Source organism: Hypanus sabinus, chromosome 20 (genome assembly GCF_030144855.1).
Source record: "Hypanus sabinus isolate sHypSab1 chromosome 20, sHypSab1.hap1, whole genome shotgun sequence".
NCBI lineage: Eukaryota > Metazoa > Chordata > Chondrichthyes > Myliobatiformes > Dasyatidae > Hypanus > Hypanus sabinus.
In genome coordinates this window covers 37,390,586-37,512,481 of record NC_082725.1, presented here as the reverse complement: position 1 = coordinate 37,512,481, position 121,896 = coordinate 37,390,586, and the positions used below count along the sequence as shown (strand labels likewise).

At 41.1% G+C, this 121,896-nt stretch overlaps 1 protein-coding gene across 2 annotated transcripts; it reads left to right on the top strand.

Annotated features, from left to right (window-relative positions):
• The first annotated feature begins 649 nt into the window (after positions 1–649).
• On the top strand, positions 650–112,966 carry LOC132378423 (sodium/hydrogen exchanger 3). 2 transcript variants are annotated; one of them, XM_059945324.1, is made up of 17 exons: positions 650–1,405; positions 60,379–60,681; positions 62,654–62,814; positions 77,440–77,518; positions 78,753–78,930; positions 81,182–81,402; positions 84,215–84,417; positions 88,080–88,169; positions 95,719–95,789; positions 96,146–96,275; positions 96,912–97,018; positions 99,035–99,164; positions 100,029–100,202; positions 103,089–103,155; positions 105,322–105,414; positions 105,935–106,175; positions 110,301–112,966. In XM_059945324.1, exons 1-17 carry the CDS (start codon positions 1,129–1,131, stop codon positions 110,302–110,304), a joined length of 2,529 nt encoding a protein of 842 aa, XP_059801307.1. In that variant the 5' UTR covers positions 650–1,128; the 3' UTR covers positions 110,305–112,966. The 2 variants fall into 2 exon arrangements, with proteins under 2 accessions (XP_059801307.1, XP_059801308.1); XM_059945325.1 differs by lacking the exon at positions 650–1,405 and adding an exon at positions 56,389–56,490.
• Positions 112,967–121,896: the final 8,930 nt, after the last annotated feature.

Below are 121,896 nucleotides of genomic sequence, written 5' to 3'. Positions count from 1 at the left end.
ACTGCATGGTCTATTTTCACTGCGGGGTGCTTACAATTAGAATTAATTGTCTTTTCCAATAATTGTTTTTAAACCTGACTTTCACAATACAAACTAATGAACTGAGAGAGGAGATAAATAATGTTGACTCTGGGGTATATAGTCCCAATGGATTGCCCTTTCTTGAGTGGTTTGAACGATCAGCCCGATTTCTCCAAGACATGCTGTGCTGTGCCTACCTCTTCCACTCTTCCAGATTCTGGGGTTTAAGGTAAGAATAAGTAAGGTCTAAACATTGATGCAGATTTATTTTAAACATACCAGGATTCTCAGAGTAAGTGGTAGATAACTACAGTAACTACATTTAAAAGATATTGGAGAAGTACTTGGCTAGGAGATCAAACCCTGGCAAATGGGATTAATTTAGATGGACATCTTGATGTGCATGGACTAGTTGGGCTAAATGACTCGTTTCCATGCTGTATTACTCAGATTTAGAATTAGAATGGGGGTGGGGGAGTACAAAGATCCCTCAGTCATTCCAACAGAGGAGCGCGCAATTTGCGTTTCAATCGGTTGAATCTATCCTGCCGCTTAGGTTTTGTAAATTAGCGGTCCCAGTTGTTCTTGTTCTGAACCTTAACATTTGGGTCTTTTTGCCTCGGGGGTTGTCACAAGTAGTACTTGACATGAGTTCAGCCACGAAGTCGGTGCGATTTGCGGAGTGCCGCTCGGGACGAAGAGGGCTGGCGATCACCCCGGGTCAGTCCCGGGATCCTGGACGCCCACGACACCGTCGCTCGTTCTGTGCAAAGGATGGTCACCGATCTGATCGGCTCTCTGTCTAAAGCACAAACATCTATCACGCTTTTGAATGGACACTCGGTTCCCTGGAATGATTGGGACAGCTTGAACCGAAGGACAGTGACGGGGATTCCCCGCTGGCGGATTGAGGGTGACATCAGTCACTTTTAGTGAAAGCATTTCATTTAGTTATCCAGTAAGGGAGCGAAGGGACTGTAATTCAGTCCGAGTTGAGAGAGTGGCCCCACCTCCTTTAATTGACCTGTTTTATAAACCGAGCCGCCGGGAGTTTGAGTGATCGAACCAGTCTCTCCCCGGAGATCTGGTCGCCAGGAGCGAGGCGACATGGGGAGCAGTTGTAGGGGCGTGTGCGGGACCTGGTGCATCTCTTGGGTCGTGTTTCTGCTCGGCCAGTCTCTGTTGCTCTGGCGCCCGGTGGAAGGAGCCTTCAGCTGGCGCCAGCTGAGCGGATCCGACTCGGTCCCTGGAAAGCTCCGCTCCGGATCAGCAGAAGTCAATTCCGGTAACAGCAGCTTCGCAGTTGTCGATTTCAAATGGAATCATGTTCAGAGTCCATACTTCATCTCAATCTGGATACTGGTGGCCAGTCTCGCCAAAATTGGTAAGCGAATTGCTGGTTTTATTCGGACTCTTTCCACGCCGTTCTGGGGTTGTCCTTGTTCCTGCAACCTACTTTTAGATTGCATGCCCTAGAAAAGCTGTGCTTCGAAAATGTATAATGGGACAGCTTTGACCGAAGTTGATATTTTTAGTTACATATTGTAAGCGTCTGTTTCTTTCACTCTCTGCAGCTATGTTAAAGTTAGCTGTGTTTTAATCGATTACATTATTAAACAAACATTACAAATAATTTGACAGCATTATCGAGACACTAACATCCCTCATCCTTTTAGAGAAAAGGACTGTCTTTAAAGGGTTGCATCTTCCCCACAGATAATTTAGATTATTATCTGAGTTGGGGTGGGGGTGTGGAATGTCAGTTCAAAGACTCTGCTGTGCCCTCTTCTTGGACAGACCCAGACACAATTTCTTTCACCCCTTTCTCACATTCCTCCTACCCAATCTGAGTAAGACCGGAACATATCAATTATGTTATTTAAGTAACACAATCAAAATGCTGGAGGTGGATTCAGTAGATCAACAAGCCTATTTCTGGCTGAGACTAGTCCGAAATGTGGACTGCCTGGCCTGGCCTAGTGAGTTCCTGCAGCATTTTGTCTGTGTTACTTGGGCTTCTAGCATCTGCAGATTTTTATCTCCTTTGTGATGTTATTTAAATGACTGGAACAAGAAGTGAGGTAAATCAGGCTTGGCTCCCATGTTGCATTGTAGTCAATGACCTGCTTCTGGAGACCAAGCTGTTTAATGATGCAGGAGATGCAACAAGTCTACACAACAGTTTTAAATGTAATCTGAATTATAATTGTTAGCCTGGAATGGGACTGGAGTAAATTCTCTGTTCTTCAATATGATGCTATGATATTCTTTCCATTCACTTCAACTACCACCTCCCTCTGCTGCTTTTCCAGTACATTCATGCCTATATTGGTGGTGTTCCTGGACACATTCGCTGTCAATTTTCACTATTACCTTCACACTGGCCACCTCAAGCTCTCACTGTCCTTTATCGATCCCTGTATCATCTTTTCTGGGGAAAGGCTAGCCACAAACATCCATCTTAGTTATCTTGATGATACTTCCTCCCACCCAGCATCTTGATAAAGATGCCATTCCATTCTCCTGAATGCTGCACTTGTTGTATTTTCTCCAATGAAGAGTCTTTTTACTCAGATGACTCCTTTCTCCTTATTGAGGTTCTGCCTTCTGCTGTAATACACTGGACAGGACTCTTGACCTCATCTCATTTATTTCCCATGCCTCTGCTCTTCAGGATAGGGTGGGGATGGCATTCCCTTGGATTTCACTTTTCACCCCACCGGCCTCTGCATTCAGTTGATCAACAAACAATGTTTCAGAGCCAGGCACTGGCTCTCCCCCCTTCCCCTTTCACCATTTCAAAGGCACCTTTCCCTTCCTGACCCCACAGGTCACTGTTCCATCCACATCAGCTATTTCAAGTCAAATTCTACACCACCTAAACGTTTCTTATATCAGAACAGACCTTATGTGCTCTAGGCCATCCATCTATGATATTGGCATGGTCTTTGCTCTCCATTCACCACACTAATGTGTCTTGTGTTGCAAGTAACCTAATATTTGCAACACAAAACACTTCTCTCTGTCACCTTCCAATTGTTCAGCTAACTACAGGTTCACAAAGCAACCCTGGCTTCATTTTTTCAACAAGGTACATATTGTCCTTTCCATCCTCTCAGCAGCTTACTGTAGTCATCTCGTTTTCTCTTTCTGACTTCTGATAATGGGTCTTTAGCCTGAAAAGTTGACCTCTGTCCTTTCACCCATGCTCCCTGACTTGCTGCATTTCTAGCATCTGCTGTTTTTTTTTGTTCAGCTTTCCAGCATGGTTTATTTGTGACTTTCCCCTCAAACGTATTTGGTTCCTGGTTTAACATTTCCAGCAGTGCACCATTTGTGCTGAACTACAGTGTTAACTGGGAGATTTGTGCTCATATGCTTAGGGTGGGAATTGACTCTGAGGTCAGTGTCAGGAGCACCAAGCAGTGGGGCTTGGGACGACAATGTCTGGTCGATTTATTGAGGAACATCCCTGATATGTACCTTTTGCTTTTCTCTCATTTAGTTTCTGAATGTCAAATTCAATCGTGTATAATCCCAGAGTCACAAGGCTCACAGGCTGCCTACATTTTTTTTTGTAGTCTGAGAGAGTCAATACGTGGAATGTGAGAAGTTTCATTCCTTGTCTGAGATCTTGAAGGGGTGTCTTCTTAAAACCTGGTTTCACTTCAGTACCACACTCCCACACCCCTGAAAATTGGTCCTCTGGTAGATTTGGTTGGGGGGGGGGGGGATGTGGAGAGTGAAATGGAGGGAATTGGAGGTGGTGTGGCCTCCTTTGACAGCCTCTTCCTCGTGGCAATAGTGGCCATTCGCAGATCTAGACAGTTGGCTATTAGGGTGTCAATTATGATTGTCAGATCCTCTGAAGTTACACATGCCCTGGGGTCCCTGGAGAAGGGAGAAGCATTTAATCCTATTAATAGTTTTGGCTGCCAATTGGAGGGAGCAAGATAGAAAAGGTGGTGCCCTCTTTGTACCTGACAACTGAATAACTAGCACAAATCTCTGGAGGCTCTTAGCCAATTAGTTCCATTGCAGCTGTAGTTTTAATAACTGTTGGAATTTTAAATTAAATTTTTTTGCCATCTCTTGTTCTTTTAATTGATTACCTATTGAAGGATTACAAAACGAATGGTGCAAGGTTTCAACGACTGTGTGAATCAAAGTTGGCTGAGGTTTAACAAAATAGATTGAGGAAAATGTTTTAAATTAATTGTTTTAAGTCAAATTTTAAATCTTCAGCAATTAAAACCTGTTTTGAGAATCCACACTTGTTAAATTTTGTTCCAGTAGTGTTTGACTGATAGGAGTTAACATTAAATACCTTGTCTGGACTGAACACCCATCAGTCTCTTGATTTCCTTTAACATTAAAGTCTGTTGATCTGTCTTTCTACAGCCTTCTCCAAAGATTTACTCCACTTTGCATAGAGCAATGTCTTGTAGCTAAATGATTGACTCTCTATTTTGAGGCTGTGATCCGTGGTTCTAGGGGAAATATTAACTGTGTCTACCCTGTCAATGAAATTCACCTAAACTTTTGCATTACCTCTAGGCACAAGGCAACCCTGCTTCACAGGATTTAATCACTTTTGCTCACTATTATAAATGTATCCTTTCTTTGGTGGGAAGATTAGACCTCAAAATACAATCTCATCAAGATTCCCATTCGGATAAGATATTGCAAACAGGAGAAAAATCTGTAGAAGATGTAAATCAAAAGACTGTCAACTAGCATGTTTTATAAGCCTACTGATTCCCATAGTTACCTCAACTATAACTCTTCGCAGCCAGTCTCCTGTAAAAATGCTATTCCCTTTTCTCAGTTTCTTTGCCTCTGCTGCATCTCTTCCATTTCCTGTACATCTGCGCTCACCCCATCTTCCTGCTGTTGTAATAGTGATGGAGTCCCTCTTGTCATTGCCTACCACCCCATCAGCCTCCTCATCCAACACATCCTCCAACATTTGCCATCTCCACAGGGACCCTACCACTGAACATTGCTTTACCACCTCCCCTCTGTTTTCTGCAAGAATTGCTCCCTCAGTGATTCCGTTGTCCATTCATCTCTCTCCACTAATCTATCTCCACGCACTTATTCCTGTAAGCGGTCCAAGTGCTACACCTACCTGTACACCTCCCCCTTCCACCCCCACCCCACCTCCATTCAGGACCATGAACAGTCCCTCCAGTTGAGGCAACACTCTGAATCTGCTGGGGTTGACTATTGAGTCTGGCCTCCTCTCCACTGGTGAGACCCGACATAAATTGGGGGACCACTTCGTCGAGCACCTCTGCACCATCTGCTGCAAGCAGGACTTCCCAGTGGCCAAACATTTTAATTCCAATTCCTGTTCCAATGTAATGCTCCATGACCACCTCTTGTGTCAAGATGAAGCCGCTCATAGATGCCACCTGACCTGCTGAGGACAGGATACTGCCTTTTGTGGTGAAAATTCCCTCCTGCTTTCCGTCTGCTATTCTGTCCTCAATTTACACCACGGTTGATTTCTACGAGTTTTAGAATATTAACATCTATTTAAGTTACTATGTTTCTCCTGAGAGGTTAGATGTGATTTGATCTTTTTCCCTTGATACCAACATGGACTTGCTTCCACTACACAAGTTTGTCCAATGCTTCTTGCTCTAACCCTGATACTTATGATTCTGCAATGAGATCCTAAAATGCCTGGATCACTTTCTGTACCTTGTGATCTACCTTTCAGTAAAGGTAGCAATTGATGACAATATGTATCACTTCCTCCAGTATGACAACACAATTGTAGGGCAATTGAAGGAATTGGTGTTGGTGACCAAAGGTTCAAATCAGTACCAAGCTACTCAAGAATCAGCATTCTGCACCATATAAGCCTTGAAGCCATGGAGAATCCTCTGTAGACATTTTGAGTTATTGGAGAAATTCTCCCAGAGTTGCCAACACAATATTCTCTAACATGTTCAATGATTATGTGAATCAACGTGAGTGTCCTCAACCAAGAGGCATTTCCTGCATTTAGGCTCTGACCAGTTCTGTTGGGGGCACCATATTGCCTGCATGCTGAACACCAGACTCCCAAAGAACGGACTGTACTCAACTTTAAGCTTCATCACAGTGAAAGATTTCCAGGAAGCAAGAAAAAAAATTATTTTGAGGATGTTCTCCAAGTCTTTTCAAGATGAAGAGTATCAGCCTCACAGACTCAGAAATCACTGGCTTGTGATTGTACAAAACGGAGAATGATAATTGGGCATATGGTATCTTCATTATGGTTGAACCTGGAAGGTGGCCCCAAATAGAGGAACATGTGCATAACATTCCAAGCAAGTAGTATTAATCTCTGTCAGTCTCTAGTTCCTGTAGAAGCCTCTGAAACATTCTCAGAACCATGAGTGGAAGGGAATCATTCTGAATTACTGCATCTAAGAGAAAATTTCTGAAGAAGAACCCTGCCCATCCAAAAGTAGCGTAAAGTTGAAGCACAGCCACGGGTATTTTCATCTACAAAGGGTTAAGCCTCACAGGTTCGCTTATTATCAAAGTATACAACTCCAGAAGGTTTTCTTCTCCAGATAGCTACTAAAACCGGAAAAGAACAGCCCCAATGATCATCAACCTCCAAATCCTTCCTACCCTGCACAAAGAAACAAAAACCGAACAGCACATTGACCCCAAATCCCCTTCCCCACACAATATTTATTAAAAAATAACTATAAGACTGGAAAAAAAGTCTATAGTCCAAATCCATATCCAAAACGCAGAAAACTTGGGCACATCTCTGGGCACAGCCGCAGGCCTTTGCCTTTTTGGCAGTAGAGCAATACTATCATCTCTCTGATCTCAGAGTGCTCCCTCACTGATCAAAAGGCAGTCTACCCTCTCCAATAAGCAGAACATTCCCCTAGCGATCAATCTCATGGTGTGCACAGTGATCCTTGATGGCTCAGTTAAACAATGATCTTGCTGAGCTCTACAGGGAGTCTCTGATAACTTTTCAGTACGTTTCCTATTCCTTCATTTTTCTCCTGTTCATGGGAAGTTTCCTGAAGACGATGCTTAAATATTTCCTTGGGGCTCCCTTCAGCTGATAAATAAAGGTGGGAACCTTTATTTTTAATGATTCAAAAATGTTTTCTTTTTACAAACTTTGGAAGAATGTCAAAATAAACTTGTTTGTGTGGGTTGTGTGCTGACATTAGACATCATATTTTGTTTCAGGCAATGTTATTTCATTTGATAAATTATCTATGATATTTGTCCTGTGCTTTGACTTCTAGAAAGCTTTGAGGCTGAAATGGGATGTAGGATTATTACTATAAATCATAGACAAACACATGGTGGCTCATTGCAACTTTTTTGCTTGTTTCTCTACTTGGAATTCTTCCTGTAATTTGTCTTCCAGGAAGCTGGTATTCACTCATCTTGTCCCAGAAGCCAAGTGTCGATTCCAAGCAAACCTGATTTGTCTGCAGAGGACATTGTCATCTATTGTGATTTTAATCATGTGTGCTGCATGCCACTTACTTGCCCTTTGTTGTCAATCACATCACTGAGTTAGTCTGCATACCACAATTCCCAGTTTATGGCTTTCAGCGAGCTTCGTTGATGGTGGTGTGGGGTTCCAGATGAAATGTTAATGCAAGTCCATGTTGTCCTCTAAACAAATGTGAAAAAATCTCATTTGCATTACTTTAAAAAGACATTGAAGGACTCCCATCCTTGATGCTCTTACTGAAACTGATTATGATCATTATCCTATAACTCTTCAGAAATGATCAAGTAACTGGCTGTAAAACATACTTTGGCCATGAAAGGTACCTGGTAACTGGAAAAAGAATTGAGTCAGAATATGTCATGAAATTGTTTTGTGGCAGCAGTAAAATATTGCTACAACTTACTATAAAAATGAAATGTATTGTGTAAATGAGGAATAGAGGTAGAACTCATGAGTTCATGGACTGTTCAGAAATCTGATGGCGGAAGGGAAGAAGCCGTTCCTAAAACATTGACTCTGTCTTCAGGCTTCTGTACCTCCTCTGTGATGGTAGTATTGAGGGGCTGTTGAGGGCCCTTTATGATGGCTGCTTTCATCTTGAGGTACCATCTCTTGAAGATATCTCCAATGGTGGGGAGGCTTGTGTCTGTGATTGAGCTGCCTGAGTCTACAGCCATATGCAGCCCCTTGCAATTCTGTCCCTTGGAGTCTCCTTACTAGGCAGTAATGCATCCAGTCAGAATGCTCTCCACAGGTTATCTGTAGAAATTTGATGGAATATTTTGTGATCTACCAAATCTCTTCAAACTCCTAATGAAGTATAGCTACTGGTATGCTTTGAAGCCACCTTGATTTCCTCTGCTGCGCAAGTCTAGGGAAGACTATCTCTGTCCCTGCCAAACTTGTGAGATTGAGGCGCGCTTGATCCCACCCCAAACCCCGGTTTGTGTGAATGTTGTGTCATTTGCTACCTTTTTACAAATTAATGCCACGAAATAACAGATGGTACACTGCACATGATTAAAGGAATTATATTTATGAATCTTAACTGAAGGGTTAGTGAAGAATAACAAAAAGAAAAGTGCCCATTCTAATTTGAACAGTCAAATGTGCATAAGTTGAAGCTCATCTTGAACTTCTCTGTCACTTGCGCACTGGGCCTTCGGTCAACGTGAAAGCATACATCCCCTTCAGAACATTGCTTGCAATCCATTTCGAACAAATGGGCTTCCTGCTGGATCGTATACTACGACCACTTCTCCCCAGCGTCTTCTCTTTTCATCTCCTCTTGAACAAAAGCCCCAAGCCCAGCTTTATTGTCCCTCACCAAGAAAACCTCCCGCTAATTGGATGGCATGCATTCCACATCATCCCTTACCTTTGACAATAACCCAAACAGGCTGAAAGCCGAACAAACAGTTCTTACAGAGCTGCTAAATGAAATACCTACAGCATAACAGTAAAGATGTGAACTAGGGCATTACACTTTCTTTGTGATTGCATTAACATGCTGGGCCCAGGATAGATCCTCTGAGATATTGACAGTCAGGAACTTGAAGCTGCTCAACACTACTGATCCCTCAATGAGATCTCCTAACTTGCTCTTCTTGAAATCCACATTGATTTCCATGGTCTTGCTGGTATTAAGTTTTAGGTTGTTGTTGCAGTACCACTCAACCAGCCAATCTTTTCACTCCTGCACAAACCCATCGTTGCAGAAATTGTGTTTAATGTAATGCCTTTTATAACTTCAGAGCATCTTTAAACATTTCAAAGAGTATAAATGTACTGTCATGATGTGGTAGTTGAGAGAAATAGAACTACTCGTTTCTGTATTATTAAGGAAAGTAGTCCAAACTTTCTATCAAGGATCAATTGGCAGAGTCCTCTATAGTCTTGAAGAAATAACATGGTAGTAAGCCAAGTAATTCTTTGACCTTGGCATGTCATGGATCCTGTAATCTACAAATAGAGACAGAGTCAAAAGCAGGAAAGTTAGATTGAACCTTTTCAAAATATTGGTTGGGTAATATCTGGTATATTCCAGCAATTTATTAAAATACCATTGGTTGGGTATTAATAGGGTTAATGCTTTTCCCATTGTGGAATCTAGAGCTAGGGACAATACTTTTATAAGTATAGGGTCACCATTTTGAAATGAAAATGAAGAATTGTTTCACACAATTTAAAGAAAATGTGAAGGGTGATGAGTGGATGCAGGAAAATGCACTAAACGTTGACAGGACGAGGGGTTTCACCCCTAAGTTTAAAAAGGAGAAACTGGATTTATTTCCTTCTTTGGAACAAAGAAGGTGAAGAGGATATTTGATAGGGGTGCACAAAATTATGACTACTTTAGACAGAGTAAATCGATGAAAATTATTTTTGTTGCCAGGTGGTTCAAGGACCGAGAGGGTAAGTGTGAAAGGGTGATTTGACAAAAGTCTTTTTGCAATCAATAGTTAGGTCTTTGAATTCACTGACTATGAAATTGGAGGAAACAATCCAGTCATGCCATTGAAAGAGCATTAGTCAGGCATGCAACAGAGTTTTGAGGGTGATGAAAAAGAAATAGGATAATGGTACACATGACTATTGTGAGCCAATGTGGACCTGAATGGCTTTCTTTTATGCCATAAGGGATCTGGAATAACTTTTTCCCTTAAGCAACTTCTATTGGAGTATAAAGTTGCATTGTTTGCTGTGTAACCAAAACTATGTAGTCAGCTTTGTATTTGCTATTTGCTATGTATGTATCCAATTTAGTAGGAGAATGAAATCTCTGTATTGTCTCTGTACTATTGAACACATCAGTCACTTAAGAATGCAGGCAAATAAGAAGATAATGGTGTGTTAATGAGAGGCTAGCTAACTGTGGCCAGGGATGAGGTAACAAGTGGCCCAAAAAGTAGATTAGAAGATGATTAAGTAAATGGGTAGAAACAATAGTGGGAAGTCGGGAGCTGATGTACTGGTGATACGCAACTGTAGACCGATTGGATATGCTAATGCAACTAAACCAGGAGATTGCTATAAAAAATGCTATGCACAAGGATTGGTGGGCAATCCGCGACTAGCTCACAGCTTTGATTTGCAAATTAAAGTTCAACACTTCTTGAAGAATCTTCTGCGTCTTCTGGTCATTTGTGGGGCACAAGAAACCACGACATTTCCAAAAAAATGTACATCTCAAGTAATTAAAATGAACATATCTTTATGTAGTGCACCAAACATAGTTTCACTGATACCTACACAATCTATCTTAATAAACACTCCTGTTTGTGTAGTCCATTCTATCTGGGGAGAACAATCACCATTCCCTTTTCTAATTACTGTACTTTGCATTTCTTTTGTATTGCATGCAAAAGGACTCCAGGGTCCTCTGTGGCAATATTCTTGTCTCCACTGTTTAAGCAATATTATTTGCTAAAATCATTCTTCTAATTTACTCATATTATCTACATTATGCTCTATCTGTCAAACACTTGGCCACTCACTTTTCTTGTCTATATCCTTTATCAGTGTCTGCATTCTCCTTTCAACTTGCCTTCGGTCTTTATTTTGTCAGAAAATTCTACCCATGTCATTAATACAGATTGTAAATAGTTGAAGTTGATCACTGTGGCACCTTAGTCTTTACAGCTTGTTTCCTTGAAAATGACCTATTCATCCCAATACTTAATCAATCCTCTGTTTAACCATCAATCTTATGATTTCTTGTTCGGTAACTTTTTTATTGTCTTATTGAATGTGCTTTGGAAGAAGGTGCCTGTTGAATATCTCTTGATTAACTAATATTTAAATAGTTGTATGTGAAGATGTCCTTTCCACTTTTACTTCTCCTTTTCTATGAGTCCACCATGCCCAAAGTGAAGTCCAGTATATACTGTACAATGCTAACGTAATGGAAGATTTCAATGCTAATCTAAAAGTTTGGTAATCAGACATTTCAAATTACAAGGATATTCTTCAATATTTATTTTTCCATAGGTTACATAGCAGGAACTATCAATGAGGACAAGATAAAACTGATTTCTCATGGTCCAATCATTAATGTACCTAATTATTGACTCAAGGGTTACTTTGTTATTTAGTTTTTTCAGAGCACACTTTCATATCAAATCTTAATCAAATTTATAAATGGGCTATTCTCTCAAGAATGAGTTTGAAGAATTTTTTTGCAGCATTTGGCAAATAGAATCAATAAGCATACAGTAGGTGAACAGTTTAGCTGTACTTTGGAGGAGTGTTGTTCTGCTGAAGAGGAATGAGGAATGAATTAAATGGAATCTTAAAATATGCGATGCTATGACCTTTTTGATTAATTTGCTTCTGACCTGAATATTGTGAAGAAATAAATGTTCATTTCTCCACTGATTGCACAGTTGTTTTTAGACTCTTGAAGGTCAATAATGGCAGAGTCCGTTGATATGTGGACGACCAATCATTGGTTGAAACCCTGAATGAACCATCTGGAATTCTGAGGCTTGGCCCAAGGAAAACTCAGGGCCTAATATATTTTGATGTCAAATCATTCCGAAGACACTGCAAATTTAAGCATGAAAGCAACTTTACAGTTAGTAGTAAAATGTGTGTTTACATCTCTTCTCAGTATTCAGGCTATTGGCATGGGTCAGAGTTGGGAAAAAGCCCAGGGGCTCACCTTGTAGGTTACAATTTAATTCCTCCTTTCATTCCTGCAACAGATCTGTACATCTCCAGATCAACCCACAATGTGCTTCACTTCTGTTCAGCTATTGATTTTGTTGTCTAATACAAGAAGATGAAATAAAATCTTTCAGTGGAGAAGAGACAATGTTTTCTGTAAGATTAACTATGGAGCTTCCTTCTGTTGTGGCATAGATGGTGGATGCTGAGAAACTCAACAGGGTATCCGAAACTGGAGGTCTCTGATTTAAGGAGAGTTCCCGGGGGTTTGGAGGGAATATTAAAAACAATAATTTCACCCAGGGGTAGATGTGAATTGAAGGACTATCCTGAAAAGATGGCAGGGACAATTTAAGCATCTGGGCAATGAGTGGTGGGCTATAGACAAAAGAACTGGTAAATTGAATTTGTATTGAGGCTTGGTCAGAATGGACATGGTGGGCCTGTGTGGCTGTTTGTGCTGGGTGATTCTGATTCTAATTGAAGATGCACACATACTGGCGACCAATTTTAATACCTGATCTATAGCAAATGAAAATTTAAGCTAGTTTAAATTATGATTTGTGTGTGATAACCAGAATTGGCATAACATAGGAGATAAGTACAGGAGAACAGTTAAAAATTGAATTGAACGAATTTTCAACATGAGACCTCAACCCCTCCATTACACTCATGATATTTGGTCTACTGCCTGGTTAGCTTCTCCACTTCTAATGTTTCGGGTATTTACTTATTTTCCTTTTTATATGTGACTATCTGATGGTCTTGGACAATACTGAATAAGGACCAAATTCAAGATTGCACTGTGTTGCATGTTTTTGCCATCAGATCTTTTAATGGACAAGTGTCCTGTTACAGTAATTGGTGTACAGGCTTTCTTCCTCTGCCACCTGCTGTCATAATCCTAGGGGACGGTAGGTTGCAGTGCTGACTCACGATTCCAGAGACTGGGTTTGATCCTGAACTCTTCTGTGTGAGTGGCATTGGCAAGTTCTCTCTGTGATCCAATGGTCATATTTTCACCTATGTCCCAAAAATGTGTGGATTAGTGTCCAATTGACTTCATCAAAATACCCCCACTGTTGGAGAATCCTGGGAGTTGATCGGCATAAATTACATTGATGGGGAATTGAAACTGATGCAATTGCACTGAGGGCCAGAATAGATCTGATCAGCTGTGTTGTACGGGAATGTGAAGGATTACAGGGTACAGAGTTCATCTGTGACATGACAAAATGGGAGTAAAGATTGAGATTTATACTTCAGAGAAGAGGTGGCTATTTATGAGAGGATTGGTCATGAAGATTTTACGAGCTAAAGGGGAGGTGTTGGTTATATTTGCTCTGAGATGGATAAGGGACTGGGAAATAGTCTGAGTATTTTTTCAGAAATGAGCAGCAGGGGTTGAGAAAGGCAATGCTCTGTTTTGTTCATATTTCTACACAACAGTGTACAATTTGGTGTGAACAGATGGATTACTGATTAAAATCCTGCCTGTATGGATTAAATCCATTTCTTTAGGGAACCATGTTTCTGATACAATAGCTTCTGGTTACGTTTCTCTAATTTTAGCATTGTTGTATTTCTAAATTACCTTTTGCTACTAGTGTCACCAGATTATTCTACAGTATCTCTGCACTCAATGAAATGTAGAGAGTTAACTTGATGATAACAAACTCATAAACATGGATAATTTTTCACTAGTTTGCAGGCAAACATTTGGTTGGTTTCGATTATCTAAATTTAGAAGTGCATTTTTTTTTATGGCTGTCAAGTCTTGCAAAGGTGGGAAAGCGTATTGCGCAGAAAGTAGCTGAATAGGGTTAAAATCAGACGTGATGAACAATACAGATATTCATGCTTGGAGAAAGGTTGGCAAAGAGTCTGGAATCTGAACCTAATGATGCAGAGGATTGATTAATTATACAAAAGGTTGTACTCATGTTTGTTTATACTCTGCACAAGTGATGTTTGCAAGGTGGTATTGCTCACCCATTCCTACTTTTCAGGAAAACATATGGGTCTTCCTGAAATGATGCAATCCTCATGACAAGGGTGTTGGAATAAAGGTAAGTTTCATTTGTCACATGCACATTGAAATGTACATCAAAATGCATTGTTTTCATCAACTCCAATCAGTGAGGATTGCGCTGGCGATTCTAGTGCCATCATATCATGACCACAGCTTCACTAACTCTAACCCTAACCATTCGTGTTTGGAGTGTAGGAGGAAACTGAGTCACACTGAGGAAACCCACGTGAACATACACACTTCACAGGCTGCCATTTTATGGTTGGAGTTGTCAACCAGGGGTCCATGGGCCCCATAATGGTATTGGTTCCTGGCATTAAAAAGGTTGCAGTAGTGCCTCCCACCCCCCAGAGCAAGCGTAGCAACTGTGACATTCAGGATGGTGTGCCTGGCCTTTCTTCATCCAGTGCATTGTTGTGGTTACAAGCTGTTGAATGAGCCATTCCTGATACTCAAAATGCTGGAGGAACTCAGCAGGCCAGCAGCGTCTAGGAAGAAGAGTCAAGTCAATGGTCCTGGCCTGCTGAGTTCCTCTAGCATTATGTGTATTACTTGGATTTCCAGTATCTGCAGATTTTCTCTTGTTTGTAATTCCTGACATGAATTTGTTGTAGTCCTCTGAAAAATTAGATGTTTTTAATTACTTTTGCATTTCCTCATAATTGAGCAGTGGGTCCTACTGCAGTTCAGAATGAAATTCTTCAAGCAGCTTTGATATCATAATGGTTGTTGGAAATTTTTTTTAATACTCTGAATAGGATGTGGTAGGGCGATGGAAATTTGATTTAATGGCTGTGGAAGGCACTTGTTATTTAGTGCAGCACAATGAACAATTTTAGAAAATAATCCAGTAAAAATTTCAGAATGGAACGTACACAGAATAAAGTTAGGGTCCAAAATGGCTGGTAGCTTCACAATAGGAAGAAAAAACTTCGGACGTGTTCATTTTGTAATGCAAATACTTAAACAAATTTGCAAGGTGAGGTGTGCTGTGGGGGTATATATTTGCATTCCCTCATCTTTCCTCATGTCCTCAAAGGAGACCATTGACCCAACAAGTATATGTCAACTCTCAGAGCATTCCCAGTGGTTTCATTTTGTGTGCCTGTTGTGGCGACCCACTTCCTAGCGCACTCGAACCGGCTCACAAATAGCCAGCGCGCCGGCACAAAGGCCAGTCCCAAAAGGGCGCCAGGTCTGCTTCACTAACAAAGGGAAAAGCTCGCGCGGGACTGTGAATACGTGCCTCCTACAGCATCCGCGCCCGGGGAGGGCGGGATCAGGGAGGTTTTAAAGCGAAGCCGCGAAGTTCGAATAAAATCTTCTTTAACTGCAGTTTACCGACTCCGTGTCGTTATTTCAGCGCTGCATTTAGCACACCGCTACAATTGGTGACTCTGACGGTCCAAACGATATTTGGACCGGAGATGAACGACGCCGCATCTGTTCATGCAGTTTTGTTGAAACTGCCAAGCTTCTGGACGCTGCGACCTCACCTCTGGTTCCAGCAAGCAGAAGCCCAATTCCACGTTCGGCAGATAACCTCAGAGGACACATGTTACTACTACGTGGTGAGCTCCCTCGACCAGGACACAGCGGCCCAGGTTGCGGAGTTCATACAGTCTCCCCCAGTGGACGGCAAGTACACGGAATTCAAAGCCCTGCTCCTCAGGACTTTCGGACTCTCATGGCGCGAGCGGGCTGCCCGTTTACTGCACCAGGATGGTTTGGGAGACAGACCTCCATCGGCTTTAATGAATGAGATGTTGTCTCTGGCCAGAGGACACAAGCCCTCCCTCATGTTTGAGCAGGCATTCCTGGAGCAGATGCCCGAGGACATACGCCTGCTGCTGTCTGACGTGGATTTCAGCGACCCCCGGAAGGTGGCAGCCCGGGCGGACTTGCTGTGGAAAGCCAAGAAGGTGAGTGGGGCGTCCGTCGCACAGATCACCAGGCCACGCTCCCAGCAGCAAACCAGACCAGACCCGGCCACAGAGCCCGCTAACTCCAGAGGCAGGGGTGAGGAGCCCAATGAACAATGGTGCTTCTACCACCAGCGGTGGGGCGCAGAAGCCTGCTGCTATCGCCCGCCCTGCAAGTTCCCGGGAAACGCCAGGGCCAGCCGCTGCTGATGTCTACGGCCATCGGGATAGCCTCCTGTATGTGTGGGACAAGCGGTCGGGACGCCGCTTTTTGGTCCACACCGATGCTGAGATCAGTGTCTTACTTCCGACGAGTTATGACACCCGCAGCAGGGCACCAGGTCTCCCCCGAGGCCTGTGAACAGCAGCACAGTAAGGACCTATTGCACCCGTACGGTGCAGCTACAGTTCGGCTCCAGCCGGTTCACGTGGGACTTCACACTGGCCGCCGTAGCCCAACCGCTTCTGGGTGTGGATTTTTTGCGGGCTCACAGCCTACTGGTTGACCTGCCCAGGAAGAGACTGGTCCACGCCGAGACCTTTCAGACGTTCTCCCTGGGTGAAGCCCAGTTGCCAGCCCCTCACCTCGACTTCATCACGCTGTCCGACAACGACTTCACCAGGGTCCTGGCGGATTTCCCATCGGTTCTGGCGCCGCAGTTCACAGCAGCCATGCCCCGACACGGCGTACAGCACCACATCCCGACCCAGGGACCGCCCCTCCACGCCCGCGCTCGGCGGCTTCCCCCGGACAAGCTCCGACTGGCGAAGGAGGAGTTCCAGAGGATGGAGGAATTGGGGATCATCCGGCGGTCCGACAGCCCATGGGCCTCCCCCCTGCACATGGTGCCCAAAGCGACGGGGGGCTGGAGACCATGTGGCGACTACCGCAGGCTGAACGAGGCTACAACACCGGACCGCTACCCTGTGCCGCACATTTAGGATTTTGCAGCAAACCTGCACAGCGCACGGATCTTCTCCAAGGTAGACCTCGTCCGGAAATACCATCAAACCCCGATGCATCCTGACGACGTCCCCAAAATGGCACTCATCACCCCGTTTGGCCTTTTTGAGTTCCTCCGCATGCTGTTCGGCCTGAAGAATGTCGCACAGACGTTCCAGCGGTTAATGGACACGGTGGGACGCGACCTGGACTTCGCTTTCATCTATTTGGATGACATCCTCATAGCCAACAGCAGTCGTCAGGAGCATCTATCCCACCTCCGTCAACTCTATGCCCGACTGAGTGAATACGGTCTAACAATCAACCCAGCCAAATGCCAGTTCGGGCTCGACACCATAGACTTCCTGGGCCACAGGATTACTAAAGACGGGACAGCCCCTCTGCCCGCTAAGGTAGACGCAGTCCGCCACTTTCCCCGACCCACCACGATCAAAGGCCTTCAGGAATTCGTGGGTATGGTAAATTTCTACCACCGCTTCCTCCCTTCAGCTGCCCGAATCATGCGCCCCCTGTTCACCCTGATGTCGGATCCGGGCAGGGACGTTACCTGGGACGGGGAGTCCGCCGCCGCTTTCATTAAAACGAAAGAAGCCTTGGCAAACGCCGCAATGCTAGTGCACCCCAGAATGGACGTTCCTACCGCCCTCACAGTGGACGCATCTAACACGGCAGTTGGTGGGGTGCTGGAGCAACTCATCGCAGGTCGCTGGCAACCCCTGGCGTTTTTCAGCAAACACCTGCGACCGCCTGAGCTCAAATACAGTGCTTTCGACCGGGAACTGTTGGCGCTATACCTGGCAATCTGGCATTTCAGGTACTTCTTAGAAGGTAGGCCCTTCACCACATTCACGGACCACAAACCTCTTACCTTTACGTTCACGAAGGTGTCTGATCCCTGGTCGTCCCGCCAGCAGCGCCATCTGTCCTACATCTCTGAATACACGACAGATGTCCGGCACGTCTCGGGTAAGGACAATGTCGTGGCGGACGTGCTCTCTCACCCTTACATTCATGCCCTTTCCCAAGGGGTAGACTTTGAGGCACTGGCAGAAGCGCAGCAGGCAGACGAGGAGATCCCTAGTTACAGAACCACAGTCTCCGGTTTGCAGCTCCAGGACCTCCCCGTAGGCCCAGGTGAGAGGACCCTACTCTGTGACGTCACCACCGGCCAACCCCGTCCCGTTGTCCCGGCAAACTGGCGGCATCGTGTTTTCGACTCCATTCATAACTTAGCGCACTCCTCCATCAGGACAACGGTCCGGATAGTCTCCAGCAGGTTCGTTTGGCACGGTCTCCGCAAACAGGTCAGTGAATGGGCCAAAACGTGTATGCACTGCCAGACGGCCAAGGTGCAGCGGCACACCAAAGCTCTGCCGCAGCAGTTCCACCCCACCCACCGGCGTTTCGACCACCTTCATGTGGATATCGTGGGCCCCCTGCCAGTGTTGCAAGGAGCGCGGCACCTCCACACTATCGTGGACCGGTTCACCAGATGGCCAGAAGCGGTCCTGCTCACCGACACCACCTCTGAATCTTGCGCCCGAGCCCTGATCACCACCTGGGTGTCCCGCTTTGGTGTACCAGCCCACATTACCTCCGACAGAGGCGCCCAGTTCACCTCCAGCCTGTGGTCAGCTGTGACCAGCCTTTTGGGGACACAGCTGCACCACACAACTGCCTACCACCCACAGTCAAACGGCCTGGTGGAGCGTTTCCACCATCATCTAAAGTTGGCTCTCATGGCCCGCCTGCGAGGAGCTAACTGGGCGGACGAGCTTTCCTGGGTCCTACTCGGCATCCGCACGGCGCCCAAAGACGATCTGCACACCTCGTCGGCCAAGTTGGTGTACGACGCACCCCTGGTCGTCCCCGGGGAGTTCATACCGGCTCCAAGGGGGCACGACGAAGAACCCGCAGCAGTCCTGGGCAGACTACGCGAGAGGCTCGGCAACCTGGCCCCCAAACCCACTTCGCAGCATGGGCAGAACCCGACCTGCGTACCCAAAGACCTGCAGAACTGTAAGTTTGTCTTTGTACGAAGGGGTGGGCATCGGCCACCACTGCAATGGCCCTACAAGGGGCCGTTTACGGTGCTCAGGAACAACGGGTCCACGTTCGTACTGGACTTTGGGGGGAGAGGAGGTTTTCACGGTGGACCGCCTCAAACCAGCCCATGTGGACGTGGCACAACCAGTTGAGTTCCCAGCACCGCGGCGCAGGGGCCGACCTGCCAAACAGGGTCTGGCCCAGACTGTGGACATTGGGGGGTGTAACGCCGGTTCTGGGGGGAGGGGTGGTTATGTGGCGACCCACTTCCTAGCGCACTTGAACCGGCTCACAAATAGACAGCGCGCCGGTATAAAGGCCAGTCCCAAAAGGGTGCCAGGTCTGCTTCACCAACAAAGGGAAAAGCTCGTGCGGGACTGTGAATACGTGCCCCCTACAGCATCCGCGCGCTGGACAGGACTGTGAATACATGCCTCCTACAGCATCCACGCCTGGGGAGGGCAGGATCAGGGAGGTTTTAAAGTGAAGCCGCGAAGTTTGAATAAAATCTTCTTTTACTGCAGATTACCGACTCCGTGTCGTTATTTCAGCAGTGTGTAGCACACCGCTACACTGTAATCAATTCTCTTGTGCTGCTGTCAATCTCCCTTGATTTTCCTGTACTCTGAACTCACAGTTAACAATCAATCAAGCAACATGTCTTTGGAATGTGATAAGAAACTGGAGAATCCAAGCTATTATGTGGACAACATGAGATATTATGCAGATGGCACCAAATGCCAGAATCAAGCTGGCATTGTGTGCCCACTGCATGACCCATAAATGCTGGTGCTGCTCATAAATTTACTCAGTCTTAGTAAGTTTGAGGATTGGTGTGTGCAATTTCTTGGCATCTGAATTTGTGACTAGTGTGCAATAGAATGCAGCATAATAGTAAATTATAATTGACCGAGCCATTTGCCTGAATACAGCATAGAAACTGGCCCCTTGGCCCACAGGGTCTGTATTAATTCTTACCGTACTGTCTTCCTACACTGATCCTATTTTATGGCCAACCATTCTCTTCAACTTGCTTCAGTTTATATCATGCAGCTATATTACTGGGGGCAATTACAATGCTGATGAAGAAACACACCATGTTACAAATGATCCATTCATCACCTACCCCATCTGTAGGTTTTATGGGCCCCACAGTGTTTTCTTTCTCCACTTCAGAAAGTACAAAGCCAGTGTGGATATAATTCATTCTTGATTCCAAGGAACAGCCCGAGAGGGATCAGTGGCCTCTTTTGTAAAAGCCATGCCCTTTCCGTTGTATGCAGTTCAAAATTAAAAACTCACTGCTTTTTGGTTTAGGTGACCAAGGTTCATAAAAATAAAAACTGCAAATGCTAGAAAACAGAAATCAAAAGTGAAAATGCATAAACCACTCAAATTTGGCAGCATTCTTGGAAAGAGAATATTTTGGTTTGAAGACCCTTTGTCAGAGCTAGTGAAAGTGTTGGGTGTTGTTGTGAGGAAAGAAAACAAGTTTTAGATTGCAGAAGTTGAGGGGAGGATAGATAGGAGAAAGGGAAGATTTTTGATGGGGTGAGGTCGCAATTGTCACAGCAATGCACTGCAGAGATCCCCAGAGAAATGAAGGCAGATAGAGGATGATAATTCAAAGTGTGACACATTGTAAGATTCAAGGCTGTGAGGATATGTCCAGTAGTTTGTGCTGAATGAATGGCGAGAGAATCATTGAGCCACCTGAATGGATGGATCACCTGAAATTATGGGTCTAGAAATGGTCTGGAGGACAGCAACATGGCCAGGTGGAAGTTGAGTTTCTGATTACCAAGCTTGGAAATCTATAAAAGGGCACAATTGGAACAAGTCAGAGTGGGACAGAGAATTGAATTTGCAAACAGCAGTAAGCTCTGTAGTTCACACAGTCTGAATGCATGTCCAGTCAAAGTGGTTACCTCATTTGCCTTTGGTTTCCCCAGGGTAGAGGGGTTCACATTATGAACACTGAATACAGTACATAGGTTGGAAGTAATGGAGATGGTTATTACTTAACTTGGAAACAGTTTTATACCTTGGATGGTTGAAAGAAGTGAAAGAAAAGTTTGATCTGTTGAGACATTCCACCATTGTGCATCCTAAATATCTACCTTCTATGTGAAATTGATCTCTTGACCACTTCCTTTCTGCACTTCTGCTCTGACCATCTCTCCTCTTGGACACAGGGCAAGGATACTGTTTCCCAAGTCCTCACCTTCCATCCTCTCAGCCTCCACATTCTATTAAAGTCAAAACCAGCTCCAACTCAATTCCATCATCAGTCAGAACTTCCCCTCTTATCCCCTTGGAGCAGGGGTTTCCAAACTGGGGTTCATGGACCCCTCGCTTAATAGCATTGGTCCAATGCATAAAAAAGGTTGGGAACTCCTGCAGTAGAGTGTTTCAAAAGGACTCTTCCTTGTGATGCCCAAGTGTGCTCTTCTGTACTCACCAACCACTCCCTTTCTCACCACACTTCCACACAACTCTAAGAGATGCAAGAACTGTTTTTTCAACTTGAGTAATTAATAAAGTCATTAATTGAATCCCAATTTCAATTGATGTTGCATTGTATTATTTAGAACTACAAATTTTGAGTACATTGATATATTACCAAGAGGTGTTCGGATGATATAAATCAAAGTGTAATATTTTGTATAGTATTTGTTGTGGAGAAACCAAAAATGGGAGAAAAAATTATACTATCTTCTATTTTCTCCCCATTTGAAAGCATATTCGTAAATTATGATTTCCATGCTTAAGTGAAAAGTCAGCAATGGATTTGGCTGATGAGGACACTGAAGAACTGAAACACTGAGGACATCATTTTCATGCTTCGGCTTGAGTGATGAATCTACGGTGACCTTTGTACAGGCTGTAGATGCCAGAATTAAAACAATTTCCTATTAATTCTGGGGATTATCTTCAATCCATTGAGGAGTTTGTTAGAGGTGATGAGAGTTTAAGAAAAGCTGTGTCATTCTTGTATGATATTGGTCTTCATGCTGGGAGACATTGACCCTATATGCTGTCATGGGGCAAAATCAAATGGAAATGAATGTCTGTGGCAGCTGAATGTGTGAATGTTCCCTCTTGATTCCTGGAGTCAACAATGCCAGTGAGGTTGAGCTATGCGAGTTACAGTGGCTGATGCTGCCTCCTGAATTTTTTCTCCAGTTGTGAGATCAGGGTGGTGATGATCATATCCGTGGTGCATCAGGATGGATGGAATACTGTGATTTGGTGAGCAACTCTTCAATCCCTGGAGTGAAATCACCGAGGAAAAACCTCAGTGATGAGGTACACTGTGGTGTCAATCTGGCAAAGCTCAATTATGATAGTAAATGCAAAAGGAAGCTATATGCAGTGCTGAGGGGGGAAATAGTGTTTGAAGGTTCCAAAAATTATGTTTTGAAGAGTTGGATTAATTGGATGTTCTTGCCAGGAGCTATCATGCACATGATATGCCAAAAGGTCCCATTTTCCACTGTTTAGTTCCATAACTATGTATTACTACATTGTTATGTTTTATCTTAAACTTTTCAGACCATATTGACTGATAATTGACTCTTGAAGAACAGTCTACTTGCAAATGCCACCAAAAATTAAGTTTAGATCAAATCCATTTATTAGCAATGCCTCATATTTTAGGACTGTTATGCTGGCCAATGCAAAGGAATCTGTCCAGCAGCCAATCATTCTCTTTATTTTAACTGTTAAAACATTTTTAGATGCACTTCATGGAATAATGCAAAAGAGTTTTAAATGTTTGAAATATACAAGCTTTCATGCTATGAAGAAAAATGATGGCTAAATGGGGAAAGCAGTTTTAAATAAAATTAACAAATAGTTTGAAACTGAAATAAATAGAGCATAGAGTTAATTGAATGTTACTTTGATCTGTACGTGATCATTGCTCCCAAGATGTAAGTTTGCACCTTGTGACGTTCCATTCGTGATCTCGGTTATTCTGAAGTATTTTGCCACCAGTGAGGAACTTCTTGCAATATATTTACTTTGACATAGAAGACATGGTAGCCAACTTTGTTCATAGCTAGAGCCCACAAAAAAGCATTCTGAAAAAAATTTGAAAATCTCGTCCACTGAAGCAAATTGAAAGTAATTATGAGCAACGGCATCTGAGGTAAGTTCAAATACCAAGAAACTTCCATGTCTATGGGACATGATTTAAACATTGCATTTGAAGGGTATCACTGGTGAAATAACATTCCCTTTAGAATTGCACTGTACAGCTTGTTTAGAATTAGTGCTTGAGGCTCTGGAGCAAGTCCACCTCAGACAATTACATGCAGACATATGAATTGACATTAAAAATATAAATATGACTCTGGATTAACAGCTGAAACAATAGAAACTTGTGATTTCTACAGTCTCCCTATGAAATATTGTTCATTCGCTCCATTCTCAATCTCTTGTATTTAATCCTATAATCTTGCCCCTCGCTGATATCTGAATCACTAATCCTTTCTCTTAATTCAAACCAAGCTCCTAGTATTGATATAATTTTCAATGTTCAAGAAATTCAGCACTTTAAGATTTGTTAGTATTTTATGTACATGAAATGGAATTTTTGTATATAAGGCAAACCATTTAAATTATACACAAAATTTGCAATAGGATTGTTGGCCAATCAAAATCCAAAAATAATTGTGGGCTAATTAACAATAAATCTCAAGAAGAGGCCAATATATTTTGATTTTGAATGCAAGTTTTCCTGGAAACTATACTATTCTATTGAGTGTGAATGATAGAATATATATACTGGAACAATGCGCTGCGTTAGGCCTGTGTTACTTTGATATTAATGTCATATATTCAAATGCTGTTTGAAAATTTCAAGGTCTTCAGCATTGTCACCCCTTCATCTTTCAAGTTTCAATTGAAAAATAATGTTTACTGTTCCTTTGTCAGTAGAAATATGTATCCAGCATAGGTTTGAAAGAGAATAGCAAAAGAATTAATCTAGGCTTGGCCAAAGAATATGCAGTTCTCCCCTTGACTGTTCTGCACTTTGTTTAATCAATGGAGGCTTAAAACAAGTAATTGAATTATGCTTTCTTTCGCTTAATTTCTACAAACTTCCATTTCATTAAGTTTGCTCTGATATTTAAACATTGCACATTGTTGGATTGGGCAGGACAAAAGCTTTTTATTTGGAGGATTTGCTTGCTGTGGCACTCGCTATATAAATATTTATATACAAATTGCTTGTCATTTATGTTCAGACACGTAACTTAAAAAGTTAAATAGTGATTAGCTGGGCTACCACTCGCGCTTTTCAAAGTTTCTGGGGTTGGATCATGCTGGAGGGAGGACCTGTCAGGTTCTGCCATTTGACTGAGGATTTAAACCGCAAACTCAGTGGACACAGTGTCATGACCACTATCGCAATATTAGCAGCTTTGAATAGATTGTCTCATTATTTTTGCAGTGTTGTCTATAGAAGCTGTACTTTTATATTGCAACAGTGACAGTACATTGGTTGTAAAACAATTTGAGAAATTGTGAAAAGCATAGATGTTGTTCCACCATGAATTACTGATGAATAATAACAGATTAGATAAAGCGTTCTTCTGTCATTTGTGGCTTACAGCTGTAGGTATTGTTTACTCGGAGTACATATCCCAAAGTGCCAGAAGAAGAATGCTCCCTGGATGCAACCAGTAAGCATTTGTTGGAGAAAACCTTCATAAGTATAAATGGGAGCAGGAGTAGGCCATCTGGCCCATCGAGCCTGACCCGCCATTCAATAAATCATGGCTGATCTGTCTGTAAACTCAGCTCCATCTACCTGCCTTTTCCCCATAACCCTTCACTCCCCTACTATGTAAAAATCTATCTAACTATATCTTACATATACTTAGTGAAGAAGCCTCAACTGCTTCCCCGGGCAGAGAATTCTACAGATTCACCACTCTATGGGAAAAACAGTTTCTCCTCAACTCCGTGCTAAATCTTCTCCGCTGAATTTTGTGGCAATGTCCCCTAGTTCTCGTCTCACCTACCAATGGAAACAACTTTCCTACTTCTATCTTATCTATCCCTTCCAAAATGTTGTATATTTCTATAAGATCCCCTCTCATTCTTCTGAATTCCAGAGAGTATAGTCCCAGGCGACACAATCTCTCCTCATAAGTTAACCCCTTCATCCCTGGAATCAACCTAGTGAACCTCCTCTGCACTGCCTCCAAAGCCAGAATATCCTTCCTCAAGTATGGAGACCAGAACTGCACACAGTACTCCAGATGTGGCCTCACCAGTACCCTGTATAGTTGCAGCATGACCTCCCCGCTCTTGAATTCAATCCCTCTAGCAATGAAGGCCAACATTCCGTTTGCCTTAATAACATTCAAACTGCTTCACAAAAGAAATTAATATTTCCATTATGATATCGATCATCCTGGCAAATGGATCTAGAATTATGAAGGAAGAGAGCATTAGAATAAGCTGTTGAAGGGTCTTAGCCCTGAAATTTCACTGTTTATTCCTCTCCACAGATGCTGCTTGACCCGCTGGGTTCTTTCACAAGTATGTGTGTGTTGCTCAAGATTTCCAGCATCTGCAGAATTTCTTGTTCCTCAAAAGCTGTTTCCTTAATTTGAGATCCAATTTTATCCATTAGTTTGATGACAGGATTTTTAGTGGATTCAGATAATTTGCAACATGATAGCAAGAGTTTTTATAGGGACATTTATAAATGAATTACACCACCATTACCCTATTCCCCAATCTTTCTATGATCTTATTCCCTCAAACAGCTGGCTAGTCCAATATCGAGTCTTGATTTTTTTTGGAAACACACGAAGGCTATGAAATCTTAATTGATAAAACTCATCATTTTCATCTTGCTGTATGTGAGATTATACCACATGTAATTCTTTTACTTAATTTCAGTCCCCCCAAAAAAACAAGTGTACTTCAACTGTTACATCTTTGGCTTTGAAGATCTTTCTGGTGTCTGCTGGTTGTATATAAATGCAGGCCTCTCCTTAGGGGTCAAGCAATTTATTCTTGATTAGAGTATTTGAATTAGGAGCAGGAGGAGATGTTTGCTCTACCACTGAATTAAGATCTCAGCTGATCTGACAGTAATCTCAACTCTGCTCTCCTTAATCTCCTTTACATTAAACATATTCAAAGTCTCTGCTTCTGCTCATTGAGGGGAGAGTTCGAAGGATTTCTGACTCTCAAACTTGTCACCTTATCTCTCTTATTGGTGACTAATTTTAAAGCTAATTCTGCATGTATTTTTCACACTTTGGGCTCAGTTATGATCTCCAATGGTAAGTTAATGTACTAAAACTCACAGTGGAACTGGATGCCAGCATTATTTAACCTTACAAAAAAAAATTTATTTGGGGTTGTGTTAAAATATATGCATCAGAGTGGGATCCAAAATTGTTTCTGCATTGTCTTTCTAACAGGTAATACATCTTTTAAAGAACATACAGTAAAAGAAAAATTAATTCCATAAAATTAGTAGTAATTGTTGCATTTCCTTTGATTTATTACAGGCCATTCAGTGGAAAAATACTGGTATGCAATAGTAGTTTAAAAAGTAGACATTAGAGCTGGAGAGTGTGCAGCTTTTTATAAAGTGGACGTATAGAAACATTAGTTAATCACTCACTTTGTAAAAGTGTGAAATAAGCAACACTTTTAGATCAAAGACTTCCAAGGGCATTATTATTCCTGACCAGTTTCAGTCTACATTTTCTCGCTTTAATCTTGTTTTGGCTCCTTGTGGGGTTAAGGGTGCTTGGGTTATTGGTGTTCTATGGTGCAATTATTTATTTGTAGCTGTTGATAGTAGATGCAGGGGAGTTTTAATAGCCGAGCATTGTGGAAGAATTCAGTTTTGTTGGATTTCTCCCATAATGTTTGCCTGTTGCTGGATGGAGTTGGAATCTGAATCAAGTTTATTATTAATGTCATGAAATTTGTTGTTTTGTGGCAACAGCACAGTGTAAGACACAAAAATACTATTAAAGTTAAAAATAATATGGTAAAAGAGTAACAGTGAGGTAGGGTTCATGGACTGTTCAGAAATCTGATGGCAGAGTGGAAGCTGGAGCTAATCATTGAGAATGTGTCTTCAGACTCCTGTACCTTCTTCCTGAGAGTAGTAATGAGAAGGTCTGTCCTAGATGAAGTTCATTAATGACCTTCTTGAGGCATCACCTTTTGAAGAAGTCCTCGATGGTGACAAGGCTTGTGTCCAGGAATGAGGATTGCTCTTTTGTCACTGTCTCGGCTCAGGGCAACTATAATACTGAGGAAAAACTTGAAGCTACAGTATATCTCAGTTTCAAGGGGAGCCAAAACTTGAAGGACAACCTTAGGCATTTTATTCAGATTGTAGTTGGCAAATTCTACCATTTGGATGAGCTGTAGGTCACTGGATGTGTGTATCTTGGAGTATTTGGGATCCTTTCCCTAAATGTTAAATCAATTAATTATTCTTATTGAACATTCCATTCCTTCAACCATTGAATATTCTTCTGCTCCTCCTCTTACTTTGCCCCTCCCATGCTTCTCCCCTATTTCCTCCTTTTCCCAGCCTTACTCTTAAATCTGGAGCTACTTAAGGCCTTTTGTTTCTTCGTTTCACAACATACCTTTCCGAGGAATAGCAGTAACCCATTTAGACTCCCAGGCTTGTTCTAACATGAAGTATAGTCTTCGCCTCGACTCCATTTGCTCATTCAGGATTGGTTGAATTGCTGAAATTGTACGGACCTTTTAGCTTGGGGGGGGAATGTTAACTGGAGCTTCAATCAGCATGAGAGCCATTGGGTTTGGAATTGCTGAAGTGTCTAATACTGGCCAGTGAGCCTCTCAAGCATTGTGTACACTCGATTGGTCACAGCTTGCTAACAACTGATAGTGGTTCAGTGCAAACCAAGTTTCTCTTGGCATAATTAGCATCTTCTTCCCACTTGCATTGACCTAATGGCCAGTGAGAGTCTGCCCCAGGCTTGCCAGCTGTCGAAAATGTCAGCCAAATGTCGGTGGCATGCTCAGTTCAAAACCATTTATCCTATTCATTTTTTAAATGTGCTTCTATGTAAATTAAGAAAGAATTAAATTACTGTAAGCACGGGTGATTAAAACAATTGTTTATATCAACCTAATTAAGAAAATTAATTTAATATTTCAGCTAATATCTTCCCATTTAAACCAAAATGCCAGCTGCAAACCTGGGACAAGTTACAGCTCAAGATCTACATACAAATACCAGTGGAAACCTCTGTGATCCCTTTGGGTCCCAAGAGAAGTTCAGTGTTGAAGGCCAAGTAGGCCAACATCAATGACTAGTTGGATTTTGACCTATGGTTGTAGTCCTGAACTTTGACCCAATTGGCCACCTGAGCTTCGAGATGAGTATAAAATCATGATTTTAATATAATTATCCATATCCTTCAACTTTTAGTACTGGTGTGATCACTCGAGTTAAATATGATCTGCTAGGTGGGGGTGGAGGGGAAGATGCCCTTCATGAAAAATGTCTGTGTGTGACTTTGATCAAAGTGGGGAGGCCCCTGTTGTCATGGCAGCCACCATACGGCCCATGATATATGAAGGTCAGGGTCAGGTGGCACAGAATACAAGAAAACTGGGGTCCCTTCACTGCTGCAGCTTTCCTCCGCCTTCACTGGTGTTGTGTCATCATCTTCCATCATCTCCATTGCTGAGGTCTTGGTTGGATCACTCTTTGTCTGGAAACTCCCTCTTGTCCTTACTTGTGACCCTAACAGGAACTAAATGCCAGCTGGCTAAACTCTGGATCTCAGGAACTCACAAGCCTCTCCACCACGACAAAGCGGTGATCCTTGGAGAGGTAGAGGATGACCCACTACTTCATTTGAGCTTTGGTGTGCAATTAAATGGAACCTTTTACTTCAATTCCAATACTGCTCCACTCTCAGCATGGAGAAGTATCACCTCATTTTCCATCTGGGTAGTCACCAACCGAATGGCATAAACATTGTTTTCTCTGCAAAAAAAAATTACCTCACCTTCCCTCTTCTGTTCCCCACTTTGGCCTCTTACCTCTTCTCACTTGCCCATCACCTCCCCCTGGTGCTCCTCCTTCTCTTTCTCCTATGGTTCACTCTCCTCTTGTATCAGATTCCTTCCTCTCCAGTTCTTTACCTTTCCCACCCTCTTGGTTTTACCTATCCCCTTCTAACTACCCTCCTTCCCTTCCCCTCCCCTCACCTTCCGATTCTGGTATCTGCCCCCCTTCCTTTCCAGTCCTGAAGAAGGGTCTCTGCCTGAAATGTTGACTGTTTATTCATTTCCACAGATGCTGCCTGACCTGCTGAGTTCCTTTAGCATCTTGTCTGTGTTGCCTACAAAGACTTGAAAATTTCTTCTTGTGGAGATGGAATGAAATTTCTGTTCAAAGAAGCAACTTCATCTGTGTTTAGGAAGTGCATTTTAACTGGTAAATCAGCGATGCAATTCAGCATAGTATTTTGAGGGCTGAAAAATCAGAGAATCCGGAAACCTGAAACAGAAACTGGGAATGCTGTCAGACAGCATTAGGGGAAAAGAAAAGGTAAATTCTTTGGCTCAGGGACCACTGATGCAGCTGAGCACTTCCATCTTTAATTTCCATATATCTAAAGTCTTTGTTCAAAATGGTTGAGAAAACTGGTACAATGATATTATGTACTCAGATGGGAACTTCATCTGGTTTCTGTGATGGAAGTACACATGTTCAAAAGATCATCTCCAAGTAATAAAGAGTTTTATATTATACAGTAAATACTTACTCGGAAGGTTTTCTAACTACATTTTATTGCATACTATTGGTTACGCCTCCCTGTATCTTTCCAATAATCTCTGAGCTATTACCTAAACCACATTGCATGGACATGAACAGATTAGAGAGGTAACAGGGAATATGTGGCTGAGTGAGATGTGTGGAGGAGGGCTTCCATTTCATAAACATAAGATCCTGGAAATCTTGAGCAATACACACAAAATGCTGGAGGAAATCAAGCCAGTCTGGCAGCATCTATGGAGGGGAATAAGCAGTTGATATTTTGAGTCGAGACCCTTAATCAGGATTGTGTCTTGGCCAGAAAAGTTTTCTCCTTATTTCCTTCCATACGTGCTGCTTCACTTGCTTAGCTCCTCTGGCATTCTGTGTGACTTCAACTTAGTAGCTCCTTTACTGTTACAGTAAATCCTTTACTGGGACAGGAAGGGACAGAGTATCACCTGGAGGCAAGAAATTGGTGTAAGCTTTTCTAACACTGCTGCCCCATGGATGCAGAGTGGCCAAAGGAGCTTCAGTAGAATCTACCAAACCTACAACCTATGCTACACTAAGCTGCCATGGAAAAACTACTACCAGCAAATTCTCTTGGGGGTGGGGGGAGGAGAAAACTTCGGTCCTCCTGATTTATAGAAAGATCGCCATTTTGCTAGGTTTATGTCCTGGAAACCTCCAATCAAATTGCATTGTGTTTTCATGACATGGCTAATGGTCAGCGTTTCAAGAGCAAATAGGAATGGACATTCAATCATGGACTCCCAGTGATACCAGCATCCTGTAAGTAACTGACACTTTAGAATGGAAGAAAGGTTACAGTGAATAGCCCAAAAGAACATTGTTAGAGTATAATAATTTGAATGCACCACAAGGTTGAATTCATTTTGGAGATATGACATAGTGGCAGATACTAAGGCATAGCTATAGGATTCAAGTCTAGGAACTGAATTTACCAGGTTGTAAAAGTACAAAGGACAGATGGAGAAAACACACTGACAACTAGTTTTTAGCTTCAGGAGAAGATTTACTTAAATGATGATGGATGCTTCAGGGGCAACAGTTAAACGACTGGAAATAACTGGAGACTCTGGTAAGAATTGCATGTTAGTGCCTTGATAATGACTGTAAAGTAGTGGAATGTATTCATTCAAAGAGTAAAAAGTCATGGTGCATAGGTGTTGTGGTATTACCTGTAATACAGGTTAGGATGACTGGTGGAGTGACTTTTTATAAAGGTAATTATTCATGTTCATGGTATTAAATGCAGTTTTTGTTATTAATCTTTTTCTCTGTAAACATATCCTGGAACCAGAAATCATGCAGCGTTAAGTGATGAGCCAGCTTTGGTGAACAGTTTAACTGTTTGTTAATATTTATCAATCTGAAATTATTCTGATATGATTCTAACTTGCATTTGAAAGGGGTAAAAGAAGCTGCTAGTATTCATGGCTTGGTAAAGCTTACCTCCACATGAGGAGAAGGCTGTACATTGTAAGCTAGAAGTTCTATTAATGGATAAATGACAGATGGTCAGTGGGAGGTGTTCTTAATAACAAGAAATTGATATTGCACAGAGACAGCTTTAAATCCGAACAAACTACTTGATCAAAACAAAACACAAATGATTGAAGTCATAATGGAGAGAATAAAAAGAAACACAAGAAATTCTCATATGGGGAAGGAAGAAAAAGATGAACAAACAGAGCCAATGTGAAGAACTACAAAAAGGGAATGTGGCAAGAAAATTGCAAGGGAACAATTGAAATTACTTTTATAATTAGGAAAAAGATATAATACATGGTAATATGAGCCTCTCAATCTGCTGCGGGTGGTTTATTATAAATAAATAAATGGCAGGCATGTTTACGTATTATTTGCAATTGATGAAGTGAATACTATGGTGGCCATTATAAGAAACTTATAATGGAGCCTAGCCAAAACCTATTTTGATGAAAGACATTAAGAGGAATAATGCTATAAATGTGCCATCAAATGGTTTCCAGCACGGGAGAGTGTAAACATCAAAGGAACCTTAACTAACATCCTTATTTGGGAACAAGTAAGATGATGTTGCCATTGAAGGCAAGTTGAAAGTGGAAACCTGGAACTTACTGGTGTGTTAGCTTTATGTCTGTTTGGAGGAACTTATGAAAGGTAGTTCAAGACCAACATGGAATATTTTTAGTTGATCCATGATTCTGCATGGATTTTTAAGAGTGTGCATGCTTTTCTTTATTTTTAAGAGAAAATTAAGTTATTGGGCACAACATCTATGTTGTCATGAAAGTCAGAGATGTGATGATCCACTTTGGCTTCCTTCTGTGATTTCACCATCACAGTAACTAGTCTTCAGTCACTTTGAATGAAGAAGTAGCTGAGAGCACTGGCTGCATTGAACGCAATATAACCAGGCTGTAAGGCTGAAGAACCAATTGTAGACCCATCAATTGAGATGCATGCAGCTACCTGACCATAGAGAAAATTGACAAGGTGTAGCTTATTGGTGATAAATGAAAGGGTTATTCCCAAATTGCTTAATGACTATCCAGTCAGTTTACTCCCATCATGACTAAAACAATGACAAGTGTAATTGATAATATTCTTAAATAGTACTTTCTCACTGGTAATCTGCTAACCAATGTCCAAAAACATGAATTACAGAAGCAACGAAAGAGTTATTGCCCCATGACATCAATACACCATTTGACCTAGTTACACTATGGATCCCTGGCAAATGGACATAATGGAGAAAATAATTTATTGGTTGGATTCATATCTCGCTCTGAAGAACATTTTTGTTTATTAGAGCTCCATTGCCCAAGCCTGATGCACCACTGATTACTTCCTAATCTGCTTTAATTCCAGCCTCACCCTAAATCAGCAGCAGCAAAGACAATGGCAAACAGAGAATTATACAGAAGTCTCAAAGACTTCATAAAGAGAGATTCGTAGACAGTGCCTCATAATTTGTTCATTCCCGGTGAGTAGAAGCTGACGAGAATCTGCACTGCCCTGAAGTGCATGATAATTACCATCTATGAAGAGATTCTTGGCCTTTCTACCAGAAGGAACCAAAATAGTTTTGAGAATTATGACAGGAAGACCTACAAGCTAATTTATTTATTGAGATAGTGTGGAATGGACCTTTCCAACCCTTCAAATCGTATCGCCCAACAATCCCCCAATTTAATCCTTGCCTAATCACAGGACAATTTACAATGATGTTTTGGGGTGGATCATTGATCAGGTCTGGAAAGGAAGGAGGAAGAAGTCATAATAATTAAGTGTGTGGGGTGGGGGGCGGAGTACAAGCTGGAAAGTGACAAATGAAGCTAGGTGAATGGAGAAGGTGGTTGGGGATGAGGATGTATTGAGAAGCATGGAGGTGAAAGTTGGTAGAAGTCTGAAGAACAAGGAATCTGGTAGGAGAGTACAGTGGGGAAAGGGGAGGAAGAGTGGACCCAGAGGGGTTGCTTGCCATAGGCAGGTGAGGAGAACAAGAGGAGTGAGAGAGGAGCCAGAATAGACAATGGTAAAGGAGAGATGAGGGAGGAAAATTACTGGAAGTTGAAGAAATTGATGTTCATACCATCGGGTTGGAGATTACTCAGAGATTATGAGATATTGCTTCTCCGTCCCAAGAGTGGCCTCATCGTGGCAATAGAGGAGGCCATGGGCTGATATGAAAGAATGGGAACAGGGAATGGAATTAAAATGCTGTCCCTATTGCAGATGGAATAAAAGTTCTTGACAAAGCAGTATCCTAATCTACATCAGGTTTCGCTGATGTAAATGAGGCCACATCAGGAACTCCAGATACAGTAGATGACCATGACCAACTTTGCAGGTGAACTGTTGCTGCATCTGCAAGAACTGTTTGCAGCCCTGAATTGTGGTGAGGGAGTAGGAGAATGAGCAGGTGTAGCAATTGTTACCTTTACAGGGATAAGCACCAGGAAGGGCAACAAAGGCAGTCGGCTTCTGGTGGAAGGAATACTTCAAAGAAGTCCTCAGCTGTGAATATGTCCTTGATGTGAGTGCCCTTGACTTCATTCCACAGCAAGCTATCAGGTCCAGACTTCCAGCTACATCTGACTGATCACTCTTATGATAATGCCTCTGAAAGGTAGGCTTAAATCATCAAGCATGATTATGGCCCACTTTATTTGTAATGTTTATGTGTGACTGCTTTTCTGATGTGCTTGGTTACAGACTTGCACTTGTACAATAGGATATCCTGCCAAAGCTTGGGGCTAATGTGACCCACTGAAAGATTTGCTCATAAAACGTTCTTATTCCATTGAAGAAGTATGCCAATATGATTTTTTTTAATACCCACTGATGACAAAAACATTTAATGCCAGTCATTGAATTTCCAACACTACAATCCTCAGAACTGAGCTTGAAATCTGTTGAGGAAAAACCTGATTGTTTATTTCTTTGTCTGGTACAAGCTATTTGAGTGGAACTGCAATAATCCTTAATGGCTAAGAAAGTTGTACCTTATGCAAAATATTCTTATAATCAGTAAGCATGAGTATTTAAAAAGAGAGTAAATCTAACAAATCAGTCATGCACACTATCAAATCTAACAAGACATTAAAACACACTTTTTGCTTATATACTTCTGGCCACATTAATGCTAAGTAGCAATTATTCTGGTTACTACTCTGCAGTAAAAATGTAATAAATAATGCCTTCTGTCACAATTTGAAGCTGTTTGGTATGCAGGATTGCAGATGCCTTGAGATAATTATCTGCCCAAGGCCAGTTGTGCATTGTTATCCCAAGAATGTTGCCCTCTCTTCCTCTATCTGCTGGTTCCCTCTCCTCATCGATGTGAAGAAAGTTAAAGCATGTTTTTAACACTTCATTACTGCAGTGAAGATGTTAAAAATTGAACATGTACAGTTCCTTTCAAATTCCAAGTTGTGAAATGGTGGGAAAACCTGGGAGCTAAATATATCCACATCAGGATCGCTCAAATAACAATGACAAATCTGCAAAAAAATGAATTAATTTGGAATAAATAGTGGCAGGGACTCCTTGGGGAATTTCTTAAAAGCATGTGGCTTTGGACTCTGTTATCATGCCTTCACTCACAAAGCTTTTGTTCCATTTTATTTTCTCTTGTTCTTTTGGTTTTAAAAACTGTTTTAAAAGCTCTCCTTTTTGTTTCAGTTTGACTTTGATATGTTAATTGAGGAAACTATCCTGTTATTTCTTAACCACAGATCTAATTGACATTTTTTTCCGCATCCTGCCGAAGTGAATCTCATGGTTGAGGTTAGTAGCATTCAGCTGGACGTTGTGTGTGAGCAGACCTGATCTGCACTAGCACCTGCAAAACTTTTCATTTTACTCCTTACTTGAAATCATTGGCATATTTCGTACACTCTAGCCTTAGTTTTTTAAAAATAATTACCTTGTTTCCTATCTTAAAAGGTAGAATCAAAGAGAATGACCTCACTTTGTCTGGCTTTTAGGCAAGTTAAATGCTTCAAAGTCATAGCTTAGAGAAGCTAGCCTAGTTATTTTGCTAGTTGTAAGAATTGGAACACAGGCTGTAATAACCACGAAGTAGCTATTTACAAAGTCATCTGTGTTCTTGAATGAGTCCTCTTCAACAGAGGAGCAAAAACCCATACATCTCGAGTCCGTGTTGGTACTGTGGTTGGAGGTGGTGTGTGAAATGTCACTCTGGACAGATTCCTTGTATCTGTCAGAATCGCCGGCTTTCATTGACCTCATTAGGTAAACTGTAAATCACTCTTTACCCATTGTTCCCCAGTCGGCCTCAAGCATAATATGAAAAGTCTAATTATTTTCACTCAAAAAAAAATTGAGTATTCCTTGACCTTTTGATCCTATTTGCTATTCAAGAATATAGAGGAATGATTTATCAGTTTGAATTGGGAAGTGTCCTTTTTAAAAAAAAAATATCCTGAGTTTAATGTATTGTATTGAAGTATATTGGTTTCCATGCCATTGGAATCAGTTGGTTGATTTGTGAAGTATCGTGTGCTTCTTGGAGTGCAACATCAAGTACATGTTAAACAAATACATGCACAGGTGTCTTCGCTCTGTGGAAATGGAATGAAGACAATCATCCTCGACCTCAAGGGATAGCCACGACTGAACTTTTAGGGTTGAAGTTCCAAGTAAAATTATTATCACAGTGCATATTTGTCACCATATACTACCTTGAGATTAATTTTCTTGCAGCCATATACAGCAAAATAAAGAAATAGAATTCTATGGAAAAACTATTTAACAAATATCCAATATGCAAAAGAGGACAAATTGTTCAAATAAATACAAAAATGTAAATAAATAATACTGAGTTGTAGGTTCCTTGAAAGTGAGGTTGTAAGTTGGGGAATCAGTTCAGCATTGAGATGAGTTATTCATCGTGGTTCAGGAACCTGATGGTTGAAGAGCACTAAGTGTTCCTGAATCTGGTGGTGTTGGACCTAAGGCTCCTTTATCCCCATTCACAATGACAGCAGAGAGAAGAGAGCGTGCTCAGGATGATGGGGATTGTTGATGATGGATGCCGCTTTCTTGTGGCAGAGCTCCATGTAAGTGTTCACAGTAGTGTGGAGGAATTTGCCTGTGATGCACTGGGCTGTATCAACCACCTTCTGTAGACTTTTCCATTCCTGGGCATTGATATTCCCATACCAGGCCAGGTTGCAACCAGCCATGATGCTCTCGGCTGTGCAGATATAGAAGTTTGTTGATGAGCTGGGAAATTACAGTGGAGGGTTGCTGTGTCAGCCGATAAAGCAAGTGAATTTGTATTCCAGAGTAAAGATGCCTTAATAAAACCCAAACCCTACCTAAAGCATTGGTAAGATTGTACCTGGAGTCATCAGATTTCTGAAAATCATGAGCAATAAACAAAATGCTGGTGGAATTCAGCAGGTCAGGCAGCATCTATGGAGGGAAATAAACAGTCGATATTTTGGGCCAAGATCCTTCATCAATCCTGTCTCCAACATTTTGTGTGTTTCTCACATCAGGAGTGTTGTGTGCAATTGAGGTCTCTTTCTTGAAATACAGAAAAAAGAGTTCATGAGGTTGGTTTTTAAGACCCTTTCTCTTTCAAATGATGAAATTGAGAACATTAAGTCTATAATTTCTTATGGAGTTCAGAAAAAGAAACTGATTTAATTGACAAGTACACAACTCTCCGATCTCAGCAGGATAGATGCAAACAGGTCCATTATTATCGAAGTATACAACTCTGAAATTCTTCTCCAGATAGCAATGAAACCAAGATCATCAACCCCCAAATCTCTCCTCCCTGCATCAAAAAAACGAAAACAGAACAAGCACATTGACCCCCAAATCACACTCCCTGCACACAAAAAAACATGGAAGATCAGGAAAGAAACCACAGAATATTTTTAAAAAACTATAAAGATTGGGGGAAAAAAAAGTCTGTAGTCCAGGTCCGTATGTAAAACACAGTAAACCTGGTAACAGTCTCTGGCCACAGGGGCAGGCCTTTCCCTGTCTGGTAGCAGAATGATTTCCACCAGCGATCAAAATTCAGTCCGTTCTTCAGCAGTAGGGCAATCAACCAGTGATCAAAAGGCAGGCAGCCACCGCCTTGATGTTTCAATCTCCTTTGTCGCTTTAATCAGCAAACAATGGAAGTTTAAATTGGCAAAATGGAGTTGAACATTGGCTCGCCCTCCGCAGCCGCCTACTCGCCACAAGGTTTGTGCACGCTGCCTCCCGGAATCCTCTCGGAGATCGCAGGGTGCTGAAATACTCAAATGGTCTCAGAAATGCAATTCACAGGCTCCAGCAGTTCCAGAATCATGCATTCAAGATGAAAAGCAAACGTAAATTACATAAAAGAAGTGAAAATACATGGTTTCATGATCTATCCAGAAGATGTTGACCGAAGGAGAGTTGTACTCAGGTGCTATCTTGACCAGGAAGAATCCTATCCACAGCACAGAATCAGGTCTTCTCAATTTTAGTACACCCTGACCATCAATAACCCTACTTTCATTCCACTTGCTTTGTTCTATACCCTCATTATTAGGCCCAGATTCTACCACTCTGCTGGAGGTGATTTGCAGTGGCCAGCTATCCTATCAACTTGCATATCTTTGAGAGGTGGGATGAAGCTGGAGCACTTGAAGGGAATGTGAGGTCACAGGGAGTAAAGCAAACTCCACACAGACTGGCTGCAGAATACTCCTGTTGTAGCTTTTGGGGCAGTGTTAAGAATTGTAAAAATGCTTTTTGTTACACCCTGATTTGCCACTTGGTGGTAGCACAGTCATTAGGCCATCGTAATTATCTTTCCTATCAGGTTACATGGGAGAGGTACCTTCAAACGTTTTGAAGAACGGGCATGGATAAATTGCTTAGTTCCTCTGGAAATATTAACATGGTGCAATCATAATTGGCATTATCATTGCACAGGTCTGCTGCTTTTGAGGAGTGGTCAAGAGGTCCTGCGTTGATTGTGCAATGAGGGTATGCATAAAATTCTCTTGTGTAGCGAGGTCCTTGACTTGAAATAATGGGGATGGGTTTGTAAGTCCTGCTGTTACTTGCCACAGGGTGTGATGATCTTAAGGTGGGTGGTGGAAATGAACTGTTAGGGGATGCTGCAGAATTAATCTTAATCAGATGTAGAAGTGGAAATCAAAAATCACTTGCTGTCTCCTAATTTTCTGCTGTTTCAAGTTACCCAAGCAACACTGAGGGTATTATTCACACTGTGGGGAAAGAACATTTTATTTATTGTGGGACAGCAGTATGTCTAACTTTCTCACTATATAGTTTATGATGAATTAATCACCAAGATCTGTATCTCAGGGCTCTCTGGTACTACATGTTCCCATGTTTGAAGCAGTTGGATTAACTAGTACAACAAATAAAAGGAGGTTATACAATTTTCCTTGGGAGAAACAAGCACACGTCCAAAAAGTAGCTTGCTGCATTTCCCAGGATTTTGCCCCATACTGCACCAATCTAATAGCACTAGGTAATTATACTACAAATTTTGCCAAGTCATCACTAAAGGCTACTCTATTTCGATGCAGCTACAAAAAGCATGGGACCAAATTAAAAAAAGGCAAGCCTTGCTTAATGGCCACCTCTGATCAATTGAAATTGATTATTGCCAGAAGTGCTTCCCTCTAATGCAGTTATAATGCTGTTACTGTGAATAGAATTCTCTTTCATTGTCCTGACCCTATTAACTTGGGATGTATTATAATTGTACTTTGTGTAATGTGCCTTGAGATTTGTTCATTTCCTCATAAAAATAGTAATCTTAATGAGTTTTAATAGCTTTTTGAAAGTTCAGGGCTTTTATTTTGTAGGTGACAGTAAATTGGCCATGCACAAGCCTTGGCCTTTGAGAGGTGTATGCAGAAATACTTCGGGAATTACTTAATCCATTTTAGGAACACCTAAGGTCCATTTGAAAGTCACAACATTTAATCTAAGTTGAGCATTTAGTGCAGAATTATGAGGAATTACAGAACAGAAAAAGCTATCTGGCTTGCGATGAGGGTTGAATTTGTGAACATCTGTTTTATTTTTCGGCACAGTAGAACTACTGCCTCACCTGGGTTTATTCCTGATCCTGAGTGCTGTATGTGGCCTATCACCCCTACTCGGGCATAGGCTGCTGACAGCAGCTTGCCCGAGTCTTTTGTCCTGGGCCAGTCTTTCAAATTGTCCCCAGGCATAGCCCATTTTCTCTTTCCTCTCCCAGGGATGAGGTCTTTGGAGTTTCAGTTAGAGTTTCTGCAGTTCTGTGTCTTTAATGGGGTGGGGTTGCTATCCCCACGCTCAGCCCTCCTCCTTGGGACAGTCTGTGGCAGAGTTTGTCTATCTGGAGTTTGCATGTTCTCCCTGTGGCCATGAGGCCTGGGAGCAGAAGTAGGCCATTTGGCTCATAGGAGTTTGCTCCACCATTCAATCATGGTTGATCCTCTTTTTCCCTCCTTAGCCACATATTCTTTTTCTTCCTCCTCAGCCATGTGTGCTTCCTTACAAATCCCAAAGGCGTGGGTTACTAGGTTACTTGGCCACTGTAATTTGCTTCTGATGTGTTGTTGAGTCTTTGAATCTGGAGGCAGTTGAACAGAAGGTTGGAATAATGGTGGAGAAAAAGGGACTGGTGTAGGATTCCCCTACTATCATTTCTCATTTATGTTCTGCTTTCTGCATCTCCTTAGCAACAAAATTTCTGCATATTCATTTACCTCTACAACTCTTGTCGTTGCCTTGTCTTCCGCTCCATGTATCTTGCTTCTCACCATCCTCCATCCCCCTCCCTACCCTCCCAGCCCCGTGCCTTCATTCTGATCCCATCTTTTTGTAAATATTTGAGATTATGTTACCTCAATCCATTGTCAGGGTTTGTGCCACCCAGTCACAATTTGGCAAAGGATGGTTCATCACGTACTAATCATTCCAGTTGCAGAATGTCAATGTAGTATTTTGCTATACTGAAACTCCAAATGTTTGCAGCAGAATTAGTTATTTCAATCTACTGCTGACTGCCTTATCTGGCTTGATTCTTTTTTTAAGCATAGTTGGCAAGTACCCAACTACACATTTCCTAACCGAAATTCTTATTACTCACCATCCCTCTGCTTCCTGATGAGCAGTGAGCCTGCATTAGTTCAAAACAATTAGTTTTAAAAGATCTTCAGTTTTCAAGCCTGCTCCACCATCCACTGTCTCTCCCTACCCAACGCCACAGTCCTCCTGGAGAAGATGGCAGTTGTCTCTTCCGTGCTTTAGAACCCCTGCCTTAAACACATTTTGACCCTGCGTTCCTTTCAAAATGCTTTTTAATAGCTAACATTTTGCCAGCTGCTTTAACAATGCTTGTGATATTTTGTGACGGTGCTGCTGAGAAGTGCTTTATATACTTGTGCCACACAAGATGTAGCTGAAGATGGGGGGAGGTTCAACTCGTAAACAAGCTACCATTTGTATTGCTCCAGATTTCCAGCATCGGCAGTACCTCCCCTGTCAATCCAACCCTTCAACCAACTGGACCAAAGTCTCCCCATGGCATTGATTGGAGTATCTGACCATCAAACATTGGAAGCTTTGGTTCTCTTTGAGTATGGGGTAGGTTTGTTGAATTAACTGGCCATTCCTTGCCCTTTTTAAAATACATGCTTGTATTGCAGTTTTGATGACATTCTGGATGTGTTTTATCAGTGTCATTAAATGTTTATAAAACTGCTCTATGACTCTGACTCATCTTTGTTTTCCCTCATCTTTGTACTCTCTGCTGCTTCTAATTGGACTTATCTTTTCATGTCTTAAAAATGTGTGACTTTGGGTAGTGTCAGACCTTTGTGACCAAAGCAAATTCCAATGTTCCAAAGAGGAAGAATCAATTAAGTAGGGCTTTGGAGCACTATAGCACAGAAACATGCCCTTTGGCCCATTTAGTTATGCCACTCTATTATTCTGCTTCATCCCATAGCCCTCAATTCTGCTCCCATCCACGTACCTATCCAAACTTCTCCTAAACGTTGACATTGAATCCGCATCCAAAACTTGCGCTGGCAGCTCATTCCACACTCAACACCCTCTGACTGAGGAAGTACCACCTCATGTTAAACGTTTCACCCTTAACACATGACCTCTAGTTCTAGTCTCGCCCAACCTCAATGGTCTGCTTGCATTTATCCTATCTATCTATACCTCTACCAAGTCTCCCCTCATTCTCTTACGGTCCAGAGAATAAAGTCCTATTCAGCCTTTCCCTATAATTCAGGTCCTGAAGTCTTGACAATATTCCTCTAAATTTTCTGTTCTCTTTCAATCTTATTTATATCTTCCTGAAGTTAGGTGAGCAGAACTGCGCATAATATCCTGAATTAGGCCTCACTAATGAAGTAGTTTTCACATGCAAGTACTTGTAGCAAATGCGGCACCCAATCTGCTTAGCCTTGAAGTAATATAATCAGCTGTCCAGCTTGCAAGACGGAGAAGAGGGTTCCTTTTGGCCTCATCTAAAAGGTGGTGCCTCTAACAGTGTAGAATTTATTTAGTATTGCTTTTGAGTGTTAGCTTATATTCAGAGCTTAAAAACATAATCTGCAGCTTCAGAGGGTGAGTGCAGGATCACAGCTAATGGCGACAGCCAGAAAAATGCAGGTATTTGAAGACGTCAGTGCCAGCACGAATCCGTCCTGTGACAACTACCAAAATAAAACTTGTCTGATCATCCATTTACACTTCCACTGATCCATGGTCATCCTCTCATAGCCGTGTTTATCAACTTTTCAAAAAGTCAGCAGTACGAAGCTGTTGCAACAAAGGTGTGGGTTCTCATTATGGTATCAGGCTTTAGTTATTTGCCAGCCTTTCCAAAGTTTAGTGCGTGACAAATCACCCAGTGATGAAACGGGAGAGGAACATTTAGTTAAAGCAGACTCTAATGGTGGCTGATTGGCCAGTTGAACCTACATCTTCAACGTTTATCCATATGGCACCACCTTTAAAGGTGGAAAATATATTGCAAAGTTCTTAACAGAAAAATGTGCACACACTGTGTGTATACGTATGTTTGTGTATATGCGTATAGATGTGTGTATATTTGTGTATGTGTGCGCGCGCATACACACAAACACACACAAGCTGTGCTAGGTTGAGTGCGAGCTAGCAACTTGGCTTCGTATTAAGAAGAAGTACACAAATGCTAAAGAAACGGCAAGGTTGCCGCCTGATGTGTCACAAAGCGTGGAGGGGAGCAACAACAATATAGCATCATGTATGTTTAAAGGCAGCAATGAAACATGTCTAGAATGTAGTCATGATGCAATACAATCAACTTTGATTTTTGTTTCCATGAGCTTTATGTTTGTTAAATGGATTGAAATCTTGTACTATTTTCATTTAATGCCTCTTGAGGTCACGCCAATCTATCTTGGCTAAGAAGAGAAAAACTAAAGGTCTATCTGCTGCCTGAGTTGTCATAAAGTTCTCCCAGAGCTGGCTGAAGAATTTCTTTTGGTGTCCTGAGCTGTGTTCCTTCCTAATGGTGATATCAGACATGCTTGTCAGAAATATTTCAATTGCCGGAAGCTCCTTTCTGATCAAGGGAGTGCTATGGGCATCAACAAATTAGAAATGGTAATTCCTCTTGAAGACTAAAACCAAGCTTTGTAATTATTAGGCACTAATAAATATCGTGTCCCATATCTTTGGCTGGAATGTGGAATGCACTCCTACATGGAATTGTTGGGGCATATAGCAATAATTTTAAATTTAGTTAAGTGCACAAAGGAAAATTAATATGCTGGTAGGGTTAGTGAAGGGATTCTCAACCTGGGGTCCGCGAACACCTTAATGGTATTGGTCCATGGGGTTGGGTTAGTGGAAGTTGATCAAATGGGCATTCTTGTTGCAGATAACATGGTGTCATTTCGGCTCACTTGAGCCTAAATTCAGTGTAATAATGTAAGCAAGGGAGACAATCTGTTCACTATCTCATTTACCATTTGTGAGAAATCATGATACATGACACTGCAGAAGCCACTATAGTCTGAAAGTGAACCATTGTACATGAGCTACACACACAAAATGCTGGAGGAACTCAACAGGTTAGACAGCATCTATGGAGAGTCTAAGACCCTTCATTAGGACTGGAAGGAAAGAAGGTGAGCAGAGGAGGGAAGGTGTACGCACTAGAAGATGATAGGAAAAGCCAGATGGGTGGGGGAGGGAGGTAAAGACCTGGAGAAGGAGGAGTCTGATGGAGGACATTTGAGGAAAGGGAGTGGGCCCACTGAAGGTTCTGATAGGCAGGTGAGGAGGAGGAAGTAAGAGTTGTAACTGAGGGAGCTCAGGATGTCCTGGGAATATGACATTTGCAACAGAAGTGCCTGCTTGTGAAGAAGGGTTGTCACCTGAGTGAGCAGTGGGAGGAAGTGAGTTCATGCTCTTCGCTCATCTGATGACACCTCCCACTTGCAATATGTTGAATGGGTGGATAGTGTATGAACATTTTACCAGTTCTGTAGAAAGCCAGGTTTCTCTGTAGTTGCATGAGTAATTTTAGCATTATTCTCTTGAGAGTCGTACATGCACCTCAGATTTTTTTTAAAGACTGAGAGTTTTGTCTTTGCTAATGCCCAATCCAGTATTGCTGGATAAAACTTTTGAAAGATATCTCAGCTGGACTTAATTCTCTGCTGATTATGCAAAATCTTTAGTGATGATCTTTGTGTTTTTTTTTGCCTGCCTTGGTCTTTGAAAATGTCTTAAATTTGTGTAAGATGAAATAGAGTCCTTCTTTCCATTAGTATGGACACCCAAAGTTTTGAGATGTTTCAGTGTCTGTTGATCCAGTTACTGAAGCTAAGTGCCATCTGTAACCAATGATCATTCAGTTTTTTGATGTGAGTATCTGAATAAACAATTTTAAAAAACTGGAATTTAACATTTGTGTAGCACAATACCAGGTTATACAATATACTGAAATGAACATGAAAATTTTTGAGGATTTAATGAGGTAGAAGTGGCAGCTCTTCAAGATGAAAACAAGAGGCTGTTGACTTTTAGACAGTCAGTAATAAATCCGCTCTAGAAAATCTTTACCCCAACATACCTAGAATGTGGAATGCATTCCCATGTGGGGCAAATTACTGTACTCTTAAAGAAAAGCTGATTGTGTACACAAAGAAAATGAAATGCAAAGTGCTGATAAGGTGAATTGAACTGAGTGAATGGAAATTCTTGTGGCCCAGAAACTATGGCATTGTTTAGTAATGTCAAATGGGTTATTTCTGAGACTTAAATTCAGTGTAATTTATGCAAACAGGGAGTCACTTTGTCCACTTAATCTCATTTAAAGTGATTTTTACAGGAAATGACTTTGATGATTTAGCCCTGCCTGGAATTGAAATAGTTTTGGATTTTAAGAGAATGGAGATCCAGCTGATTTTTATTTATTTATTATCTGATCCTCAAAGTGCTCTGATATTGAGATTTTCTGTCTGTTCAGCAAATTTGAGAATGAGTAAACTTTTTAACTGTGTATGCTTTTCAATCATCAGACTTGCACCAAGTTAACTTCACAATTCCATAGCAAAGTATCACCTAGTAACCAGAAGGCAAAAATAAGAAGAGGACTTGAAATTCATGCCCCCAAGTGTTTGTAGTTGGTAAATCTCAGTTTGCGAGAGATCTTTAATAGCATGCTATCACTTTATTGATCACTTTATAAAATGGGGGGAAATGATATGGCATCTCTTCCCTAAGGGGTGTTAGTGATAATAATTTATTCACATCAGTTCTACTCTTCTGAAGACTTCTGATACTCATTTAGCTTTTCAAAGAGTGATATCCTTGATGATTTGCATTCAGTTTGAAGAAAATAAATTTTAAAATCAAATGTTAATTTTGTTTTGAGGGCTTTTACTTTCAACTGGACCACATTTGTAGCCTGCACATCTCCTGAGTCAAGAAGTGTTGGATTTTAAATCTCACTCCAATAAATATAGGCCCTCTGTTGATCTTGGATTTTGCATGCTAGCCATCTACACCAAGTCAGGGCGGTACAATATGGAGATCAAACTGTTGCCCATGCAGCAGGCAACCCCTCTCCATGCAGCTGATGAATCAAAAGAAATGGCAGAGGCTGAAACAGTTTGGCACCAGCAGCATCGCAGGAGTTGCTAATGAACTCAATGTAGGACTGCCTTAGTGACTCCACTTCCAGATTTTTCCTGGGGTTTACTCCTGAAGCCTTCCCTGTGAATGGGTATAGTCGCAAGGCAGTGGAGTTTATTTTCTAAGTGAGCTGCCAACCATGGGCAATGCCCAAAGCAGTTGGTTTTAAGGTGCCAGTAACTCACCTTTGCCCCTTCTCCTATCCGTAGAAATGGTTCCACCAGGCCTAGTAGCCAAGTCACATGTGAAGCCCAGGAGCTGGACAAGGCTGTCAGAGGCTATTTGAGATGTATATCATTGAGTGCATGTAAAAGGTAGTGGGAGCTTATCCCCATTACTCCCACCAACTCAGACAAAAACATGAACACATAAAACAGGATAATGCTACTAGGGTGGAGCTGAGAGAGTGCTGCACTCATTATTTATGTCTTCTGAACATGAAATTTAAATTGAGTTCCTATCTGATTACAATGGTTAGGAAAGATCTCGTTGTTACAGTAAATGCTCAGTTATCTGATATTTTACAAGCCTGTATGCCTCACTAATCATTGTTTCAGTGAGAACAGGCATGCTATTGGATGGACAGGATCATGGGAGCAGTTTGGAGAATGGAGACACAGTGGCAAAGGAGTTCCTTGTCCAAAGTGCAAGCAGGCCTGTGTGAGTCCAAGGGCCAAGAGCAGGACAGGGCCGAGGGGGAGAGAGTGCTGAGAGAGCAGCCAGTCTGCCATTGCAACAAAGGCAAGGGAATAACCATTACTATGCTTTATCAACCAGCGCAGTTGATTAGCTGGCACTTCTAAAGTTAGGAGCAAAGATGATAACTAAGCTTTATATGTATTTTAATGAAGTACTTTGTATTACTGATGGGTATCCAGGCCAATATTAGTCCCTCATGGTGAACAAAATAGGATAAATATTCTTTATTGCATATAAATTGACTGTTTATCTGACATGAGCTCAACGGCTTCTAATTCAAAACTAATTCATTGGCTGCAAAGTGATTTGCTTCTGATAGGAAATGGGTAAATGCAAGCCTTTAATGAATGCATTTTGTTTCTAGGTTAATATTTACCATTTGAAAAAAATTAAATGGGCTTTTTATAAAGAAGCTTTGCAAAGCACTGGTTTGTCTTGATCTTTAACCAAGGTATTGTAACATCAATATAATTACAGATAACAAGCTCCAAAGATCATTGTTTTATATGGTTCCATTGAAGACTGTTACAAGATCCTGCTTGGGTAAATTCCATCTCCACCTTGAACTGTGCTTCTGCTATGCCTGTGGAATGATTCTGAAATTAAAGCCCAGCCTCACTAAAATAAAGCTAATGAAGGAGATGTATTTTGATGGTGCAACAGCATAATAAAACAGCCAAACTCTTATCCTGTAAACATGATCAAAGTAGGAAGTTTAAGTTGATGGCTGCCCTGCATCTTATAGAGGGCACATAGTGGAGTCATGTTGTATCATTCCTGCACAGGGTGCTAATCAAATGGACTACTTTCTCCTGGGTAATGTTGCGTTAGTTCAGCATTTAGTCCAAGATGGCGGTAGCACTGGAAGTTAAGATAGTTAAGAAGGCATATGGGATATTTGAATTAAGCCAAAGCCCTGGAAGAGGTTTTAAGCAGCACCTGTGGAGGTAGAAGTGTAAATTGCCATTTCAAGTGGAGGCTCTGCACCGGGACTGAGAGAGAACAGGAAAGAATGCGGAGTAAAATATTATGTTAGGGGTGGTGGGCTGGCAGTTGCATAGAGGGCAGTAGGTGAAAGGTGGAACAGTATGGGAAGGAACAATGAGAAGATGGAACTAAGCAATGGGAGGGATGAACAAATGAAGAAAACAATTTGGTGGATTGGAGTTTGTGGTGTGAAGAGCACTGTGGGTGTTAGTGACCCAAAATGTAAAATCTCTTATTCATATATCATGAGGTAAATGATATATGATATATATAAATGATATATACTACACAGCTGAAATTAGATGTTGTTCAACCTTCATTATTGGGTATTAGAACATAAGCAAAGATGTGGTACATTTATATCAAACATTGTTTAGGTCACAGTGGAGTTCTGTGTGCAGTTCTGGCTTCAAAAAGCAAGTGATTTCACCAGAGAACATGCAGAGTATGGACATCAACAGCAGCAAATGCACTTCTGATGTCCCCAACCCTTTGCACCTTCGAGATGCAAGTCTGATTGTGACACAATATTAAGTCCACTTGTTTGAGCATCTGAGAGACTTAACACCATCCAGGACAAAGTAGGCACTTGATTAGCACTCAATCAACCTCTCACTTGTCCATAGAGGCTGGATTGAGGACTTTAAAAGAAATGCAGTGTGGTTACTCATCCAGTCAACTGTAAAGGCACTTTCTAAACCTGTATCCTTTACCACCAAGAAAAATTTGGGCATATTACCACCTGCAAGGACCCCTCCTCTCACACCATTCTTGGTGCCTTGTTGCTGGTTTAAAAAAAATCCTTGCAAGGAGTATATGTGGGAGTACCTTTGTCAGAAGGAATAATGGTTAAAAAATGCTAGCTTTGCATGTTCTGAAATCCATTTATGTACAGGTGGTAAAGCTGGCCTTGCCAGCAACGTGAATAAATTAAGAAATTTGGTAATTTAATGTACAGTTATGATTAAAGGCATTGTACATTTTGTCTTCAAAAGTTTTTCAGTTATTAAATTAGTTTACTTTGTATATTATAGTAACATCAGTGGAATGTTAGAGATCGGCTTCTCTCCAAGATTCCTGTTGGAGTGAAGTTACTCTACAGGATGAGCAAACATCTGTTGAATGTACATCAGGCATAGGCAATGCTAGCTTAAAGGATGATCTAGTGTTGATTTTTTTTCACTGAAGTGTACAAAGAGGCTGAGCTTTGCACTCATTATCAAGACCATGATCCTTCGACCAGCTGCTGCTGATCACTTCCCAGATGTCAGGAGCCACCATACACTGAAGATGGACAATGACACGATCCATTATCATCTCTAATCTGCCAACACAACTTTGACTGCAGAGAAGAATATTTTATGACCAAGACCTAAGCATGTGATCTAGTGAGCAGCAGAGGTTTCCAAATTTCCTGTCTTTCCATATCCATTGGAGACATGGACAACTTAGAGTAGAAACATCAAACTACTAACGAGTATCAACAACTCTGCTCTTGCAAACTCTGTTGGCAGGAGAGATGCTCCTTTGTCATTGACCATTTTCTAGACCAACATGAGGATCTGATTCAGCTAAACGTATCAGGGTGGGTCACATTATCTGCATGCCTGACACCCGATTCACAGTGTAAGCATTCTGCTCTGAACTCCACCATGAAAACTAATCGACAGCAGAAGCATTCCAATGACATTCTCTGAACCTACCTGGAAAACATTTTAACAATCTCACTAGCAAATTACAATAGGTGGCCCAAGATGTCTCAAAATAGTGGAGTAACATCTAGGGATGAGTATACAAGTAGCCAACTACTCTACTTGCCCACAACCTCTAAGTTCCCACCATTTTGTCCTATGGCAGAGATTGTGGATCCTATATAGGGCTCTTCAATCATTGATTTCAGAATTGCAGTGGAAGCAAGTCATTGTTGACCCTGAGGGATTGCCTAAGAACAATAATGTCTGTCATGACCTACTGAATGAAATAGATTGCGTAAATTGTTGGCTTATTTCCCAGCTATTGAGCTATCACTTTCATAATGAAGAGCTACTTGTAATCTTACATTTAGTTTTATCATACCAATAACATCCTTGTTATGCTGTTTGTATTTCTGTTACTAATTAGAGAGTTTAATATCTTTAGTACAGTACTATTTGGAGTGTTGTAAAGTTTAACTTTATAGGATTTATTTTAGAAACATGCCTATGCAAATATTTAATATGAAATCACAACATTGGTGAGCCAGAAAATACTAGAAATACTAAACAAATCAGATAGATCTATTTTGGAGTACCATTAATATTTGAGATCTTAGAGCTTCAGTCAAAATGCAGTGTTATTGACCTGACGATGCTTCAAGTTCAGCTTTATTGTCATCGCCAAATGCCATCAAAATGAGCTCTTTGCATTACATGACAAGCATAAGTTAAGATAAACTTAAATTAGCATAAATTCTATAGGAATATCAAAATTGATTAAACAAGTGCAAATTGAAATAAAAATAAATGTAGTTCACAGTAGAGTTATGGTTTTTCAGGTTAAAGAACTCAACAGCAGTAAGGAAGAGGCTTCTGTAGAACCTGGAGGAATGGGTCTTCAGACTCCTCTAGCTCTTGTCTTAATGGCTGCATTGAGAAGTGGGCACGGCTGGATGGATGAATTTTGTCTTCCAGAACTTTATTTTTACTTGGATGAGCGAGGCTTTCAATTGACTTGTTAGCAATAATAGGGTGGATTTATATGTACTGTAAATCTCCTTTTAATGTGCAGGAAATCACAGCAGTACTTCACAGGTGCACAGTAAGACAAAAAATTACACTGTACAGAATCAAAGGAGAAGACATTTGGATCAGGTTTTTATGAAGCACCGTTTAACAAAATTAAATGAAAAATTTCAATACAATTGTGGAACTTTTGGTCAGGTTGAAAATGAGGAATTTCAAGGAAAATGGAAGCGTTCAGTGGTGGGTCAGTGGTATATCTCTGAGGATCAAAAGGAAGATGGTGTAACATTACGTAGAAGAAAGCCAAGAATATTGAGTAAGCCAGATGAAGGGTCTCGGCCTGAAACGTCAACTGTACCCTCTCCATAGATGCTGCCTGGCCTGCTGAGTTTCTCCAGTATTTTGTGTGTGTTGCAGGGATATAATGTCCAAGCTTTATAAGGCAATGATGAGACTACACTTGGAATATTGTGAATGGTCTAGGGCCCCCTATCTGATAAAAGATCTGCTGACATTGGAGTGGGTCCAGATCATGAGAATGGTCCTGGGAATTAAAGGCCAAAGCTATGAGGTATTTGATGGCTCTGAGCCTGCACATGCTGGAGTTTAGAAGGAGGGGAGATCTCATTGAAACCTATTGAGTATTGAGAGGCCTGGATAGAGTGGATGTGGAGAGGATGTTTCCTATAGTGGGGGAGTGCAAGGCCAGAAGACACAACCTCTAGAATTAGAAGGGCATAACCTTAGAACAGAGATGAGAAATTTCTTGAGCCAGAGGGTGGTGAATCTGTGGAATTCATTGCCACAGATGGCTGTAGAAGCCAAATTATTAGGTACATTTAAAACAGTGGGTGATAAGTCCTTGATTAGTCAGTGTCAAAGCTTATGGGGAAAAGGCAGGAGAACGGCGTTGTGAGGGATAATAAATCAGCCAAGATGGAAAGGCAGAGCAGACTCAATGGGCTGAATGGCCTAATTCTGATCATATGCCTTAAGGTCTTAAAAGTGGGTTCACCTACAGTAATTACTAATCTTTATCTGTAGCTTTCTTCAATGCAGGGATAAATGTTGATGCTCCACTGCATGTAGTGACCATCAAAACGAGCAGAATACACAAACTGGCTCAAGTTTCTAATGAATCGCTTTAAATGCATCCTTGTCAGAGGACATCGCAACTTATTTTACTTTGTTCACCAGACAATACATTCCAGGAGGAGGTGATGGCCAAGTCTCATTTCTGAAATGCACTGTGATTTTGACGCTGGTGATGAAGTTGATGAAATAGTTGAGCTATACATGGGTCAAGGAAGCAGCACCAATGCAGTCAGCAGTGCAGCCAAGAAAGAGTTGGGAAGCATTTGGCAACAGACCCCAACTGGCTCTCCTCCACCACCACTGTCCTCTGGCAGAACAGGTGCTCACTATTAACAACTTTCAGCACCTCCCAATTCTTCCAGACCAAAGGTGTAGCCATGGGCCCCGCAATCCTTGCTGTTTCATTGGCCACGTGGAACAATTTGCATTCCAAACATGCGCCAGTAACTCTTTCGCTGCTCTATTAATGACTGCATTGGTGCTGCTTCCTGCACCTCAGAGCAGCTGATCAACTTCAACTTTTCCACCAGCTTCCACCCCGCTTTCAAATTCACATGATCTTCCTCCGATTCCTCTGTCCCCTTTCTTGATCTCAAGATTCCATCATCAGAGGCAGATTATCTGCCATCATCTTTTCCAACTCCCATAGTCATCTTGTCGACAGCTCTCTCCACCCTGTCACTGGTAAGGATACTATTCCCTTCTTTCAGTTCCTGTCTCCACCACATTTGTTGTCGTGATGGGGCTTTTAATTCCAGGATGTCCAAGATTTCTTTTCATTCCTACCCATGCATCTCTCTCTGGGAACTTGCCCTGCAACTGCCCTAGCTACATGTGTTTCCACAGCTCTTTCCTCACAGACATCTAGGACACTAGCTGTGTTTCCAGGTGAGGCAGCACCTCCCTCGTGAATCCATCAGTGTAATTTTTGTATGTAGTGCACCTTGTGAAACCTCCTCTAGATCACTGAGACCTGAAACAGAATGAGGAACTCAGTTTGTCGAGCACTTTTGCCCCACCCACCTTAATAGCCAGAATCTCCTGGTATCCAGCCAGTGTCTAGCTATTTTAATTCCACATTCCCATTTCCACACTGACACATCTATCCGTGGCCATCTTTAATGACAAGTTAAGGTTAGATGCCGATTACACCTCATATTCCATTTTGGTAGCTTCCAACCTGATGGCATCAAAATTGATTTTTCTAATTTATCGTAACCATTTGCCTTTCTCTCTCTCTCTCTCTCTCCCCCCCCCCCCACCCCTCCTGCTTTCTCTTGTCTCTCTGGCTACATTACCCTTTTTTCTCCCTCACACTCGTGACCTGCTCATTGCCCACTTTCTTCCTCTGGTTTCCCACACCCTAGCTTTATTGCGCATTTTGTGTGTGTTGCTTGCAACTACATTGTTACTTTTCTAACCTGTGGACTTCCTAATGCAAATATAAATTATTTAAAGTACTTTTGATGTGGAGTAGTTTTCGTAATATAGTGCAATCCTGCAGCTAATCTGTGTGCAATGATATACCGTAGACAGCAACCAGACGAAGGCTAAGTATTAGTCAGTAAATGGGAAAACTCTGTACTTTGAATTGGATCCTTTACATTCGCAAAGGACAAATTGGTCATTGGCTTAGCATCTCATCCAAACAGCAGCAACTTCAGTTGTCTATCAGGGATTGCAAATTTCCATTGTGTATATTTGAAGTTTCCAGAACTGTGGTTGAATGATATTTGTCTCTGATTGACTTCCCAAAAAAAAAAACACCTAATGTGGCAGGCAGTTTCTTCGTTTAGCTTTTCACTCAAAAAAAACCAGCAGTTTGTACAATGCAGCAGTCTGTTACTAAACTTTCTGGACTGGGTTTGAAAGAAAGCCTTGAGTTAAAAGCACTATTATTGATTCACAGCTCGTACTTGTGATGAGAGGAAAAAAATGCCGCTTAATTTCATATTTTCTTTTTTATCCCCCAACACTTACACACAAAGTGTTTTGTAACAAGCAGCATCTATCTGGTGCAAGGATGAGTTGTTAGCTATAGCAGACCCATTGAAATGAGTAACATTAGAGTTGGAGGGTAGAACCATTTCTGAATCATTTAAATAAGCAATTTATTATGCCAAGCCCAGTGCTACCCATGAGCAAAGCCTTGGCAATTCCGAATTAGCTTCTTGATCGCAGTGGCAAACCAATCCTGAAGTTTGGCAAACCAAACCTCGCTGGAAATCAGAACAGGTAGTCGTGGCTCAAGGGTAACAGTATCATCCAAGATCCTCCCTGCTGATTTCAAGATGGGACTGAGCTTCATCATGTCAGCTGTGATACGATAACTCAGCACTGGCTGTCTCTGCACAAGACATGAAAATGGATGTTAGAACTAGGAACTGTTATTTTATTACCTTAGCACTTTGTTCTGCTGTGCGAACTTAGCCCTGAAAAGTTAGCTCGGTCTCTCTTCCCGCAGATGCAGCCTGACTTGCTGGGCATTTATAGCATTTTTGCTTCATTTTATGCCTGCATTTTTTAATTAAAAAAAAAATTCAGAGACAGGATATAATTGATGGACAGATATAAAACATGAGCTAAAGGCTATTGATTGAATTTATTGCGGGAAGACAGTAATTCCTTAACACATGGTAGTAAGTAAAATTTTTAAAAAAGCTAGGTAATGTGGGAAACACTCACTGGAAAGAAAAATAGAGTAAAAGTTTCAGGGTTGAGATCCAAGCCAAGGTGACAGATCTCCAGTTAAAAACCTTAATCTGATTTCTCTTTCCACAGATGCTGCCTGATGCTGCTCACTGCTTCTAACATTTTCTGTTATTTTCCTTTCAGATGTTAATTTTAATTTATCATAATTAATGCATTTATGATCCAAAGTGCACCAAGTCATATGACACAATCTTCAAAGGAATGACAACTTTAAAGGAACCACCATTGCATGATCTACTTATAACACCAGAAGTATAATGAGTTCTTTGCTGATCTGGAAGAGCTCATTATATTCTTCCCCACTCAGGATTGCAGTTATCCTTGTTGATTGATTATTGACCAATAGGTGATTTTTATTTTTGGGGAAGAGAAAAAGGATTGGTAACCATGATCTTGAATTGTTGTTAAAGGTAAATACAGGGAGGTCTGGGAAGCAAGGATGTGTGCTGTGGAGAGAAGAATAGCTGTACTTTTCCATCCATTAAGGAAAGATCAATGACCTTGGGATCTTGTAAATTAATTTACTTTATAGCTCTGTCTGTCATTCATGTCAAAAATCAATGGTGTACAATTTGCAACAATATTGGAACCAGAATAATTTAGATGTTAAGAAACCGTTGAACACACAAATTTTACCATATCCAAAGTAACAGTGGTTAAAGATAAAAGACATAAAAGTCATATGTTCTTTGCTCATTTTTAATGTGTTCCATAAAATTTTGTAAGCAAACTTGGATCACCAACTTTATTCTGTAATACTTAACATAAATCTTTCTTGCATGATCCAGAGTCCAAAGTTGTATATTCATAAATCCTGATCTCATATCTGTACACACTGATTTTTTTTCTCTGAAGAATTCTACATCTAGGGCAAGTGGGAGAGGAAATGATTCAGGGTAAGAAGCAAACTGAATGGCATTCTGTGATTTAAAGCTACACAACATCTATGCGGAATAACTGCTGGAAAAGTGAAGATAAAAATTATAGTTTAGTGAGAAAAGCTCATTCAGAAACCCTGCCTGTAGACCATAAATGCAATTTTCCTACATTGAAAGCGCAGAGAAGCTGTTGCTGTACGGATTAGTGGCTACTGCCTCAATAGCCAACCATTGAGAAAGTTGGGCTTAAAAATGAGATGGGGGCCAAGTGCTCTGGGCATGGAAGATTGGCTGTTGAAGTGAAGAACTGATTTCCATTTACATGACCCTTTTACTTTGGCATGCCCTAAAGCTCTTTACAGCTAGTGAAATACTTTTTGAAATGTAATCACAAATCGCACTGAGATTTGAAATGACAATTAAATAACTAGTTTTACTTTTTTAAGTTTTAAAAAATATAATTTTCTTGAGCAATCATGAATTACCAATATTTCAAAATCTAGCTCAGCAAAGTTTAGTGTCCATGTTGAAATTTAATGGCCATTGGGTTATTGTCTCACATACTGAACACTAATTGTTTATACATCAGTGAATGCACTTTAAAATTACTGAATCAACTCAACTCTTTTGGGGACCCAATATTGTGATACTACATCAAATAAATTCAATTCATGAGAATTTTAGAAATCTGACAGACTTATGAACTAACCAAAAATAAAAACATAAAATGCTGGCAGAACTCAGCAGGCCAGACAGCATCTATGGGAGGAGGTAGTGACAACGTTTCAGGCCAAAACCCTGAACTAACCAGTCTGTTTTGTGTTCTAGAAACCCCAATAAAAGAATATTTTCCTTTCTAGAATAAAAAAAAATAAGCAATTGTTCAGAAGGTGAGAGTAGCATGGTAGCATTGCATTTAGGGCAACATTTTATAGTGCCAGTGATAACTGACTGGGGCTCAAATCCTGCTGCTTTCTGTAAGGAATTTGTACATTCTCCCTGTGGCTGTGTGAGTTCCTTCAGTTTCCTACCACATTCCAAGGATGTACAGGTAAGGTTAGTGAGTTGTGGTCATGCAATGTTGGCGGAAGTGCGGGCGACATTTGCGGGCTGCCCTCAGCACAATCCTCAGACTGACTTGGTCATTCTCCCCATATCATGGATTTCTCTGTGTGATTCAATGTACATGTGATGAATAAAGCTCATTTTTTAAACCTTCAAACCTGCTACTCTTGGAGTTAGAAAAACAAAGTTAGAAGAACTTGAAGTCAATCAGCATGCGTGGAGACCAAAGGTGTAAGTCAGCATTTTGGCTGGGGACCCTGTGTCAGGACTGAGAAGAACAACAGAAATTGTCGGCGTGTAGCAACACACACAGGGATGAGATGGAGACTGGTAGCTTGTAGGTGGACCTAGATGGTGAAGTGATGATAGGCAGATGGAAATGGGTGGGATAAGCAAGGGAAGAAGAAACCAGGTGAAGGAGGGAATGAATGCGTGTGGGAGGAGAGTACCTGGTGTGAGAGTAATATGAAATTAATAAGATTTGATTTTCATACCATTGACTTGTAAGCAACTCATTGAATATGCAGTGTTCTTCCACCTTGTGTTTGGCCTCTCCATAGTGATGTAGAAGACAAGGAACAGAAAAGTCAATGTGGGAGTGGGAAGGAGAGTTCAAATGACGAGCAATGGAAGCTCAAAATCGGAGAAGAAATTGAGAAAAAGTGGCAGCATCTTTACAAAAGGTAGGGTGGGAGCAGGTACAGTTGAGGTAACTGTGGAAGTTGGTGAATTTATAGATGATGTCAGTGACATGTCTATCTCCTGACATGGAGTCTGATCTAGGAAAGGAAGGGAAACTTGAGGACAGAGCAAAAGTTGGTAACCAAGTGGACAAGTTCTTTGCAAATGCAGAAGGCAGCATCATCATAGAAAGAATTGTGACTAGTAGGCTTGGAACAAACACTGTTTCATATAGCCATTGAGGGGAAGGACAAGTTCCTCCAAGTGGATGACAGTATTAGTGGTGAAGAACTGATGGAGTCTTTGTTCATGAAAGATATGTAGGGCTCCATGTCCTTCAAGGTGGCACTGGTGAATGACAGTGGCGTGTTGCAGGCTGTTTACAAAACTCCAAAATATACTTCTGAACTATTCTCATTGCAGCCTATAATTTCAATATACTTTTGAACCATCTCAATGGACTAGCAATTTCACAACCTTCTGGTAATTTTGGGCAGTGTGAGGTAGAGGTACTGAGGTTTAGCGGCTGTGAAATGAAGATTTCCCGATTAGAATCGGAAGTGTTTATTATTGTCACATCTATTCTGTCTGTGTGGGAAAACTTAGTTTTTCAAGCCATCTGAGTAGATAATTTCAAAACACATGTACACTGAGCTCGAAGTGCTCAACTATCTCCACCTCAGCACCAATGAAGGGATTCAAAGGGATGTGTTCTGCCCCACTTCCTGAAGTCAAAGACCAGCTCATTTGTTTTGCTGTCCTTGAAGGAATGGTAATTGTCTTGATACCATGCCACTAGACTCTATCTCCTTGTACTTTGTCTCGTTGTTATTTCATATCTGACCCACTATAATGTTATCATCTGCAAACTTAAAGCGTTAGAGCAGAATCTGGCAACAGGGTCATGAGCAAATTATGGGGTGAGGACACAGCCTTGTGGGGTGCCGGCATTGAGGATAATCTTTGCAGATTTGTGGAGTCAAATCATTGGATGGAAGTGAAGGTTGTTAGGTTAGAAACATAGAAAACCTACAGCACAATACAGGACCTTCGGCCAACAAAGCTGTGCCAGACATGTCCCTACCTTAGAGTTACCAAGGCTTTACCCATAGCCCTTTATTTTTCTAAGCTCCATGTAGCCATCCAGGAGTCTCTTTAAAGACCCTATTGTTTCCGCCTCCGCCACCGCTGCCGGCAGCCCATTCCACGCACTCACCACTTTCTGCGTAATAAAAATTACCCCTGACATCTCTTCTGTACCTACTTTCAAACATCTTAAAACTATGCCCTCTCGTGTTAGCCACTTCAGCCCTGGGGAAAAGCCTTTGGACTATTCCACAAGATCAATGCCCCTCATTATCTTGAACACCTCTATCAGGTCACCTCTCATCCTCTGTTGCTCCAAGGAGAAAAAGCGGAGTTCACACAACCTATTCTCATAAGGCATGCTCCCCAATCCAGGCAACATCCTTGTAAGTCTTCTCTGCACCCTTTCTATGGTTTCCACATCCTTCCTGTAGTGAGGTGACCAGAATTGAGCACAGTACTCCAAGTGGGGTCTGACCAGGGTCCTATATAGCTGCAACATTACCTCTCAGCTCCAAAACTCAGTCCCATGATTGATGAAAGCCAATGCACCATATACTTTCTTAACCACAGAGTCAACCTGCTTTGAGTGTCCCATGGACTCGGACCCCAAGATCCTTCTGATCCTCCACACTGCTAAGAGTCTTACCATTACTACTATATTCTGCCATCATATTTGACCTACCAGAATGAACCACCTCATAGTTATCTGGGTTGAACTCCATCTGCCACTTCTCAGCCCAGTTTTGCATCCTATCAATGTCCCATTGTAACCTCTGACAGCCCTCCACACTATCCACAACACCCCCAACCTTTGTGTCATCAGCAAACTTACTAACCCATCCCTCCACTTCCTCATCCAGGTCATTTATAAAAATCACAAAGAGAAGGGGTCCCAGAACAGATCCCTGGGGCACACCACTGGTCACCGGCCTCCATGCCAAATATGACCCATCTACAACCACTCTTTGCCTTGTGTGGGCAAGCCAGTACTGGATTCACAAAACAATGTCCTCGTGGATCCCATGCCTCCTTACTTTCTCAATAAGCCTTGCATGGGGTACCTTATCAAATGCCTTGCTAAAATCCATATACACTACATCTACGGTTCTACCTTCATCAATGTGTTTAGTCCAAACTCAAAAAATTCGAACAGGATTGGTAAGGATGTCAAAGGTTATGGGTAAAACGCAGGAGAAAGGGGTTGAAAGAGATAATAAATCATCTGTGATGGAATGGCAAAGCAGGTTTGATAGGCCAAATGGCTTATCTTCTGCTCCTTTGTCTTGTGGTCTTATGCTGCCTCTCCTTACTAACTGAAATCTGTAATGGTCCAAGATGCAGTGACCCTCATTAGCTGGGTCCTGTTTCAGAGGAAGGTATGAACAGGTGACAGAAACTTTTGATAGTTCCCTGCTGTGTAAACCTTTAATCAAGGTTTCAGATCTATTGCCATAAGGGGTGGGCATAGGGATTCAAATTTGACTGCTTTTGAAGAGGCATGTAAACCTACAGTTTTGCATGCATGTGCACACATCTGTAACATGGTCAACAATGATTCCATTCACCTGCTCTCCATTGCTATGGAATCTGGGATAAGTATGTTGCACTGTCCTATTCTTCAGTGAAGCTGTGTTTTTAATGTTGCAAGAGGATTAGAATATCCCCTCCAAGTTCTGAAATGAAAAAATACTTGCAAAAAAAGATTTATGTTGGGAATAGACATCCACAGTTTTCTTTTGATTTTGAGCACAGTGAAAGATTACCTCCTTTCAGAACTCAAGGTGTTTTCATATTATTGAATAAAGAAACTCACAGAATGCTGGAAGAACTCAGTGGACCAGGCTGCATCTGTGAAAAAAAGTACAGTCAACGCTTCAGGCCAAAACATCAACTGTTCTTTTCTCCCCCATAGATGCTGCTTGGCTTGTTGAGTTCCTCCAGCATTTTGTGTGTGTTGCTCAGATTTCCAGCATCTGCAAATTTTCTCTTGTTTGTGTTCTTGAATAAAGTGTCTATAATTGTAGAACAAATTCTGCCAAAGGATACTCAGTCTTGAAAGTATGGGTATCTGTCACCAAACATGGTATGTCATCAAATGTTTTGAAATTCACAAATCTTAAACCTACCTAATGTAGATGTGCAGTTTTAATTCTGAATCCCTTCCAGCTACGAGGAAGGGACTGTTTCTAGAATACCATCCCAATAATTTGATTCAGTGTTTAAATTGTGAGATAAAATGAGAATGAAACCAGTTGGGCTTTTCTTCCCAGTAGTTAAGTCATTTTTGGCAGAGGTTTAGAAATATAAATGATTGCTGTTACAAGAAAAATCTAAACATATACATGTTTAGTTTTGAAATGGTTATACTTGTTCCACAAATACATGTTTATTTGTGTCATTATTATTGAAGAGGAACTGCAGTACTGAATTATGATGTATGGTCATAGTGCTATTGGGTCAGCTCAATTCCTAACACTGTGCTTATTATTTAAGCAATTTGTGCAAGGCAGGATAACCAGGCTTAGAGCTCCCTCAAGTGTCAGTGCTCTAAATATTCTTTTAAACTTATTAGAATGTTTCGATAATTTGTTTCTGTAAGGAACTATGTATGAATAGTATGATGAATCTGTCTCTGACACAGTCTGGAGACTTGATTGTGTATATTAAAATGGGGGAGGGGTATCTTGTTGCAGAAGGACAGTTCAACTCTTTCTGCTGAGTGGGGTCATCTAGTTGATTATTTAATTTAACATGGTCAGCCACAGAAAATTAATTCATTTATTTTTCTCCTTTTTTCTTAGTTTTCCACCTGTCTGAAAAAGTCACCTCTGTGGTTCCAGAGAGTGCCCTGCTGATTGTGTTGGGTCTCATCCTGGGAGGAATAGTGTGGGCAGCCGATCACACTGCCTCCTTCACTTTAACGCCGACTGTCTTCTTCTTCTACCTCTTGCCACCTATCGTATTGGATGCCGGATACTTCATGCCCAACCGACACTTCTTTGGCAACATTGGATCAATTCTCATGTACGCTGTCATTGGCACGATTTGGAATGCTGCAACTACGGGCCTCTCCCTCTATGGAGTCTTCTTGTCTGGTATCATGGGTAAGGCATGGATCTAGATTGTCGTTTTGTTTTATCCAATGGAAGTGAGCCAGGGCCAAGTAATACGCAATTATTTTTGATAACTAAATTCCAAAAGTAGTCCAACTTTCTCATGTTGATGTATTTTCCTGCCAAAATATACCAGAGTTCTGTCACTGTTGCTTCTCACTGGTTATTCGTTCATGTATATGAATGAGTCCAGGATTCTGTGTTAGTTTTTATCCCTCTTGTGTGGGTACACATTTGCCCTTGTTGGAGCAGTCCTGCTGATTCCCTGAGCACTGAGGCAAACTCACCAGAAAGTTTTCTTTCTCCAAATAACTGTCAATTCAAAGGACATTGAAAGCTTCAGTACCAAAATTAATAAATGTACATATACAGTGACAAAGAAAACCAGGTAGATTTTTCATGTACTGATCAGCCTTGATCTAGGTCAGGGGTCGGCAACGTTTACCACTGAAAGAGCCAATATGGACCCATTTCCCACAGAAAAGAAAACACTGGGAGCCACAAAATGAAATAACACTGCATACAACGGGTTTTTGTTTGGCTTTATGCTATGTATAAACAAACTATAATGTGTTGCATTTATGAAATTGATGAACTCCTGCAGAGAAAACGAAATTACATTTCTGCATGCAACAAAAACATTTTGAACTCCGAAAAAAAGACGTTGGGTTGAAGGTTACTCCATAGTTAGCCTACCTTGGATCGAAGAATTAAAAGAAAGCGCGCACTGGCGGGTGTCAGGCATTGGCAGTTGTGATGTATATTACTAGCGATAAAAAAACACGTTATAGCGGTGTAGTGCTACACGCAGCGCTAAAATAAAGACTGCAGTCAAAGGTAACTTTATTCGAACTAAACAGCCTTGCTTTAAAGCCTCCCTCAACCCGTCCCCGTGGGCGTGGATGCTCCAAAAGACACGTACTCACAAACCCCCGTAGGCTATCTCCCTTAGCCGGAACGGTGGCTAATTGTGAGCCGGTTCGGATGTGCCAGGAAACGGTGTCTCCACAAAGTTTTCAGATTGTACAAGATCACCATAATATTCAAATTTCGAATTACATTTCAAAAGCTAACAAACCACGGGGAGCCGCATCACAGAGATGAAAGAGCCGCATGTGGCTCTGGAGCCGCAGGTTGCCGACCTCTGATCTAGGTCAAGGGATTAGATATCCTACATGGTTAGAAAGTGTGTTCTAGCAAAATTAGAGTCCCACATTTCCACTTACAGCCATAACTTGCTGCCCTCCATAACTTCTATTTCAATTAGCTACCTGTGCAATGTGACCAAGACCTTTTCTCATTTTTTTGTTTATTTTATATAAAAGAGAATCATGATAGTTTACAATTAACTTAATGGGAGTAGTTTAACCAGGCTGGTCCTGAAGGTCAGAAAGATGTTGGCTTCTAAAATGTAGGCCAATACTTTAGTGCAAATAAGAAGCAGAGGAAGTGCTGTAACAGGGAAGATAACATCTTTCACATGAAATTTTAAGCATCCCTGGTGTGTTTTGGTGAAGAGTCAAACTCTTGGCCTTGTTATCTGTTATCAGTAAAATATTTCCTGACCATAATCTTCCATCACAGCAATGAGTTTTGAAATTTAATTTATTGTCTGGAAGTATTTTAAAAGTCCTGGATTAATATGGCACCATTCAAGTTCTTTTGTGGATTCTTTAAATTGAGTGGTTATTTTTTAGCTATACTATATATTTGATCAGAAGATTACACCTTATTGTTCATTATCTCTAGCATTATATCTTAGATATTGCAGTACAGTTTTGTGAGCTCCATTTGCATTGCTGTCTATCACCACCAGCACCAAAGTCCAACAACTATTAAGAAAGGCCTGAAGAGATGTTCGACTGTGGGCTGCTTGCATGCATTCCCATTTATTAGTTCATCATCTTTGTAATATTTGTTAACAAAAAGCCACCATTAATTCTGAATTCTATTTATTCTGCAGGAGATCTCAAGGCTGGCCTCCTGGAATTCCTTCTGTTTGGAAGCCTGATTGCTGCAGTTGACCCAGTGGCTGTATTGGCTGTGTTTGAAGAGGTTCATGTGAATGAAGTGTTGTTCATCATTGTCTTTGGAGAATCTCTTCTTAATGATGCCGTCACTGTGGTAAGTTCAGAGTTCAATCCTTAATAGGTTTTCCTCTAGTCCAACACAGCACAAATATCATAATGGATTTTTTTAAGTATTGCCTCAATATTTATCAAATGACAATTTTTTTTTCTCTTACCTCCTTGGGATCCAATGATCCTTGATAGTTGCCAATCTAAGTTGCCCTAAAGAGTGAGGGATTGGCTTTTTATACTGGTTTAATCCTGTTTATCTCAAGAGTTTTATGCCATTGAGTGGTCAGATCTCAGGGTACCTTAACGAAATTGGATGTCAAATTTAGGTCAGACCATGCAAGAATGGCAGACTTTGATCCCTTTGAAGGTCTGTTTTGTTTTTCTGCTTGTTTCACTACTTTATTGTCACTTTAACTGATTGGGAATATTTTTCACTTTTTTTTTTAAAAGGAACTTAAACAAATTTTTAACGTACAGTTTCTGAACTATCAATCCGGTATGACTTTGTGGACTATTTTCTAAATAGGGAGAAAATTTAAAAAAAAATTAGAGTTGCAAAAGGAACCGGGAGACCACGTGCGGTTTTCCCTAAAGGTTAACTTGGAAGTTGAGTTGGGTAGTAAAGAAGGCAAGTGCAATGATAGCGTTCATTTTGAGATAGCTAGGGTACAAAAGTAAGGATGTAATGCTGGGGCATTATAAAGCATTGTTTGGACCGCACTTGGAGTATTGTGAACAGTTTTGGGTCCTTTATCTAAGAAAGGAGAGGGTTAGCATTGGAGAAGGTCCAGAGGAGATTCATGAGAATGATCCTAGGAATGAAACGACTAACAGGAGTGTTTGATGGCTCTGGGCCAGTAAGTGCTGGCATTTAGAAGAACGAGCGAGGGGATCTTATTGAAAGGCCTGGATGGGGTGGATGTGGAAAGGATGTTTCCTATAGTGTTTCCAATAGTGAGCGAGTCTAGGACCAGTGAGCTCAGCCTCAGAGTTGAGGGATGTCCACTTGGAACAGAGGAGGAAAAATCTCAAGCCAGAGGGTTGTGAATTTGTGGAATTTATTGCCGCAGATAGCTGTGCAGACCAAGTCATTAAGTATATTTAAAGTGAAAGTTGGTAGGTTCTTGATTAATCAGGCTGCCAAAGGTTACAAGAAGAAGGCAGAATGAGGTTGAGAGGGATAATAGATCGTCTATGATGGAATGGCAGAGCAGACTCAATGGGCCAAATGACCTATTTCTGCTCCTATATCTTATAGTCTTATGGCCTATGTTTATTCACAGGCAACAGGAAATACAATGGATTCCGGCTAATGGGAACCAATACATTTTGACCCAATTTAGTGGCTGCCACAATTAGCTGAAGTTTCATGGTAGTAGTTAAAAAGTCATAAAAAAAGACAAACTACTATTTAATTGAGCAACAAATTACATAATTAAATGAAATGCAAAACAAATTAGAACTCTACCAATGCTGCTACAATACTATCAAACTGTGTCAATTACTAATAGTTATTAACAGAAGAATTCACCCAGTGTACGCTGCCATGTTCTTTTGATTGGCTGTGACTGAACAAAATCAGTGCAGACATTTAGTTGCAGATAATGGATTGCCTTTGACAATTCCATCCTCCAAAACTTTATTTTCATTGTAACATTCAAGAGGATTCTCTATACCCTCAAATTCTGTATGGTTCCTATCTTATTGAAGTGGTGAGATCATTTTATTTTCACTCTCCGCCATTTCTGGCATCTCCAAGCCGGAATGCTTGAAACTGCAGTGAGCAAAACAGTTCTAGATTGTGTTACTGCTTATTTCTCATCAACTATCAGTGACAAAAATCATTGCTTTTTCAACACAAACACATGCAACCGACCATCAAACAACTGTTCTCTCTAAGCATGCTATAGTGTTTAATGGCCACACAGGTTCACATGACTGATACTAGTTAGAAACTGTTCAGCAACAGACTCCTGTCCCAATTAAGCAAAATAGTGTCCCAAATAAACAATGGGAATCCCAACTATTTTCTCAATTAGTTTTTGTTCTTTAAATGTCCCAAATAAGCAGCTGCCCCAAATAACTGAAGTATAATTTAGCCAGAATCCACTGTATTCCTAATGAACTAGCAATGTCCAGAAGTTGAGGACATGGTGACCATGCTTAAGATCTCACTCTGTCAGTTTAATACTATTTTACATTGGGTATTTTGCAATGGGGTTAATCTTACTATTTAATACATTCTATCCGATTCAACTATCCAACTTCAATTCTGGAATAACTATAATAACATTATTGACAAATCATAGCAATAATTTGTTCACATATGTAAGGCAAGGGAGAAGACAAAGGTGGAGAGCTTTTGGAATCAGATGTCCAGAAAAAAATTATCTTTCCTACATTAGAGCCCAAAGCCCTCTAATCCAATCAGATGAAAATCCAGTGTTTAACAATTGAGCAGAATTATCAATTAACTTAACAAGTTGATGATCCCTTACTTTATTGTCACTTCATTTTACAAACTTATTTATAAAATAATACTTCCACTTTACAAGACTGGGGAATAAACTGAGTTAACATTTGTTGTGATTTTGTCACAGCTTTTGACTTAGCATTGTTATTCTCCAGATACACAGTATTAATATGATGTGCATTCCGTGGCAGTGTGATTAAACTAGGACACTTGGAAATCTTGAAAGATGATGGCCTGGAATCAATTCTTCAAAAGGAACAGAAAGTATCTCAATAAATTAGGAACTTCTAAAAAAAAAGCCATTAATCTGAAAGTCCATTAAAAAATGTTCATGAATCATTTGGGATTGCATTGCATGTCACTGCTAAAGGTTTTAAAATCTACCCAGGTTGGAGCAGCATTTGTGTAAAGAGCTGTACTGCAAATCAGAATTAATTTTATTTATTGAGATACCACAGAATAGGCCCTTCTGGCCATTTGAGCTATGCTGCCCTGCAATCCCCTGATTTAACCCTAGCCTAATCACAGGACAATTTACGATGACCAATTAACCTACTAACTGAATCTCTGGACTGTAGGAGGAAACTGGAGCACCCGAAGGAAGCACATATAGTCACGGGGAAAACGTACAAACTCCTTGCAGGCAGTGGCGGGAATTGAACCCAGATCACTTGGACTATAAAGCATTGTGCTAACCACTAAGCACTATCCTCTATCACAGGTGCTAAATGTGCATTTAATCGCAGCTCGCTTCCAGTAAGACGGCGGTGTGCTAAGACACAACGGTTTTTCTGCATCCAACAGTTGCTCATCCTTTACATCTTTTTCACAATCGCAAGACCCTGCTGGAATGGAGAACACCAAGTGCTGCAGGTCTATTCCACTAGCGAGTTGCTGGATAGCGGTAGAGCTGGACTTGTTGTGCACTGTGTCGTAGCCTGCTTCATTCACCCGGGGAAGAAGGTGTCTGTGGCAGTGGGCTAACCAATGGACGGCGCGGGAGGCTTTTGTTGTGATCTCAAGAGCCTCTTGGGCATTGGTAATGTAGAATCCGATTCACTGGTTCATTGGGGAGGTTGACGGTGGGAGAGCTATGTGGCTTTGGTTGTGATTTAGACCAAACCCTCATTCATGCTTTGGTTTGCCGGTTGCGGCTGTCAAAAAGGGAAATGTGTGCCGCTGGATTCCACACTGGGTTGGAGGCTGGCCCCTGCTATTGGTACTGTCCTCCAGCGCCGGTTTGCTGGGAGACAAGCTGGATTGCTTTTGTCTGCAGCTACACTGCACAGTACGAGTGCTGCAACCCGTTCTTGCAGAAACCTGACTCCAGAACAACATCTGTGCATCATCAATCTACGGACCGGGCCACACCACTTGGGCTCTATTATTACATTTTTAGTATTTTTCCTAACTATGTTTTCCTGCTGTCTGTGTGCTGTGTGAGATTTTTGGTTCTACCTTTTGCACTTTGACTCTGGAGGATTGCTGTTCCGTGCAGCTGTATTCATGTGTATGGTTGAATGACAATTAAACTTGAACTTGTGCTCTACTTCTTGAAGTCAGCATTCATGTTCAAAGGAACATTGCAGAAGCATATCACAGACATACATGTCTCTATTATGTGTTTCCTGTCAGCAGTTGAGCACAAATTCTCCCATCAACCCCTTCCCATCCACTCTATCTAAAGTCTAGTAATCTGCTTAGAAAGCTGGGGAAGCTGGAACTTGTGCTATAGTAGAGTGTGAAAAATGTGATTTAAATGAGGCATCTGAAAGTCTTAATCAGTACATAGATATAAAACAAGACATTTCTTTTGTGATATAAAGCCTATCTTATCATTTGTGAATTTAATGAATTGACTGATTCCCTTCAAAAATATTTCAGAGCTATTGTTATCAGAATGCAGCTAATGGAAATAGTTTAATTTGTCTCTGAAACATTAAGCTTGCTTGGAAATATAAACAAAAGTGTAATAAACATTAAATTAGTTGTATGGATAGTATTGAAAATCCAAGTTCTGTCAGTCAAATTCTCTATCAATTAGTTCCTGACTTCTCTACCCTAGTGAAGAGAGAATCCCTCTATGGAATTACTTGTTACTATGGAGATAATTCTTTACCTCATCTGTCTGAATATATGCATGTATGTGAATCTTGTTATGAAAAGATATAAACCAGATTTGACCTTTCAGTACCATTCACCAAAGAGCCAATAGGGTTGCCAAGTCTGGATGTGTACCTGGAGGTTTCACATCTCTTCCTAAACCTGAATGGCCAACATGTTTAGCCATTAGCTTACTACAGGTCTGAAAGTGGTGAGGGTGCTATTGTTGTTTAACCAGATTTTGGTCGTTCTTGTCTCTGTAAACAAATCCAGATCTGGGCAGATAAATGGCAGATGCAATTTCATGCAAGTAATATAAAATATTACATAGGAAGTAGAAATATTATATATCAATGTACAATAGGGAGTGTTGAGTTAGTGCACTGTATGAGAAGGATTTGGGAGTCCTGATAAACTCATCAATATAAACATCTAGACAATGCACAGAAGTGATTAGGAAGGCTGATGTAATGTTGGGCTATATAATGCATTCAGAGTTCAGCTCTAGAGATGTTCTCTTTAAGCTGTTTAATGTGCTTGTGAGGCCACACCTTGAGTACTGTGCACAGTTTTGGTCTCCATATTTTGTGAGGGATGTGGAGGTACTGGAACGAGTTCAGAGAAGGGTGACTAGACTCATTTCAGTTCTGCAGGGTATGAGCTATGAAGAAAGCTTGAAAGCATTAATTTTTTTTTTTAGCTCAAGTAGACGTAGAATGAGAGGAGACATAATAGAAGTGCTCAAAATCATGAAGGGTGTAAGTAGCGTGGATGCCAGCTGTTACTTCAGTATTAATCCATCAATGAGGACATGGGGCCATAGATGGAGACCGCTTAAGGTGAGATTTCAGACTAACATCCCGAAGCATTTCTATACACGATTGTGGACACGGGACAATCTACATTGTTGTGTAGTTGTAAGTAGTATCTTATAAACTTTCAAATCTAAACTTGTTAGTTATTTCAACCAGAATTCTTATTCTTATTATGTGAATAAGAATTTGGCAGGTTTTGTTGGGCTGAATGGCCTGTTCTTGTCAAAAACTTTCTGATGTTCCAAGCAGCCTTTTTCTTCCATCCCTTTGTTACAGGTAATAAAAGAAAATGAAGAAAATGAAAGAAAATGGAGGTTTAAAAAGGAATGATTATTCAGGCCATGTGACTTTTGTTCTCCAGTTTGCAGGGGCCTTAAATTCTGGCCAATCCATAATGACCCTCTAAGCCTTTGCAGTGTAGGCAGAAAATTCAATTAACAAGTGTTTTACACACTGCACCATTCTCTGGATACTGCAGGCAGGCTAATTTATCTTTGCTGACAAAATTCAGGTCTTGGGAAACTAAAAATAACCCGGATCAGTATCTTTGGGGAAATGCAGAACAGCACAAGTTATGAAAAAGAGATAGAGAGCAATCACTAGGTTGTTTTCATCTCAGATATCTGGAACTACTGCTGTTGCTGTGATGACTGCAGGGCTATAAATCTTCTGGAAGGTAGACTGCACCTATAAGAGATGTGCTGGTTACCAAATGAGGATATGGCCTTGTGCTACCTGGTGTAATGCATCCAGTTAATATATTGGAATAAATCATCAATAGAACTCACAGTATTTGAACTTAATATTAAAACTGAAGGTTGAGATAAGATGTGTAAAATATACAGGTAATTGGAAAGCTGAAAAGATATCTGTGTAAAACATACCTCATTATGCTTTTTATTGGCCTGAAATCACATGAATTAAGTTCCTTTATCCAATGATGGAACATTACTGTCTTGCAAGTTTGACTTGTACAGGGGAAGGGGAAGTATGTTGTGATGGAAATAACTGGTTCTTTGAGTCTCAACAGTAGAGGCCTGGACACCCACAGTTTTAATAATAAATTTATTATTTAGGGGAAGTCGGGTCAACACAAGCAACTACAATACTCAGGAAGCGGTGTGGGGACAGGGTACGGTTACACATACAAAGAACAAAGGAAAAGCACTACGACAGCTACCCCCCTTGACCTTGGATAGCTGCGGCTCCCTTACCAGGACAAACAATAGACCTTCCCAAACTTACCTTCAATGAGGTGGTCTGTAAGAGAGACCGAGCCAGGGACAAGTCTCACCTTTTATAGCATGGGGCTGAGCGAGATAATCCAATTAAGGTGACCAATAATTTAGGTGTGCATTGATTAGTTGGGAGGGACCAAATGTTGATTGGCATGTGGTGTGTCCTCCGACCAGCCAGGTGGCAGTGCATCTGTCACGTGGCCGGTATCTCTGGACACAGGAAGTAACATTGAAATTCAGCCACATAGAACAGGTTGCTGAAGGCCACCATGAGTGTTTTTAAATTGCATCAATTTTATACTCAATTGTGTTCGAGATGGGATCACTGTTCCTTCCATCAGCTGACCAGAATGGGCATAATGGGAGAAGATGGCTGGGAAGGGGGAAGATACTTCTATAATGCTTCTTCCCTATTATGTTAATCTGAACCAACACATACAAAATACTGGAGGAACTCAGCAGGTCAGGCAGCATTTATGGAAATGAATCAACAGTTGATGTTTCAAGCTGAGACCCTTCTTCAAGACTGGAAATGAAGGGGGAATATGCCAGAATAAAATGGTTGAGGGAGGGGAAAGAGGCTAACTGGAAGGTGATAGGTGAAGCCAGGTGGGTGGGAAAGGTTCAAGGGAAGGAGAGGACACAGGAGAAGTAGTAAAAGGTCATATTGGGGAAATGGAGGAAGGTGGAGGGAAATTTGTTTACCGGAAGGAGAATCTATATTCATGCCATCAGGTTGGAAGCAGCCCAGACGGGATATAAGGTGTTGCTCCCCCTATTCTGAAGGTGACCTCATCTTGGGACAAGAGGAGGCCATGGATTGACATGTGGGAATGGGAATTAAAATGTTTGGCCTGTGGGAAGTCTCACTTGTGGCAGATTGTGCAGAGATGCTCGACAAAGGTGGTCTCACCTATGTAGTGGAGGCCACATAGGGAGCACGGGATGACCTCAGCAGATTCACAGGTGAAGTGTCGCCTCACCTGGAAGGACTGTTTGGGGCCCTGAATGGAGGTGAGGGAGAAGGTGTACGAGCAGGTATAGCACATAGCCCACTTGCAGGGATAAGTGGCTGGAGGGAGATTAGAAGGGAGGGACGAATGGACAAAGAAACTGATCACTGTGCAAAGTAGAGGGTTGGTGTGTAAAGATGTGTTTAGTGGTGGGATCTATGTGTGAATCTGAAGTCCGGTTGTACAAGATCGGACAATTCATGCAGGGCAGGACTGTACAGCAGCAATGAGATAACTAATCAGATTCAGTGATTAACTAAGGCATGGATAATTATCATGTCAAAGGGAAACCTCCCCTTCTGTTTTGTGAAATTGCTGAAGGTATCCCTGAGGGGGCAGATGTAGCCTTCCCAAATCCTCATGAACTCGGCTTTGTCAGAAAGATGGTGGTACTTGTATGGTGAGGAATGTCTGTATCCACTTTCTGGAGTTGTGAGCCTATAATATTCTAATTGTCAAAGTGTCGACTGAGACTTATCATTCTTGTCAGTGGAGAGAAGACCCCACAATGGCTGCTGTCCTTGATGAAAAGGACTGAGAACTAATCATATGCCATAGCACAGTGTGTCTTGTCCGTGTGAATTAAGAAAATGCTGATATGTCTTGTGGTCAGGCAACCTATTTGCTAATTTCCTCAGGTCAGGATAATGTCAGGATAATTCTCAAGAAATGTTATCAGGCATAGGAGAGGTGTATGGAGATTGAAATCCCAGTGCTCGTGGACACACAGACAAAATGTGACAGTACGTGCCATTACCAGAGCACTGACTGTTCCCTAGATCTTGGCACTGGTGAACCTCCCCCACCACTTTTGTTTTGGCAGTCACACCTTTGTGAACCCATCACACCCCGTCTTAAGCACGGTTGAAGGCATGCTCAAGGTGTGTCGCATTATCAAGGAAACCACTGCAGATGGAGCTCAAGTTATTCCACACAAGTTAAAAGGGAGGAGTGTCCAGGCATTAATGGAACCACAACAATGTCTTGAACAAAGACCTTGACATTTCCCATAAAGAAACAGGAGGATTTGAGCTAGGGTATACAATATGTAGGAACCAAACACAAAAGATGTGGTTATGTTACACCATGAACACTATAAATTAAGTCCTAGATGTGAGTGTGAAGGAAAGTTGAGCGGTGGAAGACATTGTCAAACATGAATCCTGAAGATTGATTCCTGGGCATGTGCTGATATCACATCAGCATGTGAAGAGATACAGCAGCCTAGTTTAGCTGGTAGCACTCTGACTCCAGAGATTTGAGCACATTATCCAGTGAGACATTGCGAAGCAGTCAGCTCGTTTGCAATCTACTGTATATTGAACCCATTTGTTGGAACTGCATTAGTTTGGTGCCCCCTAGTGATAAATATGGACAAAACACTGGTTGAGCGAGTTTTTGTTTGGACTAAAGCACATCAGAGAAGGTGGTGTAGGCTATTTGGCTTTGATCCTGTTCCACTGCTCATTAAGCTCATGGTTTAAACCTGTCTTTGCCTTAATATCGCTTCTCCCTCTCTCCCCACATGCTTGAGTTCTTTGTAGCTTGGTTGATTATCGGTGCTTTACACGTATTTGCAGATACCTCCTCCAAAGCTCCAGTCATCAGAAGAAATTTATTCACTTTTCCATCTAAAATGTATGATCCCTTACTTTGCAATATGCCCCTTGGTTTTATAATTACCATTATAGCAATTGTCCTTTCAGCATCCAGACTGTCATTTCCCCAGCAGTGCAAGTACATCGACCTTAAATATGAAGGCCCAAACCATAGACAATAGTTCAGGTGTAATCACACAAGTGCTTTCTAAAGATGCAATAAGGTTCCCTACTTTCATATTCCATACCACTTGAAATAAAGACCAATACTCAATTATTCCTATTTAATTGCTGTATCCACTTTTTTTTTTGTATTTCAGCACTGGGGGCACTGGATCTCCAAGTATCAATATGTTTAAAATGCTGGACATACTCAGCAGTTCAGGCCACATCTATTGGAAGAGCAAGAGCATTAACTTTTCAAGTCAAGGCTACATTGAAGTTTTGTAGTCTTACTCCATTTAAATAATTTTCCGTTGTATTTTTCGAAGGCATAACTCACATTTTCCCCACATAAACTATCTACGTACTATTTGCCCCAATGTAATCCAAATACCTTTGTAGATGTTCTCTTCCTCACAATTTACTAACTTATTTTATTTCATCAGCAGTTTGTTCACCATATACTTGACTGTTGCATCTGAGACATTATATTGTAAATAGTTGAGGTCTCCATATTGTTGGAGGCAGCAGAAGAAGTTACCAATTGTCTAACCAAACCCAAGAAGACCCATTTATCCTGACTTTATTGTGGGTGGCTCAGTAGCATAGTGGTTCACGCAATAAAGGAACCAGCAATCAGGGTTCAATTCCTGCCTCTGTCTGTAAGGAGTCTGTATGTTCTCCCCGTGACTCCTTTTCCTCTGTGTGCCACATTCTAAGGATGTACGTTAAGCTTAGTATGTTATGGGCCTGTTTTGCTGGTGTTGCAAGAATGGCAACACTTGTGGGCTTCTCGTTGCACATCTGCGGACTCTATTGATCGTTAACACAAATGACACATTTCACTGTATGCTTCAATGTACATGTGACAAATAAAGGTAAACTTTAACCAATTCCATCAATATTATTTGTGTGCTGTTATTGGTGTGGTAAAGTTTATATATGATACCTTATCTGCTGTAAATCCATAAAAACTCTATTAATTACCTTTTTTCCACTTCATTAAACCATGTTGACCCTGCTTAATTTTCTTATGGTTTTATGATTTAACTGCCCTATGTTAATCTCATTTATGGTTCCCAACAATTTTCCAATAAGAAGTGTTGAGCTAATGGGCCAATAGTTGCCTGGATTTCAACTCCTTCCTTTATTAGTAACATTACATATGCAGTTTTATCATACTCTTCAGAATACTGATAATTTGGACAGATGACAATCATGTCTGTGGCCATTTTCTTTTGGAGGCATTGGATGCAGGTCTGCAAGGCACATCATTCTCAAGCACTGGTAGTTTTTAGAATCAGGTTTAATATCCCCAGCATACATTTTGTGGCAGCAGTACAATACATAAATGTAGAAAAAATACTGAATTACATTAAGTACCAATCTGTATATCAAACAGTTAAATAAGTAGTGAGGTAGTGTTTATGGATTCAATGTCCATTCAGAAATCAGATGGCAGGGGCAAGAAGCTGTTCCTGAATCGTTGAGTATGTTCCTTCAGGCTTCTGTGCCTCCTTCCTGACAATGAGAAGAGGGCATATCCTGGGTGGTGGGGGTCTGTAAATGATGGACGCCGCCTTTTTGAGGCACCACGCCTTGAAGATATCTTGGATACTACAGAGGCTGGTACCCATGATGGAGCTGACTGATATCACAACTCTGAAACTTCCTTTGATCCTGTGCAATTGCCCTCCCCCACACCACCCCCTGTATCTGACAGTGATGCAGCCAGTCAAAGTGTCCTCCAGGGTATAAGTGTAGGAGTTTTTGAATATTTTAGGCAACATACCAAATCTCCACAAACTCCTAATGAAATATTGCCACTGTTTTGCCTTCTTTATAACCGCTTCAATATGTTGGGACCAGGTTACACCCTCAGAGGTATTAACCCCTAGAAACTTGAAATTGCTCACTCTTTCCACTTCTGATTCCTTTGTGAGCACTGATGTGTGTTCCCTTGTCTTACCCTTTCTGAAATCCCCAATCAGCTCTTTAGTCTTACTGACGTTGAGTACAAGGTTGTTGCCGCTACACCACTCAACTAGCAGGTGTAGCTTGCTCCTGTACACTCTCTTGTCACCATCTGAGATTCTACCCACAATAGTTGTATCAACAACAAGTTTATAGTTGGCATTTGAATTGTGCCTAGCCACACAGTCATGGGTGCAGAGAGAGTAGAGCAGTGAGCTAAAGACACATCCATGATGAGAACCAATGTTCTATTACTGTTATCTGGTGATAGCGATTGCTTCTAGTTTCTAACTCCCTATAGTGCTTCAATTGTCAATTATCGTTGGCAACTTTCAATATCTTCTACCATGGAGACTTCTGTGGAAGAATTTGTAGTAATTATGTCTATAAATTATTTGTATTTATTTATGTTTCTAAGTAGTTTAAACTTATCCTTAGTTCTTCTTAGGTGGAGAGATGTTGCCCCACCCACTCATGCTCAATGGCTTAAAGATATATTTAGACCTTGAAAAAAAATCATTACTCAATTCTCAATTCGGACATAAAATTTCAAAAGGTGTGGGGACCTTTTCTTGAATATTTTCATAACTCCTTTTTAGTTTAAGCTTATTCTTTTCAATCCCTTACTTTCAGCTTTTTTTCTCTCTAAGTTTTATGGTTTCTTTTTGATGGAAATTACATTATAGTTTCAGTAGTAGGCATTATTATTTTTTATTTATATTGACGGTTTTGGGGGGTTGAATGCTCTGATTTTTTTTACTCCATATTGTAATAGTTGGCCTGGAGTTTTTCAGTGGGAGGGAGGGGAGGATACTAACTTTATATGATTTTATTCTGGGTGCTGTTGCCTTATTGTTATGAATTATACAATTGATATGTTTATTTTGCACTGTATTAATCTTCACTTTGCTGTTGTTTTTTTTATGTTTGTAGTTGGTTTTTAGAAAAGCATTAAAAAATTAATTAGAAAAAAGAAATTTTACTATTTTTTTCCATGTTAGTAACTTTAATAGTGTTTGTGTGACGGGTTGGAGATGCATCTCTACCAAAGGAGGTGTAAGGCATTCCTTTCCTCAACTAGCCTGCAGTTCACCCTCGGGCAAGGTGTAGCACTTGCTTAAACACCCCCCTCCCAAAAACACCCAATCAGGGTCACATGAAGCCATGGCAGTAAGTGGTCATGGTCGTGTTCGTATGAGTAGCTGGTGCATAACACAAGTCCTGTTTATGTGACCACTGATGCCAGGCAGACAATCTCTGAAGGTTATAGATAAGGGCTGTGGTCATCTGTCTTGTAAAGCCACAGACCAGAAGAAGGTAATGGCAAACCACTTAAGTAGAAAAGCCTGCCAAGAGCAATCATGATTGCCCATGTAATATGACATGGCACATAACAAACAGCTTTTAGTGAGATCTTAATCTTGTCCGAAACATTCAGAATATTGACAAGTTTGGTTCCTGCGACTGCTTCATTATGAACTATAAAGTTGGCACTTGACTGTAACTGTAGAATGGGAGTATAGTAATTGATAATTGGTTTACAAATGTAATTGGTATTGAGGTGCAATGAAAAGCTTACTTTGCAGGCCATGCCCACAGTTCATTCCATACATAAGTATATTCATGTAGTGCAAAAGGAAAAGTAAAACTGAATGCAGAATTTGGTGTTACAGTCAGAGGGAAAGTGCATGTGGTCAACCAAGGGGCAAGAGCCACATTGAGGTAGTTTTGAGGTGTTCAATGCTTTATCACAGGACGTTAGCTCAACAGCAGTAGAAGCTGTCCTTGACCCAGGTGATATGTGCACTCAAGTTTTTGTATCTTCTACCTGGAGGGGAAGGGAGGAGAAGAGAGTATATCCAGAGTGGGTGGGGACTTTGTGGACTGAGGCATCAAGAAGTGTAAACATTATGGAGGGGAGGTTAACTTTGTGATAACCAGAGTTTCCTGAAATTTCTTCAAAGTTCAAAGTAAATTTATTATTGAAGTGCATATGTCTCCATGTACAACGCTGATTCATTTTCTTCCAGGAATAAATGCCAGAAACACAATAGAATCAATGAAAGACTGCATCCAACAGGACGGACAATCAATCAATTGCAAAAGACGACAAAAAGTGCAAATGAGAAAGAGAATAATTATAATGATAAATAAATAGGCAATAAATAGAGAGAAAATGAGCCGAGTCCTCAAAAGTAAGTCCATCAGTTGTGGGAACAGTTCAGCGAAGGAGTGAGTGAAGTTATCCCCTTTGGTTCAAGAGCCTGATGGAGAACTGGTGATAGCCATTCCTGAACCTTTAGGTGTGGATCATGTGGCTCCTGTACCACCTTCCCAATGGCAGCAGTGAGAAGAGAGCATGGCTTGAATGGTGGAGGTTCCTGATGACTGATGTGCTCAGTGGTGGGGAGGGCCTTACCTGTGAGGTACTAGGGTGTATTCACTACGTACAAACAAGCTGGATGAACTCAGCAGGCCGGGCAACATCCTTTGAAATGAGCAGTCAACGTTTCAGGTTGAGACCCTTCGTCAGGACTGAAGAAGGAGGGGGCAGGAGCCCTATAAAGAAGGTGGAGGGAGGGTAGAAGGTGCCAGATGAAAAACCAATCAGAGGAAAGATCAAGGGGGGGGGGGGGGCGAAGCAGGGAGTGGATAGGTAGGAAAGATGAAGAAGGAATGTAAGGGTATGCCTTCTATTATGGGTAGTAGAAGAAGGCAGAATCATGAGAGAGGTGATGGGCAGCTGGAAGAGGAGGCAGAGTGAAAGTGGGATGGGGGAAGGGAGAGGGACAGAATTACCAGAAGTTGGAGAAGGGTGTATTCACTACTTTTTGTAGGCTTTCCTGTTTAAGGGCATTGGTGTTTCCATGCCAGGCTTGTGGCTTTGGGCATAGCAGTTGCCATACTGAACTGTGATGTATCTGAATATGATACCTTCTGTGGTGCATCTGAAGCTCAGTGGACACATGCCGAATTTCCTTTGCCTCTTCAGGAGTTAGAGATGGTGGGATGCTTACTTGGCCAGAGAGAATACGAGGCTGGTCCAGAACAAGTTATTTCTGTACTTGGAGGTCAGCAAAAGCAGCTTGCCATTTTGCCATATTTTATTGTCCCAGGATTATTCAGCTGTAGACTGAGACTGTAAATTGTGGGACTCTCCTAGGGAAGTAGAGGCAGGCAACCACTGTTAATGATAGGGCTTCCAAGCAGCTACTCAGATCGGAACAAAAGTTTCATAAAGTGCTTTTATTAAAAATTTAATTGATTGCAATTATGTTTTGCTTTACTTTAGGTACTGTACAACGTTTTTGATTCATTTGTTGCAGTTGGAGCAGGGAATATTCAAGGCCTGGACTATTTCAAAGGCATAGGTAGGCAACCTGGGTTGGACAATACATATTAATATCTCTGGTTGTGCACTGTCATCAGGTGTTTTTGTCCAAGTATTAAGTATTTTTCTAGAATGGGACATGAATTTACTTGCAGATGTGATGAAATGTCCTCCAGCTCAGCACTGAAAAGATGTGATTATATCCTTTTGTCCCAACTTTTCTCTAGCCATTGATTACAACCCCCTCTGGCAAAAGTCTGAGACTGATTCAGATTTTTCACAACCTTGGCATTTTGTACAGGCCCAAGGTTAGCTTCTGATATGTATTCACACTGACATTTAAGTCTTATTATGTCTAACACTGCCAGGGCTTCATTCCTTTCTGTATCTAAACTATTTAACTATACTTCTGACTGGACTACTTACCGTTCTGCATTAACATTAGTCTGTTGTCCAAATCCTGTTTTCCCATAGCTGAGGTCCTCATTAATCCAAATTTACTTGAACTTAAAGTTAATTTCCTTGTTTTCAAATTCCCCCATGCTTTCCTACACCCCATCACTATATTTTCCTCCAGTCCTGTAAGCTTTAGAAACGTCTATGTTCCATCAATTATTGCCCTTCACGTGCCTCCAATTTTGAAACTACTTCCACCATTGACTGGTGAGCTTTCAACTGCTGAGATCCAATAGATTAGAACTCTTCCAAAACCCTCATCCCACTCAATTGTCTATTTCCCTTTACGGCATTCTATAAAATCTATTCCTTTTAGGCCATGCTATTGTAGGGTTTTGCGAATATAACCTGCAAGGATCATTTTATGTGCTTAGCAAAAGCTGCAACCCATTACTTCCATGATGAACAACCCAAAACCAGTTGCCTTACATGGATGTCATTGTTAGATACTGTCTCTTAAAGTGAACACAACAACTCAATGACAGTGTTTATGAATTATATAGAACGGTTTCTAGTATGAACAATATATGTCATGTGTCAGGCATTACATTATTACCCTGCATGATCATATTGTCTACTGGGGTTGGGTTGTCAATTCAAATTTAATTCAATTGTTACACTTCAGAAATCCATTGTAATATTTACTATATCAAAAATACTATGTAAATGTAAGATATTATTGTTACTATTTTCTATCTCTCCACTTCTGTTGGATGTTTCATTATTGCATCTTTATTCACAGTTTGACCATATTGAAGCCAGTGTGGGGTTTTAAATGGTGTTTTCTTTATCCCTTCCCATTTCCTCTATTCCCTTAGTTTCTTTCTTCGTTGTAAGTTTGGGTGGAACTGCCATCGGTGTCATCTTTGCATTCCTGTTGTCCCTGGTAACCAGATTCACCAAGCACGTAAGAGTGATTGAACCAGGATTCGTCTTTGTGATCTCATATCTCTCCTACCTCACTGCCGAGATGCTTTCTCTTTCTGCCATTTTAGCGTAAGTAAAAGCTGTTCATTTCTGGTTGTACTGTTCCCAGGCCTACTGGTTATTGGCAGATGCAGAGTAGATACAGCTGTGTCCGTTGTACAGCTTAGAGAGGCCCAGTAGTGGATGATATCTGAAACATGGTTGCAGAAGGTGGTTGAGACAGATAAAATTATGCCACAAGAGGCACTTAGACAGACTTTTGAAAAGGCAAAGCATAGCAAGATGCAGGCTTAATGTGGGCAAATGGAATTATTGTAGATGGATGTAATGGTCAGAATGAACTTGGTGGACTAATAGGCCTAGTACTGTGCTTTACAAATCTGATTCTGTAATAGAATGGGAAACAAGGAGTCTCTTTTAAGAAGGCGGAAGCTAGAAGATACCAGATACGGTTTCTGCTTTGAGATCAGCTAGCTTAGTATTGAATATTTCAGTTTGACATGAATGAAAGGCACTTATCCCATTCCCCTACTCGAGTCCCTTTAACCTTTCCTCTGGGGAAACTTGGCAGGCACATACCACCAGCAGTTGGGATTGATCGCTGGAGCTGTAAGACCGCAGCACTACCTGTGGTGCTTTTCCCCACTCTGACCATTAACTTCTTCTCACCTGCCTATTACCTACCCCTGGGCCCCTCCTCCTCCTTTTCCCTCTGGTCCACTCTCCTCTCCTATCAGATTCTCCCTTCCCCAGCCCTTGACCTTTCTGACCCACCTGGTTTCACCTATCACCTTCCAGCTAGCCTCTTTCTCTCCCCCTCTCCCCCCCCCCCCCACCCGATCTTTTTTTTTATTCTGGCATCTTCCTCTCTCTCCACCCCCCCTGATCTTTTCAGTCCTGAAGACAGGATTTGGCCAGAATGCCAACTGTTTATTCTTTTCCATAGATGCTGCACAATCTGCTGAGTTCTGCAGTATTTTGTGTGATTTGCTATAGAAGAATTTTTATCTGATTACTGATAAATTCTTTGAAGATTTTGAGAGGTCAATGGAAAGATGTTTCTGTTTGTGGGGAAAGTTAGTGTGCTAGATGTTGCTGTTTAAAAATAAGGGGTCACCATTAAAATAGATCAGGCAAAATCTGTATGTCTCTTGGAAGTTACTTTCTCAAAGGGCAGTTGGAAACAAATATTTGAGTATATTTAAGGCAGAGGAAGTTGGATTCTTGATGAGGAAGGGGATGAAAAATTACTGATGGTAAACAAAAATGTGAGATCCTGCTTATAATTAGATTAGCATGGTGTAGTGGCATAGACGAGAGGAAATGAAAAACCTTCTCCAGATTACCTGCAGTGATGGTTACTTGAGTCACAGGAGATCACTTATTAAAAGTGGTCTAGTGTACATGCCTGCTCCTCTCCATCCGTCATTAGTTCAGAACATGTTATTAAAATTTTGGAAATGAATAGACACTTGTGTTCCATCAATTATTGCCCTTTGTACATCTCCAACTTTACAGCTGCATCTACCATTGACTGGCAAGCATTGAACTACTGAGATTCAATAGGTTAGAACTTTTCCAAAACCATTTTGCCACTCTATTTGTCTTTTTCCCTTTAGGACATTCTATAAAATCTATCCTTTTTTGGCCATGTTATTGTAGATTCTTTAAATAAACCCTGTGAAAGTTATATGCTTAAGTCTTTACTTCCATTACGAACAAAAAACGAGACACCTTAAACTGATGTCATTCTGTTAGACACCATCTTTCAAAGTGGAGGAACAGTGAAGGATTTTCTGTGGGTGAATTAAGACTGAAGATGAATAGGTACTCTACTGTTCTGCACTGCCAAATTAATTGTCTTTCGAGGTTTCTCAGTTACCTTTTATTTTTTTCTCCCCCAAAAAAAGACTTTCAATTAACATTGCTGAAGTTTATGTTCTGTGAGCTGGTGAACTTGAATGCATACATGATATGATGAAGTGATGGAGCATGACTAGTTTTGTTCAGCTTTGCTTTGCTATAGGAGTCATCTTGCAAGCGTCCGGGTTCCTTTCTCTAGCTGACCAGCATTCTCCTAGTAGGAGTGTGGGAGCAGGGGATGTTTACTAGTTCATTGAGATTCATGATTGCACCCTGGAGTCTCAGCTACAGCAGGTTGATGGTTCAGATCAGCCAGACAGGAGACAAAGTGATGATGGTTTGCGGCATTGGAAGGGTGGGGGAATGGAAAATGAAACGCCCCTGTACATTTTATTCTATGTATTGTTGTCAGTTTTGCTTCAGCTCTCCTCACCTTAACTTCTGACTTTTCTATCAGAATCACATTCTGTGGCATTTGCTGTCAGAAGTACGTGAAGGCCAACCTCTGCGAGCAATCCATCACCACAGTCAGATACACAATGAAAATGCTGGCGAGCGGTGCAGAGACCATCATCTTCATGTTTCTGGGAATCTCTGCCGTCAACGCTGACATATGGAAATGGAACACTGCCTTTATACTGCTCACGCTGGTCTTCATCTCTGTTTACAGAGTCATTGGTGAGTGCTGAACAGCCAAGGTATAGGCACAGACAAACATATAGAGTGCAGGAACAGATCCCTTAGCTAATCAAGTCCATGCTGTCCATCAAACTGTCCATTTGTATTAATCCCATATTATTATCTCTACTTTCTTATTGACTTTAGCCACACCTCCTGTTTCTACCCTGCATTATAAATGGTGCAATTTAGAGTAACATACTAACATAATTAACATACTAACCCACGCGTTTGAGACTTGGAAGGAAACCCATACATTCAAACTGAGAACGTACAAACTCCATACAGCTTGTATCCAAGAACAGAATCAAAGCTGGGTCACAAGAGCTAAGGCCACATTTTCACAGGCTGTGCTACTGACAAAGGCTGTTGCTTTACTTGAATGTCCTTGTTTTAATTGACCACCTCTTACTGGAAAACGATTGCTGAAGTTGGGAAGAATCAGTTTTTATTTAAGGCCTTTGACAAGGTTCCGCATGGAAGGTTCAATCTTTAGGTGTTAATATTGAAGTAGTAAAATGGATTCAACAGTGGCTGGATGGAAGATGCCAGAGAGTAGCGGTGGATAACTTCGTCAGGTTGGAGGCCGGTGACCAGTGGTGTGCCTCAGGGATCTGTACTGGGTCCAATGTTGTTTGTCATATACATTAATGATCTGGATGATGTGGTGGTAAATTGGATTAGTAAGTATGCTGATGATACGAAGGTAGGTGGCGTTGTAGCTTGCAGAGAGATTTAGGCCAGTTCGAAGAGTGAGCTGAAAGATGGAGTTTAAAGCTGTTAAGTGTGAGGTGCTACATTTTCGTAGGACTAGTCAAAATAGGACATACATGGTAAATGGTAGGGCATTGAGGAATGCAGTAGAACAGAGTGATCTAGGAATAATGGTGCATAGTTCCCTGAAGGTGGAATCTCATGTGGATAGGGTGGTGAAGAAAGCTTTTGGTATGCCGGCCTTTATAAATCAGAACATTGAGTATAGGAGTTGGGATGTAATGTTAAAATTGTACAAGGCATTGGTAAGGCCAAATTTGGAGTATTGTGTACAGTTCTGGTCGCTGAATTATAGGAAAGATGTCAACAAAATAGAGAGAGTACAGAGGAGATTTACTAGAATGTTACCTGGGTTTCAGCACCTAAGTTACAGGGAAAGGTTGAACAAGTTAGGTCTTTATTATTTGGAGCGTATAAGGTTGAGGGGGGCTTGATAGAGGTATTTAAAATTATGAGGGGGGTAGATAGAGTTGACATTGATAGATAGGCTTTTTCCATTAAGAGTAGGGGAGATTCAAACAAGAGGACATGAGTTGAGAGTTAGGGGGTAAAAGTTTAAGGGTAACACGAGGGGGAATTTCTTTACTCAGAGAGTGGTAGCTGTGTGGAACGAGCTTCCAGTAGAAGTGGTAGAGGCAGGTTCGATATTGTCATTTGAAATAAAATTGGATAGGTATATGGACAGGAAAGGAGTGGAGGGTTATGTGCTGAGTGCAGGTCGGTGGGACTAGGTGAGAGTAAGCATTTGGCACCGACTAGAAGGGCCGAAATGGCCTGTTTCCGTGCTGTAATTGTTGTTTGGTTATAAGTATCCCTGCTCGATTTTTGAACACCTGAACTTTTCCTTTTGCATGTGGAGCGGAATGTGAATCAAACCACTTGCTTTGTTACGAAGGAAACATCTTGTTTTGGCAGCACCTCTATAGGGAAGGAGAGTTAATACTTTGGCAGGATAATCTTATATTTGTGATGTGGTGGACTGTCCCGCTATCTGCCCAGACCCCTTGTCCAGGTTTGCAGTTAGCTAACAGGTTAATGGTACAGAAATTGTCAGATGCCATAAAAGGTGTGTGGTGTGATTATTATGTGTCATGCCAATATATTTTGAATTTAGACTTTCCACAGTAAGCGTTAGTAACACCCAAGGTCTTAAATAGCTGTAACATTTCCTTTCAGTGCTGCCAAACATTTGCAGTAAAGTACGGTGTCTGTAACACCAAATGGATTAGGGATGGAGGGGCTGGGAGTGAGTGAGGGAGGTCTTGCAATCAGAGGGGGTGGGTGGGCACATCTCTTTCTCGACTGAGAGGTTGGAGGAGATGTGGATGCAGTTGCAGACACTAAGCAGCCTGATTATGAGGCAGCAATAGAGCTCGGGATTTGTCTGGTTGTGTAGGGAGGTGAGTGGAGATCATCAAGGTGCTGGAAGGGTTGGGGCCAGGGTAAGATCAGTGCCTCAATTAACTGTAATCTACTGTATAGAAGGGTGAGAGAAAGCTCGATAAAATAATTGGGAAATCTCAACAGGGTGGCTACAGAAAGGATGTCTTCTCCTTAGGAGAATATTGAACTCAACCACTGTTTTAAAAATCGGGGATTTTCATTAGTCATAACCACTTAAGAAAGAGACTTAAATTTTGTAGGAACTGGGATAGATTGAAGTGTTGAGCATTGATAGATGGGAATAGATTAGAATTATGGAGTGCTCTGTAACTGGGGTGTGTTTGTGTGTGATGGTGGATGTCACCTGCATCATTGGACAGAGAGAAAATGTGAAGGAGCTATCTGGATTGATGGAATGCTATTCAGGGGAGCATTCTTCTGGTGAAGAAATTGAAGAAGCATTAAAATTGATTTCAAAATGCTGTTCATTTGTCCTTTTATCATTTGTAAAGTACAATCTTGTAAAATATTAAGAGATCCTTGGTGGGCAACTTTGTACAGTGAACATATTATGCTAACTTGGATGTGGTATGTTTTTATTTTTAAATACCAGTAGATTAAATAAAGTATTTTTCTTTGTTTCTACCTGTTTTAGGTGTTGTAGTTCAGACCTGGATTTTGAACCATTTCCGTGTGGTGCAGTTGGAGATCATAGATCAGGTGGTGATGTCATACGGGGGACTACGTGGAGCTGTGGCATTTGCTCTGGTAGCATTGCTGAATGAAAACAACGTTCAAGAGAAATCTCTATTTGTCAGTACAACTATCATTGTGGTGTATTTTACAGTCATCCTCCAGGTAACTATCAACTCTTTTGAGTGCAAGACTTCTGAAGTAACAGAGTCAATATGATGTAAAGCTGTCTTGAATGAAATTTTAAGCTGAGCCCCTGTCTACTATTTCAAGTAGATATGAAAAATCCGAGGAGATATTTTGCCTTTGTGCTGGCAAATGCACAAAGCGGGCCACTTTATTAGGTACTTCCTGTATCCTAACAAAGTGGCCACTGAGTGTATGTTCGAGGTCCTCTACTGCTGTTGCCCATCCACTTCAAGGTTCGATGTGTTGTGTGTTCAGAGACACTGTTCTGTCCACCACTGTTGTTGCCTTTCCGTCAGCTTGAAGCAGTCTGGCCATTCTCTTCTGACCTCTCTCATTAACAAGACTCTGGATGTTTTTGTTTGTGGTTTTTTTTGCACCATTCTCAGTAAACTCTAGAGAGTGTTGTGAATAAATTTCCCAGGAGACCAGCAGTTCCTGAAATACTCAAGCCACCCCATCTGGCACCAACAGTCAAAGTCAATAGGATCACATTTCTCCCCTCTTCTGATGCTTGGTCTGAAGAACAATGGAACCCCTTGACTGTGTCTGTGTGCTTTTATGAATTGAGGTGCTTTCACATGATTGGCTGATTAGTTATTTGCATTAACGAGCTAGTGTACCTAATAAAGTGGCTTCTGTGTGTGTGTATATTATGACATTTCCTTAATTACAAAATGTTTTCTTTTGTGAGTTCTTGCTCTGTACAAACAAATAATTCAATTTCTTAAATTATTATTTTTACTTCCATTTAAAGTGCTTTAAAACATCTAGTTGTGAAAGGGACAATTCAAATGTAGCTAATACAGAAAACGGAAGAATATTAATGTACAAGGACACATCATATCCTGAACTGGATGTTAAATAGAAGCGACCTTTACAATTTCACTTTTGCATTATGGCATTGATTTTCAATTGAATTTCAAGAACTCAGTCCACCTGAAATCGAGTACAAGCTGACTTGTACTCGATTTAGTTTCTGATGTTCTGCTGTACAAGTTGGATCTGGCTGAGTTTAAGCACAATAATAGAGGGCCTTTTGTTATGTACATAATACTATTCAGTATTATCATGGTAAGCAATGCTCAAGAGTTGTTTAGCATCTTAAACTTGGCACAACTTTGAGTAAAGTCAGTCTGCTAGTGGGTGCAGTTCCAGAAAAGGGGCTCAGAATTAACTTGCCCCAGTGCTGCAGTTATCACCTTTTGTTTATTCCTTGGCTCTGATCCAGCACACACACAACTTTTAATACTTGTGGGTGCTGGAAAAGAATCATGGATTAAGAAAAAGTGGTAACTGCGGCATTGGTGAGAAATTGATCAGCCCTTGCCATTCATTTGGATGTGTAGAAAGAGGCAACAACCATTTGCATTTATACATCACCTTTAATGACAAAAGCTTCTCAAAATGGTTCACGTTCTTGTAACCAAAGAAAATTCGACATCCAGATTTTAGGGCAGATGACAAAAATCTTGGTCAGCTGAAAGCACAAGAACCATTGATGGAATGATTGAAAGTTGGAATTTTCAAAATAACCGAATTGGAGAACAAGAGATTTAGAATATAGACATTGAGCAGCACGGAACAGGAACAATGGCCCACAATGTTGTGCTGAATCAATTAAATTAGCAATCAAATGGCCAACTAAACTAATCCCCTCTGCCTGTAAAGTGTCCATGTTCTTCCAAAATGCTGGAGGATCTGTGCAGGTTAGGCTACATTTGTGGAAATGAATAAACAGTGGATGTTTCGGGCCAAGAGCCTTCGTCAAGACTGGAAAGGAAGGGGGAAGAAGCCAGAATGAGAAAGTGAGGGGTGGAAAAGGAGTACAGGCTAGAAAGTGATGAAACCAGATGGGTAGGGGTTGAAGTGATAGGCGGAAAAAGTAAAGGGCAGGAAAAGAAGGGATCTGATGGGGAGAGTGGACCACAAGAGAAAGGGAAGGAAGACAGGCAACCAATGGTAAGAGGGGGGCCTGAGTAGGGAAGTAAAGAAGGGGAGGGGGTGAAATCTATGTTCATGCCATCAGGTTGGAGGCTACTCAAATAGAATATGAGATGTTGCTCCTCCAACCTGAGAGAGTAGTCTGATTGTGGCTGTAGAAGTGGCCATGAACTGACATGTTGGAATGGAAGTGGGGATTGGAATTAACATGACTGGCCACCAGGAAATCCTGCTTGTGGCTGATGGAATGAAGGTGCTCGACAAAATGGTCCCCCAGCCTACGGGTCTCACTAATTTAGAGGAGGCCACATCGGGAGCACTAGGTACAGTAACCAACCCCAACAGATTTGCAGGTGAAGTGTTGCCTCAGCTGGAAGGACTGTTTGTGGCCCTGATTAGAGGTGGAGGAGGAGGTGAATGGGCAATTTGTCTGCTTGCAAGGGTATGTGCCAGGAGGGAGATCAGCAGGGATGGATGAATTAAAAAGAGGGAGTGATCCCTGCAGAAAGCGGAGAGTGATGGTGGTCAGGAGGTAAAGATGTGTTTAGTGGTAGGATCTGTTGCAGATGACAGAAGTTGTAGAGAATGATGCGCTGGATGCGGAGGCTCATGGGATGGTAGGTAATATGATAGATTTCAAATAATGATGAGGGGTGACAACTTAAAGACAGTAAATCTGAATCAATAGGGAGTTGTATGTGTTGGGTAAATACAGCCATTTTATGTTATTCTTTACTTGCCTCTGGATCGATTGAAGTGAAACCAGGCATTTTTGGTCAAGTCCAGGTGATTGACAATGTTGAGGCATTGGAGATAAATCGTGTGATCAACATAATCAAAAGCTGCGGAGAGACCCATGCAAAGGATGCTATTTGGCTTTTTGATTTGTACCATTTTAATGAGATCAAACATAGTTCTGAGGAAAAGCAGGATAATTGAATGTGAAAGCAGTACCGTTTCCTTTGTCGTTGTTGACAGACAGACATACTTTATTGATCCTAAGGGAAATTGGGTTTCGTTACAGCTGCACCAACCAAGAATAGTGAAGAAATATAGCAATAGAAAATAATAAATAATTAAATAATAAGTCAATCATGCCAAGTGGAAATAAGTCCAGGACCAGCCTATTGGCACAGGGGTGTCTGGCACTCCGAGGGAGGAGTTGTAATGTTTGATGGCCACAGGTAGGAATGACTTCCTACGACACTCAGTGTTACATCTCGGTGGAATGAGTCTCTGGCTGAATGTACTCCTGTGCTTAACCAGTACATTATGGAGTGGATGGGAGTCATTGTCCAAGATGGCATACAACTTGGACAGCATCCTCTTTTCAGACACCACTGTCAGAGAGTCCAGTTCCACCCCCACAACATCACCAGCCTTATGAATCACAGCAACAGCAGGGTTTGATGCATTTCTTACCAATTTTGCTGTTACTATTTTTCCTTGATTTTCTTGATTCTTTCCTAGCACACACTCCTCAGTGCACAATGTGACGACTGCTGGAGAGAGGAACAATCTGAGTTTTCTGAACGAATTGAAATTGTTGCCTGTAACCGTGACGTGGAGATGAATGGTTTCAGTGGGGATGAATGAGTCCTATGCTGACATCTGATCCGGGGGATAAATTATATTCACATCAGAAATGTTGCAATGCTGCTCAGTGATGAAAACAAACTGATGGCGATATTTTGCAGGGTCTGACAATCAAACCTTTGGTGAAGTGGCTGAAAGTAAAGAGGAGTGAGCAGAAAGATCCTTTACTCAATGAGAAGCTCCACGGAAGAGTAAGTCATATCTCTCAGTATTCAGTAAGTGCTGAAAGAACATCTCACGTTAGTGAGCAGCAAAACATTACAGGTGCTGGAAATCAGCAAATTAGACCAAACCTATGGAGTGAGAAATGGATTTCATCATCATTATGTGCTGTGTTGTATATTATGGATGATCAATGTTCTCATAACCATGATTATTACTTGGCAAAATGGTTCTACAGAAGTGATTTTCCACCATTTTGTGGGCAGAGTCTTTGAGATGGATGACCCATGCCGTTATTAATACTCTTCAGAGATCGTCTGCCTGGTGTCAGTGGTCACGTAACCAGGACTTGTGAATTGAATTGAAATTACTTACATCCTTCATATACGTGAGGAGTAAAACATTTTTATGCTACGTCTCTTGTCTAAATATGTAATTTATAATAAATGGTATGTACAACAGGAAAGTCAATATAACATAGAAATACAATTGCATCAGCATGAATTAATCATTCTGATGGCCTGGTGGAAGAAGCTGTCCCAGAGCCTGTTGGTCCTGGCTTTTGTGCTGCAGTACCTTTTCCTGGATGGTAGCAGCTGGAACAGTTTGTGGTTGGGGCGACTTGGGTCTCCAATGATCCTTTGGGCCCTTTTTATGCATTTGTCTTTGTAAATATCATGAGTAGTGGGAAGTTCACATCTACAGATGCACTGGGCTGTCCACACTACTCTCTGCAGAGTCCTGCGATTGAGGGAAGTACAGTTCCCATACCAGACAGTGATGCAGCCAATCAGGATGCTCTCAATTGTGCTCCTGTAGAATGTTCTTTGGATTTGGGGGCCCATACCAAACTTCCTCAAATGTCTGAGGTGAAAGAGGCGCTGTTGTGCCTTTTTCACCACACAGCTGGTGTGTACAGACCATGTGAGGTCCTCGGTGATGTGTATGCTGAGGAACTTAAAGCTGTTCACCCTCTCAACCCCAGATCCATTGATGTCAATAGAGGTTAGCATGTCTTCATTCCCCCTGTAATCCACAACCAGCTCCTTTGTTTCTGTGACATTGAGAGAGATGTTGTTTTCTTAATACCACTCTGTTAGGGTTATGACTTCTCTGTAGGTGCTTCACTGTCATTTGAGATTAGGCCAGTCAGTGTAGTGTTGTCACCAAATTTAATTAGCAGATTGGAGTTGTGGGTGGTGACACAGTCATGAGTATATGGAGAGTAAAGGAGGGGGCTGATATGCACGACCTGCTCCCATGGTTTCACATGACTGCTTGGGGGGCTAAACATGAGCTTACACCTTGTCCAAGGGAGATCCCTATGCTAGTGGAGGGAAGGAGCACTTTGCACCTCCTTTGGTAGAGGTGTATCTCCACTGCCACCCTTGAGATCAATGTAATCCTTCAAAGCCGTGATCTTTCATTGGAATGAAAAGGGATGAATCAAGAGCGTTTTACCTGCCAAGAGAGGGGGAGGGAGCTGGATGGAAAAAGGGAATATCTATGATGGGGAGACACCAAGGTTGTCCAGGAGATATAATAAGTGGAGGGAGATGAATGAAGACAGTTGTAAAAAGGGGGTAGGGGGATAGAACATGCTGCAACTGGGATGCAGAACCTAGCAGTGGCTTAACACCTGAAGAAAAGATCCTGGAAATGGTCAGTATCAGTTAGTATGTGTGGAGTGAAAAATAAAACGGGCCGGTGGGTAGGGATTGACCCCAGGTGACTGGTGCTGTGATGCAGCAGCTTTGCTGGCTGCACCATCCCAATGTTATTGAATTCAGTACTGCATTCTGGGAGCTGCAATGTGCCACGTGGAAGATGAAGTGTTCGGCCTTGAGCTGGTTTTGTTGGATCAGCATGGGAAGCCAAAGGCCAGAGTGAGAGAGGAATTAGTCACTTGTGGAAGCTCAGGGTCATCTTGCAGATTGTACAGATACGTTGTGTGAAGCAGTCAACTATTCTGCATTTGGCTTTCCCAATGTAGAGGAGACCTTGTTTTACGATGTAGGGATTTCCAAAGATTTACAGACTTACTGGAATAGAAATTCCTCTTCACCTGAAATGTTGGTAGGATGCAGAAGGGGATGGTGGAAGGTTATTTTTTGGATTGAAGGCCTGTGACTAGTGGCATATCTCAGGGATCTGTGCTGAGCCCAGTCAGACAGGTATAAAAAACACATTCAGGTAACTCTCCCTTCCAAGTCAAGGAGGTAGAGAATTTCTTAGATGCCTTGTTTCAGGAGGTAGTCTCACTCATGAGACAAACTGCTTCCAATTGGGTCTGTGGTCAGGGGCAAGTGCGAGTAGGATAGGTAGGGGATCCAAGAGGTACTTCTAGAGGAGCCTCAGCCATTGAGTTTGACCAACAGGTCTGGAATTCTTGCACTCTATGCGTGGATGTGAATGATTTATGAGACATTCAAGAGTGGGCACAGGGGTGGGGAGAGAGGATGAGAAATGTATCCCCCTAACTATGGGGCTAGTACAGTCAGGGGAATAGACACAATTGTCACTCACAAGGGTTGAGTTTTGAAGGCTGTGTTGCTTGCCAGGTTCCCGCATTTGGGTATTTCATCGGACCTGCAGAGGGAGGGGAAGAGTTCCTGCTGTGGTCCATGTGGGTACTGATACACAAGTAAAACAGACAGAGATCCTGCTGAGGGATTTTGAACTAAATTTGAAGTCAGAACCAAAAAAGATGATAATCTTGCAAACATGAGGAAATCTGCAGATGCTGGAAATTCAAGCAACACACGCAGAATGGTGGTGGAACGCAGCAGTCCAGGCAGCATCTATAGGAAGAAGTACAGTTGATGTTTCAGGCCAAGACCCTTCGTCAGGATTGACTGAAAGAAAAGGTAGTAAGAGGTTTGAAAGTAGGAGGGGGAAATCTGAAATGATGGGAGAAGACAGGAGGGGGTGGGGTGAAGCTAAGAGCTGGAAAAGTGATTGACAAAAGGGATACACAGCTGGAGAAGGGAAAGGATCATGGGACGGGACGCCTAGGAAGAAAGAAAGGAGGAGGGGAGCACAGAGGGAGATGGAGAACAGGGAAGGAGTGATTGTGAGAGGGGCAGAGAGAAAAAAGGAGGGGGATAATAAATAAGGGATGGAGTAAGAAGGGGAGGAGGGGCATTAACGGAAGTTAGAGAATCAATGTTCGTGAAATCAGGTTGGAGGCTACCCAGATGGAATATAAGGTGTTGTTCCTCCAACCAGTGTGGATTCATCTTGACAGTAGAGGAGGCCATGGATAGACATATCAGAATGGGAATGGGACGTGGAATTAAAATGTGTGGCCACTGGGAGATTCTGCTTTCTCTGGCGGACAGAACGTAGGTGTTCAACGAAATGGTCTCCCAGTCTGCGTCGGGTCTCACCAATATATAAAAGGCTGCACTGGGAGCACCGGACACAGTATACCACACCGGCTGTCTCACAGGTCAAGTGTCGCCTCACCTGGAAGGACTGTCTGGGGTCCTCAATGGTGGTGAGGGAGGAAGTGTAAGGGCAGGTGTAGCACTTGTTCCGCTTACAAGGATAAGTGCCAGGAGGGAGATCGGTGGGAAGGGATGGGGGGGGGGGGGGGGATGAATGGACAAGGGAGTCGCGTAGGGAGCGATCCCTGCGGAAAGCAGAAAGGGGGGGAGGGAAAGACATGCTTGGTAGTGGGATCCCGTTGGGGGTGGCGGAAGTTATGGCAAATTATATGTTGGACCCGGAGGCTGGTTGGGTGGTAGGTGAGGACAAGGGGAACTCTATCCCAAGTGGGGTGGTGGGTGGATGGGGTGAGGGCAGATGTGCGTGAAATGGGAAAGATGCGTTTGAGAACAGAGTTGATGGTGGAAGAAGGGAAACCCCTTTCTTTAAAAAATGAAGACATCTCCTTTGTCCTGGAATGAAAAGCCTCATCTTGAGAGCAGATGCGGTGGAGATGGAGGAATTGCGAGAACTGGATGGCATTTTTGCAAGAGACAGGGTGGGAAGAGGAATAGTCCAGGTAGCTGTGAGAGTCAGTATGCTTATAGTAGATATCAGTAGATAAGCCATCTCCAGAGATAGAGACAGAAGGATCAAGAAAGGGGAGGGAGGTGTCAGAAATGGACCAGGTAAATTTGAGGGGAGGGTGAAAGTTGGAGGCAAAGTTAATGAAGTCAACGAGCTCAGCAGCGCCAATGCAGTCGTCGATGTAGCGAAGGAAAAGAGGGGGATGGATACCGGTATAGACTTGGAACATGGGCTGTTCCACAAAGCCAACCAAAAGGCAGGCATAGCTGGGACCCATATGGGTGCCCATGACTACATCTTTGGTTTGGAGGAAGTGGGAGGAGGCAAAGGAGAAATTATTGAGAGTAAGGACTAATTCAGCTAGTCGGAGGAGAGTGGTGGTAGAGGGGAATTGGTTAGGTCTGGAATCCAAAAAGAAGCAGAGAGCTTTGAGACCTTCCTGGTGGGGGATGGAGGTATATAGGGACTGGACATCCATGGTGAAAATAAGGCAGTGGGGGGCCAGGGAACTTAAAATCATTGAAAAAATTCAAAGCGTGAGAAGTGTCATGAATATAGGTGGGAAGGGATTGAATAAGGGGGGATAAAACAGTGTAAAGGTATGCAGAAATGAGTTCAGTGGGGCAGGAGCAAGCTGAGACAATGGAACTACCTGGACAGGCAGGTTTGCGGATCTTGGGTAGGAGGTAGAAATGGGAAGTGCGGGGTGTGGGAACTGTGAAATTGGTGGCAGTGGATGGGAGATCCCCAGAGCTGATAAGGTTGGTGATGGTGTGGGAGACAATGGCCTGGTGCTCCTTAGTGGGGTCATGATCGAGGGGTAAATAAAAGGAGGTATCAGTGAGTTGTCACTGTGTCTCAGCCAGGTAGAGGTCAGTACGCCAGACTACAACAGCACCCACCCCCCCCCCACCCCCATCAGCAGGTTTTATAGTGAGGTTGGGATTGGTGTGGAGGGAGTGGAGAGCAGAGCATTTGGAAGGAGTGAGGTTGGAATTGGAACAAGGTGTGGTGAAGTTGAGATGGTTGATGTCCCGTCAGCAGTTAGTAAAGAGATCCAGAGCAAGTAATAACCTCTGCATTTCTACCTGAGCCACGTGCAAGTTGGCACAGGATTAATAAGATTAGAAAGTTAACTGTGTGGTTCAGTGATCAATATGAGAAATGTGGGTTTGAATTCATGGGACATTAGCACAAGCATTGGGGAAGGAGGGCATTGTTCGGATGGAATGGGCTCCACTTGCATCACGCTGGGACCACATCCTGACAAATTGCATCATTGCGGCTGTAAATAGGGATTAAAACTAAGTAGTGGGTTCAACTGGATCGGAGAAAAATGGATAAAGCAAAAGGGAAGAATTTTGCAGAAGTTTCCAAAGTCTCCAGAATAAAAAGGAAGACAAAGTTTAGAAAGGGATAAGAATTTTATTTTAGTCAACATGAAGAGAAATCTGAGAAGAGGGATGGTGCAAGACTGAAGATGTTATATTTGAATGCATGCAGTATATAAAACAAGGTAGATGAGCTTCTGGTATAGTTAAAAATGGGTGTTATGTCTGTGCGCGTCAGAGATTCAGCTGAATCAAGATATACATCCTAATGAAAAGTTGAGGAGGTGGGCAGAAGGGATGTGGTGGTTCTGCTGGGTAAAAATGAGATCAAATCCTTGGTAATAAGTGACACAGGATCTGATGGTGTAGAATCCTTATGGGTAAGGTTAAGAAGGGAGAACGATCCTGATGGGTGTTCTATACAAGCCTCCTGTGGGGTATAAATTGCAACAGGAGATTGGAAAGTCATGCAAAAAGGACAAAGCTATAGTGGTCCTGGAAGACCTTAATGTACAGGGAGATTGAGAAAATCTAGGTTGGCTCTCAACAAAAGGAATCGTAGAATCCTACACGATGGCTTTTTGGAGCAGCTTGTGTTTTTAAGCGCACTAGTGAAAAGGAAAATCTGGTTTTAGTGTTGTGCGATGAACCAGATTTGATTCAGCACCTTAAGGTAAAAGAACCCCCAGGAGGCAGTGATCATGTTCTGATAGAATTTGCCCTGTAGTTTGAGAGTGAGAAAGTAAGATCAGATGTCTCGGTATTACAGTTAATTAAAGGCATGAGAGAGGAGCTGGCCAAAGTGGTTGAAAGGGGACCCTAGCAGGCTTGATAGTAGAGCAGCAAACGCAACAGTTTCTGGGAGGCAACTTGTTCTATACTCCAATGACTATAGGTCAAACCAGCTCAAGCTTTCTTTTCATTTATCAGTCCTTCATCCCAGGATCTAGCCTGGTAAATCTCTGCAATAGCTCCAACATAATTACATCCTTCCTGAATTGGAGACCAAATACTGCATGTACATTGTACACCATTGTGTTGTCTCACCAGCGTCCTGAAAAGTTGCTTAAAATCCTCTAGCCACCTTTACTGCAAACCTTTGTAATCTGAATTTGTTTAAATAATGATTTCCTTTTTCATTCTATCCAAGTGCATAACCTTTCACGTGTAGGTGGATGGGGAGTAGTGGTGGAAGAAGAGGAGCAGAAGGCCTCAATGGCAATGGAGAAAAGATCTGGGCTTGTAGGTGGTCAGGACTGATGTCAGAACTGTAAGTGGCCAGCCCTATGGCCTGCAGGAGACCACTACCGAGATCTAAGTTGGAGGCGTCTGTCTTTGACCTTGGCACCCTGCAGGTGTACAGCCCCGGCTGCCTCCAGCTCTATCCTCAGCCCTGATAACTTGCAAACCAAGACTTCTCACTGCAGCTGTGTTCTACTGCTCCCCACCCATCCATTCTCAGTTTCCCCTCTACCCCTTGTTCCCCCGCTCCCATCACCTGGTCTCGCCTATCATTTGCCATCTTTGTATTCCTTCTCTCCCCCCCACCCCACCTTTTTCAGACTTCTACCTTCTTCCTTTCCAGTCATGATGAAGGATTTTAGCACGGTTGTTTGACTGTTTAGTCCCCTCTATGGACACTGCCTGACTTGTTAAGTTCCTCCAGCATTTTGTGTGTTGCTCATGATTTCCAGTATCTGCAGAATCTCTTGTCTATAGAGAAGAAACTTTGAAGGATCTTATGTCAATCGAACATTGTATGATATAACCTGACTTATTTTTTTACAGGGTCATTTATTTATTCTTAAATTAACAACCAATTAGATAATATGTGCCCATTGTAAATGTGGCTGTTTATTAGTTTATAAGTTCATCTGAGCAGATGCTTTTAGAATTCTATATGCTTGTAGGTAAAATCTATTCCTGAACTAATGGTGCTAAGCAGCTAAAATGACATTGAAGAGATCAACATAAACCCAGGATAAGTTTGTCAAAACAAAATTCAAAAGTTGAAAGGAATAATTGGATTAATACATCAAAGATGATCCTGACTGAATAGAAGTTTGTCACCAAAGAAATCTTCGGGTTTGTTGATATTTGTAAATAAAAAATTTGGTAGTTTTTGGATAGGGAAACATGTTTTACGTTAAGGATCTTAAAACAGTTTATCTTTTACCAGAGCGATGTTACTGCATTGTGTTTAAGAAATTTTGTCTGACATTTTTCAAAGGCATTTGATCATATCCTCTCTGCAATAGAAGACATCTCAGGGCAAATTGGACATAATTATCTTCGAGACAAGTATGTAACTAGTGATTTCTATAATGTTTCGTAAATGTTTGTATCAACTTTTTAATGCTTCCATGATTGTGCAAGTTATCTGTATTTTTTAAATATCTAATTGGTTCGCATTTCTGCTAATTTGATCGTCAGGCCTGTATTTGTACAGAAAAATTAATCATAACAGAATTTGAAACACAGTTTGACATTGTGTCTGGAACAACACCAATATTTCAGTATTTAATTATTCCTAATAATTTCCATACCAGTGACATTTTACCAAATTATTTCATATGTTAATGCTTTGTGAATCTTTCTTGATCTCCTAGTTTGATTGATCTATGTAAGGGATAATAAGGTGGTTAATTCTTTTTTAGGTGGACTAACTTTGATAGGAAATATCTGAGTAAAATCATGATGAGGAAATCTGCACAGATTAGTCGGGATAGAATCCTCAGCGTTTTCCGTGAGCTGAATCTGAAGGATGCCATCAGTTACGTGTCTGAGGTAATCTATCAGTAGATCAGTTAATCAACCAGGCGCAGTGAAAGTGGCCCTATATTTAGAAATTGGCAATTGACAATTTATTAGTCTAGGAAAATTGCCATACTGTTAATGATGACATAAAAATCTCATGAATTGTTGGCTATTATTTAGCTGGAGCATTGGATTTATACCTAGGTACAAGTCCAACGATGCCTGTTCTGGAGACAGTAAATAGAACAGAGCATATTGAAGCAATGCTTGTAAATCATGTATATTTAATTGAACATGATACAGTAAGTGCAGGTCCAGATGAGCAAACTTGTTGCTGTCCAATAAAAATGTACTAATGATCATGACCTAGGAACAATTAGGTATAATTTTTACAAATGGCAAGCTGCTGGTTGTGCTTGGTCAACAAAAGATACAATTGTCGATTTATTCTGCTAATCTGCTTTGGCCAAAGTGATCATAATTCACTGGAAGTAACATTTAGCTCATTAAGACCATGCTAGACAAAAGACTCTGTTTTAAGTCTGTGTAGAGGGACTTGAATCCTTGGTCCTCCTGCTTTACAGAGTGCTTTACTTTCTCAATATAAGATTTATTCTCCATTTACCTACCGCTCCATGTGAGGTTGGTGCCTTTTATTATTTGTAGGGAGAGCGGCGAGGGTCCTTGGCTTTTATACGTTCGAGTAGCGATGTTAATGTTGACTTCACTGGTCCTCGTCAGTCTATTGTAGACTCATCTGTCTCTGCGGTGCTGTAAGTATAAATCATGAGATAATCTTTGAAAATTCGAAGTATATTTATGTATGCAGTAACAACTCTGAGATTTGTCTTCCTGCAGACAGCAATGGAACAAAACACCATGGAACCCATTCAAAGAAGACATCCAACACCCAACACTCAAAAAAAAACAAATTGCATAAATGGCAAAATAATGAGCTAATAGCACACAGAATATGAAACATCAAACCACAGATTCCTTGAAGCATTATAGGAGTGTTCAGTTTAGTTCAGTTCAGTTCAACTTAGTGCTCTGTCACTTATTTGACTGCAGGCTGCAGAGCCAATCTGCCTGAATCAAAATAGCAATAAAAAATAGAGTAACAAGAAACTAGAAATACTTATAACGTGAACAGCAGAGTTCTCTAAAACAAGTCCGATCCACTAACCATGCGTAAACCTTGCCCAGGACTCAAGACTCCTGCAGCTTCCCAGGGTGAGGGTGAGAGGGTGTGAGAGGGAGGGAGATAGAGAGATTAAATACAGGTCGATAGTGCTAAACACCACTTGCTTTCTGCTCTCATCCTCAGTGATTTCAATCTTGCTCAATGCTTTATTCAGTGAGATGGTTGAAGATTAGATCTGATCATGTATTTGCGCTCTGCTGTAAGGCCACACACTCCGTTCTCAACCTCGCTGTCAACCATGCTGAAACCCCTTGGAGAGAGCAAATGTACCAGATCACTCAGCCGGCACAAGTACACATTATCAAAGTGTAAATTATTGGCTCCAATCGCACACAGATTAGTAGTAGTATATTTAAAAGAAGGAGATATAGTAGTAGTTTTGTAAACTGTCGGGAAGACATGTCAATAGTTGTATTGGTTGCTGGTGTAATCTTGGTCTAGTTAATATCAATCACAACCAATGAGAGCTATTTTAAGCCTACATTTTCTCTCCAAACCAGATTGAGAAGTGACTTTTGTGGAAGAGTTCTAAGCTAGTTTTCAAAATGATTTAGGAAGGGTTTGTGTTCATGCAACTGATTTCATAATGTCTAAGTGCTTTACGGCCATGGTACAGGGCAGGAATGTCATGCCTGCACTGATCACAATGCCACCTAAACTAATCCCATCTGCTTGCACGTTGTCTGTAGCTGAATTAATCCCGTTCCTCTTGTCTGTATGGGTGGCATAGTGACATCAGTGCCGGATGTCGGAGCGAAGGTTCCCGAGTTCAAATCCAGCCGGCCCCCTTGAGCATTTTCCATCCGTGCTGGGTTGAGCGTCGAGCTAGCAACTCAGCCTCAATAAAATAAGAAAGACTGCTTTAAAGAAAAGCCGTCATGACAGTGTCCCGATGACTCCACTCGGAGTTCAGGGCTTTCTTCTTCTTCTCTTGTCTGTATCCATGGTAGGTATCACTTTACTCCCTACCTGTTCATGCTGCTGTCTCAATGCTTGCAGGAATGCCTACATTCACTTCACCAAATGCTACAATGAATTTATACATAGTGACTTAACAGTTAGATCGCAAGACCTGAAGATATAGGAGCATAAATAGGCCATTCAACCCATCAAATCTGCTCCGCCATTCGATCATGGCTGATTTATGACTCTCTCAACCCCATTCTTCTGCCTTCCATTTTAGTAATTTTCATTTTGCTTCAAAAGAGTGCCCAGTTTACCTGTCAGGTCATGTGGCAACTCAGCTGATCTTGGTTCCCTCATTCTGTGAAATATTGTATTCTATACGTCAATGCATTCACTGATTTGAAAAATCCATCCACTGATCTGAATTTGCATTTATTCTTTAGTGTACCTAATATTTTTCCTCATGGAAATTTCTACACTTTTAGAGGAACATTACAATTAGGAAGGCTATTGGTTTAATATGTCACTTCTAACTGCACAGTGAATCTCTGTGTTGTTAGTTGGATAGTATTAAGTTTTTGGAGTTGAATTTCAACCCACGATGTACATCTGTAAGTGTGAATGTTCCCGTCTTAGGCAAAGATGGTTACGACAAATTATTGTGGGTTTTTTTTCCCAGGAGAGAGAGTACCAGTGAGGTGTGCTTGGACATGCATGCTCTTGAAAACAGGGTGAAGAGCCAAAAGCATCGTGAGGAATCAGTCACCCACCGCATGTTGCAGCAACATCTGTACAAACCCAGGCAACGAGTAAGCAAACCCATGTAGTTAATTCAGACTGATCTGTCCTCTGTGTGGGGAAGCATCTTAAATGGTACCTAGTCAATATGCCATTTATATCTTACTCAATGTGCAGCTATGTGCAAATATGGCAAAGCTGCATCCAGTATCACTGAATAAATATTAGTTTAGTTCATGCATTTGCATTTTTCCCAAGAAGCTTTGAGAAATAGATAGAAAAAGTAATAGGAGAGAGGGAGAATATTTTTATTGAGTCAAGTGTTGGCTTGGTGCTCTCCTCTTCAATTGTGTTGCTAATTTCTTGCCACGGAGAAGCCAGTGTCAGCACACTAGCTGCATTTTGCTAATGTGCATGTGCCTAGGTTATCTTGATCCTTGAGCAGGAGAAAGTCATGGTCCAGATATGGTCGACCAATATATTGGGCTGACCACACATTTGGTGCTAACAAGGGATACCATGTTTCTGTGTAGAATTCATTCACAAGCCAATCAGGTTTCAACTTAATTTGCCGTTTTCGTTTGTTGATATCTACTCCTGTCCCAAAATTTTCATTCTTTCAGTTAAAAAATTAGCATCATGAATATGGTATTTAGCTCTCAATCTGTTCTGCCATTTCATTTGTTCTTTGTTCTGTAGTTATTGATACCATAAAATCTAAAAAGAGAATACTGGAAATACTGAGCAGGCTGGTCAATATCCATGGAGAAGTAGTTGGCATCTTAGCTAAATGACCATTCATTACAACTTGAAGATCAAACTTGAAATCCAAATCAGTCTCATTGATTGGATGAGAGAGGGAGTGATCAGATTGTTAGTTGGTGAAATCTTTTGCATCACGATATGTTTATTGGCCCAATTGTTTCTTTTTAAAGTACAGGCTTAATTATAGCCGCCATAAACTAATGCGTAATGAAGATGAGAAGCAAGATAAAGAGATTTTCCAGCGGACCATGAAAAAGAGACTTGAAAATTTCAAATCCACCAAACTTGGAACCAATTACAACAGCAAATTTAGGAACTTAAAGAAAGAAAGAACAGCGAAGAAGGTAAACTGAATGCATGCTGGCTGGATTTTCATTGAGAATAGAAACTTGTTTTACATAGCTATGTTATTCCTTGTAAATAGTATCTTAGTACTAACCTCAGAAGCTCACCCTAACTTCCGGACACTGTATAGTAAGTCACGAGAGAGACAGGAGATGATAGAAATCCTGAGCAACACAGAAAAAATGCTGGAGGAACTTGGCATCTGGGGGAGGTGGGTAGTTGGAAAATAGGAGTGATATCAGAAGTTGGGAGGTGGTAAGTGAAAGAGAGCAGAAGAAGATGAGTTCTGTTAGGAGAGGACAGTAGACCATGAAATAAGGGAGCTGGGGAACCAATGGGAGGAAGGTATGGGTGACGGCCAGGTTGTGAGGGTGGTGGTCACGGAAGAGAAAGGGCAAAGGAGTCAGAGGGATAAGGTAGAGCAAAAGGGAGGGGGTTGATTACTAGAACTTGGAGAAATGGAGGTGTTAGAGTGTACAGCAAGTGGAAGGGATAAGTTGTTCTGATTGTGGAGTTAGTGCTTAGAATGCATTGCTTCAACAGTTGGTGGAAACACAGCTAATGATCACTTTAGAAAAGAACTGAATTGACTTTATTTCTTATATCCTTCACATACATGAGTAAAAATATTTGTTATGTCTCTGTCTAAGTGTGCAATCATAGCAATTTATAATAAACAGAACAGTCAATGTAACATAGAATACACTCAAATCAGTGTGAGTGAATCAGTCTGATGGCCCGGTTGAAGAAGCTGTCCCGGAGCCTATTGGTCCTGGTTTTTGTGCTGCGGTACCGCTTTCCGGATGGTAGCAGCTGAAATAGATTGAGGTTGGGATGGCTTGGGTCCCCAGTGATCCTACGGGCCCATTTTACACACTGGTCTTTGTAAACGTCCTGAATCATGGGAAGTTCACAACTACAAATGTGCTGGGCTGTCCATGCCACTCTCTGCAGAGTCCTGTGATTAAGGGAGGTACAGTTCCCATACCAGGCAGTGATGCAGCCAGTCAGGATGCAATCAATTGTGCCCCCGTAGAAAGTTCTTGGGATTTGGGGGCCATACCAAACTTTCTCAGCTGTCATTGTGGGAGTTTGGAATGCTGTTGACTGGTGTTTTGTGGAGGGAAATCATTCCCTCTTTCTTCAGTTGCCGTGAGAGGCATTCCTGTTCTCCTAGCCCAAGAGAAGTGTTATAAGAAACCTCAAACAAGAGAAAATCTGCAGATGCTGGAAATCTAAGCAACAGGCACAAAATGCTAGAGGCCAGGCAGCATCTGTGGAAAAGATTACTGTCAATGTTTCGGGACGAGACCCTTCAGCAGGACTGGAAAAGAAGATGATGAGTCGGAGTAAAAAAGTTGGGGGAGGGAAAGAAGAACCACAAGGTGGGAGGGGGATTGGGAGGAGTGAAATAAAGAGCTGGGAAGTTGATTGGTGAAAGAGATTCGGGGCTGGAGAAGAGAGAATCTGATAGTGGAGGACAGAAGGCCGTGGAAAAAAGGGGGGAGGAGCACCAGAGGGAGGTCATAGGCAGGTAAGGAGATAAGGTGGGAGAGGGAAATGGGAATGGGGAATGCTGAAGGGGGTGTGGAATTACTGGAAGTTTGAGAAATCGACGTTCATGCCATCAGGTTGGAGGCTACCCAGTCAGAATATAAGGTGTTGTTCCTCCTACCTGAGTGTGGTCTCATTGCAACATTAGAGGAGGCCATGGACTGACTTGTCAGAATGGGAAGTGGAATTAAAATGGGTGGCCACTGGGAGATCCCGCTTTTTCTGGCGGACGGAGCGTAGGTGCTCGCTGAAATGGTCTCCCAATCTGTGTCAGCTCTCACCAATGTACAGGAGGCCATACTGGGAGCACCAGACACAGTATATGACCCCAGCAGACTCTCAGTTGAAGTGTCACCTCACCTGGAAGGACTGTTTGGGGCTGTGAATGGTAATGAGGGAGGAGATATAGGGGCAGGTGTGGCACTTGTTCTGCTTGCAAGGATAGGTGCCAGTAGGGAGGGATGAATGGACAAAGGAGTCACTTAGGGAGAGATCCCTGTGTAAAACAGGAAGTGTGGGGGGAAGGAAAAGATGTGCTTGGCGATGGTGGGATCCCACTGGAGATGGCAGAAGTTACAAAGAATTATGTGCTGAATGTGAAGGCTGGTGGGGTGGTCGATGAGGGCGAGAGGAACCCTATCCCTGGTGGGATGGTGGGAGGATGGTGTGAGGTGAGATGAGCATGGAATGGAGGAGATGCGGCTGAGGGCAGTGAGGAAGGGAAGCCCCATACTTTGAAGAAGGAGGATGTCTCCTTGTTCTGGAATGAAAAACCTCAAACTGAAAACATATACTGCACAGACAGAGGAACTGAGAGAAGGGAATGGCGTTTTTACAAGTAACAGGTTGGGACGAGGTATAGTCCAGGTAGCTGTGAGAGTCGGTGGGTTTATAATAGACATCAGTAGATAAGCTGTTTCCAGAGCTAGAGACAAAGAAATTGTGAATCTATAGACATCAGTAGATAGTTCAACTAAGGTAAGAAAGCTCCATGTGCATACATGAGATGGATTTTGAAGGTGTTTGTACTCTTTTTTACACCCTTCCACCTTCTATCACTCATTATTGGAGGTCAATATTAAGGGAATAATTAGTTGTTCTCTAAACTTGTCATCACTTGGTGGGATGGCTCCCAAATGAAGAGCTGAGTTGAGCATGCAATGAAAGTGTTCCAAAGAAAGGCATTTGCTCCAATCTACATCTGGCAAGATTGTAGACAACAATTTCTAAATAAGTTGTTTAGTAAATGAAAGGTAACACATTAACCTAATATCATCATAAACCTATTGCCCCTTTAATTTCTGACGCAACTTCATTGATTTTTGTTACAGAAACACAGTGATGCAATGTCAAATGGAAAGATCCCAACACACACTATTGCATTCCATGTTGATAAAGGTAACCATTTATTGCATTTTTTCCTTAGCATCTCTCTTTCCAAACCTCTTGATGCTGACTCAATGATTCAGTTTTATTCATGTTTCTTTGTGTTGCCAGCACAGTTGTTGTGGGTGAGGATAAAACAAGCGCCAGTGTAAACCAAGATCCTGAGAGCAGCTGGTGTGATTTGACCGAACTGTACCATGCCACTGTGGATGTTGAATAATGTTAAATAAGTGTAAGAGGAAAACAAAATAAAGTGCAGGATCTGCTGGTTTTAGTTCCTGGACAACACGTTCTAAAGATAGTCTACAAAGCCACACAGTAAAAGTACTGAGCTATTTATTCCCCCAGAAGATCTCCATTCAAACGTAAATCAGCGGTTAAGCATTTTCCACTCACATAGGTCAGGAAATTGGACATGTTTCCTCCCTAGTGTCCCACAATCACTGTCCTGGGCAGCACCGGCATTATCTCAAAACCCAACAAATACGTGTCAGTCTCTAATCAGGGTACTATCTGGGAGTAAATCCATTGTGCTTGTGACAGTTCTTTAAAATGACCTTTCCAGTGAGAGACTTTTACAAGTCCAAGCTGGTTCCTGGTGCTCACTACTGACATTGTCTAGTCCAAATGATGAGTATTCTTGGTGATGGATAACACCCTCTTGTCGATGTCCCGTGTGCCCGTGATGGAGCTGGCTGTGTCTATAACCGTAACCCTCACCATGCCCTTCTCTGACTACCATTGGAGAGAATGTACAGGAGCCTGCAGACCCACACTTGTTAATTCAGGAACACTTCTTTCCCTCCACCGTCTGATTTCTGAACAGACCACAAACCTACTTTTATAATTTATAATAATCTTATGTATTTGCACTGTACTGCTGCCACAAAACAATAAATTTTACTTATAAGTCAGTGATAATAAATCTGGTTCTGAATGTAGTTCCAGTGACGTTGTGAAGTCAGCTTTGAGGAAGTAAATAAACACTAGCTGCATGCTTTAGGTGAAATTAAAAATCTATTGATTTTGTTTTGAAGAAGAGCATGGACATTCCAAATATCCATTATTTGTCCTTTAACTTTTAATTACTATAGCAGATGATCTAATCTTTATCATGCCTATTGCCTATGTGACTTTACAGTCTGCAAATTGATTAATGCACCTCCTACTTGACAACAGCAATTCAGATTTAAATTGATTTTATTGACAAAAATCAGTAGACTATATTAAATTCATCAAAGTTGCTGTACAAATACAAGTTTTCTTCCTCTTAACTTGCCATAAAATGGAGATTAATATTAGTTTGCGCAGGCAGGTGTAACTCATGAGGTATTTTCCTGGTAAATTTGCCTCATTTCCTCTTTAACTTTGCCTTCCTGCCAAAGTAAGAGAAAGCCTTTCAGTTGGCTTTTGGGTTGGAGCTTTACATGTGGGAAAGTTCCAAAAAAATTTGAGGCATATCATTTTGAAAGATTTTGTTTCCTTGATTTGAGTTATTGAGGCCTGTAGCCCAAGAATATCCCAGACTCTTGAGCTGATTTAGTTGAGTTGGCTATGCAGCAGCAACCTGAAAGAGTTAAAGGGTACAGCTGTCTCAAAGTAAAAAGAAAGTTCCCTTATTCAACAGATGATCTTCATATACAAGTCAATTATCATAAACACAAAATATTCTGCAACACACATAAAATGCTGGAGGAACTCAGCAAATCAGGCAGAATCCATGGAGGGGAATAAACAGTCAGGACCTGATGAGGGGTCTCGTTGATGCTGCCTGATAAGCTGAGTTCCTCCAGCATTCTGTCTTGCCTTGCAAATGCCGAAGGATCTGACATACCATGTAATTGCTTAGATACTGTCCATCAGCACCTATATCCCCATTTGACATGCCAGCTATTGCTCAATATTTCAGGTTTTCTGCACCAAACTGAGAAAGAAAATAATTGTTAATTAAAATTACAATTTCTGTTAAAGCTGCTTGGCGCCTGGAACTTCTAAAGACACTTAATTGAATCTTTAAATCCTGTTTCACTCTGATCTTTTGTCAAATGTCTGAAGATTGAATTTTGCTTTGCCTGATCTGGTTTTAAAGGCAGCACACTTGCTAAAGAGTAAGTGATCACCTGAATGATATTTGTTCTGCTGCATGCCTAAGTGCTGTCTCCTGTCCATGTCTTCCAGACTCTGACATAGAGGACCATTACGAAACAGTGGAGGGAGGAATTAGTTTTCTAATTACTCCGCCAAGTGCAGAACGCGATGAAACAAGAAATGGTAATCTACTTTGTGCACAGAATGGATAAGTAATGAATATTTTGGCTCATATTGTGTTATATTTGAGAATTTCAGCCGGTGCATACAGCTTCAGAGAACTTTGCACAATGTTTTTTTTTAAACTGCTTTTGCTAATGTCAAATAATTATTTTTTGCACCCATAAATTCACTTTTCTGGTGGCTGTGGCTAAGGTTATAATTAAGATCTGAATGGTTATCTAAAAAGCTTGGGTAGATCCTGCAATGGTCAGTTCTGAAGCCAAACAGTTATACTGGAAGATGACAACCTATCAGAATTTCCCAAACTCCAGAAATGCTACATGTCAATCATTGCTTCCAAGAACAAAATTCTCTACAGAGATGTGGTCACATCCCATTCTAACTTCTGATTTCATTACAGCTGTATTGTTTTCTGTATTGTTTGATGTGATGTGATTAGATTGGACCAACGATTAACTTGTGAATACTTCAGTTATTATTTTGACTAATCTATTTTTGCAAAACTAAATTAATCCTGCAGGAATCGATAACCCAAGCTTTACTTCTGAGGAGGATCAGTCAATTGTCCATATGACTCCACCGTGGTTGACCAGTGAAGAAACAGTCATTCCGTCTCAGCGGGCGCGTTTACAACTTCCAAGGAGTCCCAACAACTTCAGGCGCCTTGTACCTTTGCAGCTCAGCAGCCGATCCATTGATTCATTTTTACTAGCAGACATATCGGAGGAGCATCCTTTGTCTTTCCTACCCGAATCATCAATGTAATTTCATTATCCACTTTACTCCATTATGTAACATTGCATTTTGAACTTCACGGGTTTCCATTAATCACGGAACTTGCAAACATTTCAAAATATGTAGTAGATTTATTGTTATGAAATAAAAGTGGAGTTGCTGACCAATCACCATCGAGGAGACAGGTGTAGAATCAGGAGAAATGTAATGGGCTGGAATTAAAGAACAGCTTTAAAGGGAAAAAAATTAAATACAGAGATGATTAAAACTTTAGGAATGAGTTGTAGTGTCACAGGGGGTCCTGTTCTGGGGTAGCTTCTCATCAATACTTGCATTAAAGATTTGGACAAGGGACTGGAAATAATGCACAAATAAATGGCCAAGTCCATTTGAAGCTGCAAGTGCGTATTGTTAAGTAATGGAATCAATCAAACAGTTGATGATTGTGAGCAGTTGATTTTAATTTTTAAAAAGTTAAATTATTAGGGAAGTATGGGTAAGATAAAGGTAGAATATGACAGAGCTTATTTAGAAACCTCAGATGATTAAACTAGTGAGATTTTCTAGTGAAAAAGTGGTATGACTTTTAAAATACAGGTATGATTGTGAAATCCATTTGAAACTTTGAGACTTTGTGTTAAATCACAGGACTCGATATAGGGTTGGTTTCCAGTATATAGAAAGGATGTTTAAATGTTATTGAGGTACAACAGAAATTCATCTTGTAGCTGCCAGTATGAAGATATACAAATGTAAAATGGAAGACAAAGATTTTTTTTATAGGAGCAGAAAATACCTGAAATAATTTCACAGCTGCTTAAGACTGAGAAGAGATGGGACATTTGGAATAGAAATTATTGATTGTTAATTTAGAGGAAAGGGTATACATCAGATAGGCAATAAAATATAAGATAAGATTTTAGAAATTTAGTCAGCAATTAGGAAGTCTATACTTGAAAGACATTAGAAAAGAATTTTTTTGATGTTTTTGTGTAAATGATACTCAAATCTTAAAGCTTATAATTTAGTTTATTGTTCGGATTTCTCCTATATGTTTTAATAGATTATTGAATACAGTCTTACTCCAACTTTCTGTACACGTGCTTTTTCTATCCTCATGCTTAACTCTCTAACTTCACTATTTCTTTCAGATCTGTCAATACCTTATGGCTATATTTGAGCAGATTTAAGAGGGCAGCTCATAATATGCTATCTGGAGTTCTAATAACCTGCAATTACTTTGGGCTTTTATTGGAATGGGGAGAGGGAGATGTGACCACGTCTGCACAGTCAATATTCCTCCTCGTGTTGAGTTAGTCACTTGTGAGAAGGGAGCTGTACTCAGTGCCTGGAGCACACTGTCTGATTTGTTGACAGTCCAAAGTAGATGATGGCTTCTGAAGTGGCTTGAAAAGTTAATCTTGGCACCGACACTCCCTAATTTGCAAACATACCCCTCCAGTTGTATGATACCATGTAGGAGAGGGATCAACATGTCAAATAACTCATTTGAACAAAAGAGTTATTTGACCACTTCAGATTTTATTTTGAGCACAAAGCTATTAACCTGAATCTTAAGCTGTTGACAAATGATTGTGATCCATCTGCATTCTGCGGGATATGGGAAATGCACCTTTCTATTTCCTCACATTGGTAAGCCTGCCATCACTTAGCACTGTTTTGGAAGTTTGGAAACTTAAATTGCCTGTTCATTAACTCTTCACTGAAGCTCTTATTAACTGACTTTAATTTTCTCTCCAGCACTTCTTTTATCAAATTCTAATCCTTCCTACTTGCTGTGCATTTCCTTCTGTTTATATCTAGATTCAGCTGTGGTTTGCTATGGAAAAAATTCTGGTCTGAAATAGTCTTAGTAGTACTAATATCTCAGATTATGAAGTGAACTGAGTTGCTGAAACCCTGCGGTATTGGATACAAACTCAGTTCCACTCAGGCTATCAGTTCCACCTTGATGATGTTTTGCTGCTGACTTACGATTTAATTATTATTTTAAATTGTCAAAATCTTGCAGCTTTCTGTTTCTCCAGGCTGATCTCATTCAATATCTGGAACAAACTTTAGGTCAAAAATGAATTAAAGCTTTTTTCAATCTGATTAATGAGGACACCGTGAAATTTTTTTTTTCAGAAAACACTAACTCCCTCTGTCCTGTTGAATTACTGCCTTTTAGTGGAAAATTGCATTTTGCACAAAGTATAAATTGAGTGTCTATTTAGTGAAGGTCTTAGTCTGGGCTACATGCTCTCCAGTCATAAGAAAACCCAGCAAAATTTCAGTAAGTCAAGATTTTTTTTTTGTCTTTGCCTGAAAAAAGTGTTCAGCTGTTAGCCAAAATGCCTTTATTTTCAAGCCTTTACAGATATCAATTTAATATTGGCCAGTTCTGAAGATAAAGTGGAATATAGTTTGGGGTTAATAACTGGGTTTGACACTAAAATATTATGATATTGATTTTTGAATAACTACATTAATAAGACATTCTGAAAGTGCCAAACTATAGCAAATTCCTCAAATATGGACAATCTTCTCGTTCCAAAGTGTTTTTCCATTTATTATTGTAACTCTTAAGTTTCCAGAGCACTGATTCCAGGCTCATAACTATACAGCTGGGGAATTCACACAAAAATAATTAAATAAAATTTAAAATTCCAAAGTGAAATCTAGTAATGGTAACTCTGAAATTAACAAATTGTTACAAAAGCCCACCTTAATTAATTGAAGGGAAGTATATTGGCTATATACTTTCTGCCTAGCCAAAATTTGACCCCAGTCCCATTGATTGATTGGCTCTTCACTACCCCTTCAGTTCGAGGCACTGCAGCTGCTGGAGTCTGAAGGAACACACAATCTGCTGGAGGAACACCCAAATCTGCCCACTTTCCCCTCTCCTACCTGCCACACCCTGCCTGTCATCTTTCATCCCTCCTTAGTCTATCAATCATCTCAGACTCCTCACTCACCACTCCCCTTGTGCTTTTTACAACGGTTACTGGGCAGATGGAATACAGTGTACGTCATGTACTTTGGTAGAAAGAATAAAGATGTAGATTATTTTCTAAGTGTGGAGCAAGTTCAGAAATCCGATGTGAAGGGACTTCGGGGTCCTAGTGCAGGAGTCCCTAAATGTTAGCTTGCAGGGTGAATCAGTAGTAAGGAACGCAAATGTAATATTAGCATTAATCTCCAGAAAACTACAATATAAAAGCAAAGATGTTATGCTGAGGCTTTATAAGGCATTGGTCAGACTGTATTTGGAGTATTGTGAACAGTTTTAGACTCCTTGTCTAAGAAAGGACGTGCTGGCATTGTAAAAGGTCCTGAGGAGGTTTATGAGAATTATCCAGGAATGAAAGGGTTAATGTATGAGAAGCATTTGATGGCTCTGGGCCTGTACTTGCTGGAATTTGGAAGAATAAGGAGAAGATCAAAGCCTGTTAAATATTGAAAAGCCATGATGGAGTTAATATTGAGGGGATGCTTCTGATAGTGTGGGAGTCTGGGACCAGAGAGGGCATAGCCTTAGAATACGAGGACATCCCTTTAGAATAGACGAGGAGGAATTTCAGAGGGCAGTGAATCAGTAGAATTCGTTGCCACAGATGGTTGCAGAGGCAAAATCATTTGGGTATATTTAAAGCTGAGGTTGATTGATTCTTGATTAGTGAGAGAGTCAAAGGTTACAGTGAGAAGGCAAGAGAATGGGTTGAGAGGGATAATAAATCAGTCATGATCCAATGGCTGAGCAGACTTGATGGGCTGAATGATCCAATTCTGCTCCTATATCTTATTTTCTCCCTCTCCATTAATGCAGGGTTTTAACCCAAAGCAGTGATAATTCCTTTCCTCCACAGATGCTATTTGAAACTATTTGCTATTTGATGCAAAGAACTAAGTTCCTCCTGCTTGTTGATTGCTATGTTTTCAATTCATCAAAACAATCCTATTAAATTAATAGGTAAAATCCAGGATTGCCAGTAATATCCATACCCCATGAGCAAATAAATAAAACAAAAGAGGACAAAGATTAATTAATTTGCAAACAGACTGGTGATTTCTTTTCTCAGTTTTATGGGTGATTAAGTACAAATTCTTGTTTTCCTATGCCAACTCTTTTCTTTCTTTTTGTGCAGGTAACACCAAGACAATCCCAAGTCCCCCTCCATTACCTAGCCCTTCTAACCTGGACGAGAAACTCTTTTCCTGGAAAGATGAACAAGCAAGCCAAAATGATTCAAGTGCTGAAAGGCCCTCGAGGGTCTTCCCATCTTATCTCCAGAAGAACTGGGTGCAGAACTATTCCTCGCTGGAAAACATCGAATCCCAGGTGCCCACTATTTCAGAACATGTGGCTGCACAGGAGGAAGATTCTACTGAAACTGTTTCAAAAGCACCTGTTGATAAGGTCAGTGAAGCAGACCTCAATGAAGACGACCAGCTTCCTCGTCCTGACAGCAAAGAACTCGAAGCAAAAGTGCAATACACTGAGACAATTAATGAAGAGGCAGAGGACAGTAGTCCAAAGGACCAGGTGGCACAGGAGCAGAAGCCATTGATCAGTAAAGACACTAAGATGCACTCTGCAGCAGCCAAGCGGGTGCAGAATCGTCGTTCTTTCCACCGACCCAAGCCTTTGCGCTACCCAGTTCTCCAGAAACTTGGGTCTCTCCCAGTCTCTTGCCACATTCCGCCTCATTCCTTGGAACAAGAAGAAACACAGTTTTAAGCACAACAGTCCATTGCTTCACCAGCAAAAACATATAAAGCCTGTTAAATAGCCAACTATCATCTGGTTATGCCATTCAAACCTCAGTGAAGCTCCTCAACAGTGCACAAATCTTGATAATTGGAGCGCTCCATTTAGAAAGTGATATCTGTCACTTTCTACTTATAAAACACATTTACTTCTACAGGAGTCTTAAGGGAACAAATCTTGAAAATGCAGAAATTTTTCCTCTTCAAATTTTAATGGGGGGCATAGCAGTTTATTTCAAGATGTTTTTCTGTCTTATTTTCAATTTATTATTTTAAGGTATTTTTGGCTTTGTTGCCAATTGGGTTTTCATTCTTGTCTTTAAAGTATCATTTATTACATACGTGCAATTCTAATTAGTGACAAAGTGCGGTAAAACCAATGAGCTGTGGAAGTTAACCACCCAGTTATCTCTGGGAGAAATGGTGAAAGGTTTCTTTTAAAAAAAAACACTATAAAATTTAAGGTGATATTTGGATAAATAGATGATATTTAGGCTGTGAAATTTGAATAAATGTTCACATTTTGGTGACAGTATTGAGGGAAAAATGAAGGCATATGTAAATTTCTGTGATAGGCTTTAGCAAAGACATGTTTAAAGTTATTTCTCCTGGCCAAAATTTGAGAATTATCATTTCAAGCTACAATGGAAGTTAAAATTGTACGATGTGAGTTGAACGTATTTTTTTAATGCTGCAAGGATTTCTAAACACTTCATCCAAATTGGACTTGTATTTGTGCTTTGGAACACGAGAAAATGTTGTTGTGCATGTGAAATGGGTCTTACTGACTACCAAAAGTAGTTCATGCGCTCTTCCCTTTTCTCTACCCATTATGGTGAAAGGAATCTAGATATTCTTGCCCAAATATAGCTGCTCTGAAGTTTAACTATTAGTAAGAGCCTGATAGTAAAACTGGAGAGTGTTTGTGGCAGAAATTATTTTCACTCCCCACCCAACCCCTCATTCCCCCCCCACCTCCGATTTTCCCCTCACAGGTGCTAAAGCAATACAAACGTCATGGGTTTAACTCACAGTTGTGAATGCCAATGAAAATAGGGCACATGAAACAAAGCCAAGGCCATCAAGGTTTAATTTTCCACCTGCCTCACTTCTTAACCCTTCACTCTCCCAAGTCGCTGAAGTTGTATGGTGATTGACTCAAGCCGTATAGTTGTAGAATAATGTTCCAACAAGAGCCAACTGCTGTTTTCTTAAGGCATAAACTTTTAATAAAGACATTTGCCACGTGGATCAAATGACAGTGAGAATTTGCAAACTATGCTGTTATGTTCTCTGCTTTAGTGATACAATATGAGGCTTACGATATGAAGTAACTCTAAATTGCCACGGTTGAACTCCAGCCTCATGAGGTGCGTAGGATTTCACTGAGGTACCCATCAGATACAGTTAAAATTGGGCATCCATCATAAAAGGAATAATTCAATTCATCTGTATAATTACTTACAGTGTATATTGTACACAACAGAAGTAATTTCCTGCATTATTCAGTGTAAAATAATAGACATTATATGTGAATGATTACTGTGATACTGCCTTGGTAAGCCTGATCCTTTAGTATGTCAATGGTTTTTCATTTTTTCATTAAATATTTTATAAATTTCATTTCTTTCACTCCCTTTTGTCGAACAATGGTATACATTGTCAGTGTCTATTGGAACACTTCAGTGTGTTGTTAAGTCACACTGTAAATAGCAAGATCTGATGGGCTGAACTTTAAATGCTGGTTCTTTGGAGGTGATAGTACTGGGTAAAGAAAATGTTTGACTTCAGTGAGGGCTCTGAAGTGGAGCAGGCTCATTTGTCCCTTTTTACCCCTATCTTCCATGTGCCAGCCAATCAAACATTGTATATATTCCAAATCTGCCAGTTTGGTCATGTACATTCATGTCTTTCTCAATTCTGGTTAATTTGTCTTCCATATGTTTTATATTTGTTGATTAATACTGCATTTTGTCTAAAGTTTTACTAGTTCTTGTTGCGAGTAAAATATATTTTAACTTTAAAATAAAATTTTAAAAGGAAATAGTGGATTTTTTTAATCCGATAAAATAGCAGCTGATGTAGCTGTCAACTTTCAGCAATATAGCTAACCTTTGACATGTGCTGATCACTCTTTCTGATTTAGTTCTGAGCATCTACAATGTAGAAATATTTGTACATTCGTATACAGTGTTACTAAAGTACAGGTAGAAACAATCAAACACTTTGGAATTTGGATCATATTTTTCAGTTCCTTTCACTTTAAAAGGCCAGGGGTTGAAATGCTTAAATTTAGTTCAAAACTAGTGGGCTATGACTCTCCATTGTTAGCCAAAAAAAAGTCTGACTTAAATATTAAACTGAGATTGCTGATCTTCTGATTTGGAATAGAACTGTCTGTCAATAGTTTGGTGAGAAAATTCAATATCGTTTGTTGTCTGCTATCTGTTGGTGGCTGCACATTGGTCATTTAAGTATGTGTTGTCTCCCTTGATTCAACACTAAGCTACAAGTCTGGCTGTTTTAAACTTTGCTCTTGGGATTTTAGCCTTGTGCATCTTTTGGGTGACTTGCACTCTTGGGTCTCATCTATCTATATATAGACATACGAAATCATGTGTTCTGACTAACTTTTGAAGTAATAACACTAAGATGGATAAATTAAAGTTATACTTGATTTTCAAAAAAGACACTATCATGATAATGCTAAGCTAGCTAAACACTGTTCTTTGGCAGTTGTTGATAGCAAGATGGTAGACCTTATTTCCCAGATAGTGCAAACCTGGAAAGAGCAAATGGACTCAATATTAATCCTCATTAATATTCCTTTTCCTGACTTTAATCTCAAGGAAATATTGTGGATTGTGAGAGACCTTACATGGTTCATAAAATCATGAGTAGCATAGGAAAGTAGGGTAGAGTGTCTAAAACTAGAGGGCATAGGTTTAAGGTGAGAGAGGAAAGGATTAAAGGGGTCCTGAAAGGGTGGTGGATACATGGAACAAGCTGCCTGATTAAATAGTCAATATGATTACTATTACAACATTAAAGACATTTCAGAATCACGTTTAATATCACTGGCATGAAATTCATTGTTTTTCTGACAGCAGTACATTGCAATGCGTAATTAAAACTGAATTACACTAAGTATATAGTGTTCATGGGTTCAATGTCCATTCAGAAATCTGATGGAGGAGGGGAAGAAGCTGTTCCTGACAGAGTGTCTACCTTCAGGCCCCCTGTACCTCCTTTCTGATGGTAGCAATGAGAAGAGGGTATGACCTGGGGCTGGGATTTATGAGAGCACATTTAGAGAGGTTTATGAATAGGAAAGGTTTAGGAGGATATGGGTCAAATGCAGACAAATGGGACAAGCTCATGAAGGCAGCTGGTTGGAATGGACAAGTTGGTCCATACAACTCATTTCCATGTTTATGCCTCTTGAATTATTGTTCTTTTGTGACAAAGCACTAATTTTGTTCTTTAACACTTTTATATACCCTATGGCAAATGTCATTCAGTCACCATTTCTTAACATTTTCAAATATATAATTCGTAACATATTTTCAGAGGTCATGATAAAGGAATTACGTTTCTTTAGTGGCCTGGTTGATTTTGCTTCCGTCTGGACAGTAATTTTGTATCTTACCCTCAGCTCCATCTTACTGCTACTTGCTTCCGTTTGCACATCAGAAACCAAAGCCTGTTTACCAATATTGTGTTAAATTCAACCTCCTTATTTTCAAATCTCTCTAATCTTTCCTTTATAATTGTTTGGCATCTCCTCCAGCTATCAAACCTTTGAAATCCCTGCTTTCCTCTAATTATGACCTCTTTACCTTCTCCAATTTCCATCAGCTATTACATTGGCCCCTGTGTCCCTTGGTCCCCAAACCCAAGAATTCCCTCTTCCAGAATATGCCTTCCCACTTAATGCAGCCATTATAAAATACCAATTGTCTATTTCCAGTTGATTTAACCCAAGCTGTTCCAGCTGGTTTAACCTTGTTTTATGACAACAGTTAAAACCTTTACCCAGGTCAGTGGAACTTGCATGATGAGAAAGGAATTCCATTTCCAGTTAGGGCTTTCTTTTGAAGTTAATGTTTTAACATTAATTTAGTAGTGGACTTTCCCTTGCATTTAAAGCATTTTTACTTGTTTGCATGTGTAATGAATTCCCTGACCATGGCATTCAGATCTGTATCAATGAATTCTGAATAATTTGTTTAATAGAGGACTGAGTTAATTATTCTCTGGAATTAGTCCTGTTTCAGCCATCATTCAACCAGCTCGATTAAACACACATTTTTAAATGCACCATTGCTGCAAATCTCAGACTGGTTTGTGTTGCTAGCTGAATTCACACATTCCCTTTTCATCACTTTTAAAACAGATAAAACTCCTGCCACTTATCTTGTTTACAATATTAATACTAAGAGGGTACAGGTGAGATCAGTTTAAAATTTGAACACCTAATCAGATTCAAATTTGCCTATTTTGTTGCAGTCTTTGAAAAGCCCTTAAATTGAGTTGTTCTTACAGGGAAAAATATATTTCTTTTACTGCTAATGGTGTTGTGGCAGCTATAAAATGGTTTGCACCATAACAATTTGCATTCTCATTTTAACTGATGTGCTGCTGCACCATAAGATGCAGACTGCATTGAAACTGAATGGTATGAGGGATGGTGAGAATTTCCTTACAAAGTGAGTGCTTTTCCTTCCAAAATCTAAGAGTGTGAACAGTTGAAAATCTGGAATTCAGGGTCATTTTTCTGAGAAAAGGCACGTCAGTGTTGAGTGTTATGCTTTGTAGCTCCAAAACAAAAGAAATTGAAAGAAAAACATGGAGTCAGGAGATGGTGCTTAGTTTTGTTTTTATTTTAGTGAGGTGATGGCATAATAATGTATGCATTTACAAACTTTTATGTATGACCCACAATGAATCATTTAAACAACGAAGAATTAACAAACAATATATTTACAATGTTACTGCAATATTAGGTACACAACAATCCTACTTAGCTATAAACTCCATCTCAATATAGAATACATCTCAACTTGATATACAGTATACTATATAATACAACAACAATAATAAATACTTTGATCCCGAGTGGGAAATTCTTTCATTACAGCAGCAACATTTAAAAATACACTTAGTGTGCAGACTTAACTAATAAAGTACAGAATAATATACACAATAATGTACCAATGTGCAGTAATTTTCAATAATGTACAAAAATAATGTATGAAACAATAAAACAGACAATTGTACAATGCTGTGTGTTCTGCTGTTGCACAGAGATAAACTTGTATATGTTTATTGCATTTGGTAGGAAAGACATCCACAGTGTAGTCAATTTTAAATTGTCCCATTTGAAAGATTTAATCCCTGGGGGGCATTTCTTACTGTTGTGGGATAATGTCTTCCCTGACAAAAGAGGGGCAACTACTTGGCAGGTGAGATTTGTGGCTCTGAAACATTCTCAGGTTTTGGGGCCGCCTCCATGGTGGTTGTCGGAATTGACTATGGGACTACAGGAAGAGGCTCTGACACCTCTGGATACCTTTCTTCTGGATGTGTTGGCATCCTGAACAGTGCATGGCAAACTGTTCAATCTGCTGATTGATCCTAGGCCACCAGACAAAGCTTTGAGCTAATGATTTCATTTTGACCATGCCTAGATGATCGGTGTGTGGCTCCTCTGATACTTAAGCACTCTGCATCGATAGTACAGCAACACTCTATCTTGTAAGGCAACATCTGTCGAGGCCAAATTCCCTGTTTAGTTGTCCTCTTGAATTCAATCTTGTAATTGGGTCCTCATAGAAATAGTCGTCTCAGCCAATCACAACCCCAGAATGCTGGCTGTCCTGTTTTTACCACATACAAACACAATATGGCTTGTTTGTTGCTGTATTTCACTGTTACGACTGTGATTCCTGCAGGAGTTATCTTTTCTCCAGTATTAGTTCTGAGAGGGATATCTGCAGGCTTCAGTTTGGTACCTTTGAAATGTCATTCAAACTCGTATTGTGGAATGACTGAAACAGCCAAGCCAGTGCCCAATTCCATATTAATTAATATGCCGTTCACTTCTAGTCTAAGCTGTATTGCTTGTCTCTTACTAGTTTTCACATGTAAATCTCAAGGCTTGTGTCACTCTCATCATTAGCAGAATTTTCATTAACAGTCTGCAGAGTTTTTGAAACTGCAACTTTGCTTTTTGTCATTTTCCTTCTGCAATCCATTTAGTTTTGTCTGCCTTTCATTCTCCTCGTATGTGTCTTATTTAGTTGCATTTTCTGCAAGTTACATCTTTAAATCTGCATTGGTCTGGTGCATGTGAGCCCCTGCCACAATGGTAACATAATTTGTTTGGCTAGGCCAGTTTCTGTTTAGACGCTTCCTTCACCAGGCAGTCACAAAAGCCATCGGTGTGGCAAAGTCAATCCTATGGTCATTGCGAATGCAATGTTCTGCTATTGTCGATTTCATCACAGCAAGACTGTCCATCTACGCATTCAGCTGGTAGAATATTGGTGAAGTCATTGAAGTAAACCTAGAGGGAAAAATATCACTCTAAGAACTGGAATTTGATTGTAGACGAGGTGGGGCATGGAAACCTGATTGGATGAGGACCAATCAGGAGGGACAGATGACAGGGATGTAAATACCACTAGACTAGACATGATGAAGACAGTATAGTTCATCATTAAAATGTTGTTTAAAATTGATGTCTGTACTCAGCTGGAAGCCCAAGAATAGTTTATTAATAAAGTTGTCTTGGAATATTAATAGAAGTAACATCCATTTGTCACAAATCTTACAGCCACTATTGTCCTGAGGGTGCTGATTTATCTGTTCTCTGCGTTGTTATCCTCATTGCACCATTGGCTGTAAAATCACTTGTGACTAACTTTATTGAGTGGCAATTTGACTCCACCTCCTAAATTAATACTGGCTTCTGTATAAGTGTTTGCTGTTGATGTATCTGCTAGCTGAATGTGTAGATGGACGGTCTGCTGTGATGAATTGCACTTGCTGTATTCACTGACCATTTTGGAGCCAAATTGAATCTTGACACCATTATTTAATTAACAACTCGCACCCTTAGCAGGTGCAAAACAAAATAAATTCCATGGAAACGCAAGTGGAAGCATATGAAATAGGGGAAGGAGTTGGCCATCTGGCCTGTTGTGCCTGCTCCATTATTCAATAAGATAATGGCTGATCTGTTCATGGAGACAGCACCACCTGTCTGCCTTTTCCCTGTAACCCTCAGTTCCTCTACTGTGCCAGAATGTACCCATGGCTTAAATAGATTTTGTGAAGTAGCCTCTGCTGCTTCTGCTTGTCAGAGAATTCTCCACACTTACTACTCTCTGCGAAAAGCAATTTCTCCTCACCTCTATCCTAAATCTACTCTGCTGCATCTTGAGGTGGAGTCTCCTGGATCTAGTCTCACCTACCAGTAGAAACAACTTTCCTGCCTCTATCTTATCTATCACTTTCATTATTTTATATGTTCCAATCAGATTCCCCTTTTTATAGGCATCCGTTAACCTTGAGAGACTATGCTTTTGTGCCTTGGAAAGTTTCCAGGGCGCAGGCCTGGGCAGGGTTGTATGGGAGTCCAGCAGTTGCCCATGCTGCAAGTCTCCCCTCGCCACTCCACCGATGTTGTCCAAGGGAAGGGCAAGGGCCAATACAGCTTGGCTCCTGTGTCGTCGCAGAGCGATGTGTGGTTAAGTGCCTTTCTCAAGGACAGACACGCTGCCTCAGCTGAGGCTCGAACTAGCGAACTTCAGATCGCAAGACCAATGCCTTAACCACTTGGCCACGTGCCAACACCTTGGTCCCCCCTTAGTCACCTGTAATCCAACGAGTATAGTCCCAGGCTACTCATTCTCTCCTTGTAGGCTAACCGCCCTATCTCTCGAATCAGCCTGGTAAACCCACCTGTACATGCATCCAAAGCACTATATCTTTCCTCAAGGAGGGAGACTAGAAGTGCATGCAATACTCCATGTGCCATCTCAGCAGTACCCTGTACTGTTGCAGCATAACCTCCCTGCTTTAAATAACAATCCTGTTACACGAGCAAACCAGTCTTCAGTGATTCTTGTACATTTCAAAGTCTCATGGACTACCACATGCTGTAATCTTACTCTGTATAAGTAATAGTCTGACCAATTTTTCTTCCAAAGTGGATGATGTCATATTTATTGACATTGTACACAATCTGCCAGAACCTTGCCCACTCAAGTGACCATTTAAATTATTATATTTCTCTGCAACCTCTGCACAATTTGCTTTTTCACTCAATTTCATGTCATCAGCAAACTCAGAAACACCACACTTGGTCCCTTCTTCCAGAGCATTAATGTACTTCATATCGTCAACAGTTGTTGGCCCAGCACTGACTCTGTGGCACTCCACTCACCACTGATTGCCAACCAGAGGAACACCAATTTATCCCAACTCTCTGCTTTCCATTGATTAGCCAATCCTCTCTCCATGCTAATATGTTACCCTCAACTCTAAGCATCCCTAATCATGTCTTTTATGTGGCACTTTATCGCATGCTTTCTGGAAATCCAAGTATGCAAAAAATCCACCTGTTCTCTTCTATGCACTGTGCTCATTATGTCCTCAAATATTCTGATAAATTTGTCAGACAGAGCTTACCCTTCCTGAATCCATGCTCTGTCTGCCTTTTGGAATAATTTCTATCCAGATGTCTCAATATTTCTTCCTTTAAGACAGTTTCAATCATTTTTCCGACTATAGAGGTTAAGCTAGCTGGTCTATAGTTAACTGCATTTTGCCCACATCTTTTTTCAAACAGTGGTGTGACATTTGCTGTATTATAGTCTGCTGGGATCTACCCAACTTCCAGAAAATTTTGGTAAGTTATCACAAAAGCCTCTGTTATAGCTTCCACCAATTCTTTCAGTACCCTGGGATGCATACTGTTAGGAGCAAGATACTTGTCTACCTTTAGGCCACTCTTTTGCTCAGCACTACCCCTTTAGTGATAGTAATTATATCAAGGTCATCACCTTTCATCAGATCCATAAATATATCATTATAGCATGTTCAATGTCTTCTCCATTGTGAAGAATGACACAAAATAGTTGGTCAAAGTTTTGGCCACTTCTGCATTACCTAATGTCAATTCCTCTCCTCATCTTCCAAGGGACCTACATTCACTTGAGCTATGCTTTTCTGCTTTATATAATTATAGTGTTTTTTTACTATCTGTTTTTATATTCAGTGCTAGTTTACTTCCATAATCTATATTCCCTTAATATTTGCCTAGTGGTTCTTTTGAGAATTTTTTTTAAGTGACAATCCTCCTGTTCCCCATGACTCTTGGTAACTTTGCATGTATGACCTTTTACTTTGATGCCTTCCATTATTTCCTTAGTTATCCAGGGCTGTCCCGTCCCATCCTTATTGGTGTTGCTTTTCACTGGAATATGCTTCTTTTGAGGGCTGTGAAAAATCTCTTTGATATTCTTTCACTCCCATTACTCTTCTCACTCTATTCCTTAGTAGTTTTCAAAGATCCAGCATGACATCTAGAACTTTGACAATCTTCTGGAGGTGTGTGGTCGAGAGTATATTCACTAGCTACATCACAGCCTGGTATAGAAATGCCAATGCTCTTGAATGGAACATCTTACAAAAAGTAGTGGATACAGCCCAATCCATCCCAGGTAAAAACCCTCCCCTCCATTGACCACATCTATATGGAGCATTGTCGCAGGAAAGCAGCATCCATCATCATGGACCGCCACTACACAGGGTATGCTCTCATCTTACTACTGCCATCAGGAAGAAGGTACAGGAGCCTCAGGACTCGCACTACCAGTTTCAAGAACATTGTTACCCCTCAACCACCAGGCTCTTGAACCAGAGGGAATAACTTCACTCAAATTCACTTGCCCCGTCACTGAACTGTTCCAGCAACCTGTGTACTCACTTTCAAGTACTCTTCATCTCATGTTCTCAACATTTATTGCAAATTTATTTATCGTTATTATTTTTTCTCTTTCATATTTGCAGTTAGTAGTCCTTTGCACATCAGTTGTTTGTTCTGTTGGGTGCTATCTTTCATTAATTTTACTGAGTTTCTAGGATTTAGTATGTATGCCTGCAGGAAAACAAATCTCAGGGTTTCGTATGGTGACATATATGTACTTGGATGATAAATTTACTTTGAACTTTTCACCGTTCCTCACCTTATAACCAGGGTTCCCAGTCTATGCTGGCCCGTTCCTCCCACATTCTGTTGTAGTCTCCCTTAGAGTCGTAGTATAGAATCATAAGACACGGGAGTTGAGCTAGGCCATTCACCCTATCGAGTCTGCTCTACCATTCCTTCATAGCTGATTTTATTATACCTCTCAACTCCATTTTCCTGCTTTCTCCCCATGACCTGTGACACTCTGACTAATCAAGAACTTACCAACCCTCGCTTTAAATATACCCAATGTCGGCCTCTGCAGATGTATTCTACAGATTCACTACACTTTGGCTAAAGAAATTCTGCGTCAACTCTGGTCTAAGTAGACACCTCTCTGTTCTGAGCCTTTGCCCTCTGGTCCTAGACTCCCCCACTATAGGAAACATCCTCTCCATATCCACTTTGACTCGGTTTTTCATTTGTTAGGTTTCAATGAGAACCCCCTCATTCCTCTAAACTCCGGCGAGAATAGGCCCAGAGCCAGTAAACGCTCCTCAAACGTTAACCCTTTCATTCCTGGGATAATTCTTGCGACCCTCCTCTGGAATCCTTTCCATTGCCACTGCATCCTTTCTTAGATAAGGGGCCCAAAGCTGCTTTTGATACTCTAAATGCAGTCTGACCAGTGCTTTATGAAGCCTCAGCATCATATCCTTGCTTTTAAGTTCTAGTTCTCTCAAAATTAATGCAAAAATTGCATCTGCCTTCCTTAC

Coding starts and splice junctions, on each gene's coding strand:
- LOC132378423 (XM_059945324.1), top strand. CDS start 1,129: ATGGGGAGCAGTTGTAGGGGCGTGTGCGGGACCTGGTGCATCTCTTGG. Junction 60,682..62,653: donor CTTCTTGTCTGGTATCATGG/GTAAGGCATGGA, acceptor TTTATTCTGCAG/GAGATCTCAAGGCTGGCCTC. Junction 103,156..105,321: donor TGCATTCCATGTTGATAAAG/GTAACCATTTAT, acceptor CATGTCTTCCAG/ACTCTGACATAGAGGACCAT.